The following is a 129,352-nucleotide window of genomic DNA, read 5'->3' as shown; positions in this document are numbered from 1 at the left end:
TTCTCCAAACAACTTGCCCCTCTGTTGTTGCGGATGTTCAACGACTCTCTGCAGCAAGGCATATTACCACCCACCCTCAGACAAGCAGCCATATCTTTAATACCTAAAAAAGGAAAGGACCCAGATAAATGATCATCATACGCTCTCTCTCACTCCTTAACGTGGATGTCAAATTACTTGCTAAAGTTTTGGCATGCAGACTTGAAACTGTTCTACCCACTGTTATATCGGAAGACCAAACAGGGTTTATTAAAAACCGACACTCATTCTCAAATGTGCGACGGCTTCTTAATATAATTTTCTCTCCAGCCTCAACGACTGTTCCAGAAAGTATCATTTCTTTAGATGCCGAAAAGGCCTTCGACCGAGTGGAATGGAACTATTTATTCTTTTCCCTCAAAAAATTTGGCTTCGGAGAGCGCTTTATGTCCTGGGTCCAGTTACTATACACATCTCCACAAGCATGTATATGTACGAATACTATCAGGTCTAAATTTTTCCCTTTAATGCGGGGAACATGCCAAGGTTGTCCGTTGTCCCTCCTCCTCTTTGCCATAGCTATCGAACCCTTGTCAGTAGCATTAAAGGCCAACAGACTCATCCCAGGCATCATGGGGGGGGGGGGGGGGGGGGGGGGGGTTGAGCATAAAGTGTCCCTATATGCAGATGATCTGTTACTTTATGTATTGGACCCCAAAAGAGCTATCCCTCATATCTTAGATACTCTCAGGACCTTTGGTACGTTTTCCGGGTATAAGCTCAGTATAGCAAAAAGTGATTTCTTTCCCATTAATCAGCTGGCAAGGGATATTACACCGTTGGATCTGGCCTTCAGTCTTTCCCCAGCAACATTCAAATATTTAGGAATCAACATTTCCCAAAATATACCAACACTATTTGACAACAATTTTTCTGCATTAACAACAAAAGTTAAAGAAGACCTTCAAAAGTGGAACAGCTTGCAGATCACATTGGCAGGGAGAATACAATGTATTAAAATGAATATTGTCCCACGATATCTGTACCTATTTCAATGTTTGCCTCTTTTCCTCCCCAAGTCCTTTTTCTGTAGCATTGACAGTATATTCTCCTCTTTTATATGGGGCAATAAATCTCCAAGGCTTCAAAAATCCTTATTACAGAGGAATAGATCGGAGGGAGGTTTGGGGTTACTGAATTTGCAACTTTACTACTGGGCAGCCAACATGCAAAAAATCGTACATTGGTCCTTCTATCCTGAAACTCAGTGCTGCCAACTGGAATCACCTTCATGCTACTCCTCCTCTTTAAAAGCTTTGGTATGCCATGCCAACAGACTTAAACCCAAACAGCACACAGATAATCCAATAGTCATATCTACTTTGAGAATCTGGCAATAAATCAAGCATCACTTTGGCTGGAACACGCTCCCCCTTAACACCCCAATATGTAACAATGAGCTGTTCAAACCTGCTAAGATTGATGCCAGATTCTCTCTCTGGGACAGACAAGGTCTTAGCACAATTGGTGATCTCTACAGTGATGGTATATTCTCCAACTTCGCTCAGCTGTGTATCGCCTTCAGCCTACAGCAATCTGACATCTTTAGGTACTTTCAAATTCGGCATTTTCTCAAATCAAACACACCTTCATTCCCAGATGCCCCACCCTCTTCGGGAATTGATAAACTCCTGCCGGTGACAAAAATGACAAGAAGACATATTTCATTTTTATATGATCTCCTAGCCCCAGATACACCTCCGGCTTTGCTGAAGATTAAAACAGAATGGGAAACAGAACTGGGCATTATCATCTCTGATGATCGGTGGTCTAAGGCACTGAAAGAAATAAAATCGTGTTCATCGTGTGCAAAATTTCAACTCATACAATTCAAAATAGTTCATAGGGCACATTACAGTAAATCTAGACTCGCCAAGATATACCCGAATATAGCTGACACTTGTGACAGATGCTCCCAGGCTCCTTGTAATCTCACTCATATGTTTTGGTCATGTCCGAGACTGGCGGAGTTCTGGAAGTCTTATTTCAGAGCCATTTCAGAAATATTAGAACAAGTAATCAAACTATCCCCACTGATTGCTATATTTGGTGTACCTGAAGCTGGCAAAAATATATCAACGAAACAAGCAAATGTAATCTCATTTACCTTTCTAATAGTCCGTCGGAGAATACTTTTACTATGGAAGAAATCGTTGCCCCCATCATCAACTTCTTGGTTGCGTGACACGATGTCTTTGTTGGAGTTGGAAAAGATCAAATTCTCCTTACGGGGTTCGATAGACAAATTTTACAGTCACTGGCAGCCCCTGATCACTTATGCTAAGAGTCTGGCCTCCCTTTCCCCCAATTGACTGCCAGGGTGGGACAATTTATAGCGACTGAATTCTACATTTTGACAGGACAGTGAAGATCCCCCAACAGCTTGTTATGCACTGCAAGGACCCATGCGTATATTCACTACACTTTCCTCCTTTTTTTTTTTAATTAGTTGAGTAATTAATTAATTGATTAACTAATTAATTCACTTTATTTATTTATTTATTTTTATTTATTTACTCATTTATTTATTTTTTTAATACTAATGTATCTCATTCATTATTGTTATTGTTAATGCTATTTGCTATATTTTTCGGTTATTATTGTCAGAACTGTGAGCACGATTCCTTGACCTAGGATTAGGAGCTCAAAAGACTCAGTGGGTGGGTTGGGGGGGGGGGGGGGTAAGTGGGAGGGAGAGGGGCTATACAAATTCACTATAGGAGCATCTTATGTTATTGTACTGTTTTGTGATGATTCCTAAAATGCCAATAAAATATGTTGATAAAAAAAAAAAAAATAAAAAAATAGTGGAACTTACTAACAATTACAATAGGGTTCCAGTAGCTTAGCTGCTTGGCCCCTAATAATTGCAACATGTACAGGCCTCAAGATCAAAAACGGAATGACTTCAAATGACAGTCATGATTTTAGACCATGAATATGAAAAATAATGAGCAAAAACATGCTTTTTTTTTATTATAGCGCCCTCGAATGGTAAAATGGGGCAATTTTTTCTGGACTCCCTTTGGGCAAAGTCTTGAGTCAGTCCACCAAGTTTGGCGATGATAAATCAAAGCATTGCTGAAATATGAGCTCACTTCCTGTTTGGCGACTACTGATGATTTTGATTGACGGTGACGGACGGAAGCTTTGAAAAATCAAAAATCCATTGGATAACTTTTGTGCGGTTTGGTCTGAACATCATATGTGCCACGTTTGATTAAGATTGGGCAAATTTTGTGGCCTGTGAAAATTTTTAAAATATTTTGATAAAATCCAATATGGCTTCCGCATCAATTAGGTTGACATGACCAATTGCCATTTCTCGGCCTTGGGACCTCCCACGGTATCACCTGACACATGAATCAGTCATTTAAGGTGAATACATCAACAGTTATTAGCCAAAACACATCTTTGCTTATTACAGCACCCACCAGTGGTCAAATGAGGGAGAGTTTTTTGTGCTTCCTCAGGACAGGGTCCCGAGTCCATATGTCAAGTCTGCTTTTGATACATCAAAACGTCGCTGAGTTATGACCTCACTTCCTGTTTGGCGACTTTGCCGTTGAATACGAATAAAATGTCAACATGTCCAGACCTCAGGATCAAAGAAGGGATGACTTCAAATGGCAATAATGATTTTAGACCAAAGATATGAAGAGTAATGAGCAAAAACACATTTTTTTTTTGTATAGCAACCCCAAGCGGTAAAATGGGGCAATTTTTTTGGACTCTCTTCGGGTAGAGTCTTGTGTCAGTGCACCAAGTTTGGTGTCGGTACGTCAAAGTGTTGCTGAAATATTTGCCCACTTTCTCTCTGAATTACCTTCAATGCTCAGGCCTTTTAATAAACATGAGGAAAGCAATAGGGCCTTGTACCTGCGGTGCAGGCAGCCTCCGGTGGACACCGGAGGCCTAGCACCTTTGCTGCTCGGGCCCTAATAATAATCCGAGTAAAAACAATAGGGTTCCAGCTGCACTGCCTGGAAACGCCCAGAATACGGTAGCCACTTAGCTAACTAAAAATACATTTCAAACACAATACACTTTAACGTACCTGGCAATAAAACAGCATTAGGTTGTCAATGTACAGTAAAATAATACAACACGCCTCTGGCTTCTGTGCATAAAAGTAGAATGCTATCAAGTATAAGATAATTTAAAACATTTTTAATATGACAATGACCGGAGCTTATATTTTAACATACCACACTCATCACCAGTATATAGAAAACGGACGAAATGTGGCGTAACCAATGACCTTGACATCTAATGGTTACCAGCTGGCATGACGAAAGGGGCATCAGAATACAAACAGATTAAAAAAATATCAGTAGAACACTTGAGAATGGATACTCAGGGGAATGAGAATCTAATATTTTGACGAACTTCACATTAATTTGTACAGGTTAAAACCACTCCTGCTACAGTTGAGTACAATCTTGAAGGTAGCAGACATTTAAAAAGTGTTTCGGTCAGGCTTTGGACCAAGCTTTGTTCGCACAGTGTCTGCCCTTGTGTTGAATGACTTGTTTCTTTTTTGCATATCTGTGCTTGTGGTATTAGACCTAAGTGCATGACATAATATAGATTTCATTCTTTTAGCTAGGCTAGAAAGCTTTGGCTAACCTCTAATGGACCAAGCACAGTTTGAGGCCCCCAGGTTTGGGTGATCTCCTGCCTCATTCACAAGGTGGAGGTTGTATAACGTGTAGTAAATGATAATGTAATTGCAGCAGTGAAATGTTATAAAACACTTGAGTGTAATAAAACGGAATAGCATGATTCTAAATGATTTACATTCTAAATGCTCTCAATAACAGTGGCAGGCAGTGATGTCATTGAAAAAATTTCCAAACTCGATCTCCAAACAAATTTCCAAACTGTGTCATTGTAGTGTTGGTGTTCTGGTTGAGGGCATGTCCCATAACTGTACATGAAAAGATGGGAGTTTTCAGTTTAGTCAAGGCGGCCCATGGTTTGTAAGGCAGAAACATGTCTATTTTTATAGACCACTGGGTAATGTATTACCACCACATCTGTGAAGTAACTCTTTCCCTTACACTTAACCCTTATACTGCTGAAGGACAGTTTGGTTGGATTACGTTCCAGTAAGCAGTGTCCATTCGCTTTTTTATGAAGATTTCCTGACATTCTACGATGGCTATTACTCAGCACTTACTCTGAGAGACTTTATGTCAGAAGATTCATTACAGCTTTAGACTGTGGTGCAACAGACCCATGTCGTTATTATTCTTTTTGTACAGCTGTTTTCTGGACTGTTGTTCTTAGCATCCCAATTCTGCTTGGCACTTAACTAGTTATATTCAATGTTCTGTGTGTTTGCATGTGTATGTCAAATATGTGGTGGAAGACAGATCTCAGTCTCCCATGTTCTAAATCAAATGTGGGAGGATTTTACATTATTCAAGTTATTTTAGGCCCTCTGGGTAATGTGACAGCCATTGTATAATTTATTTATTTATTTATTTCGGTTTTAGTTACACTTTAACTACATAATCAGTTAGACATTTTTATTTTGTTGTCAGTTCTTTAAGTTTTTTTTAAGTTTAAGTTTTAAGTTTCTTGTTACAATATAAGCAATATTACAATTCATTATGTTAACTGCTGCAGGCCAGTTAACAGAATTGTAAGAGCTACTGCTGGCATTCTCTATGGAATAGCCTTTCAATAACTGAGGCACTTAATTAGATTGAAGATGAGACAATGAGACACACTTGTTAAATTCAGAAGACAGGTGAATGTGCTAAAGCTAAACATTCTTTAACCCTACAGTCAAAAGAACAGAGCTGAATAAAGGCCAGTGATGTCAAATGTTGGACTGTGTGTGCTGTTGCCGCTCCATTTCAGGCACCTTCTCCCATTATATGACCGTCGATGGGTGATAGCTTCTCAGTGAGCCCTCATACCTGTGTTGCCCCCTGACTTTGCCTTTTAGTGATGCTTTGTTAGACCTTTGTTAGATCTATCAAAGCAACCCAACCATGCAACTCATACAATTACTCATTCTTTCTACTTTGTCCTGTTTTGTCCCTCATTAAGTGGAACAATGCTAAGCCTTACAACTTTACAATACATAATCATGATTATATGATAGACTGTATCACTTCACACAATGTATGGTATAGTTCATAGGTTTGCATTCAAATGACTCAAAATGTGATATTCTGAGGGAGTAAATCTGCCATGGCGGAGTTCCATTTCAACAGGGAGTTTTGACATTGCCAGTAAAGCAACCCTTTCTCGGGATTATAGATAACACTAAAACTTTAATTTTCAGTGCTCTCATTAAGAGATGCAACGCTCAGCCCTTAGTTTCGAAATCTAGATGTCGAAATTTCACCAGTCACACTGTATTTGACATTTCTCGCGCACTCGTCATATTTCTGATACCTTGCTCAAATAAGGAAAAAGCAAGCACATAGCATCTTCTCCTCATGTTTGGGACATTTCTGTTCTACCTTTACTCGAAACAGTGTCGTTGTGGAATTTGAACCACTGCTTCAATATAGGCACAAAATAAACACATTTCACGTTTACATTTCAAACTGTCCAAATCGAAGCACCATCAGATTAACAAAGGATTAAAATACATACTGCTTGTATTCACACTTTTAATTTTATTAATCACTAAGCGGGGCACATCGGAAAGCGACATGATAATAATGAAAACAACAATGAAGACATGTTTGATGTTTGAGCCAGGCGGCGGTCAACCCCTCAACGTGATTTACGTATATTTGCAGTTATTCAATGCTCCTACAAGGCAACTAATTTCAAACGACGTGACTTATTTTGCAGTGATACTTTGGAATGCCTTCTGAATTACCACAGAAATCGCAGTGTAACTGCTATATGCTGGTAATATATTTCTAAAATAGCTATTTCATGACACAAACTCAATTACTCATTCGTGTCAACTTTTCCTCGTAGCACACTCTTTGCGTTTGAATGATAAAAGAATTTAGCGCCCAGTAGCCCGGATATAGTCACAAAAACATTGTCGTTAAGCCAATGAAACAAGGAGGCAATGAATTCCCTCCAATGGAATTCTGCAGAGGGCGGGCTAAGAGGAAGGAAATGTAACAGGAAGTTGTGCTAGTCAGTGCGTTTGTTTCACATATGGACTGTAAGTGGTTTATTGTTTAGAAATACTTCGAAATGTATAATGTTCTTGTAGTTATTTAATCAAAGCCCGTGGACCACGTGATCCTCTGAAAATCACAAGAGGCTTCGTTGCACCGGTGGTTCACGTAATGACAACCTGGACAATAGCACCGACCTACCAGTGTCAACAGTAGCCAGATTACGTGACTCCTTCGATGTACAGGCTATGGTACCGTCATTTGAATTTAACTACAAGCTCTTCTTATTTGAAAAGACCTACCGAAAGGTCTTACACTGTCATGGTCTTTCTCTTTTAAACATTTTGCAGTAGCATATTGGTGTTAATTCATCGTATTAGTATGTGTATCGTAAAAAATCACCATTGTAGTGTTTTAACTGAATGTGCATTGGTTGGCAGGCAATACTTACTTAATCAAAACTTGGTGAGTACATATGGCAACATGTAACTGCGAAGTGAAACGGAGTTTTCTGTCCTCACATTGCTTTGTGCCCACCGTTTGGCTGGTACACAAATTAATTTTGAAACTGTTTTTCCCCTCAAGCAAATCTACATGCTGAACCACTAATCCATAGTCATGTACAGCAGCCTTGGCCTACCCACAATGCCAAAGTACAACGGTGATAGCATCACTGAACTCATCAGCGCCCTGTGTGACAGTAGCCTGTCAGGGTTTTCATGGAAACGTCGTTCCCTGTGCGGAGTGTCACAAGAGGGCATCCGCCGTACTCTCTGGAAATGTGCCTTCAGGGTCCTCCTATCAAAACTCTTCCAGGGTGACACTTCTAAAGCTGCTGCATCGTCCTATGCCCTTGCTTCCACACCAGCGCGAAACAAAATATTGATGCTTTCTTTCAACCTACGAGTGGCGGGCTGCCAGGAGGAGGCTGAGAGGCTGGAGTGCTTCCTGGCCCAGCTGCATGAGGGAGCCTCCTCGGCATTGACAGAGCTTGATGCTGTGCTGGAACTCCTGGCACTGCTGGCTGGTTCTGCTCCCCAGCCGCCAACCTCTCTTAGTCAGGGCTACATGTGCCGTGAATGGGCCACACTCCGCAGGCCTCCACTTGGCAGCTACCAGAGTGTAGAACTGCAGTGCCTGGAGGCCCGGGCTTGGGTGATGGTGTGTCAAGAGGAGTGGGCTGCTCTCAGGGGTTTCTGTGGGACCCTAAGCCTCATGGATGCTCCACCTGGGACTGGACTGCTGGCTCTAAGGGGGAGATCAGAGCAAAAAGAGGGCTTTGAGAAGGAGACGAGGTTGTCTCTGTTTGGAGCACTGCAACACACACGCACTTCTAGCCTAGACATCCGGCTAGACCTCCCACCAGTGCCCAGCAATGCAGATGTTACAGGCCTAGTCATTCGGGTAAGAGACTGACTCCATGAATTTCAGAGGTTAATCACCCAAACAGCATTTCTGCTGACACCATCAGTCTAAATAATGTTCCTGCAGTTCTCCATTCTGTGGATACCCTGTGATATAATTCTATAATCCATATGTAAATCATATATCGATTTACGTATGGAGACTGAATTGTAAGTTCCAGAGCCAAAATGATTTTAGAAGTCGTGACATATTCTGCACTGCATTTTGAGAACATTATTGTGTATCCAAGCAAACACGGAATTGTGTGATCATGTTTCAAATATATTTTTGAAGTCATTCTTTTTATTGCCTGTCCTGCATTATTCCTCTGCTGCTTCTTCCCAGGTTCCCCATTCTCTAGATCAGTCTGAGGATGAGGGTTTCCAGTCAGCCTCTAACTTGACTCCTGACTCCCAGTCTGAACCCAGCCCAGAGCTTGACATCTGGGAAGCCCTGCGCACCTTCGAGCCCAAGCGACACCGCTGTTGGGAAAATGTTGGCTGGTAAGAGAACAGTCAGCAGTCTTCTAGAGCCTGTTATAAGCAACTGTCATTCAGTCTTCTCTTCTCTTCTCTTCTCTTCTCTTCTCTTCTCTTCTCTTCTCTTCTCTTCTCTTCTCTTCTCCTCTATTCATTCTCTCTCTACAGTCCTCCAGGTCAGAGAGAGTCCCAATACTTGTCGGAGGGAGGCAGAGAAGCCTTTGATCAGCTCTACAGGTTGTGGGAGGGAGAGATTAGAGTGTTGAGCTCCACTCAAACCCCTTCCCCCCTTCTCCCTTTGCCCTTGAATTGCCAAAGCCTGCTGGTTAAAGACCTCCTCAATGTCCTCATTGGGGTGGCATCAACAACCTTTACCCTCAATGCGGTAAACATGCGGCACTCCTGCTTCTGTGTCTGGTGTGTAGGACTACGTTTGTTAGTGTGTAGGCATAGTAGCCCATTAACATGTGTTTGGCTTTGCAGGCTTGTGTGCAGTTTGATGTTCGCCCTGGTGTGTGTGTGTCAGGAGCCTCTCCAGAGAGTGCGTCGAGGTTGCTGGGAGAGCTGGCTCAGTATGGTACACACTACCTAAGACTCAGTCGCTTCTCCATTCAGAGTGCTCATAAACGAGGACTTGTCTTTCAGGTGATGTGTGTGTGTGTGTGTGTGTGTGTTTTAAAGGAGAGGTCTATAACACCATCACAGAAGTTGAAAACCTTTCAATAGCATTGTGCTTTCATTGGCAGGGCTGATGGGTGGTCATGGTTATGTGATGTAAACAAAAATGATCCATGTTATCCATGACATGTTTGCTATGGACATTGAACCGATTACGATTCTTAGAAGTTAACGAGTGATCGTCTTTGGTCCGTGGACATTTAGGTCATTCTGTTTTCCTTTCAGAAACAGAAATGAGGAAATGGTGTTTTGATTTTCATTTCAAAATCCAAAAATGAGTAAAGGAATAATAAGTGATGTTTTGTTTTCCTGCCCAGAAGCAGCATATTCAAAATTTAAAAAGGACTTGATTCTCGTTTTCTCCATTGTAAAACAGAAAATGAAATCGCATGAAAACAAAAACAGACAATAGCCCGTTTTTACATTTTTTGAAATGGTTGGTGCTAGATTGGATCAGCTGGAGGGATGGGAGGGAGGGGAGCTCTAAACTGTGATTGGTTATAACCTAACCCTACCCTTACCCCTGACCCTAACCCTAACCAATCACAGCAGTGTAGCATTCCTCCTGCTGGCAAATTTTCGAAATGTAAGCAGTTTCTCAATATGCATTCTTCTCTGTACTTGTGTGCTCATGGACTTGTGAAACGTCATCAGCCACGGCCTAAATACTGTTCCAATTCAAAGTTCGCATCTAGCCAAGTACAGATCAAATACCTGGATGTGTCCTCGATTGTGGGTTTTATGAAGGATGCATCAGAAGGTGACTTGTGTGGACTTGGGTGGTCAAGTCTCCCAGAATGCATTTCACACAAAGTCTGGTGTCCCGAGCTGAACTTAGCAAGTCCGAATTCCCAAGAACGGAAGTCTGTACTTGACGTACTCGGTACTGACAAAAAGCTGTGGTGTGGCAGAGGAAGAGTCATTAACATTCATGAAAGAAGCGCTACCTGATTGGCCATTATAATGTTCCTGCTCTGACACGTCACGTGCATGCATGCATAAAGATTTTCAAAACCATGGCAACCCTAAACTGCTGTCATCACAGAATTCACTCCTTAGGAGATTTAAATCCTGTTGACTCCTGTTGACATCAGACATTAGACATCCTGAAGTGCTCATTGAATGGTATATAAGAACATGACAGGTTTGTTGTAATAAAAATGAGCAATGTTCACTGATTAAATGCAGTCCATCTGCACTGTGAGGAGGGAAAACCCAGATATTCACAAAGCTTGTGATGAAAGACAGATTGTTTCTTCATGCAAAATAGACTTGGGGCTTAAAAGTCAATTAAGCTGTTTATTTTAGGGGTTTAGTGAAGGCAGGTCATTTTTTACCCTAAGGACAAGGGGGGTGTACAGAATATTGAGACTATAAGGTTTAAAGTTCGTGTTAAGTTGGCGTTAGCCAGCATTTCTTTGTTGGCATGTCTCAGCTGACAAAATGATAAATGGTAACGTATGCTAGTACACAAGAGATCCACGATAACAGTGCTTTAAACTTTCAAGACACATTTTCTGTTTTGTTTTCTTCAGAGAGAGCATGACAATTAAGTGGTGTCATATTCGCAACAGAGTGGGAACGTTGTATTGGCCAATCAGGTAGTGCTTCTGTTATGAATATTAATGAGTCTTCCCCTACCACACAACATTTCGAAAATTTGCTGCCAGTGCAGCCAGCTAGGTCTTTGAATTATAGGAGCATTGACACTCGTGCACGTAGGCTGACCACAGCTTCCGGTTTCAGGAAATGAAATAAATGGCATATTTTCTGCTTTTGTTTTCTTATGATTTTATTTTCTGTTTTACAAAGGATAAGATGAAAATCAAATCCTTTTAAAAGTTTGTATATGCATTGGCTGGTCAGATGAAAAATGACTTGTTTTTTTGTTATTCATTTTGGGATTTTGAAATGAAAATCAAAGCACCAATCATTTTTCATTTTATCATTTCTGTTTCTGAAAGGAAAACAGAATGACCAAAATGTACAAAGGCAGTCTTTAGTGCACTCTATGTGTAATTTTTATTTTAACATTTTGTCTGTTTGAAATGACACCTCTACAACAGAACAGGTGACTTAGAAATGTCGGTGTGAATTTCTGCTGTTTGGCAGGCTTTTGCAGGGAGCCTGAGGCGGTATCTGCTGTACTACAGGGCCTGCGTGCTGTGCACCCCAGCCACCTTCAGCCTTCTCACCATCAGTTTCCTCTTCCGCAAGCTGGGCCGCCAGCTCAGGTGGGCAACAGTGCTATGTGTTAACTAAAAACAGATTGAGAGGATCTGAAAACACAGTTTGTCTAGATACAGGTTCCCAGCATGCTAGCCTTGGCAAACTGAAGAAATAAATAAAAGAATTTATTTAAAGGATGACTGTAAGTATACTGGCTCTGACTTTCCTCTCTTTCTTTCTCTTTGTTTTCATTAGGTATCTGTCAGAGCTTTGTTGTGTGGATGGAGCTTCAGGTGTGGGCCAAGCCACGTTCCCTGTGGTAAGAAAATATCTCCATGCTGATTTATAATCTATATGCCCTATGCTGATCTATAAGCAATATACTTTAGTACAATTTCCATATTGATCTATACTCTATACACTCGCATACTGTCTCTATACTGATGGATTTTTGTTGTTATTGTTTTGTTCTTGTGTATGGCAACTAGTACAATTACCCATGTTCAGTTTTCTGTAACACAGGTCTAAATAACTGAACTCCTTATTTCTTTGCCACTGGCTGGATAAATATTGTAGTCAATGGAGGACATTTGATTCATGTCTGTAGAAGTTTGTGGTTTAGTCTCTGTGATGTGCAGTTTAGCTGTACTAATGTTACTCTGGCTGACTGTGTGTCTTAAGCCAAACAGTCAGACACACTGCCTACTGGAGCATTTGTTTTCTTTATATAGGGAGTGAAGCTTTTGTCCTACCTGTACAACGAAGCCCAGAGTAACTGCAGTAATGAAAACTATCCTGTGCTGTTGTCTCTGCTCAAGAGTAGCTGTGAACCCTACACTCGGTTAGTTACTCTTCCTCACTCTTCTTTCAGATCAGCCCTACCATCCCATAATGACCAATCCCAGACATCTCTATGGTAGCCTATATCATAGGCCAGTCAAAAGCTGATGCATATGACTCTGCCTGCCTGAAACTTTTCCACATTATAATCTTTTTCATGTGTAAGAGGGTCAGGGAAAAAAATAAGAGAACAGACTAGATCTGCATATTTTTCCATTTTATGAGTCACAGTCTTTATAGGAAGAAAGAAATCACCCAAATTAACTGTAAATAACAGTCCAGATGGCTAACCTCTTGGTGGCTGCAGGCTGTGATGAGAGCAGCTTCACGCTGCGTTCCGAATTACTCTGTGGACATCTTAACTTACATTCAGACATTTAAAATTCAGTTCTTACATTTAAGACAGATGAATCTGTTATTTCTATTTTGATATAATCAACCAGGTGTTTTCTCCTCTGTTTAATGAGACTGCTTCATGGTGTTCCTGTTGTGTGGGCAGGTTTGTTTCTGACTGGGTATACAGTGGCGTCTTCAGGGACGTGTATGGAGAGTTTATGATCCAGGTCAATGAAGACTACCTCAGTTGCAGAGGTGTGTGTAGGTCTTTTCACAAATGTGACTGATCTGATGACAATTATTCAATTATTCATACTCTAAACAGAAAAATACTGAGTGTGGCATTAAGTATTCCGCTCTCAGAGATGACTAGAGACCTGACCAAAAAAACAATATGTGGCATCTTTGTATGTCTATTTGAGTTTATTTGGGAGAAAATCCTTTCCTGACACACTCTTCTCCATTTCCTTAAAACAGGGCTGTCCAAAATAATTCCTTCAGTTATGGGTTTGGTTTGTGAAAGTTCAGTGATTCATGAAATTGATTGGGTGGCCTATGTTTTTCACCATCATTATTTTAATCCAGACAACTGTTTTGATGGGGCTCAAAGTGAAGACGCAGTGACAAAAACACTGAATAGTTATGAATGTTTCCATTTAAAAACCAGATTTGTTCGAGTGCTCTTAGTGCTGACCCTTTTGGAATGTCCTTGGACAGCCATGCCAAACGTGCAGTGTGTCTCCCCCTATTGGTTTAACTTTGTCTTAAGTCTGAGCTTGTTTTTCATTGTGTCTCTCTCCCCTGCTCCAGACAAACACTTTTGGGTGCAGGGCTACACTCTGATCTCTCAGGATGTGGAGGAGTGTGTGCCAGTCTTCCTCAGACACATAGCCAGTGATGTATATGTCTGTGGCAAGACCATCAACCTGCTCAAGATCTGCTGTCCCCAGGTGAGTTTTCTGTAGGATAACATGGAGCCGCCAGTCACCTCTGCTTTCTTTGTCGTGCTCCTGAGTTTAAGCACAGTCTGTTTGTCCCTGTTTTTTATTGTAATACTTTGCTCACTTCTTTGGTTCCCACAGGCCATACTCTTATCACCGAGTGTGGAAAATAGTGTGAAATAACCAGCTTAACTAGTTACATGTGGAAAAATTAACAGTGTCTTATTTTTTGATGTTATGTGACCATGTGTCATACATTACAGCAAACTCCCTCAGAAAAGGAAAAAAGTGTTTGGCCACCATAAACAACTTCAGTGCACCGTCACATTCATTTGAAACTCAGTTTGAGGGATGCAGCTCTGTTCGACCATGACAAACTGCATCAGCTGCTGTGTAGTTGATGATGATGGAAAAGACGGTGCCATCTGCCAGTCCAGAGCCTGCAGGAAATGTTCAGTTGAGTTTAGATCTGGTCACAAAGGGAGGCATGACATTACGGTTTTCATTTCATACTCATTAAAGGATTCGCTGACTGTTTGTGGGTGTGGGCTGTCATCCTTAGTAAGACCACTCCCAAAAAGAGAGATATGTTTCACCATTGCTTGAAGGTAGACACTCAGAGTTGAAGGTTTACTGTACCCCACACAGTAACTGAATCCTCAGATCGCTGCCGTGGGAAAGAACTGTTTTCACCTGCATGTTTCTCTTAGCATGGGTAATATACACACGTGTCCATTTGTTTAGCAGTGGGTGTCTCAACCAACCACATGACTTCTGTATGCATCAGTCTGAACAGGGGTAGGCTGTCCTTAATAAACCTGCCTGCCCATAGCATGGACTGCTCTCTGCCACCCAGGTGGAACTGTTTGGCTCTTCTTACTTTGAACCTGTGCACTGACGACTGACAGTTGGAGTAGTATGTCCTAATATATTTACAGCATATATGTACTGTATATTTTTTTTACCAGTGTTTTTTTTTAGATGTTCTGTAACAGTATGACATGGTTTAATTAAGTAAACATACCTCCATTAGCCTAAAGAACACATCTGCCTCATCATGCTCTGTCAGAAACTATTTCTGCAACAGTGCAATTTTCACAACAGTATTCAACACTGTCTGTTTCAATTGTTTCTAATCAGTATTTCACCGCAAAGGAATTTCCCACTGTCAAGTAACACTGACTCTGTTGTGAAATATTTATACCTCCTTGTTTGCTTGCAGCATTACATCTGCTGGTCAGAGCTGCCTGTGCCTCCGATTGCTGTGACCTTCTCCCGGCAGGAAGTGGAGGAAATTGAGCGGCACTGTGCCATTTACCGTGGGCGCATGGAGCGGATTGGCAAACACAGTGCCATCAGCAGGGAAGAACAGGTTCTGTTTGGATTCAGGCATCACTGAAAGCATTTTGTTGTGTCCCTGAATTGAGAGGGATGATTCGACTCTGTGTTTTTTTGTTAAGGAGCATCAGGTCCAGGTGGAGAGGGTAATGAGTGACCACATTGTTCAAATCTTTGTCAGCACTTCAGCACTGATTTACTCCAATAACATCCATATAAATTAGTTCTTTTTAACCCAATAACATTCATATAAACAGTTTTTCATTTTAAGCTGGTGACATTCACATTCCACCCTGCACAGGGGTCCAGAAGGTACAGTGTGTTGATAAAATAGGAGGCTCATGAACCCAGTCACAGTTGAAATGCTGAGCAGACATTGCTGCAGGACTAAAGTGTGCCTTCATCTCACATTTTTTCCTGCCAGGCTCGACGAACAGAGCAAGCATGCCAGGAACTCATCAACCAGGCCAGGGAGACTGCTGCAAAGACACTGGACAATATCAGAGGTTAGAACATTCGCATTTGCATATGTGTCAGCACCTTCGCAGGACAGCTGAGGAAACTTTAGCGTAACTTCCCTAAATACTGCAACCCTGCTGAAAAAAGATAGAGACTGAGGTCCTGAAAATTCGGGTTTTAATGAAATATAACTGGTCTCCTTTGGCATAGTCACCACTACTTAAAACTAGGTTCCGGTTAGGCTGGCACAGAATTTGATTTTGTCAGGGAACTAGTTAGACTGGCACAGAATTTGGTTTTGTCAGGGAACTAGTGTGAAATGATCCTGGTTTGATGTCTGATGCTTGCGTGACTGAAGTGTGACCACAATGGGACAGGACTACAGCATGTATTGATTTGCTGTCCTACTTCACAGTCAGACTCTGCAGCTATAATTCAGGAAGCAGCAAAAACTGTGTGTTAAAAAAATAAAAAGACAAAATATACCTTCGCTCAGATTCAAGTCTTTTTTTAACATTTAGTGTGAGGCCTATAAATGAATGAGACATGTTACAGGAACCACAGGATCAGCTGAATGTAAATATTCTATAAGGGATTGCTAGTGACCATTTGATCAAGAGTTAAAGTGGCTGGTGGCAGCAGTTTGGTGCTATGTTAAAACCACTCTGTAGCAGTTTTGTGTTTTGTTGTAGCCACTCTGTTTAAACAGATTCTTTACTTTGTGTTGATCCTAGCTGAAGAACTGAGAGTGTAAGGGCTACTCTGTGGTTCTCACATTACATGGGCATTATGGTTGTCACTGCTCTTCAGTTCAGCTGAAAAAGAAGACAGCTACAGCTACCAAGCTATGGCAGTTATTATCTCCAAATGCTATATGCCACCACCTACTGTTTTGGAGATAAAGGATGCATTGTTTCCCATGCAGACAGACAGTGTGACCTATTGAGGCATCTTTAGTCTAGAGAGCCATAGATCAACCATGAAATCTGAGAGATTGACAATAAATAGATGCATTTGTGTAATGCTTGAATGGGGCTTCTTGTCTCCCCTTGCAGGGCGGCAGGTATCCCAGCGTCTTGCAGAGGAAGCCAAGAAGAGACAACTCTTTGAGGAATTGAGACAGCAGTTGGAACTTCAGCAGGAGGTGAGTCAGAATGCTGAGCGGTCTGAAGTTTTAGGGGTGTGTGAGTGTGTGAGAGAGAGAGAGAGAGAGAGAGAGAGAGAGAGAGAGAGAGAGCGCTGGATACAGATGTGAGAAATAATATTAGGAGTCAAATGAGATGTGACAATGAATCAGGAATCAAAGGAGAGAAAGAGAGAGACAGAGTCAGAGAGAGACTGAGAAAGAGTATAAAATATGTATAATGTTTTTTTTTGTTTGTTTGTTTTTTGCCTTCATCTCCCTCTTTGCACTTATCTGTATCAACTGTACCACATGAAAAGCATACCCAGAAACCCAGACACATATACTAAGGAAACGGGCCTTTTTTTTTGGTTTTGTTTTGTTTTTTTGGTTTTTCCTCTGATTAAGATTAATGAACTTTAATGTTAGTCCACTCAGTGTTTGTGTCTTTTCAACTGACATTTGGGTTGTGATATATTCATACATTATATTATATCCTGTCAGTGTTTGGAAGAAATCCCACAGAGTGGCAAAGTCAAATTCAGTTAATAAATTGCTCTTTCAACTTCGGAAGTAAACCAAGTTTAAGCACGTTTTGTTTTAGTCTGACTTATTCTGAACCAGAATATATCATGTTTTCAGGTCAAACCCTATGAGTTTTTTAGTTAGAGCAGTTTCTGTTGTGTACTTTAAGTCTCTGGACACAATGTTTTCTTTTTTGTTGTTTTTTTTTCCATTTCAAATATTTTATTAAGAAAATTTATGCTTTAATTATTACATGTTAAATATGTCAGCTGACTTATAGTGAAGACTTAAAGTATAGTAGACTGTAGTATAGACTTAAAAACATGTAGACTTATCTCCTTAACAATGTGAAAATCCTCCTTCCACAACCTTTTCCAAGTAAAGCTTATTAATGCTGATTTAAGCTGTCTGTCCCATTCATGTGCTGATTTTGAATTGTATCAGTCACATCCTGAATGGGAACTCTTTGTTCTCAGATGTGTGTACAGCTCCTGCTTTGGTCTGATCAAAACAGCTCCTTTACAATGATAGTCATCTCTTCCAAACTGGTTTTCTCTTGATAATGAGGCTGGGGAAAGACTGGGTTTGCTTGGCTCAGGAGTAAAGCTAATGGACTTGCCCACTATCGAAGCACACTGTTACACTGAGATACTAGTGGCCTCAGTTTCAGAGTTTATATGGGTTAATTGGCTCATCCCGTAAAACCTACCCTTCTTGTTGTTATTGTTTGTAAATCAAATGATTTTCTGTATCAGAGATTTTCTAACAGTGGCAGCATGTTTTTAGTGGCGTATTACAGCCAGGCAGAAGGAGCAGGAGGATGACTATGGATTTGCCCGGGAACTAAGAGACAGAGAGAAACGACTGCAGGCCCTTGAGAAGCAGCTGGAAAATAGGGCAAGGTGAGTTTCCCTGGAGTTTCATTTCCAAACCAATGAAAAGATTGACTACCATTAACTTAGATATTCAGCACTGTCAGTATTTCTGTTTTGTTTGTTACCATCAGCTAGTGACATGAAAATGCAAATACACTGGGAAAGAAGAGAATTTCAACAGTTCTTGTTAAACTGTTGCTAAGTAACCAGTTCTGGTTTCATACAGTTGGTGAACATAACAGAATACTATGAATGAAGTACTCCACAGTCCTGATAGGAGATAATATTCCAGTGCAGGCTGAATTGCCTTTGTAAAACGTGCATTATTTTGTTGTTTAGACTGAATGCTTTTAAGTATAGATATAAGATTTGCTTAGTGTTTTTCGAGAGTGTTTGTGATTTTGAATGATAAATGATGTGACTGCAAAGATGAGAGCTATGTCATAATCAAATAAAATGATCCTGGTTCTTTTTTACTGAGCCCTTCTCTCAGAAGCCCAGAAAGCCTTGTGGCAATCGACACGGACCCTTCACCGTGTCATGCTCATTATTTTTTCTCCCGCTAAATAACTTGCTTTCTGTTTTCTATCGCGCTTTCCTTTCCTGTCACTTTACATCACCAAACTTTTACTATCTACATGTCAGCCTACATGCTGATATGTAGATAGTAATGCAATCCGCTTTTCCCAACTGTCTTGAGTGAATTTGTGTTTCAGTTGTTTAATGGTGGATGCTTTGCATTTACTTCCACCCTATTTGCAAAGAAGGCCTCTACTTGCACAGATTCTCTTTGGGTTTTCAGAAATATTAGCGTTGCTGGGTTCAGTCATGTACAATTACAGAGCCACCAAACACTGCAGTCTTGGAAACAAGGAACCAACTCATTTGTTCCTGTAGCAATCCACTGATTAATAACACACATAAGACACAATGCTCTCCCAGCCTTTTCTTTTTGTGTCCCCACTGACCTTAACCTTTCTTAATTTTTTTTGTAAATATATTGGGCTTGTGAATTGAATTGAGGACAACCTTGTAGTTTTTAGCCACTGTTAGGAAAAAGTCCCTCCCCATCTCAGACCAGCAGCATACACTGTGTGTGTGTGCCCACAGGAAAGAGCTGATTGCACGGTACAGCCGCCTGTCAAAGGAGGCAGCAAAACGAGAGCAGCGAGCTATGTGGAGGGTGCAGAGAATGAGACTGGAGGAAGTGAGAGTCAGATTTCTACAGCAAGACAAAAAGAATACCAAGGTGAGACCTGAAAAGTACACAGCCTCACAGCAAACTAAATGTATCAGCATCTGTGATGTACTATTATATATAGTGGGCAGGCATTACATGTTGCCGGCATGCACGGTAGGTACACCTGTTTATTTTTATTTGCTGAGATGTGGCAGTGCTGCTCCATCTGCGTGATGTCATCTTAACTCTGTTGTAGTTTGGTCTGGAGACAGTTAGTTTTCTCATGACAAAAGAAATAAAACAAAGAAAAAAAAAAAAAAAACTGGGAGATTTCTTTTAATCTATTCATCAAAGTTAATGAATTATAGTTGTTAGTGACCGACACTGATGAGTAGACACTATTCCATTCCCTTTGTGTCATGTCACTTTGTTTTTTCCAAACATAAGTCCCGAACTGTTACAGTGAATAACATCTGAAACAGAATGCAAATATTTTTTTTCAGACTCTTCTAGAAAGGTGTCTTTTAGGGCAGAAGGGAGACATTTTGGGGAGGCTTCCCTCAGACGAAGCATCTCTACAGCAAGCACAGGTCTGTTTGAGGACATGTGATGACCATCACAAAAGTTAGTTGTTCTGTTGGTACACATGTGTTTTCTGTCTAGTGTGATATAATCTCATGCAGTTGTTCTGTTGGTATACCTGTGTTTTCTGTCTGGTGTGATATAATCATACAGTTGCTCTAACTTTTCAGGAGACACTCAGCTCTGAGCAGGGCTGTGAGAATCATCACCCAGAGGCCCCAGTCATGAACATGCCCCCTCTCCCTCCCCCTGTCCATCCAGCCTGCCCCACCATCAGAGAGGGTGCACTGATCCTCCATAAACCTCTGCAAGAGTCAATAAGCAAGACAGTCACCCAGGCACTTCAGGACATTGAGTCTGACCTTTACAAATCTCCTAAGGTCCCTGTTTCCAACACAGATTATGACTTATACATCCCTCAAGGCCCCTTGGAAGTGGCTCACATTGGGCTCCATTTGCCCATGCCCCACACCCATTTAGGGGAAAATGTTTTGGGTGTCAAAGTGTTTGTCTCGACCCCGAGGTCACAGAGTCACACGATGCAGACAGATTTTGTTCTCGGGCAGCGTACGCCAGAGCTGCTACTGTCTGAACACCAGGTCATGGTCCAGCCCTCTCCTTTGTCAGAACATGTAGGATACAGCAGTAACAGCACTGCAGAGCAGAGGGGTGGTAATACCCATGTCGCGTTTGGGCTGCAGAGCACAGCCCCATCAGAGCCGAGGATGCCTGCCGCTGTAGAGGAGAGTCACATGCTGGTCAGCTTGCTGCAGACTACAGAGAGAAAGAGCTCAGATATGCAGGCTACAGAGAGAGAGAGCTCAGACATGCATGTGAAGGTTCACACAGCTGTTGCACAGAGAACAGAGGGGCTCTCTGCACGTTGGCCAGAATCAGTACTGAAACATGCTGAAGAGAAACTAGTGAAGGTCAGGGTCATTGAACAGACTACTTTGGATATGGTAGTTTCGGAGACTTCCAGCACTTATATTCATGACCAAGTTTCTGACACCCATACAGAGGTTGTTTCTGACAAATCCATGCCTTTGCCCTCTTTGAGCATGATTGGTCATGTCTGTCATAACAAGAGTGGGATAAGGGAGGGTGAACTTACCCTTGAGGTGAAAGACCATCTCTCATCACCTGATATTCATGGGCACGCCTCTGATGCCCATATAAGGGCTGGAGAACATGTTTCCGTGGTTACCGTCCCTATTCCCACCCCCAGTATTCACAGACACGCCTCTGATGCCCATATTAAGGTTGGAGAACATGTTTCCGAGGTTACCGTCCCTATTCCCACCCCCAGTGTTCACGGACACGCCTCTGATGCCCATATAAGGGTTGGAGAAAATGTTTCCGGGGTTACCGTCCCTATTTCCACCCCAAATATTCATGGTCACGCCTCTGATGCTCATATTAAGGTTGGAGAAAATGTTTCTGAAGTCATGGCCACTATTCCCCTCATGAATATTCATGGTCACGCCTCTGATGCTCATATTAAGGTGGGCGAGTTCATTTCGGATGTAATGCCATCACGCCCGCGTTGGAACAAACATGGTCATTCCTCTGACTGTAACCTCACAGTGGGTTGCGTGGTGCCTGAGAGAAAACCTATGCCCGTTCCCTTACTTGGAAGTGGTTATAGATGCTACTCAGATTCTAAAGTTGGCATTGGGAGTGTAGACATAGACACAGATCCATCCCAGCTCCCCAAACCCAGCTGTGATATTTGGCCCTCCACGGATTCTACCATGGATGTTCGATTTGTTGCACCTGGTACGGAGCCTCTGCCACCCTCTGTGTTGGGCGTTGCAGATGGGAACCCCTCGGATACCACCCAGCCTGCAGGCACTGACCCATTGCCTCAGACTAAGCCTCCTGGAAAAGACAAACACAGCCAAGACATCCAAGACAGCCATGGTAAGGATGTCTCTATGTTACAGATTTATCATGTAGCAGTTTTCAAGACACATGTGCTTGCCAGTTTCTGTGTGCAGATGTATGAGTATTCATGTGTGAAAGTTTTTTTTTTTTCTGTTTGTTTAGCTTCTCTGAAATTTTGTCACATGACATGGCAGCGCAAAGCAGTGGGGTCATGAATGTAACTGACAACTGATGAATAATTCCGATGCAATACTTGGCGTTTGAATTTGGGCTGGACATGGCACAGGATATAAAACTGAAATTATTTGGGAAACAAATCAATTCAATGAAATTTCTTGACATCCCACAAACTGGAGAAGTGCTGTCTGTGATTTCTAAATATCTAAACTGGCTCCGGTTGTTGGCTGTTGCCAAAAAAAAAAAACAAAAAAGAAAGAAAAAATACAGTTGCTTGTGATCTGGAAAGGTCAGTGGGAAAGGGTATATTTCACATCATCACATTTCAGTGTCTCCTGGGTTACCTGTCCAGTTGCAGGCAAATACATTGAGGTTTGCCTAAACACATATACAGGGTTCACATGGAAGCATTTGTAAGGTGGTTGACTTGGGATGCGTCACAGGTAGGACTAGGTAATATGGCCGGTAAATAATATCGTAATTTTTTTTGTCTATATCGTGATACACAATATATATCTCAATATTTTGAAATCTCCTGCTAGAGCAGCAAAGAAAGCTGGAGATGTAGCTCTAATTTATAACACTGAATTCTCTCCTAACATCTTTAGCTTACCAAACTTAACCTCCTTTGAGGTGTTCTCCATGTAGCAATCCTGCACTACCTCATACTGTTAAAGCACCTGGAAAATCAAATTGGCATTCGTGGCCTGGCGCTCTCCTGGTTTAACCCTTTAATGCCCATGGTCACAAATATGTGATTGTGTCTGAGTGGTCCCCACAGTCACAAATGTGTGATTTTGGTAATTAGACATTCTATGCAGGCATAAGAATGGGTAAGCTAAGGCTCTGTCCATACCAACCTGGGTAAATGTGAAAACATAAATAGCCTTTCAGTCCACACTAAAACAGCGTTTTCCACCACTGAAAACGGTACTTTTCGAAAACTCTCTCTGAGGTGCATAAATTTGAAAACGCCGTTGTAATGTGGACAGGGAAAACAGAGAGTTTCAGATACAATGACGTATGGTTGCCGCGACGCTGGCAAAGGTTTGCGCTGGAGACACCAAAACGAATACGACGGGCGAATTGCAGTGAACGCTGCTCTATCAAATTTGCTAATCTATCTTCAGTTATAGATCACCATACTGTACAATGCACATGCACTGATCCAACGTAGACTACGAGCTTTATATTTGCTGTTTACAAGATGGAAAACAATGGCAACAGTGGTTAAAACCGTATATGAAGCCGTGATTTTGGACATGACATGGCCGAAGGAGTAGTTGGTGGTGGGATAACTTCGTAATCAAAGGGGCATAAAATCAAGCACTACAGGCATTTCAGCTTTTTGATGTGGACATAGAACACTTGGAAAATGGTACAAAAACATTAGTGTGTACGGAGAAACGTTTTTACTTAAAATCTGTGTTTTCAGATGTACCTGGCTTCAGGAATTTAACAGAATTTAATTTAAACAGAATGGAACTTAACTGTAGAATGAAACTCGGGCCGGGGGGACCATTGTCGTTTCAAAGAACTTGGGCGTCTAAAGGTTAAGTCTTATCTCTCAGAGAGAAAGCAGTGTGCCCACTATAATAATGTGACATCTGAGTACCGAGAGCTTAACTATGGTGTCCCTCAGGGGTCGTTCCTTGGCCCTCTCCTATTCTCCATTTACATGCTCCCTCTGGGAGATATTATACGTAGCTGTAACATTAGCTTCCACTGTTCTGCTGATGATACTCAGAGCTTCTTATCAATCAAGCACAATGACCGCTCAGGCTAACCTTGAGGCGTGTCTCTGTGCAATTAAAAGCAGACAAGACTGAAATGCTGGTCATTGGTTCCTCTGCGCATAAGCATCTATTTAATAGTCTTACGTTAAATTTTGACAACTGCATTCTCTCGCAAAATTCCACAGCTAAAAACCTTGGTGTTATTTTTGACTCTAGTCTCTTGCCAGTCACTCATATCAAGAACACAACCAAAATGACCTTTTATCGTCTCTGCAACATCGCCAAAATTAGGCCCTTGCTATGTATGGCTGATGCAGAAACCATTGTATATGCATTTGTCACGTTTTGCCTTGACTATTAATGTTCTGTACTCTGGTCTGCCTGCCTCTAACACCAGAAGTCTTCAGCTAGTTGAGAATGCGGCTGCCAGAATCTTGACCAGAACAAGGAAGTTCAACCATATCACTCCTGTGCTGTCTTTCCTTCATTGGCTCCCAATTCACGCCAGGGCTGATTTTAAAGTCATCCTATTGACATTTAAAATTCTCCTTGGGCTTGCGCCCGCCTACATATCTGACTTAATTACACCATATAACCACCCCCACACCCTGTGCTCTCAGGATGCTAGTTTATTAGTTGTTCCAGGACTTAAAAAGAATTCTGCTGGCCACTGTGCCTTTGCTTTACCGCTCTCCCTTTCTTTGGAATAGCCTAACCAAAGAAATCAGAGAGGTAAACTATCTTGATACCTTTAAAACCAAGCTTAAGACCAATTTGTTCTCTCTAATTTATGGATAACATAATTTCACTGACCATCGTTGGAGGCTCAGTCTCTGCCGTAGTCTCTCCTGGCATAGTTTAGTTTAGCTTCGGCTGGCTTAGATGCCTCTCCTATTTTCTCTCTCCTTCTCTCTCCCCCTGGCTTTTTGTCTTGACCATGTCACTTCCTGGTACTAATACATTTCTCTTCTGTTTGTGTGAGTGGCTGATATCTGTGCCTTGCTGCATGGATGTGGTTCCGTCCTTAGGTTAGCGGACTGACTTTGTCTCCATACCCTGCTGTCCCTGGCCCTGCTCCTCCTGCACCCTCCACAGCCACTAGTGTTGCTACATTCATGCATCTATAAAATTATTTTCTTTATTTATTTTTATAAGTTTAGTTTGTTAACTCCACTAATGCTCTCATTTTCCTCCCTCATCTTCTGCATGTTTGTGTCTCATTTGTTCGAGCATGAGTGTCTTGTTTGAAATGTGGCTACTTTACGTCTAGGTGTGCCCAAACACACCTTTTTTCTTGCCCACTATGAGGATTGAGTCAGGGAGTGCTGCCCTGCTTTGGTTATTGTGAACTTCTTGGCATGTAAAGCCCTGTGAGACTGTAAACCGTGATACTGGGCTTTAAATAAACTTAAACTTGAGACTTGAATTTGAAATTGAAACTTGCTTGCAAAAAGGGGGAAATCACAACCAAGTTAAATTTAACAAAACAGTATTTATTCAGCATCTTCCTTGCAATACCCAAACCACTGCCAGACGATGGAGGTGCTGTTTCTTTTTGAAACCAATTCATCCGCCTCCATCCTCTATTACCGTTTCCGAACTCAACATTTATAAACTTGCTTTGCCGCTGGACTTCTTTCGCTCTCTCCAGGCTCTTTCCCTGTTCCCTCCAGATACAAAAATCAGGTCTCATGGGTGGGCGAGTGTGTGTGACATATGTATGTGAGTTTATTTTTCTTTCTGTTTATGTGAGAGGGAGAGAGCCATGAGGAGAGAGGGAGAGAAGCGAAACGCGAAAGCGAGTCTCGTGCTGGTGGCTTAAAAAAATTATGTGACAATTTGTACTCGATTTTCACAATATAGTCATTTACTACATTGCACATAGAGCAAGCCGCGATACATTGAGTACATTCAAAATATCGCCCACCCCTACTCACAGTACAAATGCGCTAGTCTTCACCTCCTAGATGGACACAGGGCTCGTGTCAGGATGGGTATGTGCGATAGTACAGGAAGTGTGTGATTGCAAATTAGATGAAAAGAGATTAAAAACATATATTACATGATAAATTACAGTGATTCTCTAGTCCACTGAGATAAACAAGGTTTGTTCAAAGTGCTCTCCAGTGTTGGGTCCATGCTCAGTGCTCAGATGAAGGTCAGCCCCTCAGAGGATGTTAATGCTACTCAAGGACAGTACAAGGCTTGTAGTTTTAGGAAATACATTTGATTAGTGACTGAGGTGAGGAAATACGTGGTTGGGATTTGTGACTGAAGGGAGGATATCTGTTGATGGGATAAGTGACTTAGGTGAGAAAATGCATGAATAGGATTAATGAGGGAGGACACACATGAGGGATTGTGAATATTTGGACACAAATTGGGGAGAAAACGGGTAATTAAAGAACTCTCTGATTGTATCACTTAAAAACACAAGCTGAATTTGTTGCTGAATTTGCCACTGAATGACTTTGCAGGCAGTCAGAGAGAGACCAGCTATGAGTTCCTTCCCTCCAATGAGGGCCTGACGGCCTTGGCTCGAGGACTGGGCCTGTCCTCTGGACACAGCTCAGAGGATGACTACCTTCTCTCACTGGCCGCACAGTACCAGGTGGAGCAGTATCAGGATACCTACAGTCTTCTGAGTGAGTCACCAGAATATTTTACACCAGGCATTCTCTGTGCTATCTCTGACTTGCCTGAATGTTTGTTAGCAGTTTGGGGACTGTAAAACACATTACTGCAATCCTTCTTTCTTTGAGTGTACTTACGTCACCCTGAAAACTTTATTTAAAGTGCATGTGATGTTTCACTATCTCATAATCCACTCTACAGTAAAGCATAATGAAAGGTTTGGTGCAGTGGAGGATGGCGTGATACAGACATTACATATTTGTTACCAGCTGTATATGAATAACAAATAGTAACGAATAATGTGAAAACAGTTAAAGAGGACAGGTGAAGGTCTAGGGATGCACCGATCCGATACTGATACTGGATACCGATCCAGTACTGACTCATAGCTGGGTCGGGTATCGGTGACATTGGGGCCGATCTATTCAATTCAGTGCTATGTTTTTCTATGTTTATGTCTACGGGCGTCGATAGACCCGTATATTTTCTTAGAAGGAAAGTTAACATAGCATGGAGGGAGCAAACATCAAAGGGTCAGCAGTTTGGAGGTATTTCACGCTTGCTACGCCGACAAGCTCTACAGCTACTTGCAATATCTGCAAAGCCAATGTTTTGAGGGGTGGCGGTAGTACTGCAAAACATAACACAACCACTAATCAAGCACCTCCAGAAGCATCATGCCAAAGAACATAACGAGTTTAACCAAACAAAAAAAGGGAACAGTTCCAAGGGCGTAACTGTGTTTTCAGTTTTGGGAGGAGGGCAGCCTGCATCAGCCTGAGATTCAACAGTGCCACCCATGGAATGAATAAAACCTGTTCATCGAATGGTCTACTGATAAAAGCTTTAGGACATTTTAAATTTACGAGCACAAGTGTTTAAAATAATCCGTCAGCTTCCCCTTTTGTATTGTTCTCCTCTTCCTTTTATCCATAACGGAAAACCCGCACACAGAAAGATGTCACTATCCCAACAATCCCGCTCAACACTACTAACTCTCGCAGGGGTCATTGATAAACATTGCCATAACAACACAGATATGTATGCTTATGCAACTGAATTCGTCGGCTAATGGTTTTCTTCCCCTCAGTAACCAGGATAGATGAGAACCGAATTCTCCCGACAAATTTATTTATATTTTTAAAAGCAAAATCCTGAAAAATATTGGGTGAAACAAACTAACACCACTGTTTTGAATATTGGGTGGATTGCGCCCCCCACCCCCTGAGTTACGCCTATGGACGATTTGAAGAAGCAGCTAACTTTGTCGGGTGCATTGCAAAGACGTGAGAAACTTCCCAGTGATTAGTGTGAAAGTGACAAAAATAACTGAAAAGGTTCTCGAATTCATTGTTCTGGATGGGCAACCCCTGACAGTCGTTGCTGGTTGCTGGTGCACGATTATTTCTTATTTTAACTATAAATAATAATTCGGTAAATTTATATGTGTTTATTTGTTACATTTTGTTTTACAAAGTAAGGAAAGCAATTTTTACGTTAAGCCTGATGTTGCCTTACACATAAAAGATTGATCCCAGTCTCTTCCACACAGTGAGGCATACAGCTTATTAAGTTAACACTGGTATTGGATCAGTACTGGTATTTGCCGATATCCAAAGCCCAGGTATCGCTATTGGGACTGAAAAAGTCGGATTGGTGCATCCCTGGTCTGTTTAATTGTTGATGGAAAGTATGCTCTTTAAAGCCAATTAAATTAAATTAATTAAAGACAACTATTTACGGCCAGCTGATGTGTAGATCACGCAGCTGCACATGGCCATATATGTTCTTGCAGTCCACTTTTTCAGATCAGACACACATGCAAAGTAGACTCTAGTTGTCACCATTTCCCCCAGCTCCTTGAATTTTTATTAGGCATCATTTCTCATTTCACTGAATGGCATGGACCCCCCCCCCCCCCTCCTCTCTCTCTCTCCCTCTCCCTCTTTCTCTCTGGCCCTTAGCGTCAGGCTCTGAGTCTGCGCTGTTGCAGCAGGTGATGCGAGGCCCCTATGGACTGCCTGTCGACCCCTCCCTGCACAGGGCCACAGACACCACAGCTGTGCAGCTCAGTGAGATGGTGTCATTGCCTGTGCTGATGAAGCACTCAGTCACCATGCCTCTCATCACTCAGTGAGTCTCCACGGCCTGTGCTTGACTTTCTCATCAGACTGAGTAGCCAGGCTTCTCTATCGTTTGTATTTCTGAGACTCTGCGCCCTCCCTCTATCCATCCCCCTCTTTAATTTCCTCCTGTTACAGCGTATCTCTGGTGAATAAAGCAGTGGTGGATTACTTCTTTGTGGAGCTTGGCGTGGAGCGACATTTTGAAGCTCTTAAACACTTCCTGCTGATGGAGGATGGAGAATTCGCCCAGTCTCTCAGTGACTTGCTCTTTGAAAAGGTGGGAAAAGACACACTGAGACAGTTAGTAGGGGAATACCATCAGTGAAAGGGAAAATATACTTGTCTTCATATAAATCATTCTTCAGTTGAGTAGTCATGCACTAAGTTAAAAACTTAGTGATCTGATCTACATCTATGACTTATAGACAAACACAATGTGCTTAACCTAATACCACACAGTCATAATCTTTCATGTTGTTATTGAACGCATCCATTAAACATTTACAGGACACAGTGGAAAAAGTAAGGGAACCCTTAGGCTAATGACTCCAACAAAAGCTTATTGGACCTTAGGTCTTCACCAGTCCACAATTAGACAAACTGTCTACAAATGGAGATGATTTAATACTGTGGCTACTCTCCCTAGAAGCGGGCGCCAGCCAAGTTGACTCCAAAGGCACAATGCAGAATGCTTAATGAGGTAAAAAAAGAACCCAAGAGTAATAGCCAAAGGCTTGAAGGAATCATTGGACCTGTTCAACATCTCTGTTCAAGTGTCTACCATGTGCAAAATTTTGAACAGGCATGGTGTCCGTGGCAGGAAGCCACTGCCTTCCAAAAAAAACATCATTGCATGCCTGAAGTTTGCCAAAGAGCACCTTGACACTCCACAATGCTACTGGGAAAATGTTTTGTGGACTAATGGAACTAAGGTTGAATTGTTTGGGAAGCACACATAGTACTACATATGGCATAAAAATGGCACTGCATACCAGCATGAAACATCATCCCGATGGTTAAGTAAGGTGGAGGAAGCATCATGATTTAGGGCTGCCTTTCTGTCTTGGGGCCTGGACAGCTTGCCATCATCGAGGGGAAAATGAATTGCCAAGTTCATCAAGGTATCCTACAGGACAATGTCAGGGTGGTTGTCTGCCAGCTAAAGCTCCGTAGAAACTGGGTGATGCAACAGGACAATGACCCTGAACATCTGAGTAAATCTACTACAGAATGGCTGCAAAAAAAGAAAATCCGCCTTTTGGAGTGGCCCAGTCAGAGCCCATACCTGAATCCAATAGAGATGCTGTGGAATGACCTCAAGAGAACTGTTCAAGCCACTGAGAATATTTAATGGATGTGTTCAATAGTGACATGAAATATTATAATTGTTTGTGTGGTATTAGGTTAAGCACCTTGTGTTTGTCTATACTTGTGATTTAGATGGACATCAGATCACATTTTATGACCAATTAATGCAGAAAACTAGGAAACTAGGTAATTCCAAAGGGTCCACATACTTTTTTCTTGCACTGTGTGTGTGTGTGTGTGTGTGTGTGTGTAAGGCCTGTTTTGAGAAAATAGAGTGGGTAGAGAGTGTGGAACTCCCTCTGCTGTAATCTGTTTTTGTCCCTGCATACCCAAAATTTGTGTGAAACTCTGGGGTGTTTCATAACTGTTTACTCTGCCTGTGCTCTGTAACTTTCTTAGAGTAGCTCCCTTCAAAACACATCCCCTCTCGCTGTCTTGTTCCTGTTTATTTGCTGTAAACTAGAGCATGTGTGCATAATCATTTGATGTTGTTAGACTGTGTCCTTGATGTATGTCAATCATAGAAAAATGAAACGTTTGAAGAAAGCCTGGTGTTGAAGGGAAGGGAAGGTCAGACTGTACAGGTGACTGTTCAGCATATTACGCTCGCCCTGGCGCGCTGGTCAGAGCGCATATGACAGGAGTTTAGTTACTGTACTTTACTCAATGTTTTCCATTGAAGACAAAGGCACAGCAATGCACATGGCACATTTACTAAGATGAATGCAAGGGCTTTACTTTAGGCCTGTGTAGGTCTGTGGGTATGTGTGTGTGTGGTTCTGCAAACAAGAAAAACAAATACATAGTCCCAGTAAGGGTACAGGCAAGATGAACACGTGAATGCACACTAACATTGTTTGATATGTACATTACTATGAATAACAGTATACAAATAGGATATGTACATTGAGTACTGTATTCAATAATATACTATAAGCAAGGAATACTAGATTGTCCATACAGAAAGAGAGAGTGCAACAACTAAATTCTTTGAGCTAGGTCTCATACAGTATTGATACAACGGGAGTTACACTGTAAGGTCTCGGTGCGCCCTGTAGTTGCAGAAAATATGCTGCAGCTAAAATACACGGCAGCACCATTTTGCAGGCAAACAGTACACAGCACATTAACTGATTAAGTCATGGCTCTCGAGAATGCAATGTTGGAATCACTACAGAACATATTCTCCTAACAATCAAGTGTGCATAACAATATATTTATAGTGAAAATGGTTAATAGTATAAATAATTATAATATTTACAGTGTAAATGGTTTAACAACATGACAAAGTTATGTTTCATTGAGCACATAGGACTGTATTTCAAATTGTTACACCTGAGGCATATTGCCATTACAGCTATCAACAACTAAGTTTATTTCGTGACCATAATCACCAAATGTTACGAGTAGCAAACTTACTGTCTGAAACGTGAAGAAACAAAGATTCACTTACGTGTTGTCATAAATGCACATAAGTGAAAAGAACCCACACAGAGTACACTAAATTGAGTCCACACAGACATGCGCAACACAGTAACTCATGGATGCGTGGCTGATGCAATGCCTTTTTTACACTGAGAGGAGCCCCAGTGTCCTTTGGAGTTAGTGTCACTGTATGTTCACACTGGAAGCGACGAGAGTGTCAAAGTGACCGGAGGACATTCATTTTCTATGTGAAGCCTAGTTCATACTCGCCATTGCCACCATCGCGCACAGCTGTGCGTGCCAAAAGTGACGTCGAGGTGGTGCACTGTGGTGTTATTTCTGCTGGTCACGCACCTCTCATTTTTTGTAACCTGGCTCACAAGGCGCAGCTAGCTCATATCCTAGGTGGACGAGGTGGAGGCAAGACTGTGTCCAGCAGGTCCATTTTACAGGCATCTGTGCGGGAGCATAGGGATTCCCAGATGGCGCAGAACTCCTGGAGGGAGATCACTGCAACAATTGGGAAAGAAGACGCTTTCTGCAGGAAACTGTGGAAGAACCTTCACAATCGCTTTGTGAGAGCCAAGAAGCAGGCACAAGCCCAAAGCGGCGCCCTGGGAGGAAACGAACCGGCACCAACTGCAGCTGCATTTGGGTCATCAGACCCCAGCTCAACGGAGACACCCTCACAGGCCTCCTCACCACCTCCTCCACCCTCACAGGCATCCTCACCACCTCCTATCCTCCCTTCGGAAGCCATCAGTTCTCCAGATATCCAGACACCGGGCTTGCAACCATCCTCCTCTCCTACACCATCCCTGTCTTTGTCTACATCCTCATCAAGTCTCTCTGTGCCCTCAAAAGGCCATGCAGAAAGTGTGTCAAATGATGTATGAATATACTTTGAATCATCCACAGCTGCTATCATGATTTCATAGTTGTTTCTTGATTTACTTGTTTTTTTTTTGTTGTTTTTTGTTTTTTACTTGATTCTTGATTGACTTGTTTTTTTTACTTGTCTTATTGTTACTTATAATAAAACCATTGTTTGCTCAACACATCTATGTATGACTTTGATTGAGTTAACCTACCACGTGCAGAGTAAAGGAATAAAAGACACATGGGTACAACAATAAGGTAAACATCATTTTATTACACAACCAGGAGTATTCAACAAACTATTAACAAGACCAGTTTAGGTTAGGCAACCTTTCTGGATGACATTGTCTTGCCAGGGTGCTAGTCCTTGTGGTGTGGGGAAAAATGACCTAAGGTCATGCCTAACTGCAGCTGCAGCATGGGACACACATGTTGTGGAGAGTCTCCCAGGTTGGTGTCTCCTGCCACAAGCCTCCCCCATTCACCAGGAAAGGTTCACCCGAAGCTACCGTGCCGTCCATGAAATTGCATGGGATGTAGCAGCATGTAGAAGACACTGCAGCATCTGTGTGTGCAAGCATGTTGTGAAGGGCAACACAGGTCTTCCCAGCATCCACAGCCTTGTCTGGGTAAAACTCAATGGGCCTTCCCAGAATCCTCCAGCGTGCAGCCAAGACACCAAAGGTGTTCTCAGTGACCCTCTGGGCTCTTGTGTGCCAGTAGTTGTAAGTAGGTTTATGGTTTAGGTTTAGGTTTATTACCTGGGTATGGCTGCATCACGTTTACATGCAAAGGGAAGGCTGCATCTCCCAGGAATACATGGGGAAGCTTGGTGTTGGTTCCAGGCAGGTTCACAGGCTGTGGCAGTTCGAGGGTGTTCTGCAGAAGTTTGGAACCAAATGACTGCTCTGGAAAACCCCCCATCACTCTCACGACTGTATGCTCCAATGTCCACCATTGTGAAACGCATCACAAATGGCCATTAGCATGATGGAATCGGTGCCTTTGTTATTGAAGTAGTCACTGCCCACATTTGGCAGGGCTCTCATTGCCGCATGTTTTCCATCTATGCACTCTATCCACTCTCCAAAACTGTGAAATATCTTCCCATTCGTTCCCTTTGGGCAAGGGCATGAAGTCATCTTTCAGCGCCTGCCAGATTTCCGTATACACCTCGCAGACAATGTGGGAGATGGTCGCCGCTCCACGTTTGTAGCTATAAGCAACACATCTTTGGCTGCTTCCAGATGCCAAGAGCCTTAATGTAACTGCTGGCCTCTCCTGTAAACTGGGCTGTGGTGGGTTCTTTCACGTTTAATAAATGGTTTGATCCGATGGAGTAGGTCATCAAAACAATGTGCAGACGTGAAAATAATTGAAGTGGACCTCTTCGTCTAAAGTACGCATAGGTTTCATGAGGACACTGAATTCTCCCCCGACATGTCTGTCTTTGTGCAAAGGCCGGACAGACCACCTTCTTTTGCGCCACTTTTTAGCTAACATGCTCAAAAGCAGCAATTCCTCCTCCTTGAACAACTGCAACACCAGCATCAACATCTCGGAGACCATTGTGTTTGTGTTTGAATGATGTATTCCCTATACATTTCCTCTTCTTATTGGTTTCCAGTGGTGTGTATTGTATTTTTCTCAGCAGCAACACCTATCATTTAGAAGAAGACTGCAGCGAGTCAAACGCACCTAAAGCGCGAGTATAAATGGTTCTGGCACTGTGTTGATGTCACAGCTCGCGTGTGTAAAGACCAATACATCAAGTATAACAGGCCCTTGAGCCAGCGTCTCCAAGTGGCAAAGAGTGGGGCGATTTGGGCGTCAGACTAAAGTTGAAGTTTGGTTAACCTTGTGGTAATGATGCCTTTCGGCGACAACCAATCAGAATTTAGAGAATTCTAGAGAACGCAACCGTGTAAACTTTTATTCCGACCAAACATTAGTTCCCAAGCACAATGGAGGAGAAGTTAATGAACATTGCAGTAGCGGGTTGAAAATGTTGAAATTTAACTTAGCATCTTTAGCGTTTTAGCAGTTTGTTTGTTACCAAACAATCGCTCATTTTATTCCTTCATCGATCAATTTCTCACCTTCACACTTTAAAAGATTTCATGAGGTTAACTTATACCCTACTTTATGGTCAGTCGGCACAAAGATTCTGGTCAACATGTTTTTTTGCTTTGCAACCCCTTTAAAAATAGTTAGCGAGACCAAGCATTCTGAACAAACTTGTATCCGCCTATTTCATCTACGTCAGAGTGTCCAAAGTGTTGGACAGTGTTGTTGGCAGGGTGGCCAGAGTGAATTTTGATGCTCTCGCCGCTCCCAGTATGAACATAGGGTTATGCGTGTGCACGTAAGGATGCTGTGTAATTCAGAGGGCCTTTTCTACAGGTGTCTTGTTCTGTGTTCTAATTTTAAATAAAAATGATTGTTATAGGTGGTATACCTATGATGTTTTGAAAAATTTTGTGGGGGCATATAAGGAGCTCTACTGTTGTCATGTATTAATTTTAGCTGGGTAACGGGCAGACCCCTGGAGAGCTCCTGACTCCTCTGGTGCTAAACTCCATCCTTAGCAAAGCCCTGCAGTACAGTGTGCATGGGGACAGCAGGCTGGCCGCCAACTTCACCTTCGCTCTTCGCTTCCTTCCCGAGGCATTTCACCCCCATGCCCCAGACGCACTCAACTGTCTTGAGTTACGCTATAAGGTTGGACAAGTGAATGAAATTACATATTTTTTCTCACTCTCCCCCTTTTTCTCATGTCTTTGTCTCTCTGACCAGAAAACTGCATTGTTTAATCATGTTGCAATGTCTCTTTTTTAGGTGGACTGGCCTTTGAATATCATTATCACAGACAGTTGCATGAACAAGTACAACCGCCTGTTTTCTTTCCTGCTGCAGCTGAAACACATGGTATGGACTTTGCGAGACGTCTGGTTCCACCTCAAGAGGACAGGTAATTATCTCCCCCCTCCTGCATCACTGAGTAGGGTGGTGGTTTTAAGAAGAGATCAGCTGAACATTTTGACTCCAGTTCTGCTCTTGTTTTAAAGCCTCTGTCTGGTTTCCTCAGAAACCACAGATGAGCCAGCAAGTCATATTAAATCACATGTTAATGTGGCCATTTATACAAATATTAATTTGTAATTCAGCATGATGTTATTGTGAGCACAGACCCACTGTGTTAATTGTGTAGAGGGCCTTTGCCCCCTGCATCTTTTATTCTTCAACACAAACACATCTGATTGAGTAAACCTTATTCAATCAGTAAACAAACCAACCAATATCCTATCTGCGAGAACGTTCTGATAGGCCAGGTTGAGTTATTTAAGTAAATTTGGCACTGTGTGTATGGTGCTGTGTGTGCTCTGTGAACACTCTCTGGGATTGCTCTACCTCCACAGCTCTGGTGCAGGGCGCAGGTCGGTCAGTGCAGTTCCGGCAGCTACAGCTGTACAGGCATGAAATGCAGCATTTTGTGAAGGTGATTCAGGGCTACATTGCAAATCAGATTCTTCAGGTGTCCTGGAGTGAGTTCACACAAAAGCTGAGCAGTGCCAGTGACCTGGACACCATTCACCACACCCACTCTGACTACCTCAACAGAGCCATTTTCAGGTTTCACCATCTCGCTTCCACATGTCTGAATCAGTGGTACTTTGGAATATGAAGGAATTAATTACAGTTAAAGGTTAAAAAGCTATTTTTTTCCTTTCTCCTTGTTTTAGGGGTCTCCTCACAGAAAAAGCAGCCCCTGTAATGAATATCATTCACAGTATCTTCAGTCTGATCCTCAAGTTTCGTGCTCAGCTCATCGCACAGCCCTGGGGCACCCAGGAGAGAGAGGCTGTGCATCCCAACTTCATAGCCATGCAACAGTCATACAACACTTTCAAATACTACTCTCACTTCCTCTTTAAAGGTATACCTCCCTTCCCTCTCTCTTTTCAAACACATACTGTAGCCAAATTCAGAATCAACAGCGGGATGGTTGTTTGCTCTGGTTGTTTTATGTGTTCCTTTAAATCTTAGTGCCCTGAGTAGTTTACAGACTGTTAAGTTTAAACCAGTGAACAGTGAACTAAATCAGTTCACCCAGATACTTCTTCTCACACTGTCATGTTAAATCTGAAGTTCTGTTCAGGTGGTTTCTGAAATTCCTTTTCCTGTCTTGTGCAGTGGTTACCAAACTGGTCAACAAAGGCTACCAACCTCACCTGGAAGACTTCCTCCTCCGTATCAACTTCAACAACTACTACAAAGATTCCTGAGGGTTTTACCTGTTTGTGTTTGTGTGTATGTTTGTGTGTGTGTGTGTGTGTGTGTGTGTGTATTAGGAGACTTACTGTGACTTCATCCAGCATGTTTTGGAGCTGTGTACTACTGAACTGTGTCTGTGGTGTACCGCAGTGACCACTTCCTGTCCCGGGTCCACCTGGCTGACAGTTCAGCTCATGCAGCATTGCCTCTTCCATTTGATGTTTAAGAATCAATTTTTTTTTTTTTTTATTTCTCTAGTCCTTTCAAGTACAGAAGCTATGTGGAAATATATTCAGAAATGTCCAGTGTTTTTTGTGAATTCTGAAGGCAAAATGAGGTGTAAATACAAACTGAAATGATATTAAAATAAAGCTTGTTTTATTAGGGCATAATGCGATGACAGATGTTCTCCAGTTGTTGGTCTGATGATAAAGACTCATAAATGGCCAGAGGAACATACAGGTTTAGACGGAATTAAGAATTGTCACGTGTTTATTAATGTTAACAAGTTTGCAAAGAAAAGATAAGGTCAAATGTGTGTGAAGCCTGGGAGAGCGGACATAGAGTTAAAGGGACTAATGTCCTTTAAAAGCAAGTTTAAGTAAGTTTTCTATTTGTTTCAATTTTAATGTCTGATATGTCTCTGCTCTTGGATGTTCAGTCATGGAAAAAAAAAAAGAAAATTCTGTAGAGTTAAACAGTTGTGTCTGGAGAAAACCAAACTCTGACCTTTTGAAGTACGACCATATCCCTAAAGACTGACTGCACAAGGAACATAAACAGAGAGAAAAAAGACTGTTGCGCATGGAACAATATCCCCTGGGTAATCAGAATAATGACAATTCCTGTAGTAATCAAAACAATGAAAATCCCTTCATCCTGTTTCAGATGTCGAAGAAATCAAACTGATATCTCAGATATTTAATCAATCAGTAAGTCACACTTAACTGTGATCACTAACTCTGACTAAATAGTTTCTTGCAGCACACAAGCTAAGAAACTGCTTCTTTGTATTTGGAGATTTTGACTGTGTTAAGCTCCAGACATGACAAATTAAGCATGAGTTCAGTCTTCATTGCATGTAAACACGGTAAACATGGGTTTTTACCAGAAAACCAATAATGAAATAATAAATTCTTACTGAAGTCTTTTGTCTGTATTTTGAGGATATTTATAATAGAGTGTTGGGAAGGACTTGAAAAACAAAAATGCATTTGTCTGTACTCTCAAAGGGCCTGCGGCCTTAGGAGAGTAATACTAGGTGTATGTAGTACAAATGACTTACAGCAAACATATCAGTCCTTTGTCAGTGTTAGGCTGTGCCTAATGAGATAGCAATAAATGGAAAAACACAGAGATGCAAGACAGCAGAATGTCTGCATCCATTTGGTCAAAAAGTCGGCTTTTGAGTCCGTCTTAAAACATTGGGCCATCTGAACAGGGCCATCATGCTTAGCTGAAAGGTGATTCTGAATAAACGTTGCTTCAGTCAAGTTTGTTGAGTGATCATATGGAAAGTCTTACCTTAAGAGGAATAAACACACACAGTCAGGCTTTAATGGGATTGCTGGATAGGACCAAGTTGGATGATCAGTCAGAATACAGTACCATGTTTTTCAGTACAGATCAGAATGCAGTCTTAGAACATCGCAAATCACAGCCTTCTGCTTCATCTGGGAAGCGCAACAGAATTCACCAGAAGTGAGGATGTATAGCTGGGATACATATGCCTGACCATAACGTGCAAAGGCAGATACTATGTACAATACAGAATGCATAGATTTAGTGGAATTATTAAACTAAGACACCTAATGTGTAAAAAATGGAAATCTAAGATATGTAATGGATGAAAAATGGAAACCAAATAGTATGAGGAGGAAATGGTTATGAAGCTTTAATTAAAACACTTGCCTCTACAGTGCTGCGTCTATAAAACTTAAAACCAAAAGCAAGTGAAAAGAACAGATCACACATCAATCTGCTGACAATGTCCCACTGTCCTGAGGGGTCTAAAGGAGACAGCACGTTGGGGGTCTTATGGAGAGGTTGTAAGGAAACTGACCCTGCTCTGTCACGACCCTGGCTTTCTCTAGGTTGTCATGTCAGGCCTCTGACTCCAGAGTCTCCTGCCCTGCCCCAACCGCGGCTTCACCTGTTTCACTCTCTAACAGAAGGAACTTCCCATCATTGGTCAAAGGCATGGACTTCATCAGCTGGGCAAGGGCCTGGGGATCCTGAAACACACACACAGTGAGAGCTGATGTAAAATCCTTGCCCATGTCCCATGTTTTGTTTCTGTAAATAAATGATTTTTAAGCAATATCAGTAGACACTGTCATGGAGGGGAACCGAAGTCATCAAAGGAAATCCCTTTTTTTTCTTGTTCTGTTGACATAAATGGTTAGAATTATTAACAGTGGTGTTAGAGTTTAAGTGTACTTTTCACAAGGCTCCTATCGCATGAGCAGAACACACAAAGGACACTTCATGACCTGCATATTGCACTATGGACACTGTTTAGTCTACAAACTGGTTGACACTGTGCCTGTGTTTGGAAGAGACTGAAGTATTCTTTTAGTTGGACTGGTTTTAAGTCCTCCAAAAACAGAGAAGCAAAGAAAGGCCTTAGTATCACCCAGTTGTTAAGGGTTTTGGGTAATTCCAGAGTCCAGTCTTCACATTTTGGTATAAATTTAAATAACAGAATACTGTAAATTCCCAAATAAAAGTCGAATCTCAAATAATGGCCGGGTCAACTTACAGCAGGGGGCGCTGCCTGTTTAGGAAAATAAAGGCCAGTTCCAAATACAGACCGGGTGAAAAAAAACAAACAAACAACAAAAAAATATAAATTACAGAAAGGCTCAGGTGGTAAATTCATCATATTTCTACATAACATTATTTACATCAGTACAACAACATACGGTAATTATGCTCACCACTCTGTTGCTATTAGTTTCACTTTTTAACATAACTACTATACCAATAGTGTTCTAACTCACATGGATTGTCGCTGTAGGACTATGTGTGTTCATGGCCCATTATTAGTATTCAGGGACATCACTGCCAAAACTCTCTCCTTCCTATTTTCTATGTGTTATTCCTATGAGTTATTTCATATAACAGCACATCTTAACTGTACTTGGAAAAAGTCACAGAAGGGAAAAAATGTCTGATTTTAGATTGTGTAGTTCCCCCTCATACCATTAGGTTTCCATTTTTCGGCCAGTGACTTGGAAACAGGAACAAATTTTACCTTTAAACCTATCATTATTTTAACCTGTCCAGTTGAGGTAAGTAAAGGCCCCGGCCACTACTTGAGAATTTACGGTAATCTAACTCAAACACAACTTGTTAGGGTCAAAACAAACTGGTCACCTCGGTGAATTCTCATAATCTGTGTTCTGTGTCACAAGGAAAGGCTTTGTGCCAATATCAACAAGAACACTTACTTTCTTTGCCTCTATAATTTCTTTCCCCAAACTTATGGTGTAACATATCTGTGGAAAAAAGAAAAAAACAGTTCACTGGATATGAGTGGGCCATCCAGGCTGTCAATGAATTTTGTTGCATTCATTCAGCTCCCTGAGGGCTGACACATCTTCTCCATAACTTATCCATCTGTATGTTCCCAGTCACTGAAGATGATACTGCATTACAACTGGTTTGCCACCTACACATCATGTGTTCAGTCTGGTTCAATTCATTAGACTACACACACACACAAACTGTCCTCAGAGGTACTCCCTGACTGAAGTGAACTGGAAATATTTAAAAATGCAGTCGTGTTCTCAGTTTCATAAATGTGGGGAAGAAACAGATGTCCCAGTAAAGATCCGGCACTTAAAACTCAAGCCCAAGTGGTGATATTGTCACACTGTATCTTAAATGTATAAATGTTCAGAGAGAGGGTATAGACCAGGTACCTTCTCTCCCTCTGTGTTGCTCTCAAAAACAAACACGCTGAAGGAGGGCTTTCCTTCCTCCCCCCCCTCGCTCCAGTCTCGCCCCTCCACCACAAAGCCCATCAGTCTGCCATTTTCCTGATGAGCAGCAAACTGGGTCACATCTCTCAACTGGAACTGGTGCGACAGAAATGCATTTATGTAAGACTCTTATTGTTCATTAGCTGACCACGGGGCACTGACAGGGGACAGTGACAGTAGGCCTTAGATCCCCACAGTTTCCTTACTGCTTAAATCTGCTCTCCCAGTCTAAATGAGATTTCTAAATGTGCAGCCCAAAATAAGACAAATATACATGTCTTTTAGCCACAGATTAGCTACAGCAGCAAACAGGACTTAGGACACGCTCTGTCATTCCGTACAACAGTTTTTTAGGTACTTACACTAATCCTTATGACTTGTGTTTGAGGATCAATCAACCTGTTGGAGAGATGTTAAGAAAATGGCTCTAAAAAGCATTCTGAATATTTTATATATTCTGATTATATCCCTCAAGCATGCAAATTACAAGCCTGATTCTAAATATGATAAATATGCTTAATTACAAGCAATAGACAAATCAAGTTATTAAAAAAGCAACATAAAAGCTGTACATTGTTGTAAATCCCAAAAAGTTGAATCAGTTCATCTGGACACAAAGTTCAGTGGGAGAAACGAAAGTGAGTTCACCACCTTATAAACAGCAAATTTGCATAACGACCGAAACCAGCACAGTTGCATAATGCCAAAACCAGCAATCTGTTTCATATGCAAATTGCCGTGACCATTAATTAGAGTTATTATGGCCATGTGTGTCATTCACAGAGGTACTGTACATATCATATACACAGATGAGTCAAAACATTATGACCACCTGCTTAATATGCTGTTGGTCCTCCATGTGCCGACCCGCAAAGGCATGGACTCTACCCCTGAAGGTGTCCCGTGGTATCTGGCACCAAAACATTAGCAGAAGTTCCTTCAAGTCCTCTTCATGGTGATGGTATTCCCTTATGGCAGTGGCTTCTTTCAGCAGGATGACGCGCCCTGGCACACTGCACACATTGTTTGAGAATGGTTTTAGGAACACGATGAAGTGTTCAAGGGGTTGTCCTGGCCTCCAAATTCTCCAGATCTCAATCTGATTGAGCATCTGTGGGATGTGCTGGACTGACAAGTCCGATCCATGGTGGCTCCACCTCGCAACTTACAGGACTTGAAGGTTTTGGTACCAGATATCACAGGGCACCTTCAGAGGTCTTGCAGAGTTCATGCCTCAGCGGCTCGGTGCTGTTTTGGCAGCACACAGAGGACCAACAGCATTTTAGGCAGGTGGTCATAATGTTTTGGCTTATTGGTGTATGTTAATCTGTATGTTCTCACATTCATGTGTTTCGTTTTCTGTGTGTTGTTGTAATGGTTTATGGTGCCTGTATGCTTGTTTGTCTTTTTGTTACCATGCTGTACCAAAATAATTACCACCAACACTGTTATGTGGCAATAATAATAAAGTATCTATCCAGAGAATTCACAGCAATCCTCCCAGGACTTAGCAGCGTACACTATATTGCATATTCCATAGTGTTGTGAATGTGATGCTGAGTGCTGCCTATCAACGGGTTAAGAATAGATGCCAGAAACTTAGAGATGTTATAGGTCACTGAGTTAATCATACTAACAATAGGCCATAATGGCATATCCTGTTTATGTTTCTTAGGTAAACCATACAGACTAGGTGTAGCTTCCCCTGGGTATAATCTATGGTACAAAATTCTGTCAAAATTGGTATTAGTCTGCCTCACCTGTTCAATCAACAGCTGACTCTGTGCCTTCGGGAAGATCTTGCTAGCTTGGTGGCCCTTGGCCGAAGATTTCATTTGCAGGCTCTAAAATGTAATCCTGCTACATCCCGCCATATCTTTCACCATCTTACAATGCTTTGATTGCAGCTATTCCCCAATCCTCTGTGAATAACACACACGGCCATTTTAACTCTAATTGATGGTCACGGCACTTTGCATATGAAACTGATCGCCGGTTTTGGCATTATGCAACTGTGCTGGTTTCGGTCATCATGTAAATTCGTTGTTTATAAGGTTGGGGATACTTGCAGTCAGCTGAGACTGACGAAGTCACGTAGATGAATGATGAAATGTTCCTCCCACTAAACTTTGTGTCCAGATGAACAGATTTGACTTTCTGAGATTTCCTTACCTGGATTACTGAGCATGCATCAAGATACATTGTTGTAAACTGTCAGAGGTAATGTATACTTAATACCACACTGGATATTTTATCACATATATGTATAATACTGAATGGGTCTCACTTCTCAGCCTCTCATCCCTGGCCCACTCACCTCAAGCAAGTACTGGTCACCATCAGGTGACACTCAGTGGTCTTGAAGATGTTGTGGATGGCTCGGGCAGCCAGCACCTGCCTCATGGCCTCGTAGACTACGTCCTGTGTGTGACCAGACCTGACTGCCATGGAGCCCAGGAAACGCACAGCAAACACCTGCTGGAACAAAGTGTCTGGGATACAGGAAGACACAGGTAAAAGTGTATCATGGTGCTTCATCTTAACTATAAGCCTAATGATTTAGAATTCATTAATTATTAATTAAGGACCATCATTAAACAGATTTTAGGCTTTTAGTTCCACTCTACATTCCAGATGTCTGAGATGAATCAAGACAGAAGCCAAATGTGTATGCTTACTCATCAAAGATCAAACCACAGTAATAGTCCCAATGGCAAGTCAAGAAAAAGCCTGGACTCACTGTGCTGGAGAGTAACTATGTACTGTCTGTAACAAAAGTTTAGCTGCATCTTTTATATAAGCAGTTATGATGCTTTGGGACAGTAATATAAAATATATATTATAATGTTTATGACCAGGTGTCTGTGTGTTGCTCATATTACCGCTACTGTGACCTTCAATGAGATGGTAAAGCATGATTAACATTTAATGTTAAATTTAAAAAGTGACATTTAATCAATCAAGTGTCCTTTATTGAGCATGGAAATGTGGGGGAAATGAATGAGTTTTAGTTCAGTAAGCACTGTAAGTCTTTACATTTAGCATAATCACAAACTCTTACCTCCTGTATCTGAGGCGCTGTTTGTCTCTGTCTCACCAAAAGGGTTTGTGCGTCTGTAGCAAGGTATGACACAACAAAAAAAAATGAAATATGTAGAAAGACTTACTCTCAAACTACAGTACACTGAGCTATACTCACTGCAGTAAGACAAAGAAGTGACTGTAACATCACTAACAGAGAGCAACTTTTAAACATAGAGTGTGCTAAATGTGTCTATCAGGCAGGACTGTTTATTTCCACATATAAACAATATATGCAAACTTACCACTAAACACTGATTTTAATTCACCATTACATTACAGTCTAGAATAAGATGACATACACACATACACAGTAACTTCACACAATGAGTGTAAACTAAACAGAAAACATACACATACTGAACATATGCATTTTAGGTGTGGAAACCAAACACAGTACAGTGAAGCTAGTGCTACACAGATGCAGAAAACATAAACATAATGCCGTCTTAAAGCCCTCACCGTCCTCCAGTTCTGTTCTGATCCAGGAATTCTGAAGCAGGAAGCATGATGTCAAACTGAATAGGTGTTCCTGGGGCAATCAAGTCTTCACACTCTGGAGCAGACGGGACCTTTGTTGAAACATCTCCCGGCACCACCCCACCAGGCTTTGCTCTACGTAAAGATTGTGAGGGAGATAAGAAACAGTGGAAACAGTAAGTAGCGCAATGTCTGTTGTATAGTGTCTGTCTATGTGGTGCGGTGTCTGTTTGTGTGGCACAGTGTCTATCTGTGTAGTATGGTGTCTGTCTGTGTGGTACGGTGTCTGTTTGTGTGGTACACTGTCTGTGTAGCACAGTGTCACTCTGTGTGGTATGGTGTCTGCCTTTGTGGTATGCTGTCTGGGTGATACAGCATCTGTCTATGTGGTGCAGTGTCTGTTTGTGTGGCACAATGTCTGTCTGTTAGGTATGGTGCCTGTCTGTATGTTACGGGGTCTGTGTAGTACAGTGTCTGTCTGTACATATGCACTATGGACAATGTCCGCAGAATCGGGTTTGCATTTTGTCCGAAGTTGACCTTTCACACATGTAGCACACAACAGGAGACTGTCAGCGTCAGATGCCTTCTCACCTACTCGATATACTCCGTTTGGTTTAGGCAATTGGTGTTCCCCTGGGTAGAGCGTGCAAGAGGCAGGAAATGATGCAAAAAGTACACTGTGAAAATCATAGTGTGTTGTTTACAACACATCAAAAATGCCAGACGAGGCTACCAACTTTTGTCTGACAATTTCAGTGTCGGCTGTTACCGACAGAAGTTCCTGAATCTCATCGTCTCACCAGTTAGACATTTTCATTGGTGTCTGTGTAAATGACCCTTCTTCTTCACCCTCGGATGTTTGTACCCTTCCAGTTTCACGCCAGTCGCATGTTAGAAATGGCATCAACACGCCCACTTGCTCGCTGTGCATTCTCCAGACTATAATCCGCTCTATTCACACATGGACTCAATTGAATATACAACCGATTTTGTCCTAGGGGGCTGATAGAATAAAGTCCATTTAGGATCCGATCCGACTGATTCAGACATTTGCATTGACACATACAGCCCTTCCGGTTAGAGTCTAGATCATTTTAGGGTTGCAGTGCATGTGTGAAAGGGGCTCATGTTACGGGGTCTGTGTGGTGCAGTGTTTTTCTGTGTGGTACAGTGTCTGTGTAGTAGGGCATTTGTCTGTGTGGTGTTGTGTCTGTCTGTGTCATACAGTGTCTGTCTGTTTGGGACGGTGTCTGTGTTACAGTGTCTGAGTAGTACGGTGTCTACCTGTGTGGTATGTTGTCTGTGTGGTATGGTGTTTGTCTGTGTGATGGGGTGTCTGTCTGTATGGTACAGTTTCTGTCTGTGTGGTATGGTGTCTGTGTGGTATATGAATATGAATACGAATACGAATAACCTTTTTTTAATCCCAAGGGGGGCGGCACGGTGGAACAGTGGGTAGCACTGTCGCCTCACAGCGCGTGGAGTTTGGAGTTTGTGTGGAGTTTGCATGTTCTCCCTGTGTCTGCGTGGGTTTCCTCCCACAGTCCAAAGACATGCAGGTTAGGTGAATTGGAGACACTACAATTGCCCCTAGGTATGAATGTGTGTGTGAGTGTGTTTGTCTGTGTGTCTGCCCTGTGATGGATTGGCGACCTGTCCAGGGTGTTTCCCTGCCTTTCGCCCTATGAGCGCTGGGATAGGCTCCAGCACCCCCCGCGACCTTAATCAGGATAAGCGGCTTAGATAGTGAGTGAGTGAGTAATCCCAAGAGAAATTTGAGTGTCGCAACAACACCGTCCAGCACACACCAAACATGACATAGACTACAATAGTAAAATACAATAAGATAAATAAGGAAGTAGAATAATAAAAATAAAGACTAAAGATAAAAATAAAGGTTGTATCTGTACATTGTGCAGTAATTAGTAAAATAATAAATAGCCTTTAGTAAAGTGAGAATAGGAAGGTACATGGAAAGTTTTTGCCATAGTGCAGTAGTTTTATACATAATATATAATGAAATATGCCACAATATAAGCAATAGTATGATTATCACTATTGTGCAGTGTGTAATGTGCCATAGAGAGCATTGTTGTTGTTACATGTGAAATAGAGAACATTGTCGTTGTTACACATTTTGCAAAACGATAATACTAACGGCATAGAGCAATTCTAAACCAGATATCCATGAGAAGGAGTGAGATAGATAGAAATAGTTGTTGTCTATTGTGCAATCATTACGTTGAAGGAGGAGCAGCATAGGGCATCAGGCGTCAGTTCAACCATTTGCTGCGGCAGAGAGGGAAGGAGTTGTAAAATTTGATGGCCACCAGCAGAAACAACCTTCTGCTTGTCTCTGTAGAGCATTGGGGGAGATCAGCCTGCTGCTGAAGGTGCTCCTCAGCTTAAAAAGCTCATCGTGGAGGGGATGGGAGTTGTTGATCAGGATGCTCACCAGCTTATTAAGCATCCTCCTCTCCACCATCATGCCCAGTAAGTCTAGCTCAATACCACATCCCTTAACAGAGCTGGCTTTCCTAACAAACTTATTCAGTCAGTTAGCATCCCCAGCTTTCAGTCCACACCCCCAGCACACCACCCCATAGAAAATGGCACTGGATACCTCTGACTGATATGACATCTGCAGCATCCTGTTGCAGACATTGAAGGATCATAGTCTCTACAGGAAGCAGAGCCGACTCTGGCTCTGGTATTTGTAGGAGTGGACAACCTCAAAATCTTCTCTATGGATGGAGACAGGGGTCAGGGGAGGCTTATTCCTGTGGAAGTCCACAACCAGCTCCTTTGTCTTGCTGGCGTTTAGCTGTTGATGGTTCAGGCTGCACCACTCCACAAAGTTGTTACCGGTCCTCTGTGTTCTGCCTCCTGTGCTCATTGATACAAAAGAGTTATCAGAGAACTTCTGATGGTGGCATGACTCCGAGTTGTACTTGAAGTTGGAGGTGTACAGGGTGAACAGGAAGGGAGAGAGGACGGTCCCCTGGGGGGCCCCTGTTCTGCTCAACACTGTCTCTGGACATACAGCTTCCCAGTCTCATGTACTGTGGTCTGTTTGTTAGATAGTCCATTGTCCAGGTCACAAGCTTGTCTCCCAGCAGTACAGGCTGTATGGTGTTGAGAAGTCAGAGAACATGACTCCCACAGTGCTCCCAGCCTTTTCCAGATAAGAGTAGGCTCAGTGAAGCAGGTATAAGGGAGCATCTTCCACTTCGATGCGTTCCTGGTAATTGCAGGGGGTCTAGTGCTAGTCTGACCAGGGATTTAAGGTGGGAGAGGACCAGTCTCTCCAGGATCTTTATCACGTGTGATGTTAACGCCACTGGCCTGTAATCATTTAAGACCTTGCGGTGCCCCTTCTTGGGCACAGGGACCAGGTATGACGTTTTCTAAAGTGTGGGGCCCCTTCCCAGTCCCAGATTAATGATGCTTTGGAAGACACCACAGAGCTGTTTGGCACATCCCTTAAGCACCTCCGTGCTCACACTGTCTGGGCCTGCAGCTTTGCCTGAATGGAGTCTTTCCAGTTGCCTTCTCACCTGGTCAGTTGTGATGGCTGGGGAGAGTGGTGAGGGGGGAGAAGCAGGAGGGACCTGAGAAGGGCTGGAGGGAGGTTGCATGGTGATTTGGGTGGTGTGAATGGTCGAGAGGCTGGGGGGTGAATGGGCAAGGGCTCCAGTATCAAACCTACTGAAAAACAGGTTTAACTCGTTGGCCCTGGCCATGCTGTCCTCTCTCATATGACTGCTTGTCTGATTGTAGCCGGTGATTCTCCTCATACCGTTCCACACTTCCCTTGTGTTATTCTGTTGCAGCCTGTACTCCATCCTCCTCCTACAGGCATCCTTGCCCTTCTTCATCTTAGTACTCAGTGCTTTCTGGACCCTCTTCATCTCCTCCTTGTCCCCAGCTCTGAAGGCCCTCTTTTTGTCATTAAGGAGGGCCTTTATTAGCGCTTTTCCACTAGGAAAGTGCTGGTGCCCGTGCCGGTGCCGGTGCCGGTGCCGGTGCCAGTGCGGAGCTAGTGCTGCCTTGGTGCCTTTTGTGAACCAGCCTGCATTTCCACAGGTTTGGAAACTGAACGCTACGTAGCGGAAGTTTAGGTAAATTCCGTGGGGAAAAAATAGTGTCGGACAGAACGTATCTGTTGTTGGAGTTAAGGGAACGGCCCTCTTCTGGCTTAGGTCCTACTTAACTGATCGTTATCAGTTTGTTGATGTAAATGGTGAGTCCTCTGCACATACTGAGGTAAAGTTCGGAGTCCCGCAAGGTTCTGTTTTAGGCCCACTGCTTTTCTCTTTATATATGCTACCTCTAGGTAATGTTATTCGTAAACACGGTATTAGCTTCCACTGCTATGCTGATGACACACAGTTGTATGTCTCAGCGAAGCCAGACGAGAGACACCAACTTAACAAAATTGAGGAATGTCTAAAGGATATTAGGCACTGGATGCTTATGAATTTCCTCTCACTCAACACTGAAAAAACAGAAGTACTTGTACTAGGATCACATGCAGCTAGGAGTAAGCTTTCCGACCACATAGTTACTCTGGATGGCCTTTCTCTTTCATCAGGTGTGGCAGTAAAAGATCTTGGTGTAATTATTGACTCCAGTCTTTCATTTGAAGCTCATGTAGATAATATTACCAGGATAGCCTTCTTTCATCTTAGAAATATTAACAAGATAAGAAATGCATTGTCATTTCAAAATGCTGAAAAATTGGTTCATGCTTTCATTACCTCTAGATTAGACTACTGTAATGCCTTACTGTCTGGATGCTCTATTAGGTGTATAAATAAGCTACAGTTAGTTCAGAATGCAGCGGCCAGAGTTCTTACTAGAACCAAAAAATATGATCACATCACCCCTATCTTATCCACACTGCACTGGCTCCCAGTCAAATCTCGTATTGATTATAAAATCTTACTATTAACATATAGAGCATTAAATGGTCTTGCGCCACAGTACCTGCGCGAACTCCTGGTCTTTTATGATCCACCACGCCTACTTAGATCAAAAGGTGCAGGCTATTTGTTGGTACCTCGAATTATGATGGCTACAGCAGGGGGCAGAGCCTTCTCTTACAGAGCCCCACAGTTATGGAATAGCCTCCCAATTAATGTTCGAGACTCAGACACAGTCTCTATGTTTAAGTCAAGGCTGAAAACTTATCTGTTTAGCCAAGCCTTTTGCTAATAGCTCTTTACTAGGCAAAGGAGCAGATCTGGAGGGTTCTCGGGCATAGATTGTTTGGTGAACTGGGATGTTTGGATGCTGTCGCCCCCCCACTTTAACATCTTCACTCAGGTTTGTTGACTGTGGAGTGGGTGGCCGCCTTGTGTCCCAGAGTGCCATCATGTCCATATTACCTTCTAGCTCTCCCTTTAGCTATGCTGTACTAGTTAGTCTTGCTGGAGTCCCTGCCTGCACTCGGCACACGATGTATATTTACCTTAACCATTATGTGGAAATGAACATCTAACAATGTGCCTCTCTTTCTCGCTCTCTCTCTCTCTCTCTCTCTCTCTCTCTCTCTCTCTCTCTCTCCCTCTCTCTCTCTCCCTCTCTCTCTCTCTCTCTCTCTCTCTCTCTCTCTCTCTCTGTCTCTCTCTCTCTCTCTCTCTCTCTCTCTCTGTCGAGCCACACATGCTACTCCTGAGACACCAGTGATCCTGACTCCTCCCGCCCTCTGGACTGACCCATCCTGGTGTTATCATCTTCCATCCCCCGTCAGCCTCCTGTCTACATCGCCATCCCCTTTGTTCATGCCCCAATTTACTTTCAGCTGTAACTGCCCACGTGGTCGGCACCTATTGCACACCTGTCTGACTAAGGAGGGGTCTCCTCTCTCTGTGGTCCTCCTCAAGATTTCTCCCATTTTCCCATTTCCCTCTTGGGTTTTTGGGGAGTTTTTTCTTGCCCGCCATGAGGATTAAGTCAGGGGGTGCCGTCATATTTTGATTTGACTGTTGTGGCCTGTAAAGCCCTTTGAGACTGTAAACAGTGATATTGGGCTCTAAATAAACTTGAACTTGAACTTGAACTTGCTTGCTTTTTACCTTTATGCTAGGCTTCCACACAGCGAAACGCCTCATGAATTTTGCCCAAAAACTTTTCGCTCTGGGGCAAAATTCATGAAAATAGTAAGCCTGTCACCTAGCTCAAAAGTTTAAAAGAGTGTTCAAAAGATGGTCTGCAGTGGTCTATTTGCACCAGCCACAGCCGAGAGAGTGAGTGTTTTTTCTACCATTCTGGGTCCAACTACATTCATGTAAACAACAGCCCTTGTTGATGTAGACACAAATTATTGCCCATACATCTTTTAATCATATACATATTTTCATGCTACATATAGCCTTTAGCCTACCGCTATCTTGGTCAGACTTTTTTTGTTACTCCCGCCTCTCTAGAGAACGTCACGTAGCAAACACATCAAACGCTGAACTGATTGGTTCTTGCGTGGTTTTTATTTGCATAGCCTCTGACGTCAGCGGTTCCAACTTTTAGGACCAGCAATTCTGTGGTGTCGTGCTGGTGCCAGCTTTTTGGCACTGGCACCAGTATTTTGTCAGTGGAAAAGCGTAGCCCCGGTGCTCGATTAGGCACCGGCACCGCAGCAGTGGAAAAGGGATATATGTCTCTGGTGATTCAAGGCTTGTTATTCGGGAAACACCGTACTGTGTGGGTGGGGATGACATTGTCCAGACAGAAGTTAATGTAATCTATAATGCACTGCGTTAGCCCATCTATGTCCTCACCATCTGGCTTAGTCAGAACTTCCCCGTCAGTAGCCTCAAAATGGTCCCTCAGAGCCTCAACTGTATCCTGTAACCATCTCCTGACTGTCTTGGTGCTTGCAAGTTGCCGCTGGACTAGAGACTTATACTGGGGTGAGAGGTGGACCAGGTTGTGATCCGATCTGCCAAGTGGGGGGAGTGCTGTGGAGGTATATGCATCCTTAATGTTAGTATACAGTAGATCAAGGGTTTTATTGTCTCTGGTTGGACGTCAACAAACTGGGTGAAGTTTGTCATTGTGGAGGAGAGAGTCACATGGTTGAAGTCCCCAGAAATCTTGATGAAAGCACTGGGATGCTGTGACTGAAGCTCCGCTGCGACCGAGAGTATGATGTCATCCGCTGTGGGCACATCGGCGGATGGCAGAACATAAGCAGCGACCATTATAGCGTGAGAATTCCCTCGGCAAATAATAGGGACATAGGCTCACCGTTAAAAGTTCAGTTTCCAGGCTGCAGACTCTATCCTTGACAGTAACATGACCTGGATAACACCATCTGTTGTTAACAAGAACGGCAAGCCCCCTCTCCTTTCCTCTTATCACTCTTCTTTCGGTCTCTGTCTGCCCGTATTGTCTCGAAGCTGGTGACGATTGAGTTGTAGTCCGGTATATCTTCGTGGAGCCATGCCTCAGTAAAACACATAATACTGCTCTCCTGAAATTTCCTCTGACTCCTCACCAGTGCCATTAATTATTCTGTCTTATTCGCCAGCGATCTCACATTTCCCATAATGATGGAAGGAAGATACAGCTTGTATCTCTACTTCTTCATTCGCCGCTTTAATCCTGCTCTGCAGCTACGGTATTTCCTCGATATTTCAGCCAGAATATGTTGTTTGTATTTCCTAGGGGCAGTTGCCATTCGCCATGATAGCAGTTCCTCCCAAGTGTAAACAAAGGGAGCCCCCCCCCCCCCTCCCATTCGCTTGCATATTGTTTGGGTGAAAAAGTGTCCCGATGAGCAGGAACATCCGAAAAAAACAGTAAAGTGAGCAGGGTGCAGTCTTAAGAGACTAAGGCAAAAAAAAATAAAAATAAAAACCTGAAAAAGGTGCTAAAACTAAAGTAAATAGACAAAAACAATACAAATAAGAGGGAGTGGTTGTGATGGGCTGCCACCCTGGATAGCACCAGAAGTAGACTATGTGGCACTGTGTCTGTCTGTGTGATATGGTGTCTGTGTGCTACAGTGTCTGTCTGTGTGCTACAGAGTCTGTACGGTACGTTGTCTGTCTGTGTGGTGTGGTGTCTGTCTTTGTAGCATGGTGTCTGTCTGTGTGCTACAGTGTCTGTCTGAGTGGTATGATGTCTGTGTGTTACGGAGTCTGTGTGGTACATTGTCTGTCTGTGTGGTATGGTGTCTGTCTGTGTGTTATGGGGTCTGTATGGTACAGTGTCTGTCTGTGTGGTATGGTGTCTGTCTGCGTGTGAAGGAGTCTATGTGGCACTGTTTCTGTCTGTGTTGTACAGTGTCTGTCTGTGTGCTACGGTGTCTGTCTGGTACATTGTCTGTCTGTGTGTTATGGGGTCTGTGTGGTACAGTGTCTGTCTGTGTGGTATGGTGTCTGTGTGGTATGGAGTCTATGTGGCACTGTGTATGTCTGTGTGATATGGTGTCTGTGTGCTACAGTGTTTGTCTGTGTGCTACAGAGTCTGTATGGGACGTTGTCTGTCTGTGTGGTGTGGTGTCTGTCTGTGTGCTACAGTGTCTGTGTGGTACAATGTCTGTCTGAGTGGTATGGTGTCTGTCTGTGTGTTACGGTGTCTGTGTGTTACGGAGTCTGTGTGGCACATTGTCTGTCTGTGTGGTACAGTGTCTGTCTGAGTGGTGCAATGTCTGTCTGTGTGTTATGGGGTCTGGGGTCTGTGTGGTATGGAGTCTATGTGGCACTGTGTCTGTCTGTGTGGTATGGTGTCTGTGTGCTACAGTGTCTGCCTGTGTGCTACAAAGTCTGTATGGTATGTGGTCTGTCTGTGTGGTGTGGTGTCTGTCTGTGTGGTGTGGTGGCTGTCTGTGTGCTACAGTGTCTGTGTGGTACAATGTCTGTCTGAATGGTATGGTGTCTGTCTGTGTGTTACGGTGTCTGTGTGGTACATTGTCTGTCTGTGTGGTATGGTGTCTGTGTGGCACAGTGTCTGTCTGCGTGGTATGGCATTTGTCTGTGTGTTATGGGGTCTGTGTGATACAGTGTGTGTCAGCATGGGATGGTGTCTGCCTGTGTGTGATGGAGTCTATGTGGCACAGTGTCTGTCTGTGTGGTACAGTGTCTGTCTGTGTGCTACCATGTCTGTGTGGTACGTTGTCTGTCTGTGTGGTGTGGTGTGGTGTGGTGTGGTGTGGTGTCTGTCTGTGTGCTGTAGTGTCTGTCAATGTGCTATGGTGTCTGTGTGGTACAATGTCTGTCTCAGTGGTATGGTGTCTGTGTGTTACGGTGTCTGTGTGGTACATTGTCTGTCTGAGTGGTATGGGGTCTGTGTGGTGCAGTATCTGCGTAGTTGTGTTGTATGGTACAGTGTCTGTCTGTGTGTTTCAGTCTCTGTGTGGTATGGTGTCTGTGTCATATGGTGTTTGCCATACTGTGTCTGTGTCATACAATCTCTGTGTTGTAGCTTAAAAGCACAAACATGTTAATTATCCTTAAGAAGACAAATGAAGACTACCTATAATAAGCACTAAGACTAAAATACAAAACAAAGTACTAATCATTGTTTGTAATTAACAGTAAAGTAGCACTGATCTCAGTGCTACATCATTTGGTCTCTAGTAGCAGGTGATCCGTCACACTGATTGGAGAGAATTTGTTTTGAATTTGTTTTGAATGAAATTCAAGTACTGTCATCAAAATTTCAATTCCAATGCCAATTAAATTCTACAAACCCGATTTCCAGAAAGGTTGTGACGTTTTGTAAAATGCAATAAAAACAAGAATCTGTGATTTGTTAACTCTCTTGAACCTTTATTTAACTGACAAAAGTACAAAGAAAAGATTTCCAATATTTTCACTGACCAACTTAAATGTATTCTGTAAATACAAACAAATTTAGAATTTGATGCCTGCAACACATTCAAAAAATGTTGGGACAGAGGCACGTTTACCATTGTGTTCCTTTTAATTACACTTTAATCATTTGGGAACTGAGGATACTAATTGTTTCAGTTTTGCAAGTGGAATTTTTGCCCATTCTTGCTTGATACAAAACTTCGCCTGCTCAACAGTCCGTGGTCACCATTGTCTGATTCTCCTCTTCATGATGCGGCATACATTTTTAATAGGAGACAGATCTGGACTGCTGGCAGACCAGTCAAGCACACGCACTCTGTCTACGAAGCCACGTTGTTGTAGCACATGCAGAGTGAGGCCTGGCATTGTCTTGCTAAAATAACCATGGACTTCCTGGGAAAAGACATAGCCTTGATGGCAGCATATGTCTCTCTACAATCCCAACATACGCCTCTGCGTCAATGGTGCCTTCATACCAGTGATGAACCGTCAGGGCCTTCAAGGTATTTTGTGAGGATTTGACAGACCAAGACCCAATCGCAGACCCACTGAGTAAAATAAGATTCAGAACCAAAAATCAGAATCCAAATCTCAAGAACAGTGTCCAGTCCAAGGTCAAATCCAGAAATCCAGAGGGCAAACAAATCCAAATCGTAAGGCAAAAACAGGTCCAGGTAAACACGGTCAAAATTACAGATCACAGGAGGCAAACACACAGACTGGCAGAGAGAACAAAAGGTCACAATCTGACAAAGAACAGGCACAAACACAGGACTTAAATGCACAGGACAATAAACAGTAGAGACAGACTACTGGAGGAGACAAACCAGGTAATAATAGGGATCAGGTGGGGGGCGGGGACAGGAGACACAGGGACAAACAGAAGCACATGGCAAAACCAAAACAAACAAAAGCACAACTCGACAATACACAGGATGGCCAGCAGGACGGCCAGATTCCCCAATCCTGGCAGATATACTGACAGTACCCCCCTCTCAACGGACGCCTCCAGGCGTCATGGAAGATGAAGCTGGATGTTGGCGGTGGAAGTCTTGGATGAGCGTGGGATCCAAAATGTGATGGGCCGGAACCCAGGACCTCTCCTCAGGACCGTAGCCTTCCCAATCTACGAGGTACATCCAGCAATTGGCGCACAGTGTATGCCTCTGACCCATCAATGAGCCGGGGGGGTGGGGGGGTTTGGGGGCAGGACACAGGGGGTTATGGATGAATGGCTTGATCCGGGAAACGTGAAAAGTGGGGTGAATGCGCCGAAGGGTTGTAGGAAGCTTGAGATGGACTGCAGTGGGGCTGATGACTCTGACAATGGGGAAAGGTCCGATGAACCGAGGGGCAAACTTGCGGGAATCCACTCTGAGGGGAAGATCTCGGGTAGAGAGCCACACACGCTGGCCCCGGCGATACAGAGGAGCCTTGGAGCGATGCTTGTCAGCCTGGTGCTTCATCTTAGCTGTGGACAGAAGAAGGGCAGAGCGAGTACGCCTCCAGGTTCGACGGCAGCGGCAAATGAAAGCCTCAGCAGAAGGCACCCCAACTTCCTCCTCCTGGTCGGGGAACAGTGGAGGTTGGTAGCCAAGGAAACACTCAAATGGGGACAGGCCAGTAGAGGAGGACGTGTGGGAGTTGATGGCATACTCTGCCCAGGGTAACTGTTGACTCCAAGAGGCAGGATTCTGGGAAGCCATACACCGCAACACCGTCTCTAGTTGTTGGTTAGCCCGCTCAGTCAGGCCATTAGTCCGTGGATGAAAACCTGACGACAAACTGACTGATGCACCAAGAAGTTTACAGAAGGCTTTCCAGAAGTTGGATGTGAATTGTGGGCCCCTGTCTGACACCACATCAACAGGTAGGCCATGCAGCCTGAACACATGTTGTATCATGAAATTTGCTGTTTCTTTGGCGGAAGGAAGTTTTAGGAGAGGGATGAAATGTACTGATTTGGAGAAGCGATCCACAACAGTGAGGATGGTAGTGTTACCTTCTGATGGAGGCAGACCAGTGACAAAGTCCAGGGAGATATGGGACCAGGGTCTCTTGGGAACGGGCAGGGGTTGTAGCAGGCCGGCAGGTGGCTGGTTGGAAGTCTGGTTGGCACAGACCGAGCAGGCTGCGACGAAGTTGCGAATATCTTCTCCCATAGATGGCCACCAGAACCGCTGACCAATGAAGGCCTGCGTGCGCCTGACTCCAGGATGGCAGGACAGCTGGGATGAGTGACCCCACTGCAGGACCTGTGAACGGACAATGCTGGGAACAAAAACACGGTTAGTGGGGCACTGACTGGGGCCTGCCTCATTCAACTGGGCAGCACGCACAGTGGATTCTATGTCCAACTGTGCAGCGGCCACGAGGCAGGAAGAGGGAAGAATGGTATCTGGTTCTTGAGAACTTTCTGGAGAGGTGAATCTTCGAGAAAGAGCGTCAGGTTTGATATTTTTGGAGCCAGGACGGTAGGACAGGGTAAAATTAAATCTGGAGGAGAATAGGGACCATCGAGCTTGACGGGAGTTGAGTCTTTTGGCCGTTCGGATGTACTCCAGGTTCTTGTGGTCAGTCCAGACGAGGAATGGAACATAGGCCCCCTCCAGCCAATGTCTCCACTCCTCCAGTGCCAACTTGACTGCCAGTAACTCCCTGTTGCCGATGTCATAATTCTGCTCGGTGGCAGTGAGACGATGGGAGAAGAAAGCACAAAGATGGACCTTATTGTCCTTGGGGGAGCGTTGGGAAAGAACTGCTCCAACGCCGATGTCGGAAGCATCCACCTCCACGATGAATTGTAGGTCAGGGTCAGGCTGGATCAGGACTGGGGCAGACAAAACGTTGCTTCAGGTTAAGGAAGGCTGCTTCTGCTGCAGGGGACCAGGAGAATTTAACAGCCAACGAGGTTAGGGCAGTGAGCGGGGCAGCCAAGGTACTGTAATTATGAATAAAACGGCGGTAAAAATTAGCAAAACCCAGAAAGCGTTGAAGCTCCCGCGGATTGGCAGGGGTAGGCCATTCTAATACCGCCTTGATCTTTTTCTGATCCATCTGAACAGTGCCAGCTGAGATAACAAACCCAAGGAAGGAGACCGTGTCCTGGTGAAACTCACACTTCTCCACTTTAACAAAGAGCTGATTCTCCAGCAGGCGTTGGAGGACTCTGCGGACATGAGAGACATGATCTGCAAGGGAGTTAGAAAGGATCAGGATATCATCAAGGTAGACAAAGACAAATTGGTTCAGCATATCCCGGAGGACGTCGTTGACCAGAGCCTGGAACACCGCAGGAGCATTGGTTAAACCAAAGGGCATTACCAGGTACTCATAATGGCCAGAGGTGGTGTTAAAGGCCGTCTTCCACTCGTCCCCCTCACGGATTCGGACCAGGTGATAAGCATTGCGGAGATCCAGCTTAGTGAAGATGGATGCCCCCTGAAGTAGTTCAAAGGCTGAGGTCATGAGGGGAAGAGGGTAGCGATTTTTGATGGTTATATCGTTGAGGCCCCGGTAGTCAATGCAAGGACGGAGGGAGCCATCCTTTTTCTCAACAAAGAAGAATCCTGCTCCTGCAGGCGAAGAGGAAGGACGGATTATACCGGCTGCCAGGGACTCTTGAATGTACTTATTCATGGCTTCAGTTTCGGGACGTGACAGAGAGTAGAGGTGCCCCCTAGCAGGAGACATGCCTGGCAGGAGATCTATGGCGTAGTCATAAGGGCGATGTGGGGGTAAGGACGTGGCCCTGGACTTGCTGAACACAGCTTTCAGGTCCATGTACTCAGGAGGAACAGCAGAGAGGTCAGGAAACTCTTCAGAGGACTTGGACTCTGGAAAGACAGGAATCTGAGCATGACGGAGGCAATGAGAGAGACAGAATGGGCTCCAACCCATAATTTTGCTGCTGCACCAGTCTATGTGAGGATTGTGTTTGGATAGCCATGGGTGACCCAGGACGATGGGTGCTTGAGGGGAATCAATAATATAGAGAAGTAGTTGTTCATGATGGTTGCCAGAAAGACTGAGACTCACCGGGATGCTGACGTGTGTGATGTTGGCTAACCTCCGTCCATTCAATGCGTGGGCCACCAAAGGCGACTTGAGCAAAGAAGTAGGCAAACCCCACTGAGCAGCCAAGCAGGAGTCGATGAAGTTCTCCTCAGCATCTGAATCGACCAAGGTTGAAGCTTCAAGTCTTTGGTCTTCCCACTCCAGAGTGACAGGAAGAAGGGTGCGTTGTGTCGAGGAGATTTTGACAGGGGTCATGCTCACTGGTACTCCTCGTCCTACTGGTGAGCGTTTTACTGGGCAGGTCGCGATGAAGTGTCCTGGTTGACCACAATACAGACAGGAACGGGTGGTTATCCTTCTCTGTCTCTTAGCTGGGGTCAGGCGGGCACGGCTGATTTGCATGGGCTCAGGCTCCAGAGAATGAGAATGGACTGGTGATGATGGGAGGGTTGGTTGACTGATCGGAACCTCGGCAGCTGCTCTCAGAGGGCCCCTGGAAAATGTACCTCGGCGACGCTGTTGTAACCGTGCGTCAATTCGGATGGCCAGGTTCACCAAGGCCTCACAGGTGTCAGGCAGATCCTGAGTGATTAGCTCATCCTTGATGTCTTCAGAGAGGCCATTCAGACAGGGGGCATATAGTGCATCTATGTTCCACCCACTGGAGGTGGCCAGAGTCTGGAAATCCATGGCATAATCAGACACAGACCTACGCCCCTGGCGCATGTGCAGTAACTCGTGACCAGCCTCACGCCCATGTTTTGAACGGTCAAATACCCTCTTCATCTCTGTGGAAAAGGACTGGAAATCTCTACAAAAGGATAACTCAGCCTCCCAGACTGCTGTTCCCCACTGCCTCGCCCGACCAGACAACTGAGTGATTACATAAGCTACTTTAGCTTGTTCGGTGGGGAACGAAGAAGGTTACAGCTCAAAAATGAGAGAACATTGGGACAGAAAAGAACGGCAGGTGCCGGGCTCACCAGAGTACTTCTCAGGAGGAGGCAGATGAGCCTCACGGGCAGACAGAGAGGGTGAAGACGACGGCGCTGGGGTATCAGGCGAAGAGATGGCTGGGGCTTGTGGGTTGCTCTGGGCTAGCCGGAGGGGCGGAATACTAGCCGTCAAGTCTGCGATATTATCAGCAAGCGAGTCCAGGATCTTGCTTAGCGAATCCAGCTGAGCCTGGTGTTTTCCCAGCATTCTTCCCTGCTGTTCCAGAGCAGTCTTCACCTGACCGGGGTCTGCTGGGTCCATCTTGGTCAGATTGTACTGTGAGGATTTGACAGACCAAGACCCAATCGCAGACCCACTGAGTAAAATAAGATTTATTCAGAACCAAAAATCAGAATCCAAATCTCAAGAACAGTGTCCAGTCCAAGGTCAAATCCAGAAATCCAGAGGGCAAACAAATCCAAATCGTAAGGCAAAAGAATGGTCAAAACAGGATACAAACAAGGTCAGAGCCAGGGATCCTCAGGGCAACCAAATCCAAAACGTAAAGCAAAAACAGGTCCAGGTAAACACGGTCAAAATTACAGATCACAGGAGGCAAACACACAGACTGGCAGAGAGAACAAAAGGTCACAATCTGACAAAGAACAGGTACAAACACAGGACTTAAATACACAGAACAATGAACAGCAGAGACAGACTATTGGAGGAGACAAACCAGGTAATAATAGGGATCAGGTGGGGGGCGGGGACAGGAGACACAGGGACAAACAGAAGCACATGGCAAAACCAAAACAAACAAAATCACAACTCGACAATACACAGGATGGCCAGCAGGGCGGCCAGATTCCCCAATCCTGGCAGATATACTGACAGTATTTAGAGAAGGCCCTCGAATCCTCAGACGAAAAAATAAAAAACGCATCTGTTTAATTCTATAAATAAAATAAAATTTTAATCAAATGAATACATAAAATAAATAAATATCGTCTCTGTGTTGCTTATCCTTAATATTGCAGTGTTACGCCAACTTGTTTCTGTTGTTTTCTGTCCATGCACTGCGCATTTGAGTGGTTTTGTGTTGGAAAAAAATGCAACCAATCAGATCATTTCTACGGTGGTCTCTGGGGAGAATATCCTCCTTCTGGGGTATTCTATATCCTGGACAGAATGCCCTGTCCATTAAACAGAATAAGAGCATACGTTTGGATTGACAATTTGATCAACCAATCACATTTGGTTTTGTAGCCAATGGGCATGTTCTTTCAAATTTCCCACGGCTCCAAGGTATTCTAGAAGACCCGCAGCTCACTCACTCAGATACGAGACTTAGTTTAGTGCTAACTAGCAACTGATGGTCGCTGTCCAAAATGGCAACAGGTGGAAATGATATTGTCGCAAATTTATTTTATTTTTTACTTTATTACATGGACAGTGCCAACTAGTGGTGAACTTGGAAATACGACAGTCTTGGCAACATTGCCTAAATCCGGACATTGTACAATGCTTTCTGAGAAAAGTCTTAACATGGCTTAATGTTCCAAAACTGCGATCAGTGATCACTAAATGTTAGACGAATTTGGTGATCATTGATCGCTGCTTTGGGACATTAAGCCACGTTAAGCTTTTTCTTAATAATGGGCTCCAGTGAAGAGGAAAGCGCTTAACATGAGATAACAACCATACTCCTAGGATTTTGGTTTTGATTTTTTGACAGGAGGAAGTGTCTCTGAGAAGAGATGCCCGAGAGACAGTGCTTGCAGTTTTTGAACATTAAGCAACGTTAAGCTTTTTCATGTTAAGCCTTTTAGAATGTCCCTCTAAATCAGATCACAAATAAAGTGACTGCCTCCATGACGTCTGATAGTTTGTAAAATCATATTTTGCCCAAAGCGGAAGAATGGCCAGGGGCGCCCCGTATTTTTCTTTAGTGATTTTTTTCTTGGGGGGGGGGGGGGGGGGGGGGGGGGGTGGGTACAGAAGGCCCAGTACTGATAGGCACAGTTCGCCACTGCTTCACACATATGAAAGTCACCCATGCAGTGGGCACTGATGCATCCCCATACCCATGACAGATGTTGGCTTTTGCACCTCTCACTGATAACAGTCTGGATGGTCTATTCCGTCTTTGGCACGAGGAACTCGACGTCTGTTTTTCCCCAAAACAAGCTGAAACATGGACTCATCTGACCACAGCACACGCTTCTACTGTTTTTCAGTCCATCTGAGACGAGCTCGGGCCCAGAGAACTCGGCAGCGTTTCTGCATAGAATTGATGTATGGCTTTCTCTTTGCATAATAGAGTTTCAGGTTGCATTTCTTGATGCAGCGACGGGCTGTGTCAAGTGACAACGATTTTCAACGGTGTACTCCCACACCCATGTGGCTATATTTTTCACGGTAGCATGACAGTTTCTCATGCAATGCCTTCTTAGGGCTCGAAGGTCATGCACATTAAACACTGGTTTCCGGCCTTGCCCTGCGCGGACTGAAGTTTCTCCGGATTCCCTGAATCTTTTCACAATATTATGTACTGTAGATGGTGAGAGACCTAAATTCTTTGCAATCTTGCATTGAGAAATGTTCTTTTTGAACTGACTGACAATTCTTTCATGAAGTTTGGCACAAAGTGGTGAGCCATGACCCATCTTTGTTTGCAAAGACTGAGCCTTTGGTGGATGGCCTTTTTATACTCAATCATGATACCCTCACCTGTTACCAATTTACCTGCTTATTGTGGAATGTTTCAAAACAGTGTAACTTGAATATTCTACAAACTTCTCACTCTTATTTTGCCCCTGTCCCAACTTTTTTTGAGTGTGTTACAGGCATCAAATTCTAAATCTGTTTGTATTTACAAAATACAATCTAGTTAGTGAGCCAAAACATTAAAACTCATTTCTTTGTACTTTTGTCAGTTAAACAAAGGTTCAAGAGAATTTACAAATTGCAGATTTTTGTTTTTATTGCATTTTACAAAATGTCCCAACTTTTCTGGAAATGGGGTTTGTAAGTTCATCATATGAACTGAATGAGAAGCAATTTAAAAATTTTGTTCTGAGCACAATTTTGTTCTGAGCACAAATTTTGTTCTCCATCTGATAGTGGAGAAATTTCTCAAGTTTGAGGGAATACAAGGAACAAAAAATAGATCATACTTTACAACGAATCTTTTCAGTCTTTATGTTCTGGTAAGTGCAACTCAGCTCTACCATATGATTCAAACCTGTCTGGGTTGGGGGAGCCTTCTTGTCTCCTCTCAAAGCTGGTGATTGGGGTGACAGCCTGGATGGCTGACTGATTAAGTCTGATGGCCACTGCCTTTGGAAAAGATAGATGAAGGGTACAGACATTTAGTACAGACTCCTCTAACAAAAAAAAATACAGTTTTTACAGATGGCAGAATTTCATGCATAATAGTGACTGTATAACTGAGCAACTGAATTTCATGCCAAACAGTGCCAACACTACTGGTAAAGGTATAGTATAGTATGGTATAGTATAGTAGAGTAGAGTAGAGTAGAGTAAAGCATAGTACAGTAGTAGTAGCAGTACAAAAGCAGGTAAGTTAATTGCACATGACATACAGCATCCAGTGACTGCATTCTGAATCTTGAAGTGACTGAAAAAGTGAAAAACTCATTCAATATGTTTTAATTCATTTTAATTCAAAACTACTGGGGAGGAAGTTAATTCTCAACAGTCTAGCTGTAGCTCAATAAATTAGTTCAGTCAAACTGTGCTGATAGAGGATCACCAGGTTGATGTTTGAACTCTCCTCTTATCATTTTATGTTTATTGTTTGACAGATATAGGGCCTCCACTGGCAGTTCCTAATGATGAAAGATCAGAGTTCAATCTGTTGTTTACTTTTGTACACATATCTGCCAATATAAACAACACCCTACCCTGACTTCTACAGGGTGTATGAGCAGGTTGGATTGCCTTTGTCTCTCAACTGGGGATCTGAGCTTTGTCTCTACGGTACTGGCTCATGACGTAACTCTACTAAGTTGCAACGTCCTTCCCAAATACAGACGGGTGACAAATTAAAGGAAAAACCAACATAAAGTGACTAAGTAAGATGTTTGGCCATCATGAGCCATCAGAACAGCTTCAATGGACCTTGGCATAGATTCTACAAGTCTCTTGAACTCTACTGGAGGGATGGAACAGAATTCTTCCAAAAGATTTTCCCTGATTTGCTGTTTTGATGGTGGTGGAGAGTGCTTTCTAATACGTCGGTCTGAAATCTCCGACAGGTGTTCAACTAGGTTGAGATCTGGTGACTGTGAAGCCCGTACCTTATGATTCACATCATTTTCATATTCATCAAACCACTCAGTGATCGATCCCTCATGCCCTATGGATCAAATTTCAAAATTCAAAGTTTCTTAAAGTTTATTACCTCACGGCCAGGCTGGTGATATACCTTCTACCAGAAGGAAGACACTAAAAAAGATGGAGAACTGGGTGGAGAGGCTCATCTGTGATCTTGATTGCTCGTGAGAGGGTGCGTTGTGTGTATATGGAGTCCAGAGTTTGCAGCCTTAGATCTCTGATGCTCTGGTGATAATTCTGTCCATTTCTGCTGAGATGTGTGCCAAGGAACTTGAGAGAGTCAGTTATTGTAATTGGTTGGGTGGATGAGGATAGGTGCTTTTTTTGATTGTTTTATTCTGAAGTCGATGATCATTTCAGCGGTCTTTTTTTCGTTCAGTTCCAGGTCATTTTCTCTGCACCAGTTGACTGACTTCCCAACCTCCAGCCTGTAGGTGTCTTCACTGTCTTTACAGATCGGTCCTATGATTGTGATGTCATCTGCATAATTCAGAATCCTGATGGAGTTTGATGTAGATCTAAGGTCATTAGTGAAGAGGGAGAAGAGCAACAGGGCCAGAACGCCTCCCTGTGGCATCCCCGTGCTGGTGGTGAGGGGGTGGGAAGTGATGATGTTGAGTCTGACAACTTGGCTCCTGTCCATCAAAAAATCCAGGATCCAGAGGCACAGTGAGGTCTTAATGTTTATTTCCTGGAGCTTGCTGAACAGCTTGAGAGAGTTGATAGTATTAAAAGCAGAACTGAAATTGATGAACAGAACTCTTGCATAGGTGTATTTGGACTCCAGACACTGGAGGGTGAAGTGCAGTGCCAGGTTGACTGCATCATCTGTGCACCGGTTCGGACAATATGCAAATTGTAGTGGGTCCAACGGGGAGGTGTGACTGATGTAATGTGTGCCAGGACTATAAGCTCGATTGCCTTCATAGCCACTGATGTCAGGTCCTCACGCCTGTAGTCCTTGAGGCCAGATATTTTTGCTATTTTGGGAATGGGGATGATGGTGGAGTTTTTGAAGCAAGCTGGGATCTTTTGTTGGCTGAGCAAGAAGTTATGGATGTCTGCAAAGACTGGGGCCAGATGGTCTGAGCAATGGGTTAGTAAGGCTGGGTTAGATGATTTGGGCATGCTACTTCATTTTTGTCCAGCTTATGAAACACCCTTCTCACTGTATTTGTTTCAGCTGTGAATGGTGGTGGTAGATGGGAGGTTGGGAATGGCCATGTGTTTGTAGTAGGCTTCTCAAACCAGGCAAAAAAAATCACTCAACCTGTCTGGTAGTTTGAGGTCTGCATCAGTGGGGGTAGGTGACTTTTTTTTGTAATTGATCAGTTTTTGAAGACTTTTCCATATTGCCTTGTGGTTATTTCTAACAAATTTGTCTTGATGTGTTTGTCTTTGATTTGTCAAACCTGGGAAAATGCCCAAATGGTGCACCAGCCAATCGAAGAGAGGAGGAGGAGGACAACCACTGTCTAAGTGTAAACCATTGGTGATTCCATATGTGGCGGGAGTGTCGTAACAGTTGAGATGCATATTTGTCAAACACTGCGTCTCAACATGCTGCGCTAGAAATTGGTCCACCGCAAGGATCGGGTCTACCAGCACAAACAGAGCAATACAGTGAGCGCTGTTAAATGCTGGGAGGATTGCCATGAATCGTACGTTGGGGAAACCAAACAGACTCTGGTGAAGTGGACGGCACAACACAGAGGAGCTACCTCATCAGGCCAGGACACCCACCTACAGGCTATTGGCCATTTATTCAAGGATGAGGATGTGCACATCCTTGATAGGGAGGAACACTGGTTTGAACAGGGAGTCAAAGAGACCACGTGAAGAGGGAACAACCATACCTGAACCAAGGAGGAGAGTACATATTTCACCATCTTACAATGTTGTGATTGCAGCTATTCCCCAATCCTTTGTGAATAGCACACATGGCCATTGTAATTAATGGCCACAGCAATTCTCAGATGATACCAATCACTGGTTTTGTTGTCATATAAATTTGCTGGTTTCGGTCGTTATGCAACTGTACTGTTTATAAGGTTGAGGATACTTAATAATAATACTTTATATGTATAGCACTTTTCATACAAAGAATGCAGCTCAAAGTGCTTTTATATTTCAGCTATAACGGAAGAAAAAATAAAATAATAATAAAGAGACCACACAAAAAAACAAAGATAAGCCACACAATCCAAGGGGCATAAAACAGGGAAGATCATTTAAGTTAAAGAATAAAACAGTTTAAGGAAAAATAATTAAAAGAATGGATAAAATGAATAAAAACCAACAAACAGAAGAGACCTTTTAGTGCAAGGGGCATAAAACAGGGAAGATCACCATAGTTAAAGAATAAAACTAAATTATTAAAAGAATAAAATTATTAAAAGAATGGATAAAATAAATAAAAACCAATAAAAAAGAGGAAATCATTAGTAATAAGCTAGACTGAAAAGGTATGTTTTTAGCTGCCATTTAAAAATGTCCACTGAGCCTGCCTCTCTAACACTTTTTGGTAGGGTGTTCCACGGTTTAGGTGCGTAGTAGATGAAGGCAGCTTCCCCAATTTTATTTTTGGGGACTTTTGGAATGATTAAAAGACCTGCTATTTGGGACCTAAGGGCTCGTGAAGGAACATAAAATAACAGAGAATTGGTGATGTAAGAGGGTGCTAAACCGTTAAGAGCTTTGTATACAAGTAGGAGGACTTTAAAATCAAACATAGAGGGAGCCAATGCAGTGTAGCTAAAACAGGAGTAATGTGCTCTCTCTTCCTTGTTTTCGTTAAAAGTCTAGCAGCAGAGTTCTGGATAAGCTGTACTTTCTCAATTGACTCTTTTGGAAGACTGGTAAAAAGAGCATTACAGCAGTCCAGTCTACTTGAAATAAAAGCATGAATAGGCTTCTCAGCATCCTGTTGAATCAAAAATGGGTGTACTTTGGCAATATTTCTTAGGTGAAAGAAGGCTGCTATGTTGCTTATTTCAGATTTGAAACTTAAATCTGAGTCTAAAATTACACCCACACTTGTTACTTCCAGTTTATTTTAATGACCCAAGTTTCCTTGCCTGGTAGAAAGTGAATCTCTCTTGGATTTGGGGCCATCTAATAGTATTTCTGTCTTATCTTCATTCAACTTTCAAAAAATTATTACTCATCCATTCAGTGATTGCAGATAAGCAGGTAGTCAGGGAGCATAATGCATTTATGTCATTTGGCTCTATGGAAATGTATAATTGTGTATCATCAGCATAGCTATGGAGGTTAACATTGTGTTCCCTGATGATATTACCTAGCGGAAGCATATATAATGAAAAAAGAAGGGGACCAAGACAGCTTCCTTGTGCAACACCTAAAGATATGTCATATTTCTCTGATACATGATCTCCAAGATTAACGTCAAGTTGTCTCCCTGTAATGTATGTTTGGAACCAGTTAAAAGCACAGAGAGACCAACCCAGTTTTTTAGACGATTGATTAGCATGCTGTGGTCAAGTGTGTCAAATGTAGTGCTCAAATCTAAGAGAATAAGAACTGAGACCTTGTTTGCAGCAGCACTGAGTCTAAGGTCACTGACTATTTTTGCTAGAGCAGTCTCTATACTGTGACTAGATCTAAAACCCTACTGGAACTTCTCTAAAATGTTGTTGTTTAAAAATGGGTTTAGCTGATTAAAAACTACTTCTTCAAGGATCTTACTCATGAAGGGTAAGTTGGATCTAGGTCTGTAATTAGCACACTATAGTCTAGATTTGGTTTCTTCAATAGCAGTTTCACAACAGCAGTTTTAAATGCATTGGAGAATTTACCAGTCTCAAGAGATGTGTTAATTATGCTTCCCAGCATGCAATGCGGGAAGCATATTGCTCTTGCTATTCTTTGTTTGTTGTTTTTTTTCCTTTTTCCTTCCCTTTTTCTCACAGGCCAAACTCATAGAAATTTAGGCCCAATTTGCACCAAATTTGAAAGACATGAACTCGTGCATGGAAACTTTTGGAGGAGGGGTCATAACTTTTGGAGGATGGGTCATCATGATTTTATAGTTCCCACAGCTATAACTCCAAAATGGTAACCGCTATCTACACCAAATTCACTAGGTTTGTGCCTTATGTATAAGCGATTATGTCATAAAGTTTACAGATGTGGGTGGCAAAACCCCTGCCCATAAAAAAAATTCAATATAATATGATATCAGAATATAACGGAAGACAATGGGAATGCTTGTAGTACTTGAAAATCTGCCACTAGAGTGCATACCATACCCCTGTGTGGGGCAGATATCCAGAAGCAGACGAAACACGGTGGAATACCCGACCACCTCTACAAATTAAAGTTTATTTGGCTACGATTCTGAACTTCTGAGACTGAACTGAGACTCTTATTTGATTAAAGTGCACTGACTTTATAAACGAGTACATTCTTCTTCTGAATATATGTTGCATAATGAGTTTTACAGTAGGCTATCATGTTGCATTCTCACCAGTTACGATGCCTTAACAAAGGTGATGGTGGAATTATGGTATCTTGTTATTTTACGGATCATTTAAAAACTAAGCTTTATTTCAACTAATCGTGATGTGACTATCATTACATATGTACATGTGTCATTGACAATCGCTGTTTAAAATAACTGAACGAAACTAGAAAACAACATGCATGTATAAAGTCTCCACACCAGCGATCCTTGAGTGCTTACAACAAAACAACCCTCAACACTTACAACACAACGAAATGCAATTGTATGACACTTTGATGACAAGCCCTGCACTTTCTTTTACTATTTCCAACAACCACATTATCCATATGTCCCAACAACCATCTTCTCCCCAACAATGGTAACACTATTACACTTATAACTTTCTTTATTCAGCTACAATTTGTAAAACTATCTCTGCAGTGCTTTTCCCTTGTGTTCTCGACTTTTTTATGTGTTGCATACAAGCATTTGAGATAAATTGGGATCTCAAATTTTAACCAAGTTCTGTTTGAACTAAACGCAATGTCAGTATATAGCCTATTTAGCTAATGCATTACATATAAACTTGTCATTGATTGCAGATTAAGATGCCTTAACTATGAAAGCGAGAGACATTTTTTTAAGAATTTAGTGAGGATAGGGTCAAGACAGCAAGTTGACAGTTTACTCTGTCTTACAATCTTAGAGTTCTACTTCAGTGATGCTACTAAAGTTCCTCATAATTGCCAGCCTATTACAGGGCAGATCATATGGGTTACTGGAGTTCCTAACAATACCAGCTTTTACAGTTGTTATTTTGTTGCTAAAGAATTGTGCAAATTTTTCACATTCTGAGGAAGAGGCTAGCATCTAAGCGTTTTTGAATTATGAATTCTCTTTTGTTACGAGCCATATTTAACAGAGCATCAAAGAGCACACAGCAAGGATAAGAGAGAACAATGTCAGACACTGAGGCATTATAGATGCTTATCCCATGCGATACTACCTGGTATGTTACCTAGTCAATGTGTAGCTTCAGTAACATGTTGTGTTAAGCCTAGGCTATCTAAGAGATTAATACATTCCATAGCCTTCGAGTCAGAACTGTTATTAATATTCATATCTCCTATGAGGATTATTCATTCATAACTAGTAAGAGTGACGGACATAAACTCAGATAATCCAGGAAGAAATACTGAGAATTGCTTAGGTGGTCTGTATAGTGTTAAAATAATCATATTGATTCAGGTTTGAGCACAATGGCTAAATAATCAAAGGATGAACACTTACCTAAATCAATCTCAGTACAACTGAACTGAACTGAAAATAACAGCTATACCACTCCCTCTTTTGTCCTACATTACTGACTGAAAGAACTTAGTTAGGTAGTTCATAGTTAGGAGGACAAGTTTCAACAAGTGTTGCAGTACCATCATTCTTGAGCCAGGTTTCCACAAGAAACATAAAATGCAATTTCTTTTCATAGATAAAATCACTGATTAAAAACTCTTATTTGTGAGTGATCTTACATTCAGAAGTGCCATGTTGATATTTATGTCCAACTTCATATCGATCACTGTTACTGAGATTGCAACCAGCATTAAGCCTAGGACTACGTTTTCTCTGAAAAGTAGTAATAGATAGAATGAGAGATAAAGGCAAGGCATCGGTGCAGAGGTACAGGCATGACAGTGTGGGTAGGGAGTATGGGCCTAAAGACAGTAGAAACAGTGTCCGCCTGAGTCAAAAACAATATACTAAATGCCGCGTTGGAATTGGGATCATTAAAACTGCATCTTTCATGTGATACAAGTTCACAGCTGTACAACTGAATTTATTGGAATTGGACTCATCATACGTCAATTGTTCAAAGTCTTGTGAGATTGCAGCGCAAGTTCAATATTGCTGGCTAATAAACTTGTTCTGGCACTATTTAAATGCCATCCATCCTGTGCGAACAAGTAACATCTTTTCCAGAAGCTTGTGAAGTTATCCGCAAATGGTACATTTAATGCACTACAGTAGCCCTTTAGTCAGACATGTAAATGGCAAATGTGATATGTCTCCAAAACAGACCAAGGGAATGGGACCAGAGGTGATGCATTGTTTCCCGGAGTCAAGTAGTGCGTTTATAAGGGTTTTGAAATCTACCTCCAGTTGAGGTCATAAGATCCTATATGGGCGATGATTGTAGATAAGACCAGGTGTATTGCAGTCAGCTGAGACTGACAAAGTCACGTGGATGAGTCATGAAATGTTCACTCACTCATTATCTAAGCCGCTTATCCTCATTAGGGTCGGGGGGGGGGGGGGGGGTGCTGGAGCCTATCCCAGAGCTAATAGGGCGAAAGGCGGGGAAACACTCTGGACAGGTCACCAGTCCATTGCAGGGCAGACACACAGACAAACACACATTCATACCTAGGGGTATGAATTCACCTAACCTGCATGTCTTTGGACTGTGGGAGGAAACCGGAGCTCCCGGAGGAAATCCACGCAGACACGGGGAGGACATGCAAACTCCACACAGAAAGGACCCTGGGAATCGAACCCGGGAATCGAACCCGAGACCTTCATGCTGTGAGGCAACAGCGCTACCCACCGTGCCGCCCCTCATTAAATGTTTCTCCCACTAAATGTTGTGTCCGGAGGAACTGACTCAACTGTCTGGGAACAAATGTGCCCTCTAGTTTTTTTGGCATAAGATGTTTTTGCTTTCCTTATTGCGGATCAGAGTTCATATTTTTCTGCTTGTATTTTTCCATATCCCCACTTTTAATGCAGTGTTTTTCCTTATCCACAATTCAATTAGACCATGTGAGAACCAGGGTTTATTGTTGCCACATGATGTCATAGATTTAAAAGGTATGCAGATGTTCTGACAAAAGTCTATGCATGATGTCACCGTGTCTGTGTATTCGTCCAAGGTTTTACATGACTCACTAAAAAGAGTCGGAAATATGTCGCACTAGCTCATTAATGACCTGGTCGCTGGTCTCCGGTACCTGTGTAGGTGGAATCTAGACTCCTGCTAGGATCCCTGACGTGAACTCTTTTGGGAGGTAGTATGGTCTGCATTTGACAGTCACAACAGTGCTTATGAAGAAGAGTGGAGTTGTTACGCCAGTGATCACTGATCATGAAGCATATTCCACCTCCAATTTTTGGCTAAGAGCCTCTGACCTTTCAGCCCCGAATGTTGTGAAGCCAGGAGGGGACACTACCGAATCCGGGATAGACTCATCCAGCCATGTCTCTGTTGGGCAGATCGCAGAGCAGTTCTTAAAGACCATGTCACTTTTCCCCCACATCTCTGTAGACCAGTGCCTATGGTTTTCACGCCACTAAACTCTCAAATGTAAATTCATTTTTGTAATGAGGGGTTTATGCACTGCAACCATACTGTAATATCCCTCTGTATGTAATTGTCAATGGACTGTCAATGGACTTGCTGACACAGCACGAGCATCACGGTCATCAAATGTACGCTCTCGACCACAATTTCTGACCGTATGTACTGACATCTTTCTCATACAACTAAATGCAGATGTCACTTTAGTCACTGTTCCTATTGAAACACTAGCAAGTTGAACAGTCTTTAGCTGTTTTCACATATGCACTATGGACTATGTCCATAGAATCAAGTTTGCATTTTGTCCGAAGTTGACCTTTCACACATGTAGCACACAACAGGAGACTGTCAGTGTCAGATGCCTTCTCACCTACTCGATATACTCCGTTTGGTTTAGGCGAGGGATAGCACCTGGGTAGAGCTTGCAGGAGGCAGGACATGATGCAAAAAGTACAATGTGAACATCATAGTGTTTTGTTTACAACACATTGAAAATGCCAGACGAGGCTGCCAACTTTTGTCTGATGATTTCGGTGTCAGCTGTTACCGACAGAGGTTCCTGAATCTAATTGTTTCGCCAGTTAGACATTTTCGTTGGCGTCCTCATGTAAATGACCCTTCTTCTTCACCCTCGGATGTTTGTGTTCTCCCGGTTTCACGCCAGTCACATGTTAAAAATGGCATCAACACGCCCACTTGCTCATTGTGCATTCTCCGAACTATAATCTGCTCTATTCCCACATGGACTCAATTGAACATACAACAGACTTTGGACTAGGGGGCTGGTAGAATAAAGTCCGTTTAGGATCCAATCCGACTGATTCGTATATTTGCGTTCACACATACAGCCCCTCTGGTTAGTCTAGATTATTTTAGGGTTGCAGTGCACTTGTGAAAGGGGCTTTTGTGACTGAAGCTCCTGCCATCCGTCCCCGAACAATGAACTCTCTTTCAAAGTCACTTGATCTTTTCCTATTGCCATCTTGATCCAAAATCAAGATAAACTGAGCCTTCTCAGCATTTTTATATATGCCACAGAACATGACTGGATTTTAATTGCTTAATTATACCACGCAGTACACCTGAGTGGAAGCATCTGCATTCATTATTTTTCTCCACTCATTAAGGTTTTTCCTTTAATTTGACACCCGTCTGTAGCTCAGTCTTGTTTAGTAGTATTGCAGATATGTCCCAGAGAAGATGTGCAAAAACCAGCACACAAACATGAAAAGATGAAAAAATACACTCGGACAAAAATTGAGAAATCATATTAATTGCTGAGACTGATTATGACATGGCTCAGAGTACACAGGCTGTTTCAGTAGAGCCAGCTGCAAACATACAGTCTCTTTCAGTAAAACCAGGTTCAAAGGAAATGATTAATTGGACTCTGTGTTGAGGTTCGTCACTGCTTGGTGAGGTTTGTCACTGTGTGTGTGTGTGTGTGTGTATGTGTGTGTGTGTGTGTGTGTGTGTGTGTGTGTGTGTGTGTGTGAAGGCATACCTCAGGGTTCTCAGTGAGGTAAATCTGTCTTGAAATGTTGTTCAGTGTGCAGATCCACTGTGGAATGATACAGAGATGTTTCATCAAAACCAACTCTCACCTTATCAGAGATATTTCATCAAAACCAAGTCTCAAAATATCACAGACATGTTTCATCAAAACTAAATCTCCCATCATCACAGACACGTTTCATCAAAACCAACTATCACCGCATCACATAAATGTTTCATCAAAACTAAATCTCACATTATCACAGAGATATTTCATCAAAACTAAATCCCACACTATCATTGTGACATTTCATTTACACAGTTCTCAAATGATCACAGAGATATTTCATAAAAACTAAATCTCCCATCATAACAGAGATGTTGCATCAAAACTAAATGTCATATTATCACTATGATTTTACATCAAAACCAAGTCTCAAATGATCACAGAGACATTTCATCAAAACTAAATTTCACATCATCAGAGATGTTTCATCAAAACTAAATCTTCTGTTATCTTGGAGAACCATTTACCTATACAGAAATCTTGTTTTTCTTTTCTTTTCTTTTTTTTTTTTTCATTGTGAATATGATTGTTCTTAAATCATTATTACACACACCTCTTCATATTCTCTTTTGCTCTCTGCTTGAAGAATTATAGACCTTGGAATAAAAGACAAGAAAACTTTAAACACCAACACTGTTGTACATGAAGTACACATATATGTTCATGTACGTATATAATATGTACCTCTATATAGAACTCAAACTCTGGGTAAGACAGGGAAAACCAAAATAAATCAAAATATTTTCTGATACTGATGCTGAAAATGCTGATTGTTTTCCATGATTCCTGACATGATGAATTGAACATAAAGTGGTAACTGAATTTAAAATGAATTAAAGTTTTAAACCGTGTTAGTTTTCCTCAAAAACAGTCACTTAGTGTGGCTATAATTCCAGATATTATTTTCTGAACAGAGCTTTCATATGTTGCATATATTGCTTCAGAATTGATTTCATTTAAGGTCACATTCAGTCTTTGGCCATTCTATTTTGTAAACAGTACAATAACGACTTTAAGGAAGAAATGATTCATGAACAGAGAGTTTAGTCTCCAGATTAGAGATAAAGACTATTGGTCACCATGCTTTTAAAGGCTTCACTTACCGATGAAATACCTTCCATAACATACACTAATATACTACATAATATATACTGTGTATAACATATAGAACACATATCACATATGGGCCGAGTCATATCTTCATGCTGGGATCTCTTTAGCACTGTGAGAAGTTTGACCAAAGGTAGAAACACAGCAGTTTTTAAAGGAATGTGGGTTGCTGCTTGACATTTTGGAGTTACTAACTACATTTACAAATGGTTTTCAAGTGTACAATGAATTATCTTTCTTAAAATAAGAGACAGTGAACATATTTTTTATTTTTCTTAACGATAGAAGATGCATACAGAATTATATGGAAATATTTGGTAGAAGATAACTATGTCAAAGACAAGCCCATGGCAGGGTACCTGGGCAGAAAGTGTTCAGCAGCATATGCCACTCTGCATTAAGTGTTGTGTCTGGCTCTTTAAACTTGACATTTGTCCTGTCTATTAAGCTCCTAAGACTACTATATCCATAGACTATTTCTTGTTGATGTTTTGTCAGTCAAATCAGATGTTAAAAATGACAGATAACTTTATAAATACACAGAACTCTAAGGCATGCATAGTTTTACTGATGCAGACTTACTTTGATCTTGAAATGTTCGGATGTGATTTTTGTCGGTAAGGATACTAGATAAAAGACTACTCAGATGAATCTATATTAGTAGTAAAAGCAGTAGCGGCAGCTGAGCAGAAAAAGCATCCTATTTTTGTGACGGACTCTTTGTTTCCAGCTGGCCTCTCTGACGTACGTTTTACCATTGGGAGAAGTAATCTGAAAGCAGTAACGTCTGTCCTCACACTCCACAGCCATGACGGAGCTGTTGTCCAGGTCCAGGACCATACCCCCAGCCACTGCACCTCGTGGCTGACACATCAGATTGCCACCCTGGCTGAAGAAGAAGAGCCGATCCCAGGCAGTGGTGACTAGGCCAGTTTTACTGTAAGTATGAAGAGGACACATAGATGCCTTTCATTGTCCTGGGTCAGTCTGAGTATAGCATATTCAATCAGTCAGGTAACTGAACCATAAATCCAACACAGGCTGGATGTAGTGTTTGCTTGTTTGGTGAAAAATTATAGTCTACAAAAACCTACAAGATTTCTTTTCTTTCATCCAGCAGCAGACTGTTATTGTAATTTCCATACTTTTATATTCATCTGGATTTTTTCTCTGCTTTCTTATCCCTGGATTTTTGCTGTGGAAGAATGGCTGGTTTAGGAAAGGCTACTCACACTGAATGCCTCCAATACTCTGGTGTCACATTTACAACCAGCTGTATTTCTGAAATGGGTCGTTAGTTTTGTCAACAACATGATTTACATACAATTACTGCAACATCAATGATTTAAATGAGGCAGAAGAGTCCTCAGTTTGTGGACTGTCATTGTGCAACTCAATTCAAAGCCCATGACGACTGCGTAATGATGGTTATCTGCTATGACCCTTTTCAGATCAATGCATGGCTACTTTGATATGAGAAAAACAAGTTCCTGCTCAGAGATGTCTAGAGATCAGATCTGCTTTATTTGTTTATGTTGATTCATACAGTTCAATATAACTTATCTTATTCATGAGTAATGACACCATTTCTTTTGTTTAAAATGGTTAGTTGCAAAACACTGCTGTGTTAAGCACAATGCATATATTTTCTTGTGGTGAGAAATGAAAAGAAAAAGAGAAGCCTTCAATTTATGATTAACATTTCTCTTAATTCTTGACAGAATGAATAGGGTGGAATGTTCTCTCGTACTAAGAACATGCATTCCCTGTGATTTGGCATGATGTGTCAAAAACAACAAAAAAGTTTACTTTCAAGAGCTGAGATGAAAAAAAAAAAAAAAATCCATGGTTCCCTAGTAGTCAGTTAGGCCTAACTTTACAATATGAGCCCTAAAGAGCATATTCTTGTTGCTGTATTGAGAGCAGAAAAAGGTGGCACATACTTTCGGATGTTGAGGTAGCCAGCCTTCTGGATGAGTGTGCGGTTGACTGGGTCACGGTCACAGTCTGGCATGTAGACTGTATCCTCAACAGAAAGAAGCTCTCTTTGAGACAGGCGCATGGACTCAGCCTCTGCATCCAGCTGAGCCTGAATACTGAGGAAGACAACAGAATCTGAGTTAACTCATTAGTCCATATTCACTGATAATTCATAAGTGTCTTCAAATTTCTTGTTCTTTCTCTTAGTCAGTTCAAACAGTTCATTACAGACCAAGACCCATTCTCAAGACAGAAAGCCAATAAATAGATGTAATAGATGAAGTATTATGTTGCAAATATATGAAACGAATAAAAGCAATGTAATCTTTTGTGAGGAACTGTATCACTATGTCAGTGCTTTCTAGTGAATACCTTCCAGAAGTCAGGAGGAGTTATGTGACTATTTTAGCCTCCAGGCCTTGATGGTTGGTAGGTAGTGTAATTATTTTAACCTGCTTAGACCCTGATGGTTTGTAGGTAGTGTAACTGCAAGACAACTTCATTTTACACAAAGTATTTCTGATTGAGATGAGACACTGAACCATAGTGTGTCATGCTATGAAACACAGCAGCTCCTTATTATAAGGACTAGGGCAAATATTTTTTTGAGGAGGGAACTACCCACTCTATATGTCCATTGTAGTTTTTAACTGTACAGAAATTGTTATTTATCAAAAATCACCTGTTTCAAGAGTATAATCTAATTCTCGGACAGAGGACGGTAGTGGGCATGCTAACATGCAGCAAGTGCCTTTCCTGCATGACTCATACTTTTTTCATCTTAATACTGGCATCACAGCCTTAAGGGATTTTGTGCAAAAAGCAAGAACAGAAAAAAAAAAAAAAAATGTTTCGACCATCCAATGTATCGGCCAACACTTCTGGTCTGGAAATCCCCTTTTTAATTAATCTGCTAAGTTCATTTGTATATCGGGTAAATGTCAGAATCTGTAGCAGGTCAAACAAAAATAATCCAGAAATCGACAAACATCTGATTTTAAGCCCTGAAAGTCTCCATATTCAACCTGGAGAAAGATACAATACAACATCAGTCAAACACATATTACTGCGGATAGTTCAAATCAAAGATCTTCAGCCATGATTAAAATGCGATGGGAAGCGAGAAGACCGTACTGAAGCTGTTGATTACAATCAAATGACATCAAAGCTCACCTTTGTGTCATGCTGGTGACTGAGACCAGAAAACTATCCATCTTCTTGGAGACCAGTTCCATACCTTTCTTGAAGAAGTTTATCTGAACAGAACAGACAGACACATCTGGTATGGAAGTCTTGTGGGGACTCTACAACACATTTTTTTTCCTAAAATAGAGGGGATTGGTCTGCCATGTTCTCAGATATCAACCACATGATGATTAGCCACATGATGATCAGCCACATGATGACTGTCTGTGGACTTGGTTAGGATTTTCATCCTAATGATTTTTAGCCAATGTTGTGATATTTCCCAAACAATGTAGTATTTCACAGGATGTAACTGATACAGTAGATTGGTCATGTTATAGAATTTTCATCAATTTAGCATGGCATGGCTTTCCAGTTGGTCTGCTGGTAATATTTTTTCATCCTTCATACTGAAAAATGTTACATTTGAGAGTTCAGTTTAAAACATGATCAGACATACATGAAAATAAAATGGCGATAACCTCAAAGTATGAGGGAGATAAACTACGAAGAAACTCAAAGTTAAAGACAAAATACTTTCAAGAACACTTCAGACTCTATGTAAGATATAATATTTCACTAGTTTTCACTAATATCTGGTGAAAGTGCAATCTGCTGCGAAAATTCATGGATGAAATATATGTTCAACATTGCTTCACTTAAACATCTTAATTTTGTATTATTACATGCAATTACATATTATTACATCCTTGATTCTGACTGGTCAATTACGGCATTCTACGGTCTGTTATTTCTGAATAGCAGACCGCGGCTATGAATAACAGACCGCTGCTATGGAACTATTTTTTTAGCGGAAGCGATAAAATCATTTTTACATCAGTAAAATCATTTTTAAAAACAGGATTAATGGTGATCAGCCCAATATCAAATGGACATTTGAGACATACTGAATGGTAGATAAGGTGTAGAATAAACCACTTTTATGTATTATTAGCCAGCAGACTGCTGTCAAACCACATTAAGAGACACCTACAACACAAAAATAAATACTGAGTAATCACATTTTGTTCATGGTAAGGCAGGCAATATGTAGCGTAGGCTTGGGCGGTATCTGTTTTTTCATACTGTCATACCTTCCAGACATTTTACTGAGGTATGCGGTATATGACGGTATATGACAGCATTTGTGTTATTAAAAAAAAAAAAAAAAACGGCCGCTGGTGATAGAATTCGTAGCATACGATATTGTCTAGCCTATAATGCTGTGTGTCTAATATGCAATTAGCCTACTTAGACAGGTCTTGCTGGGTTTAAATACTTATGGCACATAGAATAATGAATAGATAGGAAACGAGCGCCCTTCTTCCATAGATTCAGCATACCCTGCTGGAAGACCCGATCAGACTGCCGCGGCGGGCACCGATCAGTGGGCTGAACAGAGATGACGTGTGGGTGGTGGTGGCAGACTGGCAGTAGAATAAAATCAAGTGGCTTATAAACTGGTTTTGTAGTTGGAAGAAGTCATCTGATAAAGTTGTATTTGGCAATATTTTCATAATTCCATATCTAGTCACATTTAATTGATAAGCTAGGAGAAATTTGAGCGAAACTGCGTTAGCCATCATGCACTGTTCACTAAGGAATCGTCCGAGCGTAAACAGGGTCACCAGTGTGAAAGCTGAGCATTAGGGAAACACAGAGACAACTCCTTTTTGAAGAGTTTGAAAGATCACCCTTCGTTTACTTCAACACCACTCCACATCCTCATTGTCACAGCACACAATGTAATTACCCCCTAGGATGTATGGGAAACATAGTTAACCAATCTACAAACAGCAGCGTGAATATAACCACATACAATCATGGGCAAGATCGCCGTGACTTATATTAAATATCAGCCCTGTGTGTGAGTGATCACCACAAATAATATTTCTATAGGGTAAGTTCCCTGTTGTAATACATTCATTTCATTTTATATTTTTATAAAAAAATAGCAAATAGTACACATAACTTCATCCGAATTGGCTGGCTCACCTTTATCATCGGGACAAAACCCAAAATACTCCCAAACGGGGGCAGAAACATTTTTCTTTTTTACTAGCCATACCACTTGCACTCACCATCTTTGTTACCAGTAGACTGACCTCTGGTGGCGCTGCTGTGCACTACAATACCTCGCCTCAACACAGCATCTCCATATCAAAAAAGAGAAGCGTCTACATTTTTGATGATATTGAAACTCATACCTTTGGTATTTCTAGATACCCCGGTATACCACAATACCTTGATACCGCCCAACCCTAATGTAGCGTAATAGACAAACTGAGTGGCCAGGGCTATACCTCACTGATCATCTCAGAGGATGAAAGAAATGATAGCAGATGATGCGGCAACTAAGAACAGAATGTGAGGGCGAGTGTAAGCAGCCTTTGACTCCTCTAACCTGGGCATGCGTGTATCCCAGCATAGGCTCCAGCATTGCCACTCTCTTACGGTATTGTAGAGCATTCAAAGCACAGTAGTACTGCATGGCTGCCTGGTGCTGCTTCCTCCTGGAGTAAGCAACCTCTTTAACCACCTCCGCTTTCATCTGCACACAAAACAAACAAACACACAATGACATACATGATTTGCCAAAAAAGGCTGAGGAGAAACTTGTGATCAGAGGCAGTGTTATTCTGGCAGTGCTGAGGACTGAGTCTATAGTGAACACTTCAGTAAAGCTGTTTTAGGTCATTATATATATTTAGTATCTCTTGTTTTCAACTCCAGTAATTTTATGGAGTATTTGTGCTTCAGACATGTTTTACTACTAAGTTGTCTGCATTTAAACAGTCAAAAAAAAAAACAAAACAAAAAAAAACACCCTTGATCTGATGTTCATGCTTACCTTTTCATTTTCCTTCTTCTTAGGCAGGCGGCTGTATTTCACCATGGCTCCCTCGTGCTCTGGGGACATACATGTGGGTGTTGTGTGCATGTGCGTGTGCGTGTGTGTGGCGGGGGGTTGATATTGGCAGTGTTCGAAACTCTTTAGATTTCATGCACCATGAACAGACACAAGAGAATCTCTGGCTGTGATTAATGACTCTGAGAATATAGATGACAAATTTAAGGAAAAGCAGCTTTTAACTTACCATCACTGGCTATTCCAAATATTTCTTTCAGTGTGCTTATCTCTGAAAAGGCACAGAAATTGTTGTTGTTGTTTTTTTTCCTCAGATACAAGTCTGCAATCAAACTTTAACTGCAAATCAATCACAGACACACATAGATACATAGACATCCATGCCACACCCACATGACCTCACATCCACATAACATCACATCCACATCACATCCATATCACATCTTCATCAGATCCTCATAACATTACATTTCATTTTACATTACATTTATTTAGCTGACACATAACATCCACATCACATCTACATCATATTCACAACACACCCATATCTCACCCTCATCACACCCTCATCACACCCACATCACACACTCATCACACCCACATCACACCCACATCACACCCACATTACACCCTCATCGTACCCATATCGCACCCACATCACACCCTCACCATACCCTCACAATAACCTCATCACAACCTCATCATCACACCCACATCACATCCACATCACACCCTCATTGCACCCAGTACAAACAGTGAAAAATCAATAAAGGGACCTATGAATGCACATATTTATTTATTTACGTGTTTTTTAGATATCTGGTCTTTTTTAGCGATTCCTCTGCTAATTATTGTTGGATATTGTCTATGCTGATATTGTCTATGTAAGAAAAACTACTATGAGTCTCACAGGGGAGCTGATGTAAGGGTATATGCTACAATGGACTCTTTTTAGTACATTGCCTGTTTTCAGTAATTGATCTGAAACTTTTTTTTTTTCAGTAGGTCAATATTTTTTGTTGATTGCATTTTGATATTTGCTAAGTATGTGCAGCAGACCTCATGAAAATGGCTTTATGTCCTGTCTAGCAGATGGTCTGACATAACAATGCCTGTGAGAAAGTGTATATATTCTATATGTATGCAATAGCTTGTACCATATTTTACACGGCATATTTGGCTGTTCACTGTCAAAAACTGCCAATCATTCATGACACCGTAACCCCAGGTAATTTGAATGCATTTAGAGTCATAACGAAAAAACAACAACTAAAACAACTAATCTACAGTTTCGAACCCTATCTGAGGTAATGTCAAATGCTGCAGTAAGGGTTATGAGGGGCTGAGCTTCCCCATTAATCCAATTACTCATTTTCCATCAGTGAGAAGCCACTGCTTGAATTAGAGAACAGCACTTATTGATAGTGCAGTGTCCCTGTGTGGAGATCCACCTCTACAGACTAAATGAGTAAGTATATGACTATAAGACAAAATGAGTAAGTATATGACCAAATGAATGTTTTCCTGAAATTCCAAATGTATTCATTTTCGATCAGTATACTTGTCTTGTGCATTTATTTCCTTTTTAATAAAATATTTCATTTACTCTTTATTTTATTTATTTATTTTTGTCTTGGCACTCTCGGTACTCCACACTGTTGTGCCACCTAAGAGCAAAGAAGCTTGAATGGACACATACGCAATTCTTAAAAAAATCTACTTCCGGCTACAGAAAGTGTCGTACCTGTGAGGTCTTTCTCTCTGAACTGGATCATAGGAAACACCATCCTGTCCGCCATCTGCGTAGCCAGCTCAGAATGAAGTGCATTCAACTGAACAAAAAGATGGGATAAAGACTGGTTTAAAACTACCACACTGGACTGAAGAACATAAACAGACCCTTACAATACCCCACAAATACAAATATCCCCATTTTAACCGCTATCATCAATTGTTATATTAATTTCCCTTCACATTTCCCACTGTGGAGTGAATGTAAAATTGTAAGATTCCTTTTGGACCTGGTCACTGATCTGAGAAACTACACTTGCAGCTTAAATAGATGTACTCAAGGAACTCTGGAGGCAAAGGCTTGAGCATAGGTAGACTGAGTTAGCATATCAGTGATGTGAATAGGTTGTGCTTGAAGTTGGAAGTAAACATCAGAAGCTTAATAAGAACAATATTCTGACTGATACCATTACATATTATAACCTCTATATTGTCCATATACAAAAAACAACATACAGAAATCATTATATATGAATAAAAGAGCCGATTGCTGTATTTCAAAGTTATCTTCTTGTACTGCTTTGCTTCTATCAAACAGTATGTCTAAACCTCATCATTTATCAAATGCCACAGAAAATCAAGTCAGAGTCACAACAGATCACAGAACACATATTACAGAGGATACACCTTTTCTAGACATCAGGAAAGCGTATGCTCCTCTATTTTAGCTTTTAATTGGACACAGGTTATTACTGCAAGAGAAAGAAGTTATTAATCTACAGACAATGAACCAGCTGTGAACAATGCACTCGTGGGAAAGCCACAGACTAGAAGAACTTCTGACTGGTCAGATGACTAAGGGAACATTAATGACTGGCCAGAGTTCTCAGTGAAGCTTTTTGAGATTCAACATAGCACATTTGCTTAGAATCACTCTTTTACAATACACGAATATTACTGACAGAAAATTCTATGCAGAAATTTACAGCTCCACAAATAAATGGCATGAGCAGGTGGCAGATTGGTTTGGTCAAACCCCAGCCAACACCTGTCTGCGCACTTGTTTAGTCAAGCCCTGGCCGACACTGGTTTATTTGGCTTCCATAAAGGTGAACTGATCTTGAAAGCTTGGCCAACAAGGGCCATCTGCTTAACCACCCACCCTAGCCCGGCTAGCCCAGAATGTAATCTCTACCTACCGCCAACTGAGTTTGCCAGCTGTCCACACACACACACACACATGCAATGCTTAAACAACAACATTCCACTACAGCTCCCCACAACAGCCATACACAAACATTCAGAATGGAGGGGGAAATTTTCATATCACAATAAACATCTATCATCCATCAGAACCAGTTAGCCATATACATCTCCCTTGCCTTTGGCTGATAAGCTTCGACTAAACCAAGTGGGAAAACAGTCCTGGTAAGCATGAACCCTTCAGCTTCAGATGACTAGTGCTTACAAAGGCCAAGCAGTAGGTAAAAAAATTAATTCACAAGTCAATGAAGGAACTCTTTATGAAGGTTTTAATTTGATGTTATCCGTACCTCTTCCACTGTTTTGGCAAAGTGTTGCAGCGTGGTGATAACCTCCTCATCTCCCTTACCCAGGGCAAAATTCTGCAAGACACAGCACAGTAACATCAGTCCAGCCAATTACTCCTTATCCAAACTCAGTCTCTGAAGTCAAAGTTGCTGAAAAAATTCAGCACAGAACATTACATTAAACCCTGACATTTCCACTAACATTAAGACCACCAGGAGCTCATGTAAATGCGTAATGTGTAAGCTTTCAGCTAAGGCTTTCCATGACTTTTCCTAGAAGTCTGTGATAAAATCAGTGTACAAAATAAAATGACATGATAAATAAACAAAATATGGTGCTCTTATTGCAAGCAATTCTTTGATTCTTTGTTTTATTCCAGGCAATTCTGTGTTTCTGCATATTTTTGGTCTGCTGCTTCAGTAAAACTTCTGAGAAGTCAATGTTGTTGTTGGGGATACATCGGCGACATCAACAATATATCTGTACTAAATATTTGTGTTTTACCAATACAGATCTGCTCTCATTCTAGATCTGCTTTCATCTTTGTTATGGGATAATGTGCAAAAATGTATACAGAAACGTATTTTGGTGTTGTCACTGTCCTCATGGTCTTTGTAGGTATGAGTGAAGCTGTTTGAGCTCGGATGATAAATGATGGAGTCAAAGAGTACACTGTCTTTCACTTTTTCAATAAGATTCTTCTTTTATTTTTACCATATCAGTTTTCATCTTCTGTTGTAAATATGAGGAATAATTAGTCACTAATATTTCAATCTGTGCAATCTAATGGATTGCTTGTGGTTTATGAATCAGGTGAAAGATGGTCTGAAAACCCTGACTCCTCCATGAGTGGCTTAACTGTACTTAAAAGAGTAGGAAGCCATAATAGTGGTTTTTCTTTGTCTTTCAGTGACAAGATCGTGTTATTTCTCACAGATGAGTGCCTGGGCCCACCTGCTTCTCATACTCCAGCAGCTGCTTGGAGAGCTGCTCAGTGGCAAGTGCCATCTCATTCTAAAACCAAACACAACCGATACAGTTAATCAATAACAGCACAACACACATCACACATACATATCCAAAAGAAACAATGTTTCAGACTTTTATGACAGCAGCAGGAAAACTCGATGTGAGTGTGTCAACAATCTGTGTATAGAGAGAAATTGTACCTGGGCTCCAAACACCCTCTGCATTGACTCCAACAATTGATTGGTGTAGCTTGTGAGGGTCCCAGCGTCCTCCTCAAACACACTAAGCAAGGACCGGGTCTGAGAGCACGAACAATACACAAAAGTGACACAGACACATACACACAACATAAGACTTGCTGGTATTTTTAGAAACAGTTAGCTCCAATTTCAGTGCAAACAGCCCCTCTCCTTAGCATAAATTCACCTTCTTTGTCCACATTTGTATCACAATCATTAAGTGAACTATGTCATGGGTTATTTGTGCTTTTCTATGCTTTTGAAACTTAAGCTTAATTTAATGTGTGGTGTTCTTATGGTGTTCAATTACAGTCACAGGAACAGGACAAAAATGCAAAGATGAATGAAAATGTATACTGTATTATGGACTTGATGATGTCATAAAAGTGGAATTAATTCAAACTTTTAATTTTAGAAATATCATTATTTTCTGTTACATACATTCACAAGTTCTGCTATGAAGTTGAAAAAAATGTTAAATGTTGGTTTGCCATGGAAATTCAGCACAGAACATTACATTAAACCCTGACATTTCCACTAACATTAAGACCACCAGGAGCTCATGTAAATGCGTAATGTGTAAGCTTACTTTATCACCAAAAAAGGAGCACCTACATTGAAGTAAAGCTAGATGAGCTCAAAAACATGTGAGGTTACATACAGTTGATTCCAGAGTACACTAACTCATTAATTTAGTTTTATTAATTACGTTTATTGTAGCTCAGCGTGTATTCACTTGAAATGAATAGATGTCTACTTTTGCACTTTTTTGTAACTGCAATAATAACATATTGAGTAAGAGTAAATATTGAGAAAAACAAAAAAACCTTAAACTGGCCATGCTGCGCTTTATTAATGCTAATGCTAATGGACAAAGGAGGTCTATTAGTCTGTCAAACATGTTTAGACACGTTATGAGAACGTTATTACGGTTTAATGCAATTTTTCTGTAAGAAGATTTCTTCAACATTATATTGTCTTGGCTAAACCTAAATTTAGTAAATTAGTATCCGTGTCATATTTCTTTTCTTCAAGAACAGGTGAGTCAAGATGGCTTAGGTGCGGCTGAATGACAAACACCTGGACGTAAATGTGCAGAAAAAGTGTTTGGAAAAGTAACAGTTGTAGCCATTACAATTATGGCATGACATCTGACACACAATTCCGGGAGATCCTTTGTTTCTAGGACGCAAATTTAGTTCGAAAGAAGTGAAATTCCTGAGAGGGCTGGTGTTAAATAGTGCTCAAAACATGGGGTCCCACTTGCTACTTTCCACACGTGGTGAAAGTCATTCACTGATTGAATACAAACAAGAAAACACAATAAAAAAATATATATTCCGCTGGTAGCGATTGCAGACTAAAGTAGGCTCGTGGTTGTCTTTCTCTGTTGAAAGGTTCGCGTATGAGTCACAGGCTGGATAGCCTACACGAACGTGCACAACACCGCACTAATAACCATTCCTTGTGGAGAAAACCTTACATTAGACTTGGCCACCTTATAGCTTCCGATTCTTGCCTTTGTAATTGAAATAAGAAACAGTCAAATGTTTCTAATAATTCGCTGCAGTCTCAGAATAGGCCAATTATGTATTTCTCGTAAACATAACTTGTTGTTTCGACACAATGATTAATTCGTCGTACAGAAACACGAGAGAGAGTCTCTTCGGTGACTGCTCTATCTATGGCAGATAAAAGTAGGTTCGCTTTGCATTAGGCAACACAGATGCATCTTTCGGTGGCTTAATTTCAATGGACTCCAATACATGTAACCCCTCCCACAACATGAACTTCATACAGGCCTCATGATGGAGCAATCTAACGAATGCAGTTCAAGACTCTTGAGAGACGGAGGCAAAATCAGCTAAGTGTTACTTATGACATTAACAGCAACGCGACTGCAATAGCTCCACTATTAATTGTAATTTCGTAAACAACGGCGCTATGGGATGCTACGGAGGCGATAGTGTTGCTAATATGAAAATTCATATATTAAGCGTATCTCTAGTTATATATAAGATGCAGCATTAGAATATTTTTATACTATCTTTACTTACTTAACGTAGTTTGAATTTATCCCACACAAAGCAGGATTACGGCACGACATAGCACAGCAGCAGCCTCAGTCTGGTCTGGTCAATAAACCTAAAATACAGTCTGCTCGGGACACGTACTAAGTAAGCACTTGAGCATAGAGGGTTCTTTTAAAAACGATGCTACATATAAGCATGGAATATACCTGAGGACTATCCTGTAAGGCTTCCTCCAGGAGCAATTTATTGGCGGCCGGCATGTTGTTGACATACAGTTCGAGTTTATTCAGTAGGCAATGAGAACTCTCTTTCCCAGAGAGCAGTAAGCGGTGACGCGTACTTACCAGTAGGTTATTTGCGGGCGGTGGCAGTTAAAGCAGCCGCTGTCATAGACAATGGCCTATTGTAGTCTAATTCACCGGTTTGCGAAAACTCAGTAGATGCTCTTCAACATTTATCTTAAAATCTTTTCTGTATTTTTGTGATTGCTGACTGACTAGCTGTAGCTTCTTGAGTATACCCTAGTGGAAATTCCAGTTGAAAACCAGTAGAAAATCCCAGTAGGAAACCAATTGAAAACCAGTAGAAAACCAATAGCAATTTCAACTGGTTTCTACTGGTTTTTATAGGGAAATTGAAACACATTCAACTGGTTTCTACTGGAATGCCCAGTAGGAAAACCAATAGAAATTTCTACTGGAATGTATTGGTCTGAACTGGTCTCAGATGGTCTGTATTGGTTTTAGCTGGAGACAACTGGGTTATTGAGTTCACGTGAACTCACGTGGTGTGTGAAATGTTACAGTTGGTATTTAAATGGATTAAACTAATTTCAATTGGTGGAACCTGGAATTATAGTGAATACATCACTGCATGTAATTTATGTTTTAACAGTTTACTTCCACCACGTCCACACAGGCTGAGAACACACTCACCTTTGTATACTGCAATATACACCTTGATAATAACAATTTAACAGAGAATACTGAAATACAGGCAACAAGTAAATGTATAAGGAATGCCTTTATTGTCATCGTAAATGTACAACGAGAGTCAGAGTCCCAAGCAACATAGAAGGAATTAAAATATAACTACAAAATGTAAACATAAAGAAAATATAGAAACATAAAAATACGAATATAAAATCATTTTTAAGTGGCAGTGCAGCACCTCAGGAAATGTTTTGTTTGATTGATTTAATAGGCTATACAGTACGTTGGAGGATGGAAATTTCTAAACATTTAAACGACAGTGTCAAATTCTAGGCTACTTAATAGGCCTAAACCAGGCATACAACATTCGCTGGTAATGGTACAATACAGAATTTCACTTTTAAAATCATACTTTTTCGTTCTTAATGGCGGTGACCTCCCATCCAGCCCTGCCTTTGTCGTTCTTAATAGCGGTGACCTCCCTGATGGGCGACGCTGTTTCTGTCCTTATTTCGGGGAGGGGGCCTCTTGTTCTCCGCTGTCGTAGCGAGTTCTCGATCTAATTAGAACGATCATAGTTCTTAGAACGCCGTTTTGAGGGGCTTTTTTTAGCTCCTACTTCAGGGCAGGTACTTTCGCAGCGCAATAGAAACATTGGGTGACGTTGTGTACGGCGATTGGTCCAAACTTCGGTATTCGGTGGTTGCAACCACCATTTTTAAAAATTTGTGTAAAATATTATAAAGCAGGACGTCTTAAATTTAGTTTTTGATACTCGGGTCTTAAAATGTCTGGAATTGTAGGAGGGCAGGCATGTTCATGTTCAGTTTGCTGTTTTATTTTACCGGTATTTTATTTCCCACAACAATTGTCATTTCCATAATATCCAATCCTTAGTGGAAATTCCAATTGAAAACCAGTAGAAAACCAATAGCAATTTCAACTGGTTCCTATTGGTTTTTATAGGGAAATTGAAACACATTCAACTGGTTTCATAACTGGTTTCTACTGGAATGCCCAGTAGAAAAACCAATAGAAATTTCTACTGGAATGTATTGGTTTGGTTCCAGTTGAAAAACAACTGATAGAAACTGCTGGTCTCAAGTGGTCTGTATTGGTTGAACTGGTCTCAGATGGTCTGTATTGGTTGAACTGGTCTCAAACGGTCTGTATATGCAATCTGTATACACACTTTGATAATAACAATTTGACAGAGAATACTGAAATACAGGCAACAAGTAAATGTATAAGGAATACCTTTATTGTCATCGTAAATGTACAACGAGATTCAGGGTGCAGTACCAAGCAACATAGAAGGAATTAAAATATAACTACAAAATGTAAACATAAAGAAAATATAGAAACATAAAAATACGAATATAAAATCATTTTTAAGTGGCAGTGCAGCACCTCAGGAAATGTTTTGTTTGGTTGATTTAATAGGGTATACAGTACATTGGAGGATGGAAATTTCTAAACATTTAAAAGACAGTGTCAAATTCTAGGCTACTTAATAGGCCTAAACCAGGCATACAACATTCGCTGGTAATGGTACAATATAGAATTTCACTTTTAAAATCATACTTTTTCGTTCTTAATGGCGGTGACCTCCCATCCAGCGCTGCCTTTGTCGTTCTTAATAGCGGTGACCTCCCTGATGGCGACGCTGTTTTCTGTCCTTATTTCGGGGAGGGGGCCCTCTTGTTCTCCGCTGTCGTAGCGAGTTCTCGATCTTTGGCTGCATTATATAAAATCCGTAACTATGTACTCACTAAACGCATTAACAGCAGCAGGCATACTCAATATAAAGCCGTATCTACAAACAGCTGTTATCTAGCCAGCCTAATGTTATGGTTAACTAAAAACGAACAGTAGCAAGCGTGTGCTACATTGAAATATACAGTCTCAACGGGGACACACAGGAACTGATTTGGTAACGTTATCACCTGTCTTTAACTATAGTTATAACTATCAATATAACTCTACTAGCATACAAGCCCACGAAGTGAGTACTTGTTTTTGTCATATGTAAAAGCTAACCCTTGTGGAAATTCCAGTTGAAAAACCAGTAGCTAGTCTATTGGGATGAACTGGTCTCTAATGGTCTGTACTGGTTTCAACTGGTTCCAACTGGGTTTTCAGATTCTATTGGTTTGCCCAGTTAAGAATACCAGTTGAAACCATTTAAAACCCATTCAGACCAACAGAGCCATGGGCAGTGGCTGCTCCACCAGTTCCACCCAGTTGAAACCAATAGGATGTAACTGGTGCTGTCTGCTATTTATTTCAACTGGAAACAATTGGTCTCAACTGCAAACCCAATACCTGCACTTGGTGAGAAAGTGCTGCACATTGAGAATGCACTCAAAGATAATGATATATAATGGAATGGATAGCTTGATTTATCAATTAGCAGTACACAATTGCATCAAGGAGAATACGTTTTTCATGGAAATAGGCCTACATTTCATATGGAAATGTCAAGTCATTTGTTTAATGTTTTAACTGTTAGCAGTACACAATTGCATTAAGGAGAATACGTTTTTCATGGAAATAGACCTACATTTCATATGGAAATGTCAAGTCATTTTTTTAATGTTTTAACCGTTAGTGTTTCTTTCGTATTCAATTTAAAACACTCATTTTTACAGCTGCATATTGCTTAAAGACAGTTTTCTGCTTTCTTATAGGTCAATCTTATCCAGCTATGGACTGATCAAAGTGCACACACTGTTTATTTGGACATGATCATTTTTTATTCAAACAATTGTATTGCTCGAACAATCAGTCTTTTTCATGATGATTAGGAAATGTACAGACATACATTTTGTCACTAAACTCAAGTAGTAAACACTTGCCAACAATGTCACTAGGCAGCACAACACAATTATGTTCTGATCGACTGATGCACGTTATGTGGGGGGTGCCTGCAAAGACTTTGTTGCGATGTACACTGAAAAGTTTAACAAGGAGCATAACCTCTGAATGATGTGTAGATGTGTAAATCTTTAGTATTTCACCAAACCGTCCACCAGACAACTGTACAACTGTGTTGTTTGTTTTGATGCACCTTTTGTAGCCAACGCTGTCAAGCCTTTGACCATTGTAGACCAGTCTCTTATGCACTACCACAGCTGATACTGCCCTACCGCTCTTTTGAAAGAGCTCCCTCTCTTCACTGCTGAGTGTATATGGATAGCCCTCTCCTAAAACTGTAGTGCCATGACGCTCCTCAGCCACTTGTAATTGGGGGTAAGAAGTTAGGTTGACACAGAATTTCATTATGTCATGGTGGACTGTGAAAATTTCAGAAAACAAGGTTATTGTATTGCGTAGCACAAATTTGTCGACAATTTGAGTTGCTACACCTCTTGTTCCTTTAACACGTTTCAAAATCTCTCCATTTGCTGACTCAAAGACAAAAGCGGAATGTGCCCAAAGAGGCCCCCATAGCTTAACACTTTTTGCGAGGTGAAGGAGTGAGTGCACATTTGATGTCATTTGTTCCTCATTATAAAGCTCCTGAACCCAAAACACAAACTCAAGTAAGAGGACATCAGCTTCATTTATATCCTTTGGGAAGATGCTGGACTTTAGCAAGAGATAAATGGCTTGGACTAATTCGGCAAAATGCTTTACGTACTTTGAAGGCAGAATTCCATTCAAACAAGGCAAACAGTAAAACAGCAACCAAGTACGCCACTCAGAGGCTTTCCAGAATTTACGCTCCTTCGCTGATCTGGGTTACCGTGAAATATTTCTCGGCAGGTGAATAGAAAGCAGTCTTGAGTCTATCAATTGTAAGTGACTTGGAGCACCAATGTAAAAAATTTCTTCCCACTGAACTAAACCAGAGCTCAGCTATTTGCTTAGTTACACCAAGAAGAGTGCAGTGCATGTAGTCTGGTGTGAAACCCCAGACTATGTTGAAATGTGGTACATTTATAAGTGGTGTTGGACCTTTGACACCCTTATAACTGACCCTGCATTGGAGAGCCTTCTCCATGTGCCTCAGCATTTCTCTTTCAGTTCTGTCAGGGTGGTCGGATTCAGAAATAGGGTATTTCGCTTGCCCTGCTACCAGTTTCCCTGGGTGATAGCACCAACTACATCCAAAGTAACCAAAGTAACCACAAGTAAGCATAGCGGGCCTGGCCACCGAATCAACTACACAACACAAACCTACTACTTTAGATATGACCACTTGTTTAGACTTAGCCAGCCACCTAACTCCACTTTCTGCCAGGGTTTTAGCATCCTCAACAAAATGATGGAGGAAACTACTCATTTTAGGATGCCCTTTCCCAAACCACAGACAAGCCAGAGCCATGTGTTTTCCTCTCTCTTTTGGCAGCAGCTCATTTATCATCACATGTATTGGCCAAATTGAAAATGCGGAGGAGTTGAAAACTGGGCTGCCATCACTGTTGAATGTGTAAGAGAAGTTATGTTCCTTATTCAAGACTGCCCCAGGACCTGATAACTTCTTGTACAGCCCACCATCTAATATGTCTGAAATTGCCCCATTTGTGTTTCTGTTAGTTTTGTAATTTAAAAGACCTGTGCCATCTAGCTGTTCCAGGATGCACTGAATTTGTGGAGCAAGGGGAACACTAATGAAGAAATTTTTTTGCTTGAGATCCTGTGTTTTACACATACTATGTGTCAGGGTTCCTGCATGAACTATTTCCCCTGTTGTGCCCCTGCTGGCCATGTTGGAGTTAGCTGTCATTTGTTTTTGGTTTTGTCATGTGCTTTTGTTTATTTTGGTTTTCCATGTGCCCTGGCCCCGCCCCTCACTTGTCATTGTGCTCACCTGTGTCTCGTTGAAGTTGTAATTAGTCTGTCTATTTAAACCCTGCCTGTTCTACCCTTTGTTTGTCAGTTCGCACCGCTTTCCACAGTGTGTCGTGCTAGCCTTTTGTTATCCTGATTGTCTTCTGTTCTTGACCTCTGCCTGTTTTTTGACTTTGTTTGCCTGTTGGATTTTGCCTCTTCTGCCTGCCTGCCTTGCCCTGCACCTGGTTTTGAATCTTTTGCCTGTCTCTGGAATTTGCCTTTGCTTTCCGTTTTTGGATTGTTCACTTGCCTCTGACTGCTCTGTGGTATGACCCCTGCTTGTTTTTTGGATTCCGATTTCGGTCAAGTGTATTGAAAGACTTTTGCCTGGCAAAATAAACATCTCATTAATTTCAGTGAGTCTGCAACTGAGTCCCCTGTTTTCCCTGACACTATGGCACTGAGGACATTCCACCTCTCTCATTCCACTAGACCCTTGCGTGCCTATATAAGACTTACAAAAACTGCAGTAGAAATGGAATTTTACCTGGTCTGAAGCTTTCCCAAACACTTTCTGGAATAAATGTTTGGAACTTGCAAGTACATCCATGCCAAACAACACATTGATGAGCTGCAAAAGGTCAATAATCGCAACTCCACTAAGGCCATGTCTCATGGCAAATGAAAGTACCAGCAGGAGAGCCTCAGCTTTTGTCACACGAACAGAATCACACAATGGTTGGTTCATGTTTGGTAGGCTTCCAAAGATGTGAAATGGATCATGTCCTGTCGCACGAGTTGAAGCATCCTCAACTGAATCATCACTGTCACTGCCACTACTGTTGTCACTGGCCCTGTCATGAGGGGACTGATCTTTGTCAGGCCATGAGTCTTCATCATGATCCTATGCAGGGGAGATATGAGAAGGAATGATTTAAATGGGATTTACACAAAACATGTTGGGGACACATATTAGTAACAGAGCATACCACAGAGGCAACACCATGAGGGCCTTGATCTTCATCACACCATGGGTCTTCATCATGACCATGTGGAGGAGAGATACACAAGTCTTCATCATGATCCTGTGCAGGGGAGATATGAGAAGGAATGACTTAAACAGGATTCACACAAAACTTGGTAGCATGTTGGGGACCCATATTAGTAACAGAACATACCACAGAGGCACCACCATGAGGGCCCTGATCTTCATCACACCATGGGTCTTCATCATGACCATGTGGAGGAGAGATACACAAGTCTTCCTCATGACCCTGTGCAGGAGAAGGAATGAATATTACCGTTTAACACAGAACAACAACAGAAAGTACTTAACATGCAGCTATACCACTAGCCGGGTACATCAAAAGACAATTATTTCTCCGTTTAGTCTTCCACACTAAAACGGCATGAATTCCAGAAAATGATACTTCTCGAAAAAGGCTGAGGTGCATAAATTTGAAAACGCCAGGTTGGCATTGTAATGGACAGATAACATGCAAGGAAGCGATGACGAACGGTTGCCATGACACTGCGCAACTTAACATAAATGCTCTGTATCATTTCAGTGTTCTGGTGTGGACAAGGAACATTTGGAAAACGGTATGAAAACGATAGTGTGGAGAGCGTTTTAATCTGCGTTTTCACATACCCGGCCTATACATTTTTTCATTTATGTCGTGTTCTTACCTTTGTTGGGTGTTGCTTTCGTCGCCACTTTGAACTTCGGGGTACTGAAGCACAGTTCTGTGGTTCTAAATATCTCTTGTATTGTTTCCTCCTTGATTCCATAGCGAAGACTAGCTGTGTTTTCACTGTCCTCGAACAAGTTCGATCGCTTGCCCAAAAAGAAAAGACACGGATTTCGCGCCACATTTTTGAATTCACCAGTCAGACTGCACGATCAGCTTGTCCTCCACCCTACCTGAAGAGATTTCTGGGAACGGGGCACGGTTTCTAGCCATACTCGAAGATGATTGGCTTTCGCCAGACAAAACTTTCGCGCGACATGGAGGGCAAGCTCCTCATGTGTAATCTGATTGGTGCACTCAAACGCTCGCTGTGACGTGGCGCGAAGGCAAGCGATCAAAACCCGCGTATTTCACATTGCGTTCGGTAAAAACACAGCTTTACAGTTGCCGTCTGAAGTCTGTGTAAGGTCACAGTAAAAATGTTTGCTCTAGTAAGATACTTGGAGGACAACTACCGGGATATTGTTCCAGTTTCTCATATAAAAGATTTTGATCCAGCTAACATCAATGATTTTGACAAAACAACCAAGTACTGGGTGTTGTGGATGGACGACGGAGTCTATTACGAAGGCCATGTTTTGCTGCTTTCATGTAAGCAAAATCGGTAGCATTAAGTGCTTAACTTACTTTTTAAAAGTTGTCTTTAACTTTGTCTTTTGTTTAGTTTAGCTTTAAACTGATATGCCGAAAACAGGTATTGTTTTAGCTAGCATGCCAGTTATACTGATAGTTAAAGATAATGTTACTAAATCAGTTAGCTGTGTGTCGCCATTGTATTTTCCACTGACGAGCCAGTGTATTCAACACGCTTTGTTTTTGGTTATTCGTAACGTTATATGCTGGCCAGAACAGCGGTATGTAGATGATTTATATTGTGTATGCCTGCTGCTGTTAATGTGTGTAACATTGTTACGGGTTTTCTATAAATCAGATAAAGAGAACTCGCTAAGGCAGTGTATAGAGAACAAGAGGGCTCCCATCCCGAAAATAAGGACAGAAAGCGCGACACCCACCAAGAAAGACAGAGCTGGATTGGAGGCCACCGCTACTTTGGCCTGTGAAGTAGCGTAGAAATGGATGGTGTCGTTTTAAAGTGTAGAATTTGCCATACTCCACCGCTCTACTAAATCAGTCAGACAACATTTCTTCAGGCAATGAAGAGGCATGAAAGGGAGGGGGACCGAAAAATGATGGACACCATAAGTGCTGATTACCGACAATTAGAGGTATTTCAATGTTATGGGTGGTTGAATAAGTGATATAGTGCAAAGTAATGCAGTTTTCTTTTAAACAATACAAATCCCATTTCTTGAATTGTAGGCTAAGAAGACAGGTACCAGTGTGCTGGGGAGAAAAGTCGCTGCCAAAAGAAAAAATCCACTGTGTGAGGAAACTTCGTCTGCTTTGGTTTGTAAATAGCTTACTCTCATAATGCTTCTCCTATGCCAGACATACCGCACTATGGTCTACATGTTTCTCTGCCATGTGGCTACCATGTAACTCTAAAATGTACTGCATGTCACATCAACATACTGAAAACTGCAGTTGTTTCTAGAATAATGAACCTTCAGATCTGTTCACTGTTTGATCTACCTGTCTGTAGGATGCCCCGGAGAAGGTCCAGAAGAAGAAAAAAACAGGAGTGCTGTCTTCAGATGATGAGGTAGCACTTTCAAACATATCTGCCCAAATTCTCGCTTTTGTCTTTTATAGTAAATATAGTATATTTAGTTTATAGTTTAGTATATAGTATAGTTTAGTTATAAATACAGTCTACTATAACCATATAGTAAACATCTTGAGAGATGCATTGAAGTCTTTCCTTCACAATTAGGATTCTGGTAGTGCAGATGAAGGAGGGGTGATCTCCCAGCAAGTTTATGACGAATTGCTCCAGGGGTTCCAGCAATTAAAGAAGAAAAAGCAGTGACTGTCAGTGGAGCTCAGTGTTCTTAAACAGAAGTAAGTACTTTGGACATAAAGAGTCAATACTGGGACAGTTGTTGCCTTTCATAGATTTTGATTGTGGTTCCCAGTGGTAAATGTACAAAATATTGTGTTCTCCTCATCTGTAGGATTGTGGTTGTGCAGTTTTGGTAGTGGTCTTTACCATTATAGCACAGAGTTAAAATTCTTTTGTCTTTTCTCCATTTTTATGCAACCCTAGATATGCAGAGTTGGAGAAGACAAAAGAGGAGACACAAAGTGAACGTGATGAATACAAAGAAGAGTGTGACTACTTACGGTCCATCCAGGGCAAAATAAGATCACTGCTCCAAGGGGAAGCGTTAGAAAGTGAGCAAACATTTAAATGATGTTTGACCATATTATTTTCATTCCTACTACCATCTTTGTGTTTTTGGAGACTAAACATTGTTGCAATTTTACTAAATGTGTACTAAGTAAAATTGAAAGGTTCAATTTTTTTCTGTATCCTTTGGTGCACCTGTGCTGCCCAGCCCCTCACAGACAAGTGAAGAGACAATACTTCAATGTCCGGAAGGAAAGGTACATTTCATTTCTCTGCTGTAATCAGTTTTACTTCCTCACTGTCATTGTGTGACCGTAATACTTTCAAAGTAATTGTGACGATTATACCAAGTAGTATTGCAGATAGGATAAAGGCAATTTTCTGGAAAAAGGCGTGTCCGAATCAGAGGTGGCTATGTGCAGCCGAAAAATTGGGCAGTATATTTCCGAGAAAATCATGGACATCAAGAAATCACTGAAAATGTTTTAGCAGTGTGAACTCCACAAACTGTCACTGACAACACTTGCCACTTTAAAATCACTTTGTATACATATTTTTATAAGCCTATATTTTTTTGTATTTACATTTTGTATTTATATTTCAATTCCTCATGTGTAATAAAGGTATTTGTGTTTGTTATACATTTACTTGTTGCCTCTTTCAATATTCTCTGTTAAACTGTTATCAAGGTGTATGTATGTTACAGTATACAGAGGTGTGTGCATTGTGGGAGTGGTGGATATAAACGGTTAGAACATGAATCAAATGCAATTATGTATTCAGTACAATTCCGGGTTCCACCCATTGCCTTTAAGTACCAACAGTAACATTTCAGACACCATTGGGAACCCAGTATACTGGGTTATATACGTTATAACGGTAGCTAGAACCAATAGAGACCATTTGAAACCAGTTCAGCCAATACAGACCATCTGAGACCAGTTCAACCAATACAGACCATTTGAGACCAGTAGCTTCTATCAGTTTTTTCCCAACTGGAACCAGACCAATACATTCCAGTAGAAATTTCTGTTGGTTTCTAAATGGTTTTCTACTGGGCATTCCAGTAGGAACCAGTTATGAAACCAGTTGAAAGTGTTTCAATTTCCCGATAAACACCAATAGGAACCAGTTGAAATTGCTATTGGTTTTCTACTGGTTTTCTACTGGTTTCCTACTGGAATTTCCACTAGGGAAAGTAAGTTAAGTAAGATATGTTAAACACTTAATGCAATGAGTAGCTTACCGGTAGCAAAACCTGGCCTTGGTAATAGGCTCTGTCGTCCAAACACCCAGTACTTGGTAGTTTCGTCGAAATTTTTTATACGAGAAAAGGGAACAACAGCCCTATAATTATCTTCCAAGTACCTTACCAGAGCAAACTTTTTTTTTTACTGTGAACTAAGGCTAACTGTAGGCTGTAACTGTAAAGCTGCGTTTTAACCGAAGCGAAATTCGCGAGTTTTGATTGCTTGCCTTCGTGCAACGTTACAGCAAGGATTTTTGAATACACCAATCAGATTACTCAAGAAGGGCTAGGAGCCACGCCCCCTTCCCAGGTATCTCTTCAGTCGAGACAGAGGACAAGCTGATCGTGTAATCAAAATGCTTGCTCTGATGTAATATTATTGTTTCAGTAAGTAGTGATCATGTCCAAATAAACAGTGTGTGCACTTCTTTGGTCAGTTTATAGCTGGCAAAATATAATTAATAAAAATTGACCAGTAGGAAGGCATATGTCACGCCGATGGTGTGGTGCAGGACCCAAGTGCAAGACACGATGATGAAGGTGACAAAAGGAGGACTTTACTGACAAAATGAAGATTAAAATACACGTGCAAACTGTAACAAAACCGAGAACAAAAAGGTGCAGCGAAACAGTGTGTTCCAAACACAAACAACGACAGACCAAGGACAGGTGAAACACAAGGGCTTAAATACAAGAGGAAAACTAAACAGGGCAAACATGATTGGATGAAATTAACAAGGGGGGAACGAGGTTAATAAATACAAGAAACAGGATCAGGTGAGGGGTGGAAACACACAAGGGACAGGAGCACAAGACATTTCAAACTAAAAGTCCAAAATGAGGTGCAGGCTGTGACAGCAGAGAACTTTCTTTAAGCAACATAAAACTTTAAAAATTAGTGTTTTTAAATTGAATATGAATTCATGCTCAATTTAAAAACACTTATTTTTAAAAGAAACACTAACGGTTAAAACATTTTACAAATGACTTTACATTTTCAAAAAAACATGTATTCTCTTTAGTGCACTTTGTAAGTTGTTAATTGATGAATCAAACAATTCATTTCATTATATTTCATTATTTTTGAGTGCATTCTCAATGTACAGCACTTTCTCACCAAGTGCAGATATTGGGTTTGTTAGACCAGTTGAGACCAATTGTTTCCAGTTGAAATGAATAGCAGACAACACCAGTTACATCCTATTGGTTTCAACTGGGTGGAACTGGTGAAGCAGCCACTGCCCATGGCTCTGTTGGTCTGAATGGGTTTTAAATGGTTTCAACTGGTATTCTTAACTGGGCAAACCATTAGAATCTGAAAACCCAGTTGGAACTAATTGAAACCAGTACAGACCATTAGAGACCAGTTCATCCCAATAGACTAGCTACTGGTTTTTCAACTGGAATTTCCACTAGGGATACCTATTTGTTTGTATGTTAAAGAGATAGTGTTCGGTAGGTGCTTGTGTGTCCGCTTGCGTGGCTGTGATCCGCATTTTAACCAAGAAGAAGAACGTGTTTATCCAGCTTACGATGTGAGGGCTGCGGCGGGAGAAAAAGAAAAAAACAAAAACACGATGCTGCGAGCAAGTGTGAGGCACAAGCACTATGCTAGCACCCGAAAAGTACTGTGCCCATCGAGTCGTTCATGGCTATTGCAGTGGTAAATGCAGGGGAACATTTTTACCATTGGACTGGGTCTATCGCCATACAGTTTTATTTTTGTTAATGAGAAGGCAGTTACGTTATCTAATGTGCACTGAATATTTCTGCCATTCAAATTCAATAAAACTCAATAACTGTGAATGATGCCTAGTTTGCCTTCCCCTCGTGTATTTCAGCGAATCACAATGCATTTCATTGGTCACGAGTCTTGAAAATGATGACATCATCTAAAACACGCTCACATCATATAGGGCTCTGAAGAGAGAATCACGCAAACCCCAAAGTATATTACCCCTTTTCACTAAGGGGTAATACAATGTGGTACAATGTGGTATAGTGTGGTGCAGTGTGGTGTAGTGTGGTACAGTGTGGTATAGTGTGGGGTAGTGTGCTACAGTGTGGTATAGTGTGGTACACTGTGGAATAGTGTGGTGTAGTGTGGTAAAGTGTAGTATGGTGTAGTACAGTGTGGTATAGTGTGGTGTAGTGCGGTACAGTGTGGTGTCTTGTGGTACGGTGTGGTACAATGTGGTATAGCATGGTGTAGTGTTGATCATTGTGGTATAGTGTGGTACAGTGTGGTGCAGTGTGGTATAGTGTAGTATAGTGTGGTACAGTGAGAAGCAGTGTGGTATAGTGTGATATAGTGTAGTACAGTGTGGTACAGTGAGTTACAGTGTGGGACAGAGTGGTGTCGTGTGGTATAGTGAGGTGTAGTGTGATACAGTGTGTTACAGTGTGGTGTAGTGATGTACAATATGGTGGAGTGTGATACTGTTTGGTGTAGTTCGGTACAATGTGGTACATTGTGGTACAGTGTGGTGTAGAGGGGAGCAGTGTGGTATAATGTGGTACAGAGTGGTACAGTGTGGCATAGCGTAGTATAGTGTGGTACAGTGTGGTACAGAGTCATGTCGTGTGGTATAGTGAGGTATAGTGTGGTACATTGTGGTGTAGTGTGGTATAGTGTGGTAGAGTGTGGTTCTGTGTGGTGTAGTGTCATATAGTGTGGCGTTGTATGGCACCATGTGGTACAGTGTAGTATATTGTGGTGTAGTAAGGTATAGTGTGCTACAGTGTGTTACGTCCTAAGATGTATTTATTTATTCATATATTTGTTGCTTGTTTTGTTTAGTTGCTGGTGTCACACATTACATCCATGGATATTGTACATTTACTATTGTCTGGGAGCGGTATGTTGTATGCAGTTGTAATGTGTTGTGTTGTGTTCTCTCTCTCTCTCTCTCTCTCTCTCTCAGCATCTCATGTGCCCTGGTGATCTCATAGAAAGTCACAAAAAAGCAACCCCTCAAAAATCATAACTTTCAGCTCGTTTTAGCCATTTCTTCGCTAAGTTCTTTTCTTGCTATAATGAGATATGTATCGTGTCATAACAATAATAATCCATTCTGTGTCATACAGTTATCTCCCACACAGAGAGAGGAGTCTGACACAGAGAGAGAGAGGGGGGGGGGGGGTCTGACCCACACACAGAGAGAGAAAGGAGTCTGAGTGAGAGAGAGAGAGAGAGAGAGAGAGAGAGAGAGAGAGAGAGAGAGAGAGAGAGGAGTCTGATGCACAGGGAGAGAGAGAAAAGAGTCTGACACAGAGAGGGAGGGAGAGAGAAGGGAGTCTGACACACGGAGAGAGAGAGAAAGGAGTCTGACACATGGAGAGAGAGAGAGAGGAGTCTGACAGAGAGAGAGAGAGAGGAGTCTGACACATGGAGAGAGAGAGAAAGGAGTCTGACACATGGAGAGAGAGAGAGAGAGAGGAGTCTGACAGAGAGAGAGAGAGAGAGGAGTCTGACACATGGAGAGAGAGAGAGAGGAGTCTGACTCATGGAGAGAGAGAGAAAGGAGTCTGACACATGGAGAGAGAGAGAAAGGAGTCTGACACAGAGAGAGCAAGAGGAGTCTGACACACATTTAAGAAGTACTCTGTGTGAGTATTGAGTTATACATGTCAAACATTTTATGTCTATTGCAAACTTTGTTCAATTAAATTTTTCTGTTGACAGATGTGTGTCTGTTCTCTGGTAATGGGTTAGTGTGTTTCAGATGGTCTGTGCAAAGACGGATCTTGCTGTGCCCCTCATTTCTGTGAAACTCATGAGGGACTAGATTCCTAGAAATCTACTATTCTAGTGTGCAGTCACCTCCCTGCGTGAGTATACCAGCACAAACGGTGTGCCTATGAAATAAGATAACTATTTCCTTGTATGAGTGCATACACAGTAAAATGTAAAACTGAACTTCACTCAAAAACATTATGTAATCTTATTGGCTCAGTGCAGTGAGAGGAATGTCCACAACTGTGGTTAGTGTAACACACAGTGGAGCGAGTGTGTGTAATGTTCACAGTCAGAGTTAAAGTGGACCTGACACAGTCATAATGTTGAATGTAATGAACATAAAATAAGTGCTTTTTGTTATTAATGTACTCACAAATGTGTGTGCATATTACCATAGAATTTACCTCATTGTGGGGTTTTATGTACCTAATGCCTTTTTATTGGCTTTTTTTGTTTGTTTTTTGTTTTGTTTATTTGGTAGGTGCAGTGCAATTCCTGCAATAGGTGGGCACATTTTGAATGTGGCGAGCATGACAAAGACAGTTGTTCTCCATATTTGTGCAAAAAATGTTACAGAAAATAAATTTACTGCTGTGCCAGATTCAGGCTGTTTTCTTAATTGTTTTCTGTAGTCTCCAAAGCTGGTCTGCTGTTCTGCTACTGATTGACAGATTTCCTTTAAATTATTTTATAAGACCATTAAACAGGCTTTGCTGAACTAATCTGTGTACTTAAATTAATTTAGTATAGTCAGAAGTTAAAATATCAAAACACCCTGACCATATTCTGTGTATATGGAGTGAGTAATGGTGTAATACAAAGTGATTCTGTGCTGGGAGCATTATTTGATAGGGGATATTGGTCTATCAAAATGTGCTACCCCTAAAATCTCAAATAAAGTTGCTATAATTGAGTACCAAAACATACTCCCCCTTATTCATACAGTGTGCATGGAGTGAATAATGGTGTAATACAAAGTGATTCTGTGCTGGGAGCATTATTTGATAGGGGATATTGGTCTATGTGCTACCACTAAAATCACAAATAAAAATGTTGAGTGTCAAAACATGCTCCCCATATACTTACAGTAGGCTACACCTACACCTGTTTATAATTAAAAAAAAAAAACATCCCCGTGTTCGAAATGCTCACTTGTTCGCCCACTCACTCACTCACTATATAGTGTTTGCTACATGGAACACTCACTAGGGGATAACGGTTGATTGCTGTTGATACATTGCGGACACTATTTGGATGTTATGCTGCAACATAATCATGCGCCGGATATTCGTAATTATTATCTCTGTTGCATAAACAAACGCCAGAATATCTGCACCTGATTGGTCTGTAAAGACTCTCGGCTTTCATGAGACAGGCCACAATGTATGATGGTCTGAGTTGATCGATGTAGGGTACAGCTTCTGTACACTACGGCTGCATCCAAAACCGCATACTAACATACTAAATAGTACGTCAAAACAGTATGCCACCATTAGTAGTACGTCCAAATACACAATATGCGTAGAGTAGTATGTGAATAGTACCCGGATGACATACTACTTCCGTTGGAAAAACATGCGAGCACTGGACACTTTTCAGTCCCATAAGGCCACATGGAAAAAAGGCGTTTCTGACACGGTCATTTGTGACTGAGAAGATTTTCAAGTGTAAGGGACAACCGCTGTACAGATCTTAAGAAGCTGTTTTAAAATGACTAAAAATATTTGTTCATGTGTAAATAAATAGTCGACAGGAATCTTTTAAATGTTATGTAAACGTTATTTAAATGTTAGGAGTCATAGTACGTTGATGTTAGTGGCATGGCCGTGTTTTAGCTCACAAGCTAAGTAGCTAGCTAGCATAGAGTTGTTTTATTTGAAAGCTTTTCATTGTATTTCGTCTATTTAAATGTGGAACGTATACTGTTTATTATTTTATTTATTTATTAACTGTGTATTTTTTAACTAGTTCCAATGTAGTTGTGTTTATATCCGTAGGGACAGACGAGGACACTGCCAGCCTCATCAGCTGGCGGTCCCGCAATGAGTGCCTTTTTTTATGGGGAAAAGAAATGCAGCAGTGAAAAGATTTGAGTGAGCGTCATGGCTAGCGTAAGTTGTATCAGCACACATCTTTAGGTTGACTGTTACGACTACATGGACATGTGGTTTTATTATGATGTCTACTGTATTTGTAGTATGTAATTTTTCTTATTGTATTTTGCCATTTGTTTGTATGCCAGAACAATTGTAGCTGAACAGGGCCTGTCAGGGAAGGTTTCACCAGCATGAGTTAAAAAGAAATGGGAAAACCTGAAGCAAAAATGTAAAGTGAGCAAGCGCTGGCAAATTTCCACAAATTTATATCCCAGTACTGCAGTGTAACTGAAAAATATCTGGAGGATTACACTGCTGGCTAGTTCAGGGACGTTTGGAACCACTACAGGGTGTGGGGTTAGGACGCTTCTCTAATGCTTGCTAGAGATCCGCCACCAACTTGAGCCCAATTGGTTTAAAGGTTAATGAGGTAAACGGGTGTGGTTCTAGAACAAGAACAAATATATACAAAGGGCATACATAAGAATATATAAATACAAGAAAGATTACATGACGCAAGGAACAACACATACAAACATAGCGTTAGCATTATTCTGCAGGACCGCCATTCAAGGCGACTGCCGGACAGTTCTATTTAGTGCATGCTCTATACATACGCCCATTACCATGTAAACAATTTTAGCTGCATCATAGCTGAAACTCCGGTCAGCAAACTAGTCACAGCAGATTGCAACAAACATTTAAATCTACAATGTGACGCATTTCCAATATCGTACACACAAACATACATCCAGAAACTGCACATTTAAGAACAAGTTAACATTACGTACTGAAATGAACACATGTAGATGACTAGCAATACAGACATCATAGCAAACTGTGCCGACCAAACAAATAAGGGTGATGGACAACGCTAAACTTTAAATGTACAGAGTAAATTCACAAACTTACATTTAAATGCATGCACACAACACTGAAATAGGGGCAAATCCCACGGCCAAACTTTCAGCAAACTTTGACAACTTGTATATTCCTTTTCACTATACTACTACTGAGCAAAACAATCAGACTAACTAACTTACAAAACAGCACGTAATGTACGATATTTTGATTGGCCAAGGGCGAATTAGTGGGCAGGCAAAATGTAAAGAGGCCACTAAAGGGAAAAGGGAAAGTCACAAACGGCCCTTTTTAACAGTAACTTTAGGTTAAAACAATGTTGTCTGTCATGGTGGCAGGCATAGATGAGAGCTGAATAGCTTTAGGGGGGACTTGGTTTGTTCTACTTGTCAGTGTTGTAGTCTTTTCTTGTTTGTTTTTGTAGGACCTAAAATCCCCCAAATCAGGTGTTGGTACTGAGGATGGTGAGGGAACAGCGGCATTCTGGAAATGGTACAATGCCATGGATGAGGCAATAGGTTGCAGGCCCTCTGTCACTCCGGCTCTCCTTATTGCCTCTGCAAGTCAGTGTGCCACTGAACCCTCATCATCCTCACCATGGGAAAAACCAACTGAAAAGGGTGAGACTTCTGGAAGGAAAAGGAAGGCAAACTGGTCAGCAGACAGGCTAATTAGGTATATGAGGGAGATGGAGGAAAGGAAAGAGCAGAAGGATAGGGATGCTGAGGAAATGGAAAAAAAAGGTTTAAGGAAATGGAGGAGAGAGAAGAAAGGAGAGAGAGGGAGATGAGAGAAAGGGAGGAAAGAGGGAAGAGAGCCACCCTTGAGAGGAAAGAAGGGAGAGAGCTGTGCTTGAACAAGAGGAGAGAAGAGACAGTGAAGAAGTTGGTGAAGAAGTTTTCATGAATGTTGAACAATAAAATAAATAAACCGCTTAACTGAAATTTTGTGTTGTTATATTTATGATGAAAGATAATTATTTAAATGCATTGAAATTGGCATGTATGTAATTATAGAGTCTCAGGAATATTGGTAACATTGAAGGAACATCAGGGGTCCTTGAACATAAAGGTTTCAGTTATACAATTATACACTTCATAAACTAATAATACACTACTCATACACTTCATAAGTAAGGTTATCAACCACACCCCACTTCAAGCCCTGTTCAATTTATTGTTTGTGTAATAGTATTTTGAAGGTATTCAGGACTTATTGCTACAACAAGGTCATTGGCATAGAACTATTCACATTAGTTAATAGAATTAAATATCATTGTTGAAATATTATGATTAATTTTAAGTGTAAGTATAGTCAATTTAATATAGTAAATTCTACGTCATGAAGCCTTCTAGTTGTAATTATGGTCAAGAGGGGCAGGCACAGAAATTCTGGTGCTGACATTGCTGCAGCAAGCATGTTTCTTATGTTGTCCCCTGCTGTAACTTCTTCTCTGCCTGTAGCCTCTGGATTGCCCTCATCAGCACAATCCACTTCATGTGGTTTGACAAGATCTCCATTGTCAATGCAGAGGTTGTGAAGTATTGCACAACACGCCACAACCTCAGGTGCAAATGTGGGGCTAACCTCAAGCAACTTAAAAAAGATGGATCTCTAGCGTGTTTTCATCATGCCAAATGACCTCTCTGTGATGGATCTTGCATGAGAGAGCCTGTTGTTGAACCTTGCCTGGATTTTGAACAGGTTCACGATATGGGGTGATAACTCGGATGGGTGCATTTAAATGGACACAGCCCCAGTCTACAATCTTTTAGTGCGTACTCCTGCAGTACGTACTTTAATGCAACTTTAGTGTGCAGTATGTAGTATGTGGTTTTGGACGCAGCCTACAGCTGTGTCCGAATGGAATACTACATACTACTCGTATACTGATCTTGACATAAAAGTAGTATGTAGTATGCAGTACATGAAAAATAAAAATTTTGCAGTACACAACAGTTACCTGGATGATGTACTACTCTGGCGAAAATTTGCAGTTAACAACCGGAGCTCACTTTGTCGGGTACTGCATCCTATGAAGCAACGCGGTGATTTCCAACTGTCAAAAAATTCAAAAAACATGGTGGACAGCGGCAGAAACGGCTACAACTTCAACTCCAGCTGCAGTTCCGAATATAAATGTATCAGTTGCATATTTTGGTGTAATAAATCTTCATACGCTTTCTTATAGGTCTACTTTTGATAGATATTTGTTGTAGTCTTGTGTTCGTTTTTAACAGAACAAATAGCCCAACCGATAGCAAACGTGTACTACACTACACGAAAGTTCTCATAATTGCATACCATACTGTACACAAGGGTGGGGAGTAGTGTGCAGTACACAGTGTATACTGGGCCAGTATGCAGTATGCAGTAGACTAGTATGCCATTTCGGACACAGCCTACGTTTTGCCATGCCTCGCGACGATTCTGTAGCGCACTATATAGTGTTGTAAAATTTCAGACACTTCAAACAGCACTACAAAATGGCCGACACACTATAGTGCACCATATAGTGAGTGAGTGTACATTTCTCAGAGCACATGAGCACATGAATAAAGATGTAATAATGCTGTGAGAGTTATACCTTTACAGGATGACCACAACTGGAAATGGAAAACCATAAGGTAGCATTTTTCGATAGACTCTGCTATTGATTTGCGATAAGGTAGCATTTTTCACCAAAGCAGCAAAACTCGTCAGAACACCGGCCGCCAATAAATTGCTCTTGGAGGAAGCCTTACAGAACAGTCCTCAGGTATATTCCATGCTTATATGTATCATTGTTTTTAAAAGAACCCTTCATGCTCAAGTGCTTACTTAGTACGTGTCCTGAGCAGACTGTACTTTAGGTTTATTTCGCAAACATGACCAGATTGGGGCTGCTGCTGTGCTATGTTATGCCGTAATCCTGCTTTGTGTAGGATAAATTCAAACTACATTAACTAAATAAAGATGATATCAAAATATTCAAATGCAGCATCTTATATATAACTAGAGATACGCTTAATATATTAAGCCACCGAAAGATGTTTCTGTACTACGAATTAATCATTGTGTCGAAACAAGTTATGTTTACGAGAAATACATAATTGGCCTATTCTGAGACTGCAGCGAATGATTAGAAACATTTGACTGTTTCTTATTTCAATTACAAAGGCAAGAATCGGAAGCTATAAGGTGGCCAAGTCTAATGTAAGGTTTTCTCCACAAGGAATGGTTATTAGTGCGGTGTTGTGCACGTTCGTGTAGGCTATCCAGCCTGTGACTCATACGCGGACCTTTCAACAGAGAAAGACAACCACGAGCCTACTTTAGTCTGCAATCGCTACCAGCGGAATATATTTTTTTATTGTGTTTTCTTGTTTGTATTCAATTAGTGAATGACTGAAAATTTCACCACATTTGGAAAGTAGCAGGTGGGACCCCATATTTTGCGCACTATTCCCTAATGTAAATTCCAGTTGAAAATCCAGTAGAGAGTGAGAGACAGCCCCCCACCCAAAAGTCACCCTGTGGCTCCAAAGAGCCCCCCACCCAAGCACCCACTATTAAGGACTATCGAATGCTCACACTGTTTCTTAATACAGGAAGATTTCTCCACATGTTTTACAGGACAGATGTTTATTCTAATGCAAAGAAAATCTTTGTTGCATGCTTTCTGTTGTGTTCACACTGTGTCTTAATGCAGGAAAATTTCCCTATGTGTTTTGCAAGACAGATGTTTATTTTTAATACAAAGTGTTACGTGCGGCGCACTGTGTGTTTTGTTTGTGTGCGTCTTGTTTTGTTTGCGTCTCTCTCTCTCTCTCTCCACAGGTACCCAGCTGTGGCGGGCTGGCAATACCCCCTGGCCTGATGTTGTGCCCCGCCCCTCTCTCTCCCGTTCGACCAACCAGGGAGGGAGTGCCCCTCGTGTTGTAGCGAACCAGACGCGGAGCGCCAACATTTAAAGAGGATAGATGCGCTGCGCTGTAGATTTCAGTCTCATTGTTACATTTTGCCTTTCGTGTGTTTTTTGCCATTATTGTTACAAACTTGTCATTCTGTGTTCGACCCTGTATTCTCGTTAATTGACTTAATTGTTTGTGGATTGCGCTCTGGATTTGGTGTTTTGGTTATCGCGGGGAGACGGACAGGTAAGGAAGGGGATCCCCGCGTTAGTGTTCACGCTGTCTAGGGATAGGTTAGAGGCGGGTGCCACTTTTGTATTTCGGTTACTAGTTAGTGTAGTCAGGTTTCCTTTGGCTCTGCCACCTTTTTGTTTTATAGCTCAGTGTGTGTTTTCCGGTGTAGTTCAGGGTGGTTTTTGTTTTGCTAGTTTCATTTCTTTGGCACTGTCTACGTCCTCTCCCACCTTCGTGTGTGTTTGTAAATATCTTGTATATATATATATATATATATATATATATATCACTTTGTAAATATTCTAAATATATCGCGCACTCTTTTTCATATCAATTCCCCGTGTCCATGTTTTTCCTCCCTCATCACATCGTCCCAAAACCAGCACAGGTAGTGGGTCCTTTATGCTACATTCCCCTACATACCCCTAGACACCATACTCCACCGGGGACGTAACACAAAGGAAATCTTTATTGTATGTTTTCTTTTATGGGAAGTATCAAACTAAAGAAGGAGGATGTAGTGTAATGTGTGATACGCTCCTGTAGTTCAATACGTCATGTCCCTACGTCACTGTACGTATGTGTCAGTTGGGCCCAGACCATTGAATTGTATTCACACTGAATGTTAGCACCACCGTGCTACAGGAATAAAATGTTTCTAAAGAAGACCTCCGAATCGAGTCATTCTGCAGGGCCCAAACAGCGAAGCTGCATAAGCACCCATCGTGCTTCTGCCTTTTCTCCATCATCTTCTTCTTTTTCTTTTCCTTCTTCTGGCTAGGGTGTCTATGGCAGCCCCTAGAACCGTATGGTAAAAGTTATGAAATTTGGCACACTGAGTGGATACAGACCCCTGATTCTTTTCACCTAGTTTCATGTCTGCACCGTGAGCATATTTCAGTAGCGCTTTTATGTATTGACACCAAAATTGGTGGACAGACTCAAGACTCTACCCAAAGGGGGTCCAAAAAAATGCCCCTTTTTACCACTCGGGGGTGCTATAATAAGAAAAACATGTTTTTGCTCATTACTCTTCATATCTTTGGTCTAAAATCATGATTGTCATTTGAAGTCATCCCTTATTTGATCCTGAGGTCTGGAAATGTTGCCACTCTGCAATCATATTCAACAGTCAGTTGCCAAACAGGAAGTGATGTCATAACTCAGCAATGGTTTGATATATCAAAACCAGACTTGGCACATGGACTCGGGACCCCATTCTGAGGAAGCGCAAAAAAAATTCTGCATCGTTTGAGCACTGATGGGTGCTGCAATAAGCAAAAATGTGTTTTGGATAATAACTGTTGATGTGTTTACCTGAAATATGAGGTATGTCTCTGGTTCATGTCTCATACTGATCATACTGATTCATGTCTCTGGTGATACCTAAATCACAAAAGTTATCAGATGCATTTTTGTTTTTCGAAAGTGTTCATCCGTCACAGCAAATCGAAATTGGCGGTGAACCCGCCAAACAGGAGGTGAGCTCATATTTAATCAGTGTTTTGATATATTGACCAAACTTGGTGGACTGATTCAAGACTCCACCCAAAGGGAGTCCAGAAAAAAAATTGCCGCATTTTACCACTCGGGCCCCATTTTACCACTCAGTTATCCTGTGTCCTCTTAGAGGTCATCTGAGGGCCTCCACACATGTCTTTACATCCCTGTCCTAACATATAAAGGCTTTGTATTCTTTAACCTCGGAGAGAGAACTGCGCTTCATGTCTGAGGTGTGCTTCTCCCATGTACATGGGATAAAGGTAAATGATTCATCACATCTGAAGTTTGTCATCTCTGAGAAATTAGCAACTCTCGCAACTGGGGGCTCCAAATTTCCCTCACAACTGTCATTCGTAGTTATTCCTTTTTTGATCCCGGGGTCTAACTGTTCGTGTGTTTGCGTTAAATAACTGATTCAGATTTCTGGTGATACCTTGGAAGGTCTCAAGGCTGAGACATGGCAGCTTGCCATATTGGATTTCACAGGCCACAAAGTTTGCCCAGCCTTCACCAAACTTGGCACAGATGATCTTCAGACCAAGCCTCACAAAAGTTATCAGATGGATTTTTCTTTTACAAACTGTTTGTCTGTCACAGCCAATTGAAATCGGTGGCAAAGCCACCAAACAGGAAGTGAGGGTATATCTCAGCAATGCTTTGATGTATTGACACCAAACTTGGTATATGGACTCGAGACCCCTTCCTGGCATTATGCAACAAGAATTACATCATCTGACCACTTGGGGACGCTGCAATAAGCAAAAATGCATTTCTCCTATTAACTCTTGATGTGTTCACCTTAAAAAAGTAATTTTTCTGTGTGGTTATATTCATTACAGTCAATTGAGTATTGGCTAATGACTGTTGATGTGTCTGCCTTAAATTACTGATTCATGTGTCTGGTGATACCTTGGGAGTTCCCAAGGCCGAGGCATGGCAACTTGTCACGCCAGCCTAATTGATGCAGTCGCATGATTATGATAATACGCAAGTCAATATGCAGTGAAGTAAATGAAGAATGAAAAGAATGTGTTTGTTGAGGGATGTGTAGTACTCATTGTTATGTTATTGTAATCTTTTTGATTAGTTTCCCTGTCTCATTGTATCGGCATTGTGAAGAAATACACATTTCAAAAAGTTTATTACATTCATACAGTGAAGGAAACACAATGTGATACCACTGAGGCAGTGCAAATATCCTGCATATTTCAAGCATATAAAGGAAAATAAATGATAAAAAAAGCACACAATAAATGAGCAGTACAGCTGGAGTACCAGGAATGTGTTTTATGGGCAACACATTGTACCAGTGTAGTCTGGCATTTAGCTACTATATTGTCTTTCTGTATTGATTGCGGGCATATTTGTAGCTGGCCAGATGTAATGTAACAGTAGAGTGTTCAGTGAAAGCATGGCAATTTCTTTGATTGTATTTCTTGACTATAAGGTGTAGGTAAGTCTCCCTAAGATAAGGTCTAGTGTCCCCTTTCTTCTAAGTTTAAGTTCTTAGTTTAAATATCGATTATGTTGGTATTTCGTAAAGAACTAAACAAAGAAAATAAATGAATAAATAATAGTTATGCAGTTTGTTGAATGAATTACATTAGGTCATGATAATGGTTTGCACTGCCTCAATGATAACATGTCAGATGGTACATGCATTTGTGTCCCACCCCGACGTTTGCAAACAGCTGTCTGATGTCATAGTGTCTCCTTGCTGTCCCGCCTCCACCCCTTAAAAGCCCTGCATGGTGGATGGTCACTGTATGGCATAATTTCACATTTGTCTAACTTTTAGTCTAACTTTTCAACCAGATTTGATTTGTATCTAGTGAGTTTTGCCAAACTCTGCACCACAGACCTTAACAACCAGTGAATGTAAGCCTACATTGAAAGTATATGCACATCAAATATTCCCTAATGTGTTTATTGGATCTGAGCAATGTCCACAGGAACCTGTGTTGAAAGGCTCGTTTCATCAAGGACGTGCAGTTTGGAGCGTCATGCAACATACAGTGTGGAGCTATCAGTTTGACAGCAGTGTTAAAAAGCAGGGTGCTCAATGTGTTGACTTGAACAACGCCAGTTCTAGATGACATGTTGGTATCATTACAACCAGTTGATCTGGGTTCAGAGATAATTGATCCGAATTTTCAGGATATACTAAATGTGACACCAGGTGAAATCAACAGTCCAGTTAGGTTGCTATCAGATAAAACCAATGAAGCAAAATATTTCCCCGTCCTGTTTCCAACTGGTGGACCTACATTCCATGATGAAAGGGAGAAAAAAATAACTGTCACGATAACTGAATACATGCCTACTCGGTGCAGATGGTTGTTTTGCACAGACTTTATTTTTTACGCACAGCACACTTCAGAAGTGCATCAAGTTGTGTGTGGTGTTTCAGTTGCATTACACAAAAGTTGTTGCAACTCTTCTCTGAAAGAAGTAACTCCAGGCATGTTGTTAAACTCAGAATTGTTAAGTAAAATATTACATAACGATGAAGGATACAAGTTCTTAAGAGGAATTTGTGGTACAGCTCCATACTGGATGTCAGTGTAGAAAGATCTATTTGCTATGATAAGACAGCTCTGTATACCCACTTTCTGTGCATCTTTTAGCTATGCTGATCTGAGATGGCCTGAAATGCTGAACTCTATCCGAAGGCTAGAAGGAAAACATATAAACACTGATGAGCTTGACTGGTCAGAAAAATGTGGACTTATACGATGTAATCCTGTCACAGCAACAAGAATGTTGACCACAGATGTTTTCTGCATGATGTAATCATATTGTCAGCTGAACCCACTGGCAAAATAAAGGACAACTTTTATCGTGTTGAATTTCAACAGCGTGGTTCTCCTCATGTCCACTGTCTTTTTTGGGTTGAGAATGCTCCTAAGATTGATAAAGAAAGTGATGCTAAAGTAGCACGTTTCATAGACACATACATAACTTGTGAGACTTCACCTGAATCTGACATAGAGCTTTATGAGACTGTCAGTAGTGTGCAGAAGTACATATACATGACATTCCAAAGCATGCCATAAGAAAAACACAGTGTGCAGATTAATTTCCCACGACCACCATCAAACTGTACATTTGTCACACGAGGCGGTAACTCAGAGGACTTGAATGGCAATGATGAAAATAAAAGTGCAACTGGAATTATGAAGAAATTCAAAACTGCGTTGACCAGGCCTGACATAAATTTGGATTCAACAGATGCATTTTTTGAGTCTCTTGGGATAGATCAGGGCTTGTTTGAAATAGCATACAACTTATGTTCCAATAAGAAAAGCATTGTCCTAAAATGAAATCCAAAAGACATTTGGATGAATCAATATAACAAGGACTTATTGTGTGCATGGCACAGCAATATGGATATCCAGTACGTCACAGATGCTTTTTCAGTAGTGGTCTATATACTGATGTATATCACAAAAGCAGAACAAGAAATGAGATTGCTGCTACAACATACGCAAAATGCGGCAATTAATGGAAATGCTGATGTAAAAGCAGTCTTCAAACAGCTTAGAAGCAAAGATCTGCACAACAGAGAAGTTTCAGCCCCAGAGGCAGTGTATCAATTAACACATATGCACTTGAAGGAATGCTCTCATCAAGTACAATATATTACCATTATGGAGAACCCTGTTAGGATGAGTGTGCCTTTGCACATACTCCAAAATAAAGCTCAACATGAACTGTGTCGTGATGAAAGCAGTTTTTGGATGACCAAAGCAGCTGAGAGATATAAGAATAGATCCAAGACAGCACAATTAGAAAATGTATGTCTTGCCTGTCTTTGTCTCAAGGTCCTAAGTTTCCACAGAAAAAGATAAAAAAAAGCATAATAAAGCTAAACAACAACTGTGGTTTTGTAAAGTGAAGGACCCAAACCGAACCTGCTAGATATTAGATATCCCAGATTTTCTCCTACAAACCCCCCCCCCCCCCCCCCCAAAAAAAACCCTGCAACTTTTTTTGCCACATTACGATGACGGTCAGCTCAAGCTGTCTTAAGCAGTCTGATACATATGAGGATTTCTATAGAAATGGTGTGGTGCAGCGAAATGTGGCACTGATGTCCAAAGAGTGCAGTGGATTGTTGATTCTAACAAAGCTTTATTTGAAAATGAAACTGATTAAATCGATAGAGTGAAACAGTTGCTGGAAGACAACGTTAATTTAGAGATGCCTGGGCTCAGATATGTCCTGAAACAAAAAGAGAGCGTCTTCCTTGTTTGGAACTGATGAAAGCTAAAGTCATGGCTGATGACGGTGATGATGAGGAACTCATCCCAGATTTGACAGCAAACCCACAAATCACATTCACTCTTGAAACAAATCAATGCCCAGAGAGGACTCACTGCATTTACTGTGATCATTAAATGAAGAGCAGTCTGCAATATTCTATAACATTCGTCAGTGGTGTTTGCAGAAATTGCTTGGACAATATCCTGAACCATCTCAATTATTTATCACTGGTGGAGAAGCAACAGGGAAAGCCATTAAGTCAAAGCAATACATTATGAATCCTCCAGACTCTTATCTCAGCTTGCTGAAAATACTGATGATCTCACTGTACTTTTAACAGCATCAACAGGTGTGGCTGTGGATAACATCGATGCTACAACCATTCACAATACATTCAAAATAGGCAGCTTGCAAATTCTGATCATTGAAGAAGTGTCCATGGTTGTCCACTGCCTTCTGACCTACATTCATGGTAGACTGCATCAAATCAAGCAGACTGGTGATTACTCCCTTTTTGGAAAAGTGTGCATTGTTGCTGTGGGTTATTTCTATCAGCTGCCACCTGTAAACGGTACTCCTCTCTTTGCCGATAACAAAGGAGCCCAACCTGTGGGAGCACAACTTTGAAGTTGCTGAACTAACTAAAGTTGTTAGACAACAAAATGCAGCTTCTACAGAAATACTGAATAGCCTGAGAGGTCGTTAAAAGAATGAACCTCTAAGCAGCCATGATGTTCTCACTTTGAACCAGTGTGAAACTGGGGAAGCATGTAGGGACCTTCACATATTTGCTACCGATGCAGAGGTTGATGAATATAACATTTAGACTGTAGCTGTGGCCTAAAGGTTAGAGAACCGGGCTGGTGACCGGAGGGTTGCCTTTGAGGAAGGCACTTAACCCCAATGCTCCCTGGGTGCAAAGAATGCTGCCCACTGCTCCAACGTCTGGTGTGCGTGTTCACTACTAGTGTGTTGGATGGGTTAAATGCAGAGGCCGAATTCACTGCTCACTGTGTGTATGCAATCACAGAGATTTACATTTTTTTTTTACATTTTGTCAGAAATCCCAAAACTGTAAGTCTGGAATGTAAAATTGGCTTTCACACAAAAGTTTTTAATTCATGTTTGTCAGAATGTGTTTTGTTGGGTCTTGGAACAAGGGTGATGTTGAAGAAAAATATAAATGTGTCTCATGGCCTTGCCAGTGGAGCATTTGGTATAGCTGCTCACATCAGTAAAGGTCAACAAGAGGATGATTTCCCTGCGGCTATTCGTGTAGAGTTTGATGACCTAAATGTTGGCAAGATTCAGAGATCTAAAACAAGTCAGAAGTTTTCTGAACGTTCAATTATTGAAGTGCAAGAGGATCAAGTCACAAATGCTGGTGGAGTACCCAGTCAATTTCCACTCAGATTTTATTAACACAAAAGACAGAGGAAAACAAAGAACTGGAGAATATGACAAGGTCTGTCTCAAAGTTCATACAAATGGGGTTCGTCTCACAAGTTGATTCAAATGGGGTTAAAGAGCAAACAGGTGAAGGTGGTGAGTAGTGATCAGTAGACTGGCGATGCTGAATGCTGAGTGGCTGAAGCAGACAAGGGGGGAGGCGAGGTCGCTACAGTAGCCCCCCCCAGGTCTTAGAGAATCTGTCTACCACTACCAAGACCGTGGTGTTTCCATCCGACAGGGGGAGGTCCATGATGAAATCCAGGGCTATGTGAGACCATGGTCTCTGTGGGATAGGTAGCGGCAGTAGCTTTCCTGCAGGGACCTCCTGCGGGGACTTGGTAGTGGCGCAGATGGAGCAAGACCGGACATACCGCTGCACGTCAGAAGCCAAAGGTGGGCCACCAATATCTTGTGGACAGGAGGTGAATGGAGCGGGTTATACCAGGGTGTCCTGAAGACGGAGAGGAATGTGCCCAAGTGATTATCTGTCTGAGAGTATTGGGGACACAAGTCTTACCCACGGGTCAGTTTGCTGGTGCAGGTTCCTTATGGAGCTCCCTCCGGATGTCCTCATCGAGGTTCCACTGGACTGGAGCAACGATCAGTGAAGGGGTGACGATGGTTTTTTCTTCTGAGGGAGCTCCATAGAACCCGTGGATACGGGATAGGGCATCAGCTTTGCCATTTTTGGACCCTGGACGGAAGGTAATGGTGAAATTGAAGCGTGAGAAGGACAGGGCCCACCTGGCTTGACGGGGGTTTAGCCTCTTTGCCACTCGGATGTACTCCAGGTTGCAGTGGTCGGTTAGGACAAGGAATGGGTCCTGAGATCCCTCCAGCCAATGTCTCCACTCAAGTGCCAATTTCACCACCAGGAGCTCACGGTTGCCCACGTCATAGCTTCTCTCGGCCGGGGACAGCTTCCTGGAAAAAAAGCCACAAGGAAATAGTTGACGGCTCACCATGTCGCTGGGACAGAACTTCCCCCACACCAGCGTCGGAAGCATCCACCTCCACAATGAATTGTTTCTGAGGGTCAGGCATTTTGAGGATCGGTGCGGAGGTGAAACGGTCCTTAAGCTGGCAGAAGGCAGCCCTGGCCACATTCCCCCAGTGGAGCTGTCTGGGCTGCCCTTTGAGGAGAGCCGTGAGGGGGGGCGGCCACCGAGCTGAATCCCCAGATGAAGCGGTGGTAGAAATTGGCAAATTGGCTGGAGCTCCTTCACACAGTGCTGGGTTCTGGCCATTCGGTCACGGCGCTGATCTTCCTCTCCTCCATCCTCACTCCCTCAGGTCCAATCCCGTAGCCTAGGAAGGAGACGGTGGACTGATGGAACACACACTTCTCTGCCTTCATGTAGAGCTGGTGTTGTAGAAGCCGGGACAAGACCATGCGCACATGCCTGACGTGCTCCGGGAGTGTGGCAGAGTATGTCGATGTAAGCAGTGACAAACCGTCCCAGCATATCCCGCAGCACGTCATTCACCATAGCCTGGAAGACAGAGGGTGCGTTAGCAAGACAGAATGGCCTCACCTGATATTCGTAGTGGTCGGAGATACCAGTACTTCACTGTGATGGCATTTAATCCCCGATAATTAATGCAGGGGCGCAGACCCCTATCCTTCTCCACGAAGAAAATCCCGGCTGAGGCTGGAGAGGTAGAGGGGCGGATGAACCCTTGCTGCAGAGCCTCGCTGATGTATTCCTCCATGGCTCGGGTTTCCTTCAGGGAGAGGGGGTACACTCGACTGCGAGGAGGTGAATTACTGGGGAGGAGGTCGATGGCGCAGTCCCAAGGGCGATGAGGAGGGACACGGGTGGCATGATCTTTACTGAAGGCTTCTGCCAGGTCATGATATTGGCTGGGGACCTCAGGAGGAGGTGAGACTGGAGGGCTTTTGACAGATGTGGCTGCACAGACTAGCTGTAGACACTGATGCTGACAAGTTGGAGACCAGGCAACGACTTCTCTCTCAGTCCACGAGATGGCGGGGTTGTGGTTCTGGAGCCGAGGTAGACCGAGTATGAGTGGGTGAACAGAGCCCGGCAGCACCAGAAATGTGAGGACCTCATGATGGATGGCCCCCACGGTGAGACTGACAGAGCTGGTGGTGTGAGTGATTGACCCACTCCCGACAGGGCGGCCATCCAAGGCGTGGACTGAGACTGGAGTTTGGAGGCGACGGAGGGTTAGTTGAAGGGCCTGAGCCAAGGCACCACTGATGAAGTTGCCTGCCGCCCACAAATCTAGCAGGGCTGAAATAGAGGAGGAGAAATCGCCGGAGCGAACTGTCACTGGCACCATGAATGGTTTTGCCACCAGGATGAGAGGGAGCGCTTACATCACTGTGGGAGGTCTTTTCCCGGGGCAGCGTCCCTCTGATGGACCTTGGAGACCGAACAGGTCTTACCGGGCAGCCCACCAGCTGGTGACCCTCCTCTCCGCAGTGGAGGCATAACCCCTGCTCGATGTTGCAGCAACGTTCAGTATTGGTGAGGTGGGTGTGACCAATCTGCATTGGCTCAGGCTCTGGGTCTGAGTGGGACTGGAGTGGCAATCTGGCGGGTCTGGCTAGTTGACGGTGTTCACGCAGACAGTCCAAACGGATAGACAGGGCAATGAGGGAGTCCAGACTCATGTTCTCACCGCGGCAGACCAGCTCCATTTGGATGTCATCTGAGTCCTCGCCGGTAGATTGAACAGAGAGCTGGCTCATTCCAGCCACTGGCAGCAGCAGCAGTCCGAAAGGCCAGCGCGTAGTCTGTGGCAGAGCAGGTGCCCTGGGTGAGCTGGAGCAGCCCCTCGCCTACCTCTCGCCCCTCTTCTGGGTGATCAAACACTGCGCAAAAAAGATTCTCAAAAAGTTCATATGTAGCAACCTCCTCACCTCTTTCCCAGACGGCGGTTGCCCAGTGCAGGGCCTTTCCTGTCAGTCGTGAGATGATGGTAGCGAACTTAGTCACATCTGACAGGGAAGGATGGTGAGCAAAGTATAATTGACATTATAGGATGAAACTGTGACAATCAGCAGGGACGCCTTCATAGCGTTCAGGAAGTTTGATCGGTGAATCATGCAGACGGTAAGGCTTGGCTGGCGGAGTAGGCGGGGGGACCGGGACAGGAGGCAGACGCAGAACAGTTGTGAGTTGCTCCATGCAGTGGACAACTTTACCCATGGTGGCTTGGAGTTGGACGAGCTCACGCTGCTGATCTGCAACTGCTTCGGCCAGGGCTGGCACCGGCAAGGACTCCCCACAATTGTCTGGACTCTCCTCCATGGGCAGGGGAATGTTCGCTGCGTCCATGGTGCGGCGAAGTCTCCTGTCATAAAACCAAAACTGCAGCAGGACGCAAGTGCGCAACACAGGATTTTATTAACACAAGACAGAGGAAAACAAGGAACTGGAGAATACGACAAGGTCTGTCTCAGTTCATACAAACGGGGTTCGTCTCACAAGTTGGTTCAAACTGGGTTCGCCTCACAAGAGTACCAGGCAAAGGTCCATGGTGCTCAACCAAGAGTAGACTTCACAAAGAATGTACTCAACTAAGGGGTTTAAATAAGGAGGAAACTTAATGAAATTAAGGAGCAAACAGGTGAAGGTGGTGAGTGGTGTTCAGACCGGTGACGCTGAACGCTGAGTGGCTGATGCAGACAAGGGGGGAGGCGAGGTCGTTACAATAATTCAGGACTATAAAGAGCCTACCATATTTTGCAATAACAATATAGACTTGGCTATGAAAAGCTTGCCTCAGTTTAAATTTGAAAAGTCTGTTTTCTCTAATGTTAACCATACATGTCCATTAGCACAATGTACAGAGTCTGAAGGCTCACACCGAAGATATTCATGCCCATAAAACTCTAATGAAAGCTGATTGCATTTGCTTAACTGAGACATGGCTCAGTGTAGGCACTTGTAACGGGGGAGTGTCTCTATCTTTTATCTGCACCTCCGTTAACTTAGTTTCTGTAATCTGCGATGTGTTCGATGGTCTGCTTGACTTGACAGGGTAATGATGACACTGATGATTCCAGTTGTTGTGGTTTTATTCAAGAAGAGATACCATCTGCACAAATTAACACAGAATGAAAAAAAAAACATTGACATGCAGCCCTCACATGCACACACACAGGACATCAGCAACCTCTCCTCAGTTCAACAACCGCAGACTCACAATTAACTACATAATAATGAACGAACACTGAGCACAACATACCCGCACAAATAAACACAGAACGGAAAAAAAAGTTGACATGCAGCCCTCACACGCACACACACAGGACATCAGCAACCTGTTAGCAAAAGAAAGCATACAGGAACCCTCCTAGCACCGTATGAAACACGTGTCTAACATAAATTATGTAAAATATGAAACTACAGTATTTGTATTTGAATAATAAATTCTTTATCACCAAAAATACACTTTTATAATTTAACTGGTATAACTTGCTTACCTCTCCTCAGTTCAACAACCGCAGACTGAGAGTGACACAATTATGACGACTACGAACTGCAGTCTCTTAAAGAAGCAATACAGATGCAACTACTCAGTGCTGATGTTAAACACATTACATAAACACATTACATACAAACATAAAACAGGACAATAGCAACCATGTCAGGATTTGGTGAAGTTTCATACAATAATAGAAAAAAAAACAAATGTACATTTTTTAACCTGGTTACACACTGAAGAAGTACCAGAACTTCCATAATTTCTCTTCAACCATAATCCAAGAGCAAACTGTTATGATGACACTGAGCCACTCTTTTCAGAACTGAAACAGCAACAAAGGGATGGAGTTGGTGTATATTATTTGGACAACATTGACATGAAGGTCTTGATTCCAGGAAGATGCAATTTGGAATGTTTGTATTTTGCAATACCTCATGTAAATTGGACTGCTGCTGTGTTGTACAGGCCTACATCTTGTAACATTGACAGGTTTTGAAACAGCTATTAAGGAGGGACGCAAATTCATGAAAGTTACACAGTTTACAGTGGCAAAAAGTGAAATCCACCTTGAAATCCAACTAATATCACAAACATGTATTTCAAAGAAATTTGAGCTTAGATTCCACTGTGTACTAAACAGCTGTTCGGGTTGGCCATGATTTTCCTATGGTTCTTCCACTCCCCTAGGAGATGCTACACATCAGTGCTGATTCTGTGGTGAGTCACAACCTCCCGCATGGTGACAGACCGGATCATATTGAGCTTGTGAAAGCTAGATGTGTTCAAATGGGGTAGATTCAGCTCCTCCTGTTGGACCGTACTGTAGCTGATTCTCCTGCCTCCATTTCGGAGTCCATCATGATGTGGCAGATAGAAGGGCAGAATTCCTGAGCAAGAGGGAAAGAAGGTGTAAGAGCGTGTTGGCTTGCGGATCAGCGGTGGGGAATAAACGTCCAATCCATTGGGCTCGTAAGGTTCTGTGGTCATCAGAAGCTGGTTGGAGGATGCATAGTCTGGCAGAGGTCCTTGAAGACTCAGAGTGGACTTGTTTAGTTCAGTTTCCTCCACCTCCCCCTCTGACTCTTCCTTCCTACAGCAGTAATACTACATATGTATGTGTGTGTGTGTTTGTGTGTGTGCGCGCGTGTTTGAATGGGTTTTGAGAGACAGAGAAAGAGAGAGAAAAGTGATTATGGAGCTGATCCCAATCAGAAATTCTTCTTGCGTCTTGTGTTGGCCTGTAACTTGTTCATTCACTGTGGAGAAACATCTCCTTGGTCATTACGCTTGGCTATATCTGGATTATAGTTGAAGCGGAGGAAAAATTACCTGCAGCCTACAGTAACATAGTACTGTGACGATTGTCAATAAGATGACTGCAGCTAAGATTCCACCTGTGATGACCACTGTTCCGGCTGTCATTCGCAATTCTCTCCATCAACACCCTACCAAAGAGAAAAATGGGGAAAGAATAGACTAAGCATAAACAAACTTGATCAAACCGTCTGTAAGTAACTGTTACCAAAATCTGTATCAGCAAAATGGAACAGATCGTGTAAAACATTCTGAATTTATATGGATTCCATTGTAATTATCAAAAACAAGACTTCAGTGAAATTATTATTGAATGATTATTTATTTATTACTTTTACTATTACCGGCTTTTTTTTGGCACAACCCCCTCACTTGATTAACTCTAATGTTGTATAGGATTGGCGAATGCTGGACCTGGAGGAGATCTCTGATCATTCTTGGATCACAACTTTATCAGCTTTACGAAATTGATTTTTAATTGGTAAAAAGTATTCCAGAAATTATTCCCTGTTCTCAACATGTTGTCTCGCCTTCTTTAGAACAAGTGAACATCGAGGGGCCAGTCCTTCACTTAGAATCTGTGGAGTAAGAAGTATCTCAAAACCTATATCAGATGACCAACATGAGAGTGGTGCTCAGAACCACGAACAAGCCCAAACGGAACTTTTTCACCAGTGCTCATCCCATAGCCTGTTTGCACATAGCTCTTACTGAGAAGACCAGCCCAATTAATATGTCCAGTCAAAGTCCAATTAATGTGATAAGAAAGAAAGAAAGAAAGAAAGAAAGAAAGAAAGAAAGAAAGAATACATTGTTATTGAGATGGATGGCTCTCAGCAACTGTTTGTTACCAGGAGAAAATAAGTAAATAAAAGTTAAAGAAGCTTCTCAGAATGCTGCTGAGATGTCCTTTTCATTTCTGGAGGTGGACATTGAATTTCCACAACCATCATAAACATGCAACATAGCCTTTACATAGATGTAGACAGAATGTCATACAGAATAAGAAAGAAAACCAGTGGGTTTGTGTGTGTGTGTGTGTGTGTGTGTGTGTGTGTGTGTGTGTGTGTGTGTGTATGAAAGTGTGTGTATGAAGGTGTGTGTGTGAAGATGTGTGTCTGCGTGTGTGTATGGAACGTGCAAAATAATTAAATTTATACTGTCATGATACCAAATAAAACATCTCCCCCTCATTCCCAGCATTCAAAGTTCACAGCTGTTAACCCGTGCTGTGTGTATGCGTCTAAATCCCTATGCAACAGCAATGAGATGAATACAGGAATGTGCCCTAGATCTTTTTTTGTAAACCTGTCCCGTCAAATTCAGTAGTGTGACGATTACAGCAGGAGAAATGAAATGAGATGTAATTAAAGTTGATATAGGCTATTTCTGTTTATTAAAGGTTTGAGCTGCGGTCACATTTATTATTAAGTCATCAATTTAGTTACCTCTGCCGGTTAAGTGCACTCCAGTAACGAACCCTCGGCAATCCTCTATTTCGTACATGCATGAATGCATAATTAGCATAATTACAATATTGACAACTGTAGTGCTACTTCCGAGATGATACACACCTCTTAACATTTTAGAGGGCCAAAATTAATCTCTTTAAGCCTCTTTACTGACAACTACTGATTGCCATCACTTTAATTAATCTTTTGGTCTACGTTGAAGGGAACTTCTGAGTTGGTTGACCAAGTGATTCATGACGCGGTCGTTGGGAGGGGGTTGGGATCACACCTAGGCTATTGTTCTAGGCTGTCGGTCGGTCGCTCCACTTGAATTGGGAACACAACACATCGAGGTACAACATTCCCTACTTGGCTGTGTAATAGTGGTTACAGCATCCCGACACACAGGATACTAAATAGCTCGAAAAATACTTTATCTGTTTATTTACTTAGTGCATTTCACTCTATACACTATCTCGTGTATCTATCGTGTGTAATGTATTTCATTCTTTTTAAGTATTTACTGTAAATAAACTACACAGCTGTCGATTTACCAAAAAGAAGGGCTTTTTTCGTGCTGTAATTTAGTTTCAATAAATGGTAAAAATTCGACCATCTTATGCTACGTTATTTACTCTAAAAGCCTACACACCTGACACAGCTTTGTTTACGAAAATCCATTGCGACATACATATTTTGTAAAAACAACATCCATGCATATTTATTCATTTCCAAGCGGTGCCTACATTTTCTATTACATGTGTGGAATTACATTTAGCTGCGACTCGTGATAGACGGTGGTAGGCTACTCGTGGTATGAACTAGTTTTGGCCAAATCATTCTAGTGCGGGAAACTAACAATAGACTATGGCACTTTATTGGGAGGGGGTTGGGAGGTGTTACTCGTAGGTTGCTTGGCAGGCTAGGTGTTAGGCTTCTCATAGCCTACTGAATGCCTTGAAAAGTCGTAGTGTTTGCGTCTATCATGGCATAGAATGATCTGTTAGTTGTGGTAGACAATTAATTTATTAAAATGCAAGTGTAAAGCTTGATATACTCGGCTGGGCTTATTATGGGGTATAAGCGATAATTTCACGGAGACAGACGAGTTCGGAACTGAAACGCTTTCGTCTACTCCTCCAGCGCCACCCAAAGCAGTCTCACACTCTAAACTTTCACGAGTTTTGATTTACATGCATTGTAATTCTCAACCAATTACTGCCTGTCTTGTCATTCCGATAGGTTGTTCTATTGAGTAAGTATAGAGTAGAGTTTATAGCTTACTCCGTCACCCGACATGTCGCCCAACAATTAGAATGTTCAAATCTGTAATCGCTCCCTACAACAGTTAACTTACAATCACAATTGTCTCTGATTTTTGCAGTACCTGGACCGTGCCCTTACAATAAATTAATCACTAGGGGCAACGACGTGATCATTGTCAGTCGACAACTGAATGTTGATACAGTCGGGCTACGCATTTACAGACCAACCGCAGTCTAACTCGCAACGTGTGTGACATCCCGTATAATAAACTAATTCTCCAAGGTAGAAAATTAAATGTTAACAAACAAATACTATGAAAAAGTTGCCTGAACTAGTCTTGTTCAGATGGTTTTCTCAGTCGAATTTGATCAAGACTTCCTCCGGAATTTATGCCTTTGAAAACACGGTTGCCACAAATAAATAATCAAAACATTATGTTGAATGATGGAAGGGCTGGACAACAAACGTTCTAATGAAATTGTACTGGCCTCGCTATAGGTCCCTGTGCCTAGCTATCCAGACAGCTTAAACACCTACTTAATAACTCCAGGAAAACCAGGATTCCGTTTTGAAGTTTAATTAAGTAGTTCTTTTTTGTAAAACTGAAACAAACACAAAATAACACGTCAAAATTAGAGATGTGACAAAGTTATGTGATCAATTAATAAAGTAACAATTGACCCCAAACACTTGAAATATGTAGTTTCGTATATCGACACATTTATAATTAACGAACTCACGGAAAATACGCCTAACAAGTCGTGTACGATGGACGGAACAGGACAGAGAAACACCGTCACATAGCTGTAACATGGCAACGCTAACGCTACTTCCTACTTCCTGTCTTTAAAGTAGGCTGCACTACTATTAACTGCCACTAGATGGCTTCAACAGTCAAATATGTAAAACTTAAACAGGCGGCTGAACAGAAATAATAATCGACTGCTAACACTGAAATGAATGATCCATTGGCCGAACGCGAGTTGATCTTGTAAGCAAACTATTTGCTTCGTGCAAGAAGCGCCATCTAGCGATCATTATGTGTCAGTAACAGTGTCCTTGTCTAATGACTCGGCGGTCATTTGACCGCCTAGCGGCGCTTTAAGTAGGTAAAACTAGCACGGCGCTCCTAGTAGGTAGTCACAGTGGTCAAATGACCGGCACTCGGCGCTTCTAGGTATAAGTAGGTCAAACCGGCGCGGCGCTTCCAGTGTTAAAAGTTATCTATGAACTTGAGAAGCATCCAGGGAAGAGAGTCGTAACGTGTTATTTTTATGTCATTATCACGAAATAACGAAACTTTGTTTTTCCGTAATAATGACATAATTAATTCGACTCGATACCTTGAATTATGTCGAATTAATTATGTCATTTTCTCAAAAAACAAAACTCGAAAAGTGTTAACACATTCACTGAGTTCATTCTTAATAACAGGACAGAATGGTTTAGAACCACTAAATGCGGATGCGCTGTTTACCAAGTGAAAACAAATGATTTCTTATGAAATATTTACCTTTGTTTTCCATCTTAAAATCAAATCACACCAAAGACAACACCCTTAACACAAAAAGAACAACTGGCTATAAAATGTGTATGGATTGTATGTCTGATCAAAATTTCTGTGTATGAGAACAGTTCCAAGACAAAAAAAAATAAAAAAAATCAAAAGAATTATTACACAGCACGGTGGCGCAGTGGGTAGCGCTGTCGCCTCACAGCAAGAAGGTCTCGGGTTCGTTTCCCGGCCTACAATTTTTAACTACACTTTTAACTATTTTTAACTACACTTTTCCCAAACACACATTCTCTCTTATCATCATCATCATCATCATCATCATCATCATCATCATTTTCTGCCGCTTATCTGGGACCGGGTCGCAGTGGCAGCAGGCTGAAGAGGGTAGCCCAGAAACCTCTTTCCCCAGCAACATCCACCAGCTCCTCCTGGGGGATCCCAAGGCGTTCCCAGGCCAGTCGAGATATATAATTCTCCCTCCTCCGGGGTCTCCTCCCAGTTGGCCATGCCCAGAACACCTCCACAGGGAGGCACCCAGGAGGCATCCTGACTAAGTGCCTGAACCACCTCAACTGACTCCTTTCAATGTGGAGGAGCAGCGGCTCTACTCCGAGCTCCTCCCGGGTGTCTGTGTCATGGTTAAGACTATTTTGTCAGTCTATTCCTTATGTTTCTAGTGTTTATTTTCTCTGTGCTCCCCCTGTTGGTTTGTCTTCTCTGTTGTGCGTGTGTGTGTTGTGGGCGTGGCGTCTCTCTCTCTCCCTCTACACTTCCAGATTGCCTACACATCTGCAATCAGTCATCTCATCACATCACAGTATTTAAACCCTGGTGTTTCATCCACTCTTTGCCAGATCGTTGTTTCAGCCTGTGTGGTAGAACTCGTTTCTCGGTCACTCATTGTATTCTATTGCTTTTTCGTAGTTTGCATATCTGTGTTTATCTGCCTGTTTTTTCTCGTAAGGATTACCTCTGTGCCACTCGGTATCTACAGTGTGCCCTCCTTCTGCCTGTCACCCTTCAGCTCTGCCTCCTTAGTCCAACTACTCCGCCTTGCTCACAACTCCGCTCTGCAACCTTGCCCATCATCCGCTTCCTTGCCTGCTACCTCAACTCCTCTGCCTATTTCCATCTCCATACTACAACTTGTCAATAAAGTGTCCTTCATTCTATACCTGAGTTGTGTTCTGCATTTGGGTTTCCTTAGTAGATTGTCACAGAACGATCTGGCCACGATGAACCCAGCAGACACAGACTCGCTTCAACAAGCCATTGCCAGACAAGGAGCCCTAGTTGGACAACATGATCAGAAACTCCATGAAGTTATAGAGAACCTCCGGAGGTTCTCAGCCCAAGTTTCGCAGATCAGCCAGAAAAGTTTCAGCTAGAAATAGTTTCCTTGAGACTTCCTCCTCCCGCTCCAGAACCCTGGCCAAGTCAACCCGCTCCCATGGTTCCTCCGTCTCCGCAGTCTAGACAGCCCCATCTACCGGAGCCGGCACCTTATGCTGAAGACCTGGGTTAATGCAGAGCGTTCCTTCTACAGTGCACCTTGGTATTCGAACAGCAACCATCCACTTTCTCCACTGACCGGTTTAAAGTCACTTATATAAGGGGCCTGCTCAGGGGTAGCGCCTTAGATTGGGCTACGGCCGTTTTTGAGAACCAACCCACCATTAGTTCCTCTTATCCTAATTTCGTCGGGGAGATGAAGAGGGTATTTGATCATCCCGTCCAAGGTAACGACGCTGCCAAACGCCTGCTTAATCTCCGCCAGGGCTCTCGGAGTGTCGCAGAGTACTCGGTGGAATTCCGAATCCTAGCAGCGGATTCTGGTTGTAATGACATGTCACTCCAGGGTGTGTTTCTATATAGCTTAAGCGATAAAGTTGAGGATGAATTGGCCACCAGGGACGAGACCAACAGCCTGGACTCCTTGATCTCTCTGGCAACACGATTGGATAATCGCCTTCGTGAACATCGCAGAGAGAAAGTCAGTCGTCTTTCAACTTCTCCCTCTTTTGCTCTTGGACACTGCTCTGTGACTTCCTCATCGCCCCAAGCAGCTCCTCTCCCTGATCCCCCAGCTTCCACGGACGAAAAACCCATGCAGTTAGGACGGGCTCGTCTTTCTCCCACTGCGGAGAATGAAGTCTGGTGAATGCCTTTATTGTGGTCTGGTCATCTTCTTGCTGCCTGCCCAATTTGGCCAAAATAAAGGGCTCATCAGTCACAGTGGGGGTGCTGATGAGCAGAATAACCTCCCCTGTCTGTCCTCGAACAAGGTTGCAATTCGAAGTCAATCTGTGTTGGAAACAACAGTCTAAATTGCTCCTCGCACTGGTGGATTCCAGGGTGGATGAGAGTTTTTTAGACGCTACTCTGGCCTCGCAAGCAGGTATTGCCATTGAACCCTTGGATCAGCCTTTAAATGCCAATGCTCTGGATGGATGACTCCTAGCCCGCATTACCCACTGTACCAAACCTTTGCTTCTCGTTCTCTCTGGCAACCATCGTGAGCAACTTCAGTTACATCTCATCTCCTCTCCTTATGCTCCTGTGATGCTTGGTCAGTCTTGGTTGGCTCGTCATAATCCCCATATCAACTGGTCCACAGGTAAAATAATTAGTTAGAGTCCTTTTTGCCATTCAACATGCCTGCAGTCCCAGCTCTCTTGGTCATGACGGAACCTCCGGATTTGTCTTCTGTTCCCCCTGTTTACGGATGAGGTTTTTAGTAAGTCTGAGCTCCTCACCCTATCACATTCTCTCTTATACCATTCCAAAATGTTATTAAGAATGGTACCAGTGATTTTTTGAACTACAGCTCTAATTGTTTTATTATTATTCTGATGCTCTGCTAAAAAACACAAACCACCAACACCACTATCACATAAGTTAATAGAAGGAGTAAACTGCCATAACAAATTATTAATTAAACCGCCTCAACAGCATTATTACTGAAGACACAAATGCATCAAAAAACATTGCATATTCCTTAACTGTCATGAAAATTTGCTATTTCCTACCATTCAAGTCAAATAGTTAACCAACATGTATGATATTATTTTTGAACTACATTTTTTCTCTTATAGAAAATTATTGTTCCAAATGCAATATCTATGTATTGAAAACTTATGTTTAAATATGGAAGACCAAGGCAACCTTCTGCTTATGGAAGTTTGACAGTTTGATTGGGATATTAGCAAGTAAGAAACTCAAATTTATTTGTACAGCACATTTCACAAATAAAAGTCAAATTGTTTTTACAAGAAAATTATACACCATACAGCATTGAAAACATATTACTCACTTCTATTACTGTGCAATTATATATGAACATAATTGCACAATAATAGAAACTCCAGACCACCAACTCTGAAAAACACATAATTTGAGTGCAGTTCCATAAAGATGATGAATGGATCCCTTTGGCCAAACTAAATTTAACACACACCATCATGTCAATGTCCACCATCTTACCTTTTTTGCCGTATCACAAAAGAAAAACTTTACACTAAAGAAAAATTTCAAAACTTTTTCACAAACCACAATGTCTCTCCAATTTGTATTAAAATTTGCACACATGATAGTCAGACCAAACTTCATAAAGGTTATCACATGGATTTTTGATTTCCATAGATCCATCACAGCCAATCAAAATCAGGAACAAAATTGCCAAATCAGCGGTGAACTCATATTTCAGCAACACCTTTATGTATTGACACCACACTTAGTGGACTGACTCAATACTCCACCAAAAGGCACTCTAGAAAACAACACCCCATTTTACCACTTCGCAGCACTATAATAAGAAATAAACATGTTTTTGCTCATAACTCTTCATATCTTTGGTCTAAAATCATGATGGTCATTTGAACTCATACCTTTTTTGATCTGAATGTCTGAACATGTTGCCATTTCCTGCTCTGCAATTCTATTCAACTTGGTATATAGACTCAGGATGCCTTCCTGATAATGTGCAAAAACATTTTGTTTCATTTGACCACTGGACCACTACAATAAGCAAAAAGTTCTTGCCTAACAACTGTTCATGTGTTTCTCTCAGGTACACCCAATCTTTGGTCA

General features: G+C 42.0%; 3 protein-coding genes across 4 annotated transcripts; 1 reads left to right on the top strand and 2 right to left on the bottom strand.

Annotated features, from left to right (window-relative positions):
• Positions 1 to 7,790: 7,790 nt before the first annotated feature.
• On the top strand, positions 7,791 to 36,568 carry tubgcp6 (tubulin gamma complex component 6). Its single transcript, XM_030774836.1, has 24 exons — positions 7,791 to 8,549; positions 8,895 to 9,052; positions 9,197 to 9,413; positions 9,512 to 9,673; positions 11,819 to 11,940; positions 12,131 to 12,194; positions 12,607 to 12,716; positions 13,215 to 13,306; positions 13,862 to 14,001; positions 15,215 to 15,364; positions 15,755 to 15,836; positions 16,845 to 16,933; positions 18,224 to 18,339; positions 19,423 to 19,561; positions 19,996 to 20,082; positions 20,245 to 21,997; positions 26,352 to 26,519; positions 28,473 to 28,641; positions 28,770 to 28,911; positions 34,773 to 34,967; positions 35,085 to 35,217; positions 35,666 to 35,879; positions 35,990 to 36,183; positions 36,441 to 36,568. The coding sequence occupies exons 1-24, from the start codon at positions 7,791 to 7,793 to the stop codon at positions 36,530 to 36,532; spliced, it is 5,547 nt and encodes a 1,848-aa protein (XP_030630696.1). The 3' UTR covers positions 36,533 to 36,568.
• A 585-nt stretch (positions 36,569 to 37,153) lies between these two features.
• Positions 37,154 to 86,518, bottom strand: appl2 (adaptor protein, phosphotyrosine interaction, PH domain and leucine zipper containing 2). Of its 2 annotated transcripts, XM_030775483.1 has the most exons (21): positions 86,456 to 86,518; positions 84,178 to 84,276; positions 83,963 to 84,022; positions 83,011 to 83,082; positions 81,471 to 81,558; positions 79,956 to 79,997; positions 79,709 to 79,767; positions 79,262 to 79,408; positions 76,846 to 76,928; positions 75,636 to 75,788; positions 74,441 to 74,629; positions 73,136 to 73,178; positions 72,526 to 72,582; positions 62,090 to 62,184; positions 44,051 to 44,203; positions 43,569 to 43,621; positions 42,825 to 42,999; positions 40,870 to 40,906; positions 40,448 to 40,603; positions 39,974 to 40,021; positions 37,154 to 38,755 (listed from the first exon to the last, which is right to left on the bottom strand). In XM_030775483.1, the coding sequence occupies exons 1-21, from the start codon at positions 86,507 to 86,509 to the stop codon at positions 38,624 to 38,626; spliced, it is 1,995 nt and encodes a 664-aa protein (XP_030631343.1). In that variant the 5' UTR covers positions 86,510 to 86,518; the 3' UTR covers positions 37,154 to 38,623. The 2 variants fall into 2 exon arrangements, with proteins under 2 accessions (XP_030631343.1, XP_030631344.1); XM_030775484.1 differs by lacking the exon at positions 40,448 to 40,603.
• Positions 86,519 to 120,409: 33,891 nt separating this feature from the next.
• Positions 120,410 to 121,138, bottom strand: LOC115813388 (protein FAM163B-like). The gene is made up of 2 exons (XM_030776034.1): positions 121,046 to 121,138; positions 120,410 to 120,820 (listed from the first exon to the last, which is right to left on the bottom strand). The coding sequence occupies exons 1-2, from the start codon at positions 121,136 to 121,138 to the stop codon at positions 120,410 to 120,412; spliced, it is 504 nt and encodes a 167-aa protein (XP_030631894.1).
• Between the last annotated feature and the right edge of the window lie 8,214 nt (positions 121,139 to 129,352).

The sequence above is a fragment of the Chanos chanos genome, chromosome 5 (genome assembly GCF_902362185.1).
Source record: "Chanos chanos chromosome 5, fChaCha1.1, whole genome shotgun sequence".
Taxonomy (NCBI): Eukaryota; Metazoa; Chordata; class Actinopteri; order Gonorynchiformes; family Chanidae; genus Chanos; species Chanos chanos.
Note: the sequence above shows the minus strand (reverse complement) of the source record. Positions and strands in the feature narration are given on the sequence as shown.

Coding starts and splice junctions, on each gene's coding strand:
- tubgcp6 (XM_030774836.1), top strand. CDS start 7,791: ATGCCAAAGTACAACGGTGATAGCATCACTGAACTCATCAGCGCCCTG. Junction 9,674..11,818: donor AACGAGGACTTGTCTTTCAG/GTGATGTGTGTG, acceptor GCTGTTTGGCAG/GCTTTTGCAGGGAGCCTGAG. Junction 15,365..15,754: donor CCATCAGCAGGGAAGAACAG/GTTCTGTTTGGA, acceptor TTTTCCTGCCAG/GCTCGACGAACAGAGCAAGC.
- appl2 (XM_030775483.1), bottom strand. CDS start 86,509: ATGCCGGCCGCCAATAAATTGCTCCTGGAGGAAGCCTTACAGGATAGT. Junction 76,929..79,261: donor TGGGATACACGCATGCCCAG/GTTAGAGGAGTC, acceptor TGTTCTGTTCAG/ATAAACTTCTTCAAGAAAGG. Junction 40,907..42,824: donor GTGACCAGTACTTGCTTGAG/GTGAGTGGGCCA, acceptor TCTCTCCAACAG/GTTGATTGATCCTCAAACAC.
- LOC115813388 (XM_030776034.1), bottom strand. CDS start 121,138: ATGACAGCCGGAACAGTGGTCATCACAGGTGGAATCTTAGCTGCAGTC. Junction 120,821..121,045: donor TATGTTACTGTAGGCTGCAG/GTAATTTTTCCT, acceptor ATACATATGTAG/TATTACTGCTGTAGGAAGGA.